The sequence below is a fragment of the Oreochromis aureus genome, linkage group 20 (genome assembly GCF_013358895.1).
Source record: "Oreochromis aureus strain Israel breed Guangdong linkage group 20, ZZ_aureus, whole genome shotgun sequence".
Lineage (NCBI taxonomy): Eukaryota > Metazoa > Chordata > Actinopteri > Cichliformes > Cichlidae > Oreochromis > Oreochromis aureus.
In genome coordinates, this window is record NC_052961.1 from 21,051,148 (window position 1) to 21,181,175 (window position 130,028).

Here is a 130,028-nt window from a genome sequence, read left to right on the forward strand (position 1 = left end):
ATTTTGATGAATTATAATAAAAGGGGGAAGAGAAGCAGCTTGGTTGGGTTATGGCTTTCGATTGTTGCTGAGGATGTTGAGAGTTCAGCTGCAGTAAAGTCAGAGTCAGAGAAGACACAGATGTGGAAACACAAGCGGATGGGCTTCAAATTTCATAGCCCACTCATTTTTGCAAAAAAAACGGCTTCTCTGTGAGGCTCGATGCCAAAGCGGAGATCTAATTAACGCTGATGAGTCCAGCTTTTTCTGGATAATGGTCTCTGTCACTTGGTACTGTTCCTTTTTAAAAGAAATGTCCCCTCTGTGGGCTGAAAACCCAGCTGCAGAAATATAGCATACAAGTGAAACTCATTTGCAGGCTCCCTCGCTCTCTCTTAAAAAAAAATCTATCACTTCAAACTAGTGGCCACATTCAGTGTGAGATAACAACTACGGCTCCAGGCTGACAGGAGCAGCCGGACAGAGCGTGCCACCATCTGTGCTCTTCACCCACTAGTCAGTGTCGGTAACAAGGTGCTTGAGGGCCTCCTCCGTGACACTGTGCCATGTGTAGTGAAACAGCATTCAGGGATGAGTGGTTGTCCTGCTTCCCTGGGGGATCCCTGATGGCTCCCTGCAGCTCGGGAGGGACACTCGGTTGGTTGAGGGTAGCGGAGAGGAAAACACCAGCTCTGCCTGAGAGACAGTCACAAAGATGGATGATATGGAGAGTAGACATCACAGTTTAGATAAAAAAGACCAATCAAAACCAGTCTCAGGAATAGAACTGTGGGGGATCTGTATCTGAGCGCTGCTCTAATGAGGTGTAATCTCTTGATATATGTGACAGCCCGTGAAGGCCTTCCTGTCAAGATTTCAGGAAGCTGTCTGTATTTTCAGTGACTCATTGAAGAAGATATGTGCACAGAAGACGAAAAAAATAAAAGATAGACTGCATTCAAACATGTTGGACACACATTTATCTCTCACTTAAATTTTATTTGTCCATCAAGGGCCAAGGCAAGGCAGCTGGTCACGAAATGAAGCAAGTACACACATAAAAAAAGCAATCCAAAAATAAAACTTTGACCATATATTTTACAGCTCTAATAAAACCAAACTTTCCTCTGACAACATGTCAAAATGTCTGAAAAAAAAGCTCATTCAGCACTTTGCATTCACTTCTTTATTTATAAAACATCAAATAATGAAAACTGTTAGGGATATGAGGTGGATAACAAATACTTTCTGAAGCCCTATAACCACAAGACAAGTTCAGACATTAGCAGTAGGAAGACTGTGTTCGACTGTCTCACCATTTCCTCACCTCACTACAAAGTCAGGAATACCCATCTGCACTTTTAGAGCTGTCACCTGCTCCTGACCATGAATTAAAGCAACACTTCACTGCCTGTTGACTGAGGAGAATGAAGCATTGTTTGCCCAGGCTTTTCAGTCCTCTAAGTGTCTGTCACCCTTAAAGTTTTGAGCTCTTTTCATGCTCGGGGGCATGAAAAGACAAAGCAGAAGATCTTTGTCTTGGTTAAAGAATTTATCTTTGTGACTCAAAGTGTCTGAAGATGATGACACAAGATGTAAAAAAAAAGAAAAGAAATAAAAAAAAGACCCAAAATAAACTAATCAGAAGACACCATGGAAAGAAATTAGGATTTGAATCTTATCTGCAGCTGCACTTCTGATTGTGAAATTAAATGCCAGTGAATTATAGCACTGAAATACACTGCTCAAATAAAATGAAGGGAAACACTTGATCATCACGGTGTAAAACAAAATCAGTTAATCTTCAGCGATATCGATCTGTCCGGTTGGGATGCATGACTGGACAGAGTGTGAATGCTTGTTTAACTGCAAATGAAAGTGACAACAGGTGCACCGGAGAGGCAACAACAAGACAACCCCTGAAAAGGTATTGCAGGTTGCAGCCACAGACCGTTGTTCTCTCCTTATCCCTCCTGACTGACTTGTCTCTAGTTTGGCTGCTTATTAGTCTCCTTGTCACCACTGGTAGTATGAGATAGTACCTGCAGCCCATTCAGGTTTCACAGGCCGTCACAACAAGGTTTGTTATGTCTCCCAGAACAGTCTCGAGAATGTGGAGGAGATACTGGGAGTCAGGCTGTTACATGAGTGAGACCTGGGCCACAAAACCTGGGCAACAGAAGGGCATCAACCCAGCAGCAGGACTGGTATCTGCTCCTTTCTGAGTGGAACAGGAGGAAGAGGAGGACTGCCAGAGCCCTACAAAATGACCTCGAGCAGGCCACTCATGTGCATGTTTCTGCCAAAGCTGTCAGAATCATACTCCATGAGTGTGGCATTAGGTCCTGATGTCCTAGGACCTGTGCTCACAGCTCAGTGCCGTGCAGCTTTATTGGTATTCACAAGGGAATACCTAAACTGGCAGGTCCGTTACTAGCACCCAGTCTCTCCACAGATGAGAACAAGTTCATAATGAGCACATGTGCGAGATATGTAAGAGTCTGGAGATGCCATTGTGAATGTTATGCTGCCTGCAACATCATCCAGCGTGATGAGTTTGACAGTGGGTCAGTGATGGTCTGGGGAGGCATATTCCTGGAGGGTCTCAGAGCCAGTGTCCTTATGCTGCTGCAGTGTGTGATGGGTTCCTCCTGCTGCAAGGTAATGCCTGGCCTCATGTGGCAAGAGTATGTCATCAGTTCCTGGATGATGAAGACACTGATGCCACTAACGCAGCCTTACGTTTCCCACCTCTGAATCCAAGTGAGATCCTCTTGAATGTTCTGCATTGGTGGATTTAAGGCTGCCAAATAATGTTATAGACAGCCCAGCTCAATAATCCATCCAGGTATGGAAGGAGTTGTGTTGAAAACTGCGGAGAAAAATGTTGAGTCAAAATGGAGTTAACAACTTTGTTTTGTAATTAAAATAATAAAGTCGTTCCGTTTTATTTTTTTAAATTTTTGCTTGGCACACATACATATATGTTATAGTCTGACATTAATTTATTATGTTAAGAGATTTTTCTCCTCAGATCAAAGCAGAAGCCTTTTATATTTGTGCATTTGATAAAGATATTTGTTTTCTAATCTATGTAGAAATGTATAAGCTGAAAAAAACATAATAAATTCTTCTAGTGTGGGTGCAATTGATTTTTTGTTACTCTTACAACACATCACAATCATGTTTTAATGAGCAAAACAACAATTTGTGTTACAATAATAGGTGCTAGCGCTGTAATATATTGTGTTAAGTTGGTGATGAAATGTGAAAAAAATAAATAAAAATGCTCATTTATTCCTATGCCGATCCACACACTCTTAGAGTTCATTTAAATAGAGTTTCTGTGTACCTCATACAACAGATTATGCTGCAAATCATCACTTGCAAAGACATTTTGATATACTGCATTATGTAAATTTAAAAACGGAAACATTTCATTTCCAAAACCCAGGCCAGTTCGTTCAAGGATCTCTCAAAACAAAACTGTGGCGTGACTTTAGATTAGGGAAAAACAATAAAACCTTTTCCAAAGCTCCTGGAAGCTCATTATTATAAAGAGGAAATATTTTTCAATCTCCATGACTCTTCCTGAAGCCGTCTGTCAGGTTAAAGTGAGTAACTGACTCAATCCTTGATAGTGAAGTGATAAGGAGGAGACCCTGGTGGAGAGAACTAGGATTTTTATTATTGAATTACTTATTACCAGCACTTATGACACTAACATTTGAAAAAGTAATATAATCAAACTTTTTTTCACTCATCTACACTAAATAAACAATTACACAAAATAAGCAATTTCAAGTCTGATTGTCTAGTGTTGATTATTTTGTTATTGGAAAGCATTATTGTTTTTCTGTTATGTTCTGTTACCCTCATGACACCGTTTTTAGATGCAGGCAGCCGCATTTGGCACAAATGTTCTAAAAAAATAACCTTTCAGCACCAAACAGCAGACACAAACAGCTAGCAGACAGCTAGACACTTTGAAAATATTGGTGTGTGCCTCCAGGAAACAACAGCTGTTTGAACAAGTTTGTCCTCTACTTAAGAAGATAAGTGGATCATACAACAATACAGTTTACTAGGCTACATAAAACCCAGATATATAGTGTGGTAATTAAAAAAAGGACAATGATGGGAAATCATTTCATAAATCATTAGTGTTAGGAGTTTTGTTTTTTTTAATTTGGTTGCCTCTCCAACAGCTTATAAATGCAGGGACTCCAAACACAGGGGTATCAAACATAAGGCCCGGGGACCAGAATCCACCCGAAACAGACTCCAACTAGATGGTTTTGGTAAATGTGAAGGAATGCATAGATTTTCAACTTTAAACTGTATTAAAATTAGTTTTACAGCTTTTCCTGTTGAAGAAAAAGACCACCCGCCTCCCCCAACCATTCCTACTACACCAAAGTAACTAAGTAATAGATAAACGAATAAATGACAGAAAAGGTCCTGTTTTCCACTATTTACAGAGAGACCACAATAAAGCAGTGAAACAAGTAAAGCTTCATAACTACAGGAAAGTTTGGTCAATGTAGAACTTTGTCTGTAATTTTTCATATTTATGCTATTTATGTTTCACTGGTCCCGCCCACGTGAGATCAAAGAGAGCTGAATGTCTCCCATGGTGTAAAATGAGTTTGACGTCCTTGCTCTAAACATATGTGCAACCCACAAACTAAATACTTACTTGCAGATTTTTTTTAAACAGTTCTGTATATTTGACATATTGTGTATACAGTCAGCATCTGGCTCATTTTTGCAGACAACTGAGTTGCTGCCATCGTTAAAGGATGCCAGAGATTTTCCAGAGAGCTCAGAAAAACGCTGCAGGTTGTCATTGCTGTAGGAATTAATGTGTATGAATGGCTTCAGTCACAAGCCATTAAACCTCCTCCGGTCCTTTGTAAATGGGCAAGTTCTACTATCTTGGTTCATCATATTTCTCCCCATAATCCAATATAAGGTGTGTGAGCTGTTGTAAAATGGCCTGTGGCACTTCTAATAACCTCGGCAGCTTTATTACGTTTATGGCCAACTTTCATCAAATGAGCGACATGCTTATTCCTTGATGTGATTAAAGTCTGCTGGTGTGACATGGAGAAGAGTGCGTCATAATGTTTTCTGGAAAACCTGCCAGATATTCTGTCATCATCACACTCTTTCCTTTTTTTCACTATAACACTGTCTAATGTTGTATGTGTCATCTTCCGGTTTCTGACTGTAAGAAAAAAGAGACTTTTTCTTCCTGGACTTTGGATTCGTGACAAACAACCAGTTTTCACTACACTCCACTAGCTTTCTATGCCAGTGCCAATTAAATATGAAGATGATTTCATCTGAATATTAAACTCGGGCCCTGTTTTTTTTTTATGACTAGCCCAGAGGAAAGTGCAGCCCATTGATGCTGGTTGGGGGAGAATAATAAGACAGTCTTCTACTTAGTATTCAGTTTAATAAACCTCTTCAATCAGTATGCTGCAGGGTTGTTACAGAAGACTAGCCAGTCTCTGAGTGCATTTCTAGTTTCCCCTTACTTTTCTCATTTTAATCTCTCTGAGGTTGTGAGTACAGTAATATCCTTCTAAACACCTCCTTCTGTTGCATCAGTCGCCCTGACCCTGCTCCAGCATGCCTTTGTTTCTTTTTAGGCACACTGTTTAAAATAATGAGCCATGTGAGTTCAGTGCAGGTGCTGTAATGGTTGCAGCTCTGCCCACAACAAGAGATGGAACAGTCGCATTTTTTTGTGTTTCGCTCACAGCAACAGCTTGTGTTCAGGAAACAACCCAAATGTTATCCTCTCCTCCCTGACGCCGGACCCCTCCGTTAATGTTTTCTTTCCTTCATTACGCCACGGCCGCTCCATGGATGCTTGTCCAGCCGGCTCTGAGGCCAATCTTCTTTTATCCCTTCTCTGTAGAGTCGGCATGACTTGGCAGCAGAAAGCAGGAGCTGATCCAGACCTCAGTTAGACACATCTTGTTATTTCAAAGAGAGAAAAGAGCAAATTTTTTTCTCCACACTGCCCAAACGACCCCGCATCACTACCTTTGGGATAACTGAGGCATCGGCTATGGTTACAGCTCTTGGAATGTGTGTCTGGCGTCACAGTAATGAGATTTTTTTCTATACCCAAACACTACAAACAGACTGCCATTGTGCACAAAGAGAATAAATAAAAGCACAGAAAATGACTCAAAGTGATTATTCTGTGATGAAAAAAACCAAAAACCTTTATTATCAGTGTCCAAGAGGGGGCAGTATGCCATTAAGTGTATTGACTGAAGTGAGTCAGCTTACTTATTACAGTCTATGCACAGAGGATTGATTAAGAGTGCAACCCCCCCCCCCCCCATACGTCCACTCGAACAAACAGCCAGACAAGGAACAGACTGTCCTCACTGTTCACACATTTGCATTTACATACAGTGCTTTTACACAAAAGAGAACAGCTCGATATAGATCATACCTTCCTCCCAGAGGAGGGTATTCCTGTGCTATCTTTTGATCTTGAACCCAAGAGTATTTTAAACAAATCCTTTGTGGCGTGTTGTTTTTTGAAGGGAACTGGCTTCTGAAAACTTCTAAGTTGATGTATTAATTTACAAAATCTTCAGTCACACTGGTTTTCATTTGACATGAAAACAAAAACGTCACCAGTAAATCCACAGCTGCATTTTTCACAATTCGACTTGTCAGTGTGTTTATTCCATAAACCTCATGCAGATGCCCTTCTTTGTTTCCAAGCCCAGTGAGTGTGTATGTGTACATGGTATCAAGTCTGTGATGGGGTTATCATTCAGTCCTCCTGACAGGCTAAATCCCCGTGAAAACACTGTTATTGGTGCCACGACACCGGCTTCTCCTGCGAGCACACACACACTCTGCATGAGATATCAGGTAGGGGTGCAGTTATGCAAGGACATGCGTGACAAGAAGGCACATTTATCTCAGGGGGCGAATCTCATTGATATTCTTTCTTTTCGAATCTCCTCTGCTTGACTCGGCGGTGTGCAAAGAACCAAACCTCTGAACTTTGATTGTGTATGTGTGTGTATAATATCAGAGGCCCTCAAAAGATTAAAGAAAACACACCTATATTTCAGTCATGATGTGGAGTGCCCTTTTTGAAATGTCACCATCAATATGTCTGTCAAGTGGCCCAAACAGAGGAGAGGGGATGTATGTTGTCCGTGTTTTGCTGCAGGTGCTTTTCTGTGTGTGTCTTTTATAGATGTGTTCCCTTTTAGACACAAGTGCCTGTTTCAGTCAGTGTGTGTGTGACTGACGCTTCAGTCGTTATGCAACCTTGTAGAAGAAGTAATAAGAAGCAGAACCCCGCCCGCCCCCCGCCCCGAATTAAAATTTTGGCGAGGCGGTGCTGCAAAAGCTGTGGGGAAATTCTTGCTGTTAATTGGACTGTGAAGGATTTTACTGCAGATTCAGCCCACTCTCCGTGTCACTCTTCTTCTCTGCAAGTTCACCCCATGGCTTGTAAAAAAAAAAAAAAAAAAAAAGCATGCTCGCTTACAGGATGTTTACTGTTTCTATTTCTCTCTCTGCCTGTGTTCTCTCTACATTGAAATATTCACAGAATACAGTTTTTGCTGTCACAGTGCTGTTGTAAGGAGAAAGCAGTAAGCAGCTCCAGATATGTTGCTGTGATTTATGGGAATAATTTGACTTTCTTTTTCCTGCTCTGTAGCCTGTGATAAATGTAACACGCAGGGGATTAGTTTATCTAAACACAGAGATTAGAACAGCTACACCGGCTCCGTCCAACAATTGCAAAATCTTCCTTCCAAGCTCACTAATTACTGAATTTAATCTTATTTGTTTCATCATCTACTCGTTATTGATTTGTGTGGGTGAGAATGGTTTTGGGCCACTTTGTCATTTCTCCTGTGTGTATGTGCATGCATGTGCTAAACTTGACTTTTTTGTAATAGACAGACATGAAAGTTAAGAATAATCTTCTCATCCAATTCTTGTCTACCAGTGTATTTTCAACAGCTCTAATTAAAAAAAAAGTGGTATACAATGTAAACAAAAACACAGGATAAATGTTCTGCAAATCACTCAAACTCTATATTTAATTGAAAACAGTATAAAGACAGCATTACCATGTTTACATGGAAGCATTTTTCTTTAGAAGTCCTTTAGACTCGTCGGCGACATCTTTAATAAGGCTGTTTGATGCTTGAAATAAGAAAAGAAAGAAAAAACACCTGGTGGAACATCTCAGAGCTAATTAAGTGAGATGGCAAACGGGTCAGTAGGCCTAACATGATTGGGTGATTATACCAGATTATAGTCTTTTAGAAGTAATGACGAGGAAGGCTCTGATTTGCTGAAAGACTGTTTCAGCAAATAGTTCTGCTATTTAAAGGTTACATTTTGCAACGCAAAATTGCAAAGCAAATAAGGACTTTTATCACCCAGAGTAGATAATAACAAGAAAAGATTCAGAGAACCTGGATAAATCTCTGCACACAACGAACAAGACTGAAAACCAATAATCCACCGCCAATACAGCACTGCATTAATAAAAAACACTAATGTGCAGTTCAAATAGCTACATAGCATCACGAAGGTTTTTCTTATTGATTTTGCCTTGCAAAGAAAACAACCCCTCGCTGTGCAAAACTCTTAAGTCCCCCCCCCATATCTTTATTTTTATTTTTTGCCAGGAAAATGGGAAATATGTACAGCGATTAATTGAAATGTCCAAACATACATGGAAACACAGTATATAAGACAAAAACAAAGGTTTGCACAATTCTAGCAATTCTAAGGAGGTCGAGCAGGTCACCAACTAATTGGAAGGTTGGTGGTTCGATCCCCATTTGCTCCTGTCTGTATGCCAAATATCCTTGGGCGAGATACTACCCTGGAGTATGAATGTGTGTGAATATTAGATAGAAGCACTTACATAGAAAAAAGTGCTTGTGTGAATGGGTGAATGAGGCAAGTTGTGTAAAGCGCTTCGAGTGCTCAGATAGAGTAGAAAAGTGCTATATAAGAACCAGTCCGTTTTACAGGGTCAGGCAACTCCAGGCTTCGAGTGCCGGTGTCCTGCAGGTTTTAGATATCACCCTGGGTCAACACATCTGAATCAAATGATTAGTTCATTACCAGGCCTCTGGAGAGCTTCAAGACATGTTGAGGAGGTAATTTAGCCATTTAAATCAGCTGTGTTGGATCAAGGACAGAGCCAAAACCTGCAGGACACCGGCCTGGAGTTGCCTACCCCTGGTTTACCATATAGCGTTTAACAAGCTTGAAAGTTAATATTTGGTATGACCACCTTTATTCTTCAGCACAGCCTGAGCTCTCTCAGGTAAGCGTTCTCATAATTTCTTTAAGTAGTCTTCAGGCTAACTGAAGGACATTTAAAGCACTTCTTCAGACGCGTTTTGTTCTGTTCTCTGTTAAGATGATGTCACACTGCTTAAGTACTGTTGAGGTCCTGTGTCAGGTCTTTGTTGGATCTTAAGGACATGACTGTCAGACACTGTTCACCTGCTGTAGATGTACATATTTTTTAGGACACTTAATTTTTTGTCGTCCACTTGTCTTTCTTCCTCAATTACTGCACACCATGCTGATATATGCCACATTTGCAGTAAAGAGCTCTTTAAGAATCCCCTTGTTGGTGCAACGACACAGTTTCATGCCTGCCAAACAGTGCTATCATCGACAGGTTTCATTACAAAGTTCATAAAGATGCAATTTAAAATTGGTTCTTTGCTAAGTTGTGTGTTATGTGTAAACAAAACACTAGTTTTGTCTCTAGAACGCCTGGAGAACTATTGCTCAGGACCAAAAGTTACAAGAAATTCTGGCTCCTAGGGAAGTATAAAGAAATGAGGGGTGAATCGAGACTTTTGCACAGCACTGTACAGAAACAAAAACCCAGCAGTCCATTTGAAGCAAACGAGACAAAACCAAACCACCTTCTCTGTGTAGTACAACACTGCTCCACAGTGGGTTCAGAATCGGCTGAAACAAAATACAAACAAAGGAGGCTCTGAACTGCTTATCTGAAGAAAAAGCTTCACTTTCAAAAACACAGCTGGTCTCAATTTCCACCAGTTTACAGAGCATTGTTAAAAGAAGCGTTGATGCTGCACAGGGATAAACAGCCCTTTCCTAACCTTGTTGGAACTTGTTGCTGGCATCAGATTCAAAGTGACCCCTTCTGAAGTGGTTTTACTTTTTTTTTTAACTAACACCACCAACAACAAGATTTCCTTTTTTATTATAGTATTTATATGAGATGTATTGTCATTGTATTCTATTTTGGATAAGTTATTGTATAACTTATACTATCATGCTACTACAACATTAGATTTTACTGAAGCTGCACCATACAGCTGCTTTGATACGGTGCAACACTTTATGTTCTGCACCTTTTTTGCCCATTAGCAGCATGCTTCAATATGAAGTGACTATAGAAAGCATACTGATAGACTTGAGTTCCACTGTGAACGCACACATACCAAAACCCTGCTGGCATTAACGTTCAGTGTGAGATGAGTGTATAGCATCTGTGCCTTGCTCTCTCATCTTCACACATTTGCAATACGGTTCCTCAGACGGATGTTATCCAAACAAACATTATTTGCATCAAATGCTGATGAAACAGTGACTGATGATGATGCCAGCTCATGTAAACGGCGATGACAAGATGTTGCTTCAAAAGGAAGTTTCTGCATATGCAAAGACATTTCTCATTCTCGCAACGTGTTCGCTTCACACACAGTATATTTGTGCATCTGCTAGACGTCTCCAGTGTAGCAATCAGAATTGTTGTCTGAAGGCAGAAAAAACGACAGAGTTACTTTCACAAGTAGAGCATTACGGCATTCGCTATAATGGTCCACTTGATTGTCATATTGGATTAAAACTTTATTAGGATTTTTTTATTTTGGATTATTACAACCATAATGGACAAGACTTGGGGTGGAAAAGAAGAAGTTGGAGAAAAAGATAACAGAAGGAGAGGAGAGGGAGAGAAAAATATAGGAGAAAAAGAACGATAGAGAAAGAAAAGGAGAGATGAAAAAACCCCACTCAGAATCTACAACAGGGAGGGGGAGTCTAAGACCTGAGCTGACACATAGACATAGACAAACACGCACACACAGACACAAACATGCATTCCCACCCTCCGGCACACAAACACTCAACTGAGAGACACAGGAATGGATGCCTTTCACACACTCACACTCCTCATACACACTCTATACTCCCAGGTCCAGGCACCGATACCCCCAGAGGGGCAATCAGCCACCACACCCAGTAGATGGTCCCATTCACTCTGGGGTGGAGACAAGCAGAAAGTCCCGGTGCCTGCAGCAACAGAGCAGCCACCAGCCCAGACAGCCAGCTTCTCCATCCGCCCTCCAGCCACGGATGGCAAACAGAGATCGGGGGTGTGAAAAGACCCCAGGCCTCACTCTGCCTGCTCATATGCTATGATGAGTGGTGTTTAAAAGCACATTTCAAAGGGGGCAGATGGCGCAGATGACCCTCTGCCAGACAGCAACTGGCATCAGCATGGACCCTCCTGAGAACCCTCAATGGGAGCACTGGCACCACATTGTTGGCTGAAAGAACAAACCACCCTCTGAACATTGTTTAGTGTGTCCATTCCCAGTGCCCTATATGTACGTGTCATGAGACTGTAAGTAAAGAGAATAAGTCTAAGTTGTGGAGTAAAATTAAGACACAGACTGCCATGAGGGCACAGAGGAGGCCCTCCCCTGCATCTCAGTGATGCATCTGCACCTGCACACAAGGTCCTGCATGTGTGGTAGTATCATGGAAAAATACACCCACCTAACATTCTGTCAACTCCTGGACTAAATAAGACAATAGACTCCCAGGTTGTGTCCATCGATCCCCCGCCTGCAGAGTGGTCTCCTCAAGGGTAGAGAGCACCTGCAAAAGATGGTAAAAACCTCCCTGGCAGCTAAAGGGCCCTCCCTGTTCAACCAATGCACTGAAGGCTCCTGGGCCTGGCACCAGTGCATGCACCAACCTGCAACACTGGCAACACACCAGCCAGATCCCCAGCCCACAGACAGAGTGCCCTCCAGAACCCCAACTTGACTTGAAGTTTGCCTTGTGAGCTGATTTATTGCAGTAATGTGGCAGTGGCTGAAGATGTGCAGAAACGCTGCTTTACCATACTGGCTATCAGCTTCATCTTCTTTTTATTCACAAAGGAGGTGCTCCATCACATACATCCACTTCTTTGGCTACATACAGGATGGCATTAATGGAGCCCAAAGAACTTGTTGAAACAGAAAAATATTTTCAGTTTTTTAACTCACAGGCAGTTACAGTGTACACACACATGTGACACTGAACTCTATATGTGTGTGACATCTCGGAATTTACAATGGCAATGTAAATGTGTTGAGTCTGTGATCCCAGCCTAAGGGGGCAACAATCAAATTTTGGAAAGTGTGAAGGACAAACTGTAAACATTGTGCGAATGAAGAAAAGCATTTGCTGTAAGTTAGCAATGAGTCCCTTTCACTTCATCGCCTCTTCACTCATTTGATTGTGGAATACGACAGCGAGCTGTCATTTCAGTGGAAATTGTCAAGTGGCAGCTGCTGGTAGTAAGGAATAGCTCAAGGGACTGTAGACGTTAACGAGTCCACAGCAAGCCTGTACTGCTACCAGCACTCGCCACTGATGAGTGCTTTACTTTTTTTGGCCTGCCAGCAATGACTTCCTTGGGCCCCTGTGTGCACACATATGCCCATCAGCTCTTAAAAATCACGCTGCTCCTGTAATGAGGAAAACCATAATGGCAGATCCTGCTTGGAGCATCCTCTGGCTGTGATGGTTGCACCAGAGGGTCTGTGCATGGAGAGCAGGGGAGGAGGTTGCTTCAGCCAGCAAGGCAGGCTTTCCTCATTATCTAGATGTGAGAGCCACGAGGGTCGAATAACGCCGAGGGTGGGGAGTCACATTAATCATGCTGTCACACACATAGGTTCCACTCCAAAAACAGTTCACACCACTGCACGCTGCTGCAGTGCAAAAGACAACAACCAGCCACAGTGGTGTTTAGGCTTGTATCACAGGACTCTTCATATTTTTTTCTACTTAGCAAGCAGATCACTCTTGATAATGTTCAGGGATGTGTGCAGTACTGCTAGTCCTCCTCTGGCTCAGCAGTGCTCCATTGCACCTGCGTCTGATCTCTGTGTGGGAGGAATCCAGCTATTTCCCCTCAGTGAGCCATTGGTGGTTACCTGTTGCAAAGCAAATGTTCACATATAACTCTTTCTGTGTAGTCATCCCCGGCCGTTCTGCACACAGTGCACAGGGAATAAGTGCAATAATTTGCATGAATATAGCTGTAAGAAAACACTGTGATAAAAGTCCCTCCCACCCACAGTGGAAAGCAAACTTTGATCAGGGTGCTAAAGAAAAGTATCCCTGACTCTTGGCACTACAGGGGCACGAGGCTACATGGGTGCAGCATTTGAGATTAGACTCAGTGCTTACTGAACAAATAGATGAGGTCAAAATGCTTTTGGAAAGTGCTCTGGATGGGAGGCCCCTCGTTTCTCTCACTTTAAGTTGTAGCCCAGTCTCTGATGGTGCCACTGAAGGCAATTTTATTTTTATCAAACATCTAAATTATTCAGATTTTGTTAAAGATGAGCAGCCGCGCTTCCTTCACTTTGCATCCTGAAGCAGGCTGATAACAAGTGTGTTGCTGTGGCATGACGACGCTGCAATGGAAAATGTAGATGATGCTGTGGACTATAATTCAGCAGATGAGCAGATGATACATTTCTCCCAGGCTCCCAGCCTCCAAAGTAATTCAATTCATTTTATTTCATTGATTTGCACTGGACACAGTAACGTCTGGCGTGGATGCGAGCAGGCAGGAATTTCTAACAATTCAGCCCCTGACAAGAAAAAGCAGCTTTGTGGACGATGACAAATAGTGACAAGTGTGTATGCGCATGTTTTATTGCACTTCTGTTTTTGTAAGATTCATTCTGAGATAGAGACCGTCTCTGCTCAATATTTCTTTGGGGCAGGTTTAGTTGTGTTTTGTATCGTAAGTAGCCTATTTGAGGTTTGAGGGTTGCAGTAAAAAAACACAACTTTTTATTTTAAGACAACGACAGACAGTCCACCGGAGAGCCTTTAAAAAAAACCCCAAAACCCGTTCATGGGTAAAATGATCATTTGTGGTTGAATTTTCGCCCACATGAGAGTTAATGTTTAAAGTACAATATTAACTCTCTTTTTAGCAACGTTTTAGGGTTTCACCAATTCCTGGAAGAAAGATCTTCCTCTCCAGTGGCCAAAACATCCACCGTGTTCACCAGCTAATTGGCTAATGTTTCTGCAATCTGGAAGTAGGAAGGTGTTGTACGGGATCGCAAATGGGAAAAACGATGCAAAGAAGAGTGAACCGAAATGATAAAAATTGGGAAAGAGATTAAAGATGCTAAAAAACTCTTTGGAGAAGAACGGAACTGAAGAGTGGATTCATTTCTGTCAGGGATTGATGTCCTCACATATATAAGAAGCACACAAACTTGTGTGTTTAGTTTTTTCTTTTTGAATTCTTTCATCAGAAAATAACAAGAAGCCGTCAGCTTTGTTTGTCTTTCTGGCATTTTAACTTTTGCAGCCTTTGAAGATATTAGGATTTTTTTTTTCATTAAGCCCTCTAACACGTCTGTTTCTGTCAAACTTTAGGCTGATAGGAGAACTGCTCTCTTTTTTTTTTTCACCTCATTTCAGTGTAGTTCTTTCTGAGTGTTTTGACTTTTGTTGAGAATTATATTCGTCTCCAGCCTCTTCGTCTGTGTCTTATCTTTTGCACACCTGAGCTTCCTGGCAGGTGTTTTGTCCTCCATGATATGCAACTGAAAGATGCACTCAAGCAGTTTTACATGTCAAATTCATTTTCTTAACCAGAGAAGTGCTACACATCAAATTAAAAACAGTCTGGTATGATTTGTAATAATCTGTGGCTGAAAAATGTCACACAGATATAGCTTGACGGACAACAACACTTAAAATGTGGTAACTAAACACAGAGGATGTTACAAAGAATGCCATGAAGATGCTTCGAGTACATTTTCAGCTTGCCCTCTGCTGTTTCTATTGTTGCTTCTTTTGTAAGTTCCACAACTTTAGGGAAGAAGGATGTTAACATCTCCCTCAGTTTGTTCTATTAATTAGGTTTTCTTAATTGCAAATTTTATTTGTTTCAGAGTCACATTTATTCCAATATTGTGCCATGTTAACAAGCTTTACAGACCCAGAAACACACTGTGGTTTGAATTTTTCACAGAACTTAACAGTGTGATGCAATCCACTGGATGTAGCACTGATATGACTGGTTAAAGTTCAGCTCTAAGACCCTGCCTACATTTGATTTTAAAATGTGTCTTGGGTGATTGTATACGTAGATTTCTTTACTTTCAGTATCACTTCCACCAGAAAGTCGAGGTCTAGTATTTGAGTTTGGGCTCCTGTTTTTAATTTAATGAACATTGTGTGTTGCTTTCTGAGGGTTTCCTTGTCCTTTTCTATTTAGCCAGTGTGTTAGTTTTCTTGTCTTTCCTCACTGTGACTTCCTATTTTATTGTGGTAATGACTGTCTGACTTGCCTCTCTTAATAGTGTCACCTGAGTCTGTGGGGCTTTCAGAGTCTTGTCTCTCCCCCTGTTAGATGTCAGTTTGCCTGTTTTCTGTCTGGTTTGTTCTCCCCTTACATTTTGTGCTCCTTTAGAATCCTGGATCAGTGTTTGGACTTAGTTTGTTTCTGGATTTTGTTGTATTGGTCCTTAAAAGCTCATTTTTTGTTTATTAATCCTATCTCACTGTCCCTGTATTTCAGTCTTCTCCTGTGGAATCACAACACATAGACTGTCACAAAAGTACTGTTTCGACTGTCCCTTGTGAACCAAGCATGTAGTTTGTTTAGTAAGACCCGTTCCAGCTACTGCTCACTGGACAAAGTCATTTGCAACTTGCTAGAGGGCACAAGACAAGACGGACATAGTCTTCCTTTTACAGTATCATTGTTAGGGTGGGGTCAGGACACGGAGGATTACTGAAGTGGCTTATGTAACTGATTCACAAGGCAGCTTGATGGTCATTAACGCTTGCATATAATGTGTCCACTCATGATCTGAGGGCCCAAGATGCATATTAAAACCAATTAAGCTAAATTAAATCGAGGGTCTTATTTACACAGAAAACTCTGGAGGTTTCTGGACAAGGAGAGAAGACTAACACACTCTGAAGAAGCTGAGCATCCTTCATGGATTTCTCTGAGAGTAGGCAGCTACAAACCCCAGCCTTTCCATTATGACAGTCACGTGGTGGAGTCTCTGAAGCACTACTACTACTACTACTACTACTACTGAAGAGACAGTATCAAGCCAGCCTCAACATACTTGTAATGGGATTTCAGTTGCATCATAACCCTTATTTTGCAAGTGACCGCAGTTATGGCAGATGACAACCGGCCTCGAAACAACCGCACTGGCACACAGTGACAAAAACATGTGACAGGCAAGACAAACGGAGCCCAATGAGCTGCCATCGGATGATAGCAACTAATTAGAGAGTTTTCTCTTCCGCTCAAGGGGCTGTCTTATGATTAAGAGAGCCCAATGAATATGTATACGAACTGAGCACAGGGATGGCAGGATCTAGGTCAGGCTGCTGGTGGATGATGAGTTGCCTGTGAAGTGAAGCAAGGAGGCATGCGGCAACACCGCGCTATTCAGAGAAACCCTCAAGAGGCGCTCAGATGCGAGGAACCCTAACTTTTCCAGATTATGTCTCCAACAAGTTTATGCATTCTTGGCATTCAGAGGGAGGCGGCTCATCAAGCCGACGAGCCCTAAATGACTTCTCTAGGGATCGTTTCTGTCTCTTACAGCTTGGCATTTAAATACAGCAACTGGATTCATTGATTGGACAATTTGACCGCTCTGCAAACAGAATGTGAAACATATTTTCACAAAAATGGTGGAGCGATGTCGTACGCTGCCAGAGAGATCGCCGGCAGAGTCGTTCTATTGTTGTTGGGGGGGAAAAAAAGCACACCTGCAAACCACGCAGAGTCCCTGGAGACAAATAAGCGAGAAATAGAAATAAAAAGGCAAAGATTAGACCGTGGACCGTTGTGGTTCACGTATCCCAGTGACCCTTCAGTGGTCTCTGAGGTAAGGTGGGTGTGCAGTGCAGAGCTGCTGCTGATGTTTTCTGCTCTTGTTCTCCTCTCTCTCCAGGATCATTACAAAAGAAATTACAACAGCTGACAAATTTCATAGCCTGTGCTACAAACTGCCGTGGCTGTGTACATGAGCTGCATTAATAATACAATCCACAAGCTGAGTTCAAAGTTAAAATTTCCTTTGGGTATGAAGTGAAAGAGAGAAGAAATGTCTGCCACACATCCGAGTCCTCCCAGCTGTCTCAGCTGCCTAAGGAACAGATCTGTCAGAGGATATGAGAAATGACCCCAGTATTATTTTCTTTTATTAAAATGTGCAAGCATTTTTTTTTTTTTACCACTTGCAATCACACTTGGGAATTATGAAAGGTTATATGATCCCTGTATGCATGACAGCTCTCAATAAATCCAGTTATTTCTTTCTGTTCATTTTTCTTTTGGACAGAAAATGATTCGAATAAATTACCCCGTGTTACTGTACGTGCGCAACATTTCAAAGCAGAAACCACAGAGATACAACCTGCGAACCCTGAGCCTTTCAAAACACCCTTACGTAACTACAAAGGTATCCGTGACTGTAATTCTCAACCTGTTATCACTGGAGACTGGCCTGACATTATCTGTGAGTTCTGCAGCTGGTTCCAGCCTGAACTTACAAGACTCTGAAACATCCTGACTGTGCTCTATAATAAGGAATGCCTTTACTTTATAGGACCTTGCATCTCTGTCTCAGTATAATGAACCGCCTGACAGGGGAGTGGCAGGGCTTCACTACAGTAAAACAAGTCTGTTTTCCGTCCCCTGATTTTCAGCGATGGTGGAAGAGCGGCTGGAGACCTTGGCTCAAACAGTGTAACGGATGAATCCCTGCTACAATGATGGTGGCACACATACACACACATACACATCCATGTCATGCATATATACGCACAGAGCGCACCAGTCCTGTGATGCCCTCTGCGGTTTTCTTCGACACACAGAAGATGAATGAGCCAAAATGCCTCACTGTTCCCATGGGCATGCTAAGTGAAACCACCTCACATCAGTGCAGCTCAATTGGACGGAGCAGCAGAGTAGAAATGGACTAAACACAATTTTTCAGTTGGCTTCAATTGTTCATTTGTACTGTTATGTATGAGTTGATATCCACACACACACACACACACACACACACCTCCTCTAAGTGTAACCTGAACATCATCGCACCAGAGGGATCTAATACCCCCCCCCGTTTCCTTCTCTTTAGAGGAAGGAAACAGCACTGACAAAGTGATCGGATGGTCTGAAACGGAGAATGACAAATGTGTTTGCAGCTCAGCACAGAGGCGATGATTTATGTGATGAAAGGGAGAAGTTTTCCTTTTAGTCTTTTAGGAGATTCAGGGTTCACGTTAAAAGATGCTACACAAATAGGAGATGCTTCCTGTGCTTTTCTAGAGCTGCCAACACAAATTGTTAATTCAGGTTTTCCCCGTGAATTCTAAATGAAGTGACAGGCATGTTGTAGCTGCAGGGACATAGTTTGACCAATCAGTAGTTGTCAGTTCCTAGATTACTCAGACTACTAATTGAGCATGGATGTTTTATTTTAGCTAAAAGACACATAATTAGCCAAAAAGAATACAAAGCAACATCCCTGTGTACAAAGCACTAAAAGCCACGTCTAACACTTGTCATCAGACGAGGTTAAAAAAAAAACCAGGCGCTCTAGTCAAAGGGAAGGCACTGTGCAAAGCAATTGAGGCGATTGTGTAAACATAGTTAGAAAACAACAGCACTAAGCAAGGTAAAAATACAAAAAGAGATGCATCAACACATTTTTTTAGCGCAAACAGCCTCACACAAACAGATTTTGGTGATTGCAAGAAGCTCTGCTGTCAGTATTTCTTCTTCATCTCGCGCTGCTCTCGTCTGATGCCAGAAGGCTGCAAATTTGTGCCTCAGTCTCGGCATTAGACGTTTATTTTCCACAGGACAGTAAGATGAACTGAAATTAAGTTAATTCATTCGGTGTTTCTTTTTTTCTTTCTAAAACGCGACAAACGTTTTGCACAGATGGCACGGGTGTCCTTGAAAAGTGTTTGCTAATCGACAGAGAGGCAAAAAAATGGAATCAAGACGTAACTCTGCTGTAAATTTACAGTAGGTTGCTTCAGAGATGTTCATTTCAAAGCAAATGCATGGAATGTTTTCAGACTGCACAATAAAAGTTGGTATTACAGACTCTCGAGAGTGCTCTGTCTTTATTGTAAGTCATTTCACAAAAACAGGAAATGCCAGCAGCACAGATGCACTGATGTCATAACATTCAGTGGTATAACAAATATACAAATTCTTCCTTTAGGAAATGCAGCGCTATCACAGTAGAAAAATTAATACCAAGCAGAAGATCCACACTGAAAATTGTGCTCAGAGCTCTGTTTAATATCAATTTAATTAATCAAACAAGCCTGTGTTTTGTGAAATGGGTGCCTTTATGATAAATCCATAGCTGTAGCTGTATGGAGCTTTTTAATTTCTCATTGTTTTGGTTTATTCTTCAGGTGTTTGTGTGTCAGTGATTTGTTTTGTACTGTTTAGCAGATACTCTATGTACAATCACCTGTTTCTGAAGGTATTTGAGACCAGAGGGGTAAAAAGCAGGATGAATAGTGGAATTTTACAACAGCACGGATTACTTGCTTTTGTCATTTAAAGAATAAAAATCTATTTTTTTTCACTGTTATCATAAAAACACACAAAGAAAAGTAAAATTTTAAGTCAATAAACATAGTTAAATACATGCAATCTTTGGCGGTCCCCAGTCGTCATGAAGCATGCGGCTTTGCTGGGGATTTGCTAATTTAAAATATACTTCATGGAGCAGAAACTACTAGCTTTAACTTTCTGTTTTTTCCCCCCAGTCTTAAGTATCCTGCATCCTGCTGGAGCAGCTGATAACAGAATAGAAGAGCCAGTTTTACTCCTTTAAAAACACAAAATGAAATGTCTATGTCTCTTAGATATTTATTTGAATGCTAAATGGTGACTACAGATTTTTCAAACACAGGAGAGGGCTGTATCTCTGTAGACACACTCATGCAGGATAACAGGTTTGAAAAATGGGGTTTGACTTTCTGTCCATTTGACTGTCTCTTTCACTGTATGTATAGATTACACTGCAATGATCAATAAGAGTTGTCATCATGGATAAATGTTTTCCTTCCTTCTTTCTTTCCATAACTGGAAATTGGAGCTAATGAAGTGCGCTGGATTCAGTGAGTTGTTGGCCTCATTTTGGGGCCCATTATATTTAATCCTTGTTTTGAGAATTAAGTATGCTGAATTCATCATACCTAATTTGTTCCTGCTATGTGCCATTGCATGGAATAACAACTATTTATGAGTTAGTTTGACACTGAAGAAGACTTAAAACATGGTGACTCAGCTAAGTGCTGTGAGTGGGGTTTAAGGGGGTTTCTAGACATTTATTTAGCACTGATAATTATATACTTGGAAAGTGTCAGTCAGGCTGTATCTAAAATTATCCGTATCATGTCCGCATTCAGATTTAACTAAGTAATGATCATGAAAACATAAAAACAAAACATTCGTCCAGGTATGTAATGGTGAAGGTTTCGCCTTCGTCTGTGTCTCCATGAACACAGAGGAACTCCAAACAAACACACTTTCTTTTTCAGGTGTTCATGTTCATCATATTTTTAACTGTGTATTAAAGTTGGCCGCAGTCACTGTGAGATCATTGATGTGCTTACAGCGTTTTGAAAGCTCATTGTTCATCTTTTTTTGAGTCAGATGTCACCATATTTAGACAAGAATGAACCAATATGGACGCCCTCTTTCAAACACGGTTAGCAAACTGCATTCAAATACTATAATGGTGCAATGTAGCTGACTAATAAGATCCCAGACTTTCACTTGACAAACTAAAGCACAAACTTTTTGGGCGGACTTTACCACACAGCAAGCCATTATTTATGGTTATACTGTCCCATTAAAAATGCTCCAAAAGACACCAACTTGATCAGGAGGTCCAGTTCAGTGACTGCTGTCCCCTATACTTACTTCCACTATGTAAGTAAGCGTAGACAGCAGTCACATGGGACAGCAGCTACAGTGTCATATGACCACTGCATAAACTGTGGTTTTTGGCCACTTGATTGAAAAAGAGGAGCAGAGAAGGACATTTGTAAGAATAGTGGATTTAAATGCTGATTTTTATCTCCATTACAGGCAAACACTATTATTAAACCGAATAGTGGAACAATAACTCAATAACAATAAGGATGCACAAACAATTCAAATGCTGGAAAGCTTTCTAACCAACACTAGATGGCATAGATTCAAAAAGGTGTTGGAAACATTCCTGAGAGATTTCGGTAAAATATTTATATGATAGTGTCACAGTGTTGGTGCATATTTATTGAGTGCACATCCATGACGTGAATCTCTGGTTCCAACACATCCCCAAAGATGCTCTATTGGATTGAGATCTGGTGACTGTAATGGCTATCTGAATAGAGTGAACTCACTGTTGTGTTCAAGAAACAAGTTTGAAATGATTTGAACTTCATGACATGCTGCTTCCTGTTTGAAGCAGCCATCAGAAGATGTGTACACTGTGGCCATAAAGGGATGGACATGGTCAGCAACAATACTCAGGTATGACATTTAAGTTATGCTTAGTTAATTAAGCGTCCCAGAGTGTGGCAAAAAATGTCCCCCACACTATTACATCACCACTGCCAGCCTGAACCTCTGGACAGGCAGGATGAATACTTTAATGGCAGTTTCTGACACTATCATTGGAATGTTGTAGCACAATGAAGACTTATCAGACCAGTCAACATTTCTCCAGTATTCTTTCATTTTGGTGAGCCTCAGTTTCCTGTTCTTAGCTGACAGGAGCAGCAAAGTAGATAACCATGCCAAGCTGATGTGGTACGGCTTCTTCACCATGTCTAGACACTTAATTGCACGGAGTTGCTGCCATGTGATTGGCTGTTCAGGTATCTGTATTGATTAGCACATGTCAGGCAAAACCAATGACTATACAGTTACTATGACTAAACCAAAACTATTGTGCAGTACAGTAGACGGTAGAATCAGCAGTTAACATTAAAACTGTTGTTTAATGTTACACTTAGTCACAATAGATCTACATAGATGTGCATGTTGACCAGTATGCCTATATTATATTTGAGTAAATGTTTGAAATACTGTTAGTGTCTGAAAAGTAGCGATGTCAGAGAAATGATGTGGAGCAAAATGATTGCTGTACTGGCTCCATTATCTCGAGTTATTTTATGCTGCACAAAATAAAAATGCAAAAATGAAAAACATAGTTAGAGTAACTTGTAGCCTTTTGTTCTTGTTGGTGTTGGTTTCACCAGTGCTGCTGGAGCTGGCCTGCTGATGCTCAGATGCAAAGCAGGTGTGGGTGGTGCCACTGCTGTCTCTAACACACACACACACACACACACACACACACACACACACACACACACACACACACACACACACACACACACACACACACACACACACACACTCCCCACTCCCCGCTGAGAGGGTTCACACAGCTGTAATTGCACTCCTGCCAGAGCTATAGGAAATGGGGTGGCTGCGAGCAGAATCAGAGGAGAGCCTCGCAGCAGGCAGCAGGGAGCTGAGCTCAGAAGGGAGCTTGAAATCAGCCAACCAAAGGCCACTGTGGAGCCTAATTACACAGTGAACATGAATAATGATAAATCTGTGCTCTGGTGGTGCTCTGTCCGAAATATGCAGCACTCATTGCCCAATCAGCTCAAGTCTGTAGCAATAGTGGTGCCTTACTACTGTTTGTAGATCTCTCACAATGACGGATGGCCTATAGCATGGACCACATACAGACTCTATGGCTGAAATAGCTATAGTTTGTACACGTGTGGGCATTTCATTGTGTAGCAAATGTGCAGTATAATTTCCAGTTTCTGTATGAGAGCAGGGAGTCTTTTTATCACTGATTACTGTGACATAACTCCCCCATACATCTGCACAACCATGCACACATTCACAGAAGTCTACCTTTGAACTGAGCTTTTGACAGGTTGAATTCCTCCTGGTTTCCTCTTGTTGTTCAATCAGGAAAAATGATGAAATGCAAATGGAGCTCCCGTGAGAGCACAGCCTCCCATGCAGACTCCAGAAGAAGAACATTCTGTAGGTGTGGAGGAAAAAAAGAAACTGTAATTCATTTTGTAAAGATAAATGAGGAAAGAGGCTGTGATTGAAGCCGCAGGAGTTTGAGGAGCTGTCCAGATGCTGAAAGAGCATCAAACAGCTTTCCAGTGAGAAATAAAAGCTGGTATCTCTGAAGGAACCCGTGTCATTTTAACACTTGTCTTTGAACAATTTATGTTGGGGTTAATTTTCAAGCAGGGTTTTTATTTTTAGAACAGCCAAACAACCAAACACCCGAAAGAAAAGGGAAATTTCCCTCAATATAAATATAGACTATAGAATTCGAGGCTATTTGCGCCCTCCGGTTTATTTTACGTTAGACAATCTGGACCAGAATAAAAAGTGTCCGCCACATATCTACAGCTCGAATCTGCAACGAGTGAGAGTGTAGTCGCAGCCCCGCGTGTAGGAGAATGCAGACGGGAGGGGAGGAGTTCACGTCTTTTACTTTTCAAAGCTCCTCTGGCAGAAGAGCTCAGTCTTTGCCTGGAAAACCGCGGAGTTTGGCGCTGAGGCGTCCCGGGCATGTGACCCCCCTCCTTCAGCCAGATTAATCGCTTCACCGCTGCAGCCTCCGATTAAACTTTCCATGCTGTTGCCCGTCCGACGGACAGCACTTTGGAGGTTTGTGTGGACCGTGTTCGCTCCCGCTCGCTCGCCCGTCCGCCGCGCTCCGGCTCTCCACCCTCGGCTCTCCAGGTTCAAAGGAGCTCACGCGGCCAGTGGAGCTGGCCCGGGTCTCCCGCACGCATGGAGGGAGACGTTATGGACAAAGTGGAGGCCACGGCAACGGTCCGCGACTTCGACCCCATCAGCGGAAGCATCCCGGCCACCAAAGTGGAGATAACCGTGTCCTGCAGGTGAGTCCATCGGGATGCTGATGCTGCCCCGTCTGCGTCAGGCTTTGGGAAGCTCAGCGCGTCTTTTGGCTACATTTTGTTGTGAGAAGCACTGAAATTGGACATTTTTTCATTTTCTTTTCATTTTTAAGGCGTCATTTACCTTTTTGTTGTCTTTACTTTGTTATTTATTAATTGTTTTTTTTTATTTGATTTTTAATAACCCTGCTTAATATTTCCCCATTAAAAAGAAGTATAAACATGCTAAACAACAAAAAACTTTCCAGCCAACCAATAAACCCACAAGCAAAAATTAATTTTAAGCAGTTAAAAAAAATATCATTAGAAATTCACTCAGCGACTAATTAGAACTGCAGTGATGTCCTCCCCCGTTTACAGTGAGCGGGAGATGCTGTGATAGAAACCAGAGCGATGTAAACTTTTACGCATATTCCGCCCTAAGATTTGCACTTTGGTATCTTATTTCCATAAATCAGACGCTATGTGCTGTGCACGCGCCCAGTCGCGTGCCTCGGGAGACGCCGAGCGTCGTGGAGTTATTATTGGCGTGCCCGAGAGGTTTCCCCCGAGGCAGCGTGTCATGTGTCAGCCTCTGCAGCTTCTTGTCAGGCTCCCCCGAAACGACTGTAGTTTGTCACCGAGACGTAAAGATGAACACTAAACAGTTTTTTCCTCCCAGCAGCCTTCAGCTGAATCCCAAAGTAGATGCAGCGGGAAAAATACCACGGCTGTGACAGGAGCCTGCTCGGCTGGGTAGGGTGGGGCAGCGCTGGTTGCAGGTATACGCACAGTATGTACAGTATGGTGCTGAGACATATGAGAGCCTAAGAGTGCAGGAGGTGCAATTTGAATGAGAGCTGCTCATGAAATGTGATGTGAATCTGTGTTTCCATGGCCTCCCTCCAGCTCTCATTTTGCCCTGTTTCACAGTATTTAGCTCTTTTCACCTCCCGGCTACATACATCGTTATGTGCATGTAAATGAAGTAAATAAAACCACAAGGGAGAGATTTATCAGCCAAACACCCCGCTGTCATTGTTTTCTTCCCTCGTCTGCAATATTTACTCAGTGAGTTGCCCGAAAGGGGAATTGACTGTCGATCTCGTTTAAAACTGTGATTTTTAATTTTAAACAAGCTTTGTAATTTTACCTTTGCGAGTTCAACAAACAGCTTAACAAAACCAACAAAACCGTTAGCATGGTGCTGACCTTTTGTGACATTCTGGATATTAATTAGCCAGATTTCAAAAACGTGTCAGCTGACCTTTATTGGGCGGACAGGTGACGAGATGATGATTGATTTTTGTTTGAGGATGATGAGCCGCATGAAGCCCCGTGGGAGCATTCTGCTGTAGCCCGTGTTTATGCAACAAAAATAGTCAACTGTGTAAAATTGTGGTAAATTCGAGCGTGTGGGAAGATTGCGTTTGAGGCAGACATGGAGCTTAGGGTGGGTTTTATCCAGTGTGGGGCAAGTAGCAGCTGGACTTGTGTTGCTTCCCTCTTGAAGCACGCTGTTGTTTTTTTCCCTGCAGACATCCGAGCTTTAAGCCGGGGCTCTGTTGATGCCCCCAGGCTCTGTTGATCTGCAGCGCCCTTGTCATTAATTTCTCTCCAAACACTAGCTCTTGGACTCAGTTTGATGGAGAAGGAAAATTTATTCTTGCTTTCACTGGGGCCTTGAAGCATCGTCTGCTTTAGATGCAAAGGCTTCAGTTGCTGTCTGTTCTTCTTTGTGACTTGCGGGGATTGCTGCAGTCTGACCTCTGACAGCTGCTTCAGTGGACATCTCAAAAGTTGAACTCATGCAGAATACACACCAATGCACGCAGCTATTCTATCCACTTATCAGGAAGTGTGTATTTTATCTATCCAGTGCAAGCAAACAGAAACAATTGGTGTTATATGAGGGGAGAAGCCCGGGCTCCACAACTCTGTGTAATTGATTTAGCAAGCCTGAGAGCTCTGAGATTGCAGCGCACATGGAATTGAACTGTGCCGTGCAGCCCTACAGGCATTCTCATAACCCTCTGCCAATATTGCAGCAAGCCCGTCTGACAAACTAGAGGGACTCAGGCAGACAGCCGCTTATCAAAACAAGTGCATATCACCGTGATAGCACATTGTTCCCTCTCTATGGCTCTGATTGGCTTTGCTCACAGGTCAACCAGTGAGCCATACCCCGAGCATCTGCTTCTTAGCTGCGAGGGCTGCACTCTAACTCAGCGATAAGATGGCTCTTCAAACTCAAGTAGCCTCTTTTCCTACATCTGCCTTTTGCCAAACACAGTCAAGTGAATACATTTCACTGGATTAGGACCAGTTGTCCCCTGGTGTTTTTACAAGATTGACCCCCCCAAGTCTTATGTGGCAGTAATGAATGTGTTGATTAGCTAATATTAAAGCAGCTCTGGTGAATGTTTTGTAAGTTGTTCGTGTGGTTTGCTTTAATTATGAGCAAAGGAGTAAATGTGAATCCTCGTGGACTGCAGAATGTGCCCTCTCTATATCTCAGCTTAGCAGACTGTCTCAGAGTTTCCATGTACAATGACTTTAGGGAAACTGGGGCTTTAGCTCTGTGGTTCCACTTTTAGGAATGAATGCTGGAAGAAATTTGCACACAGACAAAAAAAGCAAATCAAATACCCCCACACCCCCTCCGAAAACCTCCCCAATAGCCCCTAAAGGCTTGACACGCTGAACTTCATTTAAGGAAGATATTTTCCTCCGAGTTTCTGCTCATCAGAATGTGCATATAAATCCAGTAATGATTTGTAAATGTTGTGTTTACCCTTTACGCTTATGTGACCGTAACAAGGGAGGGGAATCATTCTGATAAGCTCGACAAGCCTGACAAAGGTTTACAACCCTTATCAGAACAGCGCGACGGAGGGGTGGTGGGGATCCTGCTTCTGAATGATTACTTTTTTGGCATCACATTTTTTTATATAGTTAGAAATGACTGAATAATAAAACTATTTCATTAAAACAAAAAAAAGGGGAAAAATACGCACTTGTGAGTAGACGATTTTAGTGCGCACTGTTATGGAAACAGCAAGGATGCTAGAGTGGTATCAAGGTCATTTTTTTCAAATACTTAATCAAAAGTTTCTTGCTATAAACCGAACATTTGGCTTCGTCTGTTATGCTTATATGAAAGCAAGGTGTGTAACAAAGTTGCACGAATGAGGGCTTTCATGTGGCTGTTTCAGAGGTGTAAACTCCTTTTTCTGATTGTTTTAGCACAATAGACCAATGACACCAGCAAGCAGAAGGGCAAATGTTTATTATTTATTTCCTTGCCATTTGCCAACAGAGGCCAATTCTAGAAATTTACTGGTCCTCTTCGGCTCGTCAAAGCACACCCAGGTAGGTGATTACAAGTAAAACTGGCTGACAGAGCCGCCCTCCCTTTCCACTGTGCTCCACCTCCCACCTGACAGCTTGAACACAAACTTTATCAGCCCCCTTCACCTATTTCACAAAGACAAAGACACTGCAAGCTCGTCCATCCCCCTCTGTTCCCTGCTGTTGCTTTACTGCCTCCCTGTAACCATTCATTTGCTGTCATAGATTCGTTAGAGTAGCAATGCCTTCAATCGATGGATTCCATAGCTGGAGGGAGGGGGGGTAACTCATCCGTGCCACTCATCACCCGAGGGATTCATTACCTGTTGAAACACACAGGAGCCACATGACTTCCAGCAGTCCTGCGACAAATCTGTGCAGGAGGGGTTCCCCTGGCGCGCAGGGCCACTGATCGCTGTCCCCGCGAGGTCAGTCTGAAGACTTGAGGCATGTCTGGATCTGGTCTCTTCCCGAGACAATCATTGCGACAGAGGGGAAGGCCTAATGAAATCATCAGGACGATTAGGATGTTTGGTGTCGCTGCTCGATGCAGCAAGAGCTACTGCTCGAGCAGAGCAATTTGGACTCGAGCTGTGTAACCAACCGTTTGTTTATTTGAATGTGTTGGCATGGTGTGTAACTTCGCTGCTGTTGTTATGTTAATAGCTCTTATAGCTGCTACTCTCACTCAGTCTTGGATACCCATTTAGTAAAAGCTGTGACCTGGTTTTTCTGGTTGAAACATGCTTTTGTTTCGCCCTGGCAGGCAGCAAGTTTGAACTGAACCAGTTTGCATTGTGTAAGAACATAAAATATTAATAAAAGATCTCTCTGAGTAAGAGAGAAATTTCAATTTGCAGCGTTTTCCTTGTGCTTTTCATATTGTGATCTGGGTTAAGACTGACCTGAGGCGAGCGTGCAGCTTTTATCTTACTGGATGGCTTGTGTTTGTGGATGATGTGTCGCATCTGTTTTGGTGATCAAGGCTAAAAGACACCAGGGTGCCAAGAGGAGGCAGAGTTTTAGTTTTTTTTCCTCCCCATTTTTGGGGATGTTAGATTGCAGCAGACGAGTCTCACAGGCCGATGAAGCGGATAATTATGCATGAACCCCTGACATAGTGAAAATGAGTTTGGATCCCAGACACTTGGCTTGTGGTGGTGTCGGTGTTATTAATATATTCTCATTTGGGATGTATGACAGCAGAGGGGGATCCCATGGAAGCACAACTGCGGTGCCATGCCAGAGGTTTATAACACTCTGCATGTTGCCTGCCTCATGTGAAAGTGTTGATTGGAATGACAGGGGAAGTCAAGAGTGTGTTGTAGCAATAAGAGATCAAAGCAGTCCCTAGTGGCTCAGAATATCAAGCTGCTTTTGTCACTATTTTCAGAAAAACTTAAGGGTCAGCAGAGTATGTTGGAGGATTTGTCGTGAGGGCGTATTTGACCTAACATCACAGCGTGTCTGGAAAATGAGAGCTGTGACAGGTTACTTGGTGAAGATTTCTCCACACTGCGTTGCATATGTTGAAGGTCTTTCACTCGTTGGCAGTCTTAGCTGAAGGGCTAAACGAGCTACTCAGTGTCAGGTTATTGTCGTCTCTGAGGATTTTTTCTGTTTCTGCATTAGAGTGGACATGTTATTCAGTAGCCATAAGGGACATTTCAGCCCACATGTGTGAGAATGTGTGCTTTTGGTACAAAGCTATGCATGAGTTTGTGCGTGTTTCTTCTTTTTAATTACAAATATATTTAGTATTCTCTATTGGGAAATGGATTATCAGTCAAATTTTTACAAGCTACCAAGCAAATGATTATAAGCTTGTGGAGGAATTCAGTCAAATTTTCACTGAAATGGGTTTTTCTATGTTAGAAGCTTTCAAATGGAACATGTAAGGTTGTAGTTTTTAAGCAGATTGAGTAGGCTGAACCCAGGTTCAAAGCCATAGGAAGTAAAAAGTTCTACAACAAAGTAACAAAAAAATCAATTGTTAAAAGATGTTTAAAATTTCAATTAAAAAAGTCTTGAATACCTTGAAACCTTGGATATGGGCCAGTGCACACATCTCTGATTTGTTTAAATAGATCTGGCGCTGTGCCTATTGACTGCTTTTCTTCCCCAGGTGGAGAGGCAACTAATGAATCAGAGTTTAGGTATTAAGAAAGATTTAGTTGGGAACAAGAATGAGGATCCTGGCTTCCTTCAGTCCAACTGGCCACATTTATGAACAGTGATGTCATAAAAACAGTAATAAGTGTGGATTGGATTGATGCAGATGAAAAAGTTGACTTACAGAGATGAGACTGTTTAAATAACGGAAGGTTTGCTTATACAGGGTCGAGCCCATCGGGGCTTTTCTTCTATTTCTTTGTCTTCTTCGTTGCTCTTTTTAGCAGTCAACACAGCGGATCATCTCCCTCCAACTCACCAATTTCACTAGTATCCTCTTGTCACACCAACCCTCTGTGTCCTCCTTCACTACACACATGAATCTCTTCAGAGGTTTTTCTCTTTTCCTCCTGCCCAGCAGCTTCATATTCAACACCCTTTGCTCAGTATATCCGCTATCCCTCTTGTGCCGATGTCCAAAGTAACCATCTCAACTTCACCTCTTCAGCTTTGTCTTCAAGCTGCTCAACCTGAGCTGTCCCTCTGATGTACTCACTTCTATTTCTGTCCATTCTGGATCCAATCTTGAAGTCTGTAGCGCAACCTTTTGTCTTTTTGTTAGGGCCATATACAATATTAGCAGTTTTCTGAACTATCGGCATAAACATTTATAACAGCCAATAAATGAAAAATAAAAGTAAGGAACAGTTGAGAGAAACACCCTTCAACTATGTTCCGACTGTTGTCATCGCATAGTTTGTCCACCAGAGGGCAGTCGGCAGCTTAACCATCAGCTGATCCGAGCACAGTTAGGCAGAGCATAAATAGGCAAATAACTACTCATAATAAATGTTTTTTTGTGTCTGAAAGTAAAAATATATTGTGTGATATATCGATGGGTACTGGTCTTTAAACCCTACACTGTTCTGGCTCTAATATTGACATGCTTATTACAGCGTTTATCTCATAAAATTAAATAGAGGAAGATATTTGTTGAGAAACATGGAACACTTATTTCCAACCCAGTCAATTAGTGTGTGTGTGTGTGTGTGTTTGAGTGCATAGGCGTGTGTCACAAGTTGGTCTTTTTCCTCCCGGCGTTAGTTAGTGTTTCTCATTTCATGCTCATTACGGTTTACCACCACCCACCTGCTGTGTGTTGCTTTCACCTATTGATGCTCAACATGTGTCCACCACCAATTACGCAGCCACAGTTCTCTATTTCCACACTATAAGGTGCGCTCGCAGCTCTCTAATGCTTCGCTAACCTCAATTAGTGATATCATTTCTTTGTAAATGATTATCATCACTTTTCTTTTCACTCCACACTTGGCAGAATGCACGCAGAGTGTCTTCTCTCTGTTTAAATGATCAGTTGCCAAAATATGCATGAGCTGATTCTTTACTGTGCCCAGTGTGGTGCCTAGAGTACAATTCAGAGTGCTTTATATTGCCATTTTGTGAAGTAGCTGATTTGGATAGTGCAAGCCTGCAGCTTGGTGCTTTTTTCGGATTGCCGCAAGTTCACACTAGACTCAGTGCAAAGTGCTCTGCCAAGAGTTATAAGCCCTATAATATCAGTCTGTATTTCCCCTCACCTTCTTGTAAAAGGAATCTTTCTCTGCACAAACCCTGGGCTGTCACAGTATGCAATTAGCAACGTTATTATTCCCAGATCGGACATTAGCAACATGCCAAAAGCCAGCCCGATACAGGGGTTTGCAGCGTATGTGCTTTCTCATTTATTACACGAGCAGAAGAGCAGGTTTATGACTGAGATCCTGTCACTGCCCGTGAGATGGCTGCCCAGGGAGTGCTCTGCTGCAGGTACTGTCGACCTGGAGAGATTCGAGGCAGAAACTGAATAATTAAACAGATGGAGGAGAAGAAGACACCTGGTGCCATCACAGTGAAAGACAGCAGATGTGTGTTTCACTAATAAGGAGACCAGATTGTGTGTCTAATGTAACAGAGGGGAGGTTTTTGAGCTCTTGACAAAAGCAACATTACCCTGTATTGCTGATCGTGACTCCAAATACAGACAAAATGCAGCAAAACAAAGCCACACATACATTTTCATCTGCTGTGTTTTCATTTTTGTTTCTGCTTAAATCTCAGAGAAGGATTTCCTTTGTATGCGTGCTATCTGATGAGCTTTGCTACATGGTATGCTATACATAATTTTTGCGCTAGAAAAATTAATTACCCTTAAGGAAAAGATGAATATTTCACTGTACATAATGGGATTCCTCTTCTTTGTAGCACTATATACGTTCCCCTTTTTGTTCTCTGACCTTTTGACCCTTTACATCTGCTCAAGGGCGTGTTAGACAGGAAATAGTCCCACGGACCCCATGATCCGTAATGGAAAAGCCGAGGTCTGTCGTCTGTCAAAAGAGAGAGAGCCATGAGGCAGAAGAGAAAGTGAAGTGACAGAGAAGACTTGAAATGCAAACCATCCTTCTGTTTGACCTCCCGGCTTTCTCCATCATCTCTAATGTATTATGGAGATTTTTTTTTCCTGTAAATCAGTCTTACTTGACTTTCAGGCTCTCATTTGTCATGTCCTCTTAAAAACCAATGAGGCAGCAGCTCATTGGCCAGTCAGATTCAGGACAATTTTAAACCACTTTCCACTGAATTAGATACCATTTCTCCAACTTGCCAATTAGGACTTTGACAACTTTAAGGAAGTAGAGGAGACTTCAGGGACTGGTGACAATAAGGCACTGTGGGCACGGGAATTAAATTCTACATTTCTTAGTTTAATAATCAGCCCCATGGACCATGGAGCTGCTAAAATATCTCCAGGGATCTGACCGAGAGGGAGAGTTTTCCTAATATATTCTTTTTTAATTAGAGTTCAGCAGCCAGCCATGCTTTAGAGGTCAAATCTCCTTCACACTGGGCATTCAGTGAAACCATTTATCAACTACAGCGCCTTTTGACACATTTATACCAGCAGAGAGAGTTTGCAGATTTGATTTAAGAGCTCGTGCATTTCTGGGCCGGTGCTAATTCAGCATTTACAGAAATTCCTGGTTGTGGCTTATTGTATTTATCAACTGAAGTGTGCATAACCAATAACTATGAGCTTAATTCACTGCCGAATAAACAAACATCACTTTGTGAGGGATGATTAGGCAGAGAAAAGAAAGCTATTAAGATTATATTCTGTTTTTTTCTCCAGCGAAATTGAATTTATTCTTGTTAAACATCTAATAATGCACTGCTGACTCTTGCTTCAAGCGCACTAAAATATGAAAAGCTTAAGCAAGAAAGAGGAGATTATTGCAATCAAAGTTTTAATGAAGGTGACGGGATCAAGAGCAATAGAGAAAAAAGGAGAGTTTGCTGTTTTCATTACATGTTTTTTAAATGAGATGGCCATAGTGATCACGAAAGCGCTGGGATCTGAAAGCAGGCGGATACATGAAATGGTGTGAATGAAAAGTAGCTGTATCTAATTACTTTTGTCCTACTTTCAATGAACTTCATCTTCATCAACAAACTTTTCCTACATCGGCTTTCGGGATAATGATCTTCTCTTATCCCACTGAGATTTGCAAAGAGAAGGAGTTAACTTTTGAAATAGGCAGCGTTACTTCAGCGAAAGCAGACGGATTATCTGAGATGTTAATACCCATCCTACGGCACTGATGTGCATACTCTGGCCATGTGCACATTAAGCTGCTGGATTAATTTGTACAGGCGTATAAATCTGTATACTAATCGTTTCTTTCTGGAATAAAAATGTTCAGCAAAAACAAATTAAGGTTTAGCAATGTAAACGAAGGCTTGTGCTCTACAGGAACATGGAGCAAAACTAAAAGAGGATGTCATGTTTTCCACTCTTGTCTGCTCTGAGAGCAGGGATAAGCTGATGGACAAGCTAATTGTTTGAGGGTAATGGATGCCAGACAGTAACAGGTGGATACAAAGAGGCGGTTAGTCATGGATGGCTTTGTTACTTCCAATGATAATTGCACTGACAATCGTCCAACTGTAGTCAGGTCAGCCCAAGGCTAATACCCAATAACACCGCATCTGTCATTTCCCCACGTTTCCCTGTCACAGAAGATTTTGTGTCCAGGAATGGGGAATTACATGTACACGAACGATGCCCTGCTGCTTGGATTCAGTCCTGAACTCTCATCTATATTCATTGAAATTTTGCTGTCCCCTGAAGGGAAGAGGACTTTTCTGAATTGCGATCAAGTTATTTAGCAGCACAAGCTTTTGCACTTTACAGATATGGAAATGAGATCCCTGAAAACATTGGGAACATGTCTTCCATCTAAAATGGTAAATGATGATAGCATTGCTTTATGTTCTAAAGGTGATGCCTACCTTATTAGAATTTGCACAGAGGGAACATATTAAGGGAAAATGTGCAGGGTTTTGGCTTAAAATAAGGATGACATGAATAATATTATTGCTGATTGCGCCTCTTATCTGGAATGAGTCAATAAGCCAATCAGAGTGCGTGGCTGCTTGAAAAGGTGCTGAATGATGATGATCGTTGTTAGCAAACTGGATAGACCTTTCTAGTGAGAAAGCATGAATGCTTCATTTAGAGAGTTTAGCATGTGCAAAATGCTACAGGCCCACAATAGTGATGGACTCATTCAGCCTAATGATATTGGTTTGAATGGTTAAATAAATTCTCATATGTAGTGTGTTTTGTAGCTTGTTGGTTCCTGGCCCGAGTCACTTGGACACCTTACATTCACTCTGTTGCTGCGACAGAGCTGCTAACTTGCTAATTGCCACACTCTCTCCTCTGCGTTGTCATGTACATATGAGGAAAGCTGGGTGCTGTGCTCAGTATCAATAAAGGCTGCTCACTGGTTTGTCCATGGGTGCTAAAGAGAAGCTGTGATCATGATTATTTTGGTCAGTGCTGAGATCTGGATTATTTAACACGATTATCTATTAACTTTTAAAATGTCGGGCATTATTTGAACTTTGATCACAAATTGTATCATGTTTTGTGTCAGCATCTACTTTTCAGATTACTTGGAGCCAAAATGTTTCCGAGCAGCTGTTTTAGCTTCTCCCATTGCTCAAAGACTGTCTTTTTGTCCTTCGGGTTTGAGCTGAGCTAAAAATGCCTGCTCTCTAGGGCTTTTTTTTTTAGGAATAGGTGCAGACACAGTTGTGAAGGGGAAGATGCACAGGATTTCTAAAACAAGACAAAAAGAAGCAAATTATTGTGAAACTTGATTATCTTATTTTAATAGTCTTTGAAAGTCTTATCTGTGATTGAGTGTACAATTAAATATATCACCCAGCCATAGATATGCCTAGTTTGAACTGTTTATGTTTTCATGGTACTTGGTTTTTTTTGAGTGCTTCATTTTCAGATTTACATTTACTTACTAAACTTACACGAATAAAAGAAATCTGACATTTAATGTATAGTATTCTTTTAGGTGTTTTTTAAAAATTGATTTTGTTTAATACTCATATTTCTGTGTTTTTTATTTAAGGATTACACATTCTTAAAAGGATTTGCAGTTTCTGAGTGCACTGTAGAGGCAGGCTGCTTTTATAAGTAGTGTCCATACTTTGAAAGGCACCTCTCTGCCTGTTACCTCTGTCTCTTTTCACTGCACTTTATTGTGCTCACTGTACTCCTCACTTAAAAATGATATCCCGAGGGGCGGTGTGGTTTGTGTGAAGTTAAGTATGGTTGTTGAATTACCGTGCAATTATGTTGTAGCTCTTTGCATATGGTATTCTGTGATTTCACAGCATGAAAGAAGAAGCATTTGTGTATTGTGTACAACTGTTGCCCTGCAGTCTTAAACAGAAATTGCATATACACACACACATGCAGGACTCTGTTTTCACATTTTGATGTGCAACTTCTTTCTTCTCTTACAGGAATCTGTTGGACCGAGACACTTTCTCCAAATCTGACCCATGTAAGTTCTCAGCTTTTACGATGATAATTGCAGCTTAGATTTTCCTGCGGGAGATTTTGCTCGGAATATGGTTCGCTGACACCTCGTCTCCATTTACAAAGCTTCACTTTTTATTTTTGCTGAGCTTAACTTTGACTCAGTTTACTGTGCTGTTTCAAAGTGTTCCTTCAATAACTGCATATCATTTGCACAATAATGTGACAACCTTTCCTTGCTGAGAGCTAAAGTACCTTAATGCATGCAGGGTGTAAACGCCAGCCTTTGAATACAAATGGCTATCTTTTGGTGAGACACATGGGGAAACGCCATAAAGGCATTTTCTTTGATACTCCCTGCAGGATAGAGAATGGAGGGGGAGACATTTAACATAATAGGGAGGAGGTACAAGCCCTTTGTGTAAATAAGCTACTGGGAAAATAGCGCTGACACCCTGTTTTGTATTCGCCTGAAGCTGAACCTCGGTATATATGACAGGTCATGTGGTATTCACCCGCCTCAGCTTCATTTAAAGTCGCCAGATCTAATGGGAATCAGGAGAATCCCACAATTAAGAAATTGTGTTTTGATTGCGTGGGTGTCGCTGTTTTCAGGGGCTCTCAATCTTGATTTTCTTCTTTGATTGTGGACAGCATACCTAGAACCATCAAGCTTGGCAGTTCATTATGTTGTCAGGGCGTGGCAGGATAATTAATCATGAATGTCAGCAAAGAAGGAACAAAACAAACACAATCAGAAGAGGCAGGATTCTTGATTGAGACTGTTTGGTGACGTATTCTTCTGTTTTGCATTTTTCCTCTCTCTTTGCTGCTATCTCGTCCTTCTTCATCACTTCTCAGTGGTTGTGTTGTACACCCAGGGCGTGGAGTCCAAACAGTGGAGAGAGGTAAGCGATCACACCGTTTCTCTGTCAACACAACTCAATCAGTCCGTCTCTTTTCCGTGACATCTCACTCTGTTTATCCCGCTTACCCCCTCCCCACTCTCCTCTCTCTCAAGGTAAATGCTGTGAGTGCCAATCACTTGCAATTGACTGACCTTGTAAATGCTGGTGCTCTGGTCAGCACTGTGTTAGCTGTGACTGATTAAGGTGGCAGCTACATGTATCATTAAAGATTTTCCTCGGCGTTGCTGTCCCCTCTGGCTTCCCCTCTGATCAAAGCAGACAGAGGTTTGCAGTAAGACATTAGGCCCGTCTGGAATTGTTATGTGACACTGTAATCACAAATTAAAGGCATACACTGAAACTGCAACTTAAATTAAATCAATTCTTGTTATTTTGGTCTAAGGCAGTCAAACTGGTCTCTTTGCTTACACATTCAAATCGATTGGGATTGAGCGGTGAGTGGTGTGACTTCAGATTTAAAATGGGAAAGATCTGATACCCCAATAAAAACAAAGTGTATAGTTTTGTTGGGTTTATGCTTCTAAAATGGCAAAAATGTGGCAGTTGTACTGCACAGATTGGTAACTTGGATTTCAGGATTCACTGGACAAATTAGTAGCTAAACAGTTAAGGTATCACCAAATTTTACTCTTTATTTCATAAAATATAACAGTATAAGCAGCAATCATCTCAGTTTGACTGTCAAACCTAAAGAATAATCTATACCTGTAGCCACTCTGCTTAGTTGCTGTGTGAACCTCAGTATAAAGAGCTTTAAACTCCACTATTTGTACCTTGCTATTTTTTAGCCCAGAGAAACTACAAAAAAGAGATGTGAAACGAGTTCAGAGAAAAGGTCAAAAATTGTTTATTTGAATCACAAATTACATCTTTTCACAAGTAGATCGGGAAAAGCTCCATCAGCTCTCCATAGTTTGATTATATTGTCTAAAAGTAAAAACAAAACAAAAACTGAACCGGTCACTGAGAACAGAGGTAACACAAGCAGACCCAGAAAGATTACCAGCAGATTGGATAATATGAGTAAAATATGAGTACCACAAAGAACAGGTGAGAAATAACACGAGAAACCACCTCAGGGATCAACAAGAATTACCAGAAACAGTGTGGCAAACAGGCCATTTGAAAAAGCACTGTGGGCAAGGAGACAGGGTGATAAACCACCAAAAGCTCTTCGAGTGCTCCAAAGCATACCATCTGCCTTTTTTTAATAATATTTTTCACTGTATGAATGGCCCGTCCAGGATCATAACCATAAAACACCCCCACAGGTGCCACGGACAAAATAAATTCAGCATTAGTAGGAATTAGCCATTTGCAGGGTGAAAGATGTAGGAAATTTTCACTACATTCGTAACAGAAAATTGTCGATTCTATGCCCAAGTAGTCCTGTTCATTCGTTTTTTTTACATTCAGGACATGAACTTAAAGAATTCTAAGAAACTACTGGTGGACCGCTAGAAAAATGGTGATGAGATGATGAGATGGTGCATTGCTCCAGACATTTCCTCCACAGAGACATTGATGTTGCATTTTGAAAAAGGGGAAGTCGATATACAAGGTTGTAAAAGAAGTACAAACCTGGGCTCTACGCAGTGGCCGATCACAGTTTGAAGTGGATGTGAATGTCAGATTGTTGATCGCCAAAAGTGACAGATAATGCGTGACACAGACACCCCTTATCTGACTTCAGAGAGGTGCTGGCTTAGGGGGCTTCTGATGGTAGCAGACCATCTGACATGCAGTTTGGACAGACCATAAATCCTGCAGTGGCCCCCGTAGATGAAAGAAAATAAATCTTACCTTTGCATGACAACGCACACACATTTGGTTTATATGTCTGAATACCAGACCTACCATGTTTTAAAGAAACACATTGACATTTCAGCTTTCTTAAAGAAGAGCATTAGAAGGTCAATACTGCTCTTAATTGCCCGTCATCTTCAGCTCTCTCCCTTCTCCCTTCATTTTTTTGGTACTTCTATGCCGGAGTCTTAATGTTTCTTAGGGTTGTGATCGATTGCCGGCCAACCTTTTGACTCTGGAAAAAAGGTTGACTTTCATTCAAAGCCAGCAATGTTGGAAGAATCAGGTCAGGACACAGTCCAAAGTTGCCTTTATAACACCTAAGCGATTTCTCGCTACTTGAAATACTCTTGATTTAGGCGATGGTGCTGCCTGCACCGTGCATACACTTGTTTGCTGTGAATTCACTGCACAGCTACCTGCTCACGTTGATGCTGTTGAACATCACACAGTTTTCATATTATGCTACAGGCACAGAACTTGCAATCTTATTGCCTTTGATACGGTTGCTCCGAATATGGAGACCTGGTCTGCGACTACTGCTGTCTTTAAGGTAACTTTGGTGCTTCAAGACAGCGATAAATACGGAGTTAGTCTGCTATCAGTTTGTGATCAAGTTGGCAATCGCATGCAATCTTTTTGTGATAATACCATGATTACTCTGGTAAATCAGAAAAAAGCTGCTTATTGCTGTCTGTTTAAAATATTTTGCCCTTTATATACAAAGAAATTGACATTAAATAGAACCGCACAGATTTGAAACAGAAGTTTAGAAATTCCTCTACTAATAGTGACACAGGCACTCAGCAGCCTTGCTTTTATATACAAATATAACCAGAATACAGTTGAATTGAGTCTCTTATTGTAACAAAACCTTAAAGGTAGCCCTCATTGGCATGGACTGACTCAGACTGATTGCAATGTGTTGGCAGTGTGTTTCCTAATGGCAAGAAGATCGACTTCCTGTTTTTACTCTACTGAGACTGAGCAGTTTGGGAGGAGAAGCAGACTGGAGACTATTTACTGTCAACAGACATGCATTGCAGATTTGCGTTGCCAAGTGCATTTCAAACAGAAGACGAAGAAGTCTAAGAAATTTTTCTGGAGCCTTAACAACACTTGAGGTTGATGCTTGACAGTTTTTCCTCTTATGTCTCTGAACGAATGTCTGCCGGCCTTGACTCACAGAAAAGCAAGTCTTGGTACTGGTAGCAACGCAGTAATATTCTGTTCCTGAGCCAGAAAGTACTTTTAACATTTTATCATGCAAATATGGACGAGCATCAAGTGCGGAGCTCATTCGTGACAAGTCTCCTACAGTTGTCACCTTGGGTTACAGTGCCCCACCTCGAGCGTACAAACTGCGGGTGCAGGCTGAATGCCTCTCCCTGAAGGAGACACGGCCTGTGTTTTCAGCTGCAGATGACAGCTGGCTTTGCGAGCAGCCGAGTCAAGCTGTGCAGAATTGATAAAGCGGAGTGCCTCTTTTGCCTCTCTGTCAGGTAATGTGTTTTTGTTCTCCTGGGAGTAAGTGTGGTTGGTAGCCAGTGTGCCACCAGCCATCTGTAATCCAATTACCCTTCTACGGGACAAGCTTCCCCATCAGCTGCTGGTCATTCACACACCTCATCAACAGAAGAACATGAAAGCAGATGTTACGCATGCATTGTGTTTTGTTTCTAAGAAACCAGTGAGCTCTTAACTCACTTTTGGTCACAACATGAATCTGACAATCCATCATTTTCCTGCAGCATGACTTAAAGTCTTAATATCCAACTCCCTCATCAGTTATTACTCCAGGTGCATGACAGATTTTCCCCTGTCTCGCACTTTCACTTACCTGAGCAGCTGACATAGTACAACCTGTATAAATTCCTTTCAAACTCCTTGACGTTAATCTTTTTACCAAGATAAATCTTCTAACGTTAGGGCTCACAATTTATTTCAGTAAAGGGTTATTTAAGGGAAAGAAGTCACACTGCCAGCACCCAGATATCCCTGCAGGAAGGGTCTTTTTTTTTCTCTTGACAGTTAATTGTAGAGCTTTGCAACGTTGGCTTTACATGTTGGCCGTGTACTTGCCAAGGTGGAGATAATGTGTGGAGTGGGAGATCTGTTATTTCCACGGGTGGCTTTTTTAGCTGCTCTGGTGCTGATTCTTCTTCCTTTGTTATGTTTGGCGTGGCACCAAAGTGAATATGCTATAGCCCTCCCGCTGCCACATACACCTCCTGTCATTAAAAATAGGCTGCTGTTCGCTCGGGACAGGTTTCACCTTCTTTGCGTTTGCTGGAGCAGAGCTCTCACATTTTTTGACAGGAAAAGCAGGAGAGGAGGTAGTGACACACACACACACACACACACACACACACACACACACACACACACACACACACACACACACACACACACACACACACACACACACACACACACACACACACACACACACACACACTAAGTAGTTAAACTTTTATAGACCTAGACACACTTTTATACCTGATGGCAGGCTACACTTGAACAAACCCACACTCTTAGGCTGTCATAAGTTGCACACAATCCACCCTGACTGTCTTTGCATTAGCATCGGCGTCCATCCGTTCATGTATTCTGCTCCCGTAGCGTGGCTTGTCTGCTTTCATGTTAGGACTCACTTTGAGTCTTACCCCCATTGGATGTAATCACAAAAGTGCGAGTCTGTAATCCCGCTGTTTCATCTCCTTATTAAGCCCTAACACTGCTATTATTAATTCACTGTGTCAGTTTATGGTTACTCTTTTTTACCGGCGATGTTTTATTTATGCAGCTCGACATCACTTCTCTGACTTTGAATTATTCATGTCGGATAACAATTAATGCGTGTGTGCTCATGAGGAAGAGGGTGCAACTCTTTCCATTTTTGCTGATTTGTTTGTCAGCACATCACCTCATCACAAAGTCTTGCTGTGTAACACTGATGTAATGGTTTTTGGTGTCTGCGCCGGCAGCTTTACTTTCTCTTCCTTTTGCAGGAGTGTTGTTAATTCCCCTTTATAAAAGCAAATGTAAAAACGCCACTTGCCCTAGAAGTGGCTAAGAGAATGGTGGAGGCGTGAATGTGGTATTAAAGAAAATTAGTGTAATTAAAATGCCTTCTGCAAGCTCATGCATGCCCAGCAAAATGTGAAAAGGTAAAGAAGAAGAAGAAGAACCTTCTGATTTTTGATTCCTCTTCTGATCTCAATGAAAGCTACTAATTCAGATGGCTGTTTGGTAGCATGATAGATGGGATGGTGTGAGGTAATAGAGCAGTAAATGCAGATTCTCAAAGCTTCTTGTTCACATCTACCTTGTCTTGTCTCTAGTTTGGGAGAACAGAGGTGATAGACAACACGCTAAACCCAGACTTTGTCAGGAAGTACATCCTGGACTACTTCTTCGAGGAGAAGCAGAATCTGCGCTTTGACGTGTGAGTTATTCTATTTGATCCATTTCTCTGAGGACACACACTGAGGTTTTTTTTTTAGTCATGCCGCCCTCTTCTCCAGTTCTTCACTTATTTCCAACACAACAGCTTCTTAACATCCTCTCCCTTATCATGCTTCCTTGTCCCCCATCTATCTCATCACCCCCTCTCCCCTTTTTCCTGCCTGTCATTTTCTCTCAAAGTCACTCTTTTTCTCTCTTCTCTTGCTCGTCATCAGCTTGAGTCTCTCCCAAGGAATTATTCATTGGTGCAGTGTCTCAGTAGTCATTCGTTGAGTGGAGATTGGTATAAGGTGATAAATATTTCATATAAAGTTTTATCCTTAATCTCCCTGCTGCTAAGCAAAGCAAATGTCTGAAAGCAAGTCCCATAAAACTCACAAAGACCGCTGTCCTGGCGTTCCTCTGTTGAAAAGGCCTGACTAGTGAAAGGATCAGGAAGGTGCAGCTTCATTTTGAGGTCTCCCAGAACAGAGTCAGGATCATTTCTCCACCCCCCCTTCTTCCTGCAGGACTGGAGATGTGCTTACAAAAATCCATATCCGGCAAAGCATGAATTCCCTGGTGGACTTCTAGGATGTTTCCAGGACTGCGCCGAAGGTCTCTGAGGAGTTTTAGACACTTAATGAATTCATTTGGTGCAAGACTGGGACTGGAAAGGAGGGAGTGCACTCCCTCACAATTTGCGTTACTCATTTACATCTCTCTTTTATCACAGAGGTGGGAGTCAGGGCGTGCTCAGATTTAATTACTTTTACATTAAGTTTGACTGGCAGATGCTCCAAACCTACTCTCCTTTGGTGGATTGTTTCAGTATGTTCCCCCTGGCAGAGAGTGGAAATTACATTCATAAACTATAGAATGACTTCCTTAATTAACTGTCACATTACTGCTTACGTGTTTCTTCCCCCCTCCCCATTTTTTCTTTTTTTTTGGCCTAGGCGGCTCTCCCCCGGTGTGTGATTGACAGACAAAAAGTGTCCACACCGTAGTCAGTTTCCTTTAATTAGCACCAGCACAAAAAACTCTTCTGTTGTCGTGCCCACGCGCTAACCTCTGCCATTTGTGGTCTCTTTGTGATTTCAGGTATGATATTGATTCTAAAAGTCCAGATCTGGCAAAGCATGTAAGTGAAAAACATTTTTATTTCTGAGAGTCGGGTGCTCAGCTTCATACTTCATATACTACCCTTCAGTCGTCAGTGCATGTGATATTTAGGTTCTATGCAAACCAAAGTTAGTAGCATCTAAATGCTCAAATATATTCAGAAATAATGAGTGAATTATGCTTCATCTGCCAAAATGTTGTTTGTTATTATTATGACTTTTTTTAGTCTTTCATCAGCTAAAATGAGCTATATTATTCCTCTGGAGCGATAATAATCAAACTTTCATTTGCATCTGGCATAGACTCATTACTTTTTTTTCTTTTAAATGAGAAATGAAGCATTGCACATCATTATCAAAGCTATTCAACACATTTCCCCGTGTGCGCCGTGGTGCTCTTTGCAGCTGCGAATTTTGATTTCCAAGACAGCCGGCAATTTTTCTAAACAGTATCTATTTATTTTAAAATGGCAGGACTGTCTGAAAGGCGAGGTCCTTTGTTGTGCGGCATACATTCAAGAGAACAGCTCATTAAGGTGAATGTATGTTAGTGTCGTCTTTTATGCTGAAAGCTTTGATAGATAAACTCATACAATGCAGACACAAAACAATATATTTGCAGCACTTGGTTTGCATACTGCCAAAATGCTCATCATCAAATATGTCACGTGACGCTTTGTTGTTGCGCTTTTGCATTGTGCTCCATACTCTGGAAACAACCTGTATGATGTGTGTCTCCGTCGCCTTCCTTCTTTTGCGCTCTTTCGCTCCCCTGTTCGCTTCCTCTGAGGCTCTGTGACTCTTTACCCTCAGCTGTTCTCATTCTGCCTCTCTGCTCTCTCACATGTTCACTTTTGCTCTTCTTTCTCGCACTTGGTTGATGACAGTCTGGTATTTGAGTCGTGTGTCTTCTGTTCCATGATATGCTCTGTTGTGTCACTGCTGCTGCCTGGTCTCTCTCTCTTCTTCCTCCTCCTCCTTCTTCACCCCGGAAGCCAACCGAATTTAACGTACGTGTCTGCCTCAGACGTCCTAATTAATAACTGTACAATGCTTACAATTATGCTTAACTCCTCACGGCCTCTCCTTGTTACCCCCCGTGATCCATTTGAATGTTCCCATCCTACCTCTCTCTCTCGATCCCACTTTATGCCCTCCTCCCCATGGCAGGACTTCCTGGGACAGGTCTTCTGTACGCTGGGAGAGATCGTGGGCTCACCTGCCAGTCGCTTGGAGAAACCGCTCGGGTGAGTGGAGATTTCACAGTGTTCAATTTGCAGAGTTGTGTGACAAGAATGGGAGGCTCTCAGTGGTTTTTTTTAATGGAAGTAGACAAAGAGCAGTTTTAATTTGGAAGCACAAGTTTTCAGATATGAGATAATGAAAACTCAGTGCCACCTCTCAGCCTATTCAATCACAGCATGGCTCTTCTGCTGGATTTCATCCATACCAGTGAAGCTGACATCTCCCTTCTAGAGCCATCTTTATTGTACATTACAGTGCGAGATTAGACCAATGTGCTTGGATAGGAATGGGTAATTGAACATGACCAGGGGCTTCCACAATACAATTACTGTCATTAGGGAGGTGATCTAGCTCCAAGAGTGGATTGAAGTCAGCAGGAGACACATGACACTATCAGCTCCTTAGTGTAAATTGGGAAATAAGAAAGCCTGAAGCACTTGGCACCCACAGACCTGTGTGCGGCTCTTTGAGTTATGTGTCTTTTTGAGAGTGCGAAGGAGGGTTTGACACACTGTGAAGCCTGTGTTGGTGTGTGAGACCATGAGTGCAAAATATATGCCTCTATGTGAAGTATGAGGCGGTGCTGGCCCCGGCAGCGGGGGGGTTTGTGAGAACAGCAGGGCTTTGGTGTCGACCATGAACTCAGCCAGGGACCGGGGGTTGTGGATTACAGAGCTCAGTGCCCTTCAGTGTTGAATAAGAGGATGAGCAGGATCAAGAGACAGTGTTACAGTGTTCACCAGTGTGCTGTAAACTAGGCTTCACATAAACTAGGCTTCACACCTCACATCAGAGACAGGGAGGAGGATCAGGAGCTCCAGGCACACATGATGGAGAAAAGTATTGATTCCACGACCTCAGCAGGGTACCTTGATCATCGCTGAGAGGGTGATGATGATCATAAGTTTGATGTTACAGTCCACAATTTATAAAGTCAAGAAATGAGCTCCTGTGAAAACTTTCACTTGGGTTGCTATTAGCTGTTCCTTTCAAGTTTGGAAGTAGCAATTCAGGAAGCGCAAGAAAACTGAAGGTTTCTTTTGATTCTTTTCAACTCCATGACACTCAGTTAAGGGTGCGGTTTTCATCTGCCCTCTTTTTATTTGAATAGTTAAATAACGTGCATGAGAAACGTAGTTTTTCTCCCCTCCTGTGATAGACGACATCCCAGAAGTTGTTTAATGGCTTTGTGCTCCATTTCCTTGTCATGCATCCTAAAGTGACACTGTCTCTCTGCGCCGTAGCTTTGAGGAACGGCTCCTGCAGGGACTGAGGAAATCTGTTAGTCATGCTTAAACGAGCCCTCCCAAGGCACGCTGCATCCAATGACCTGCTTAAGAAGCACATCAGCACCCCTTTCCCTATTTTCCAGACTTCGTCTTTCATTTATTCGTCTTCCTTCCATCTACCAGATTCTTTTCTTCTGGCTTGACCCCTTTTTTCTTCATCGTGTTCTTTATTCCTTTTGTTCTTCCAGACCTCTCCCTCTTTTTCTTTCTGCTCCAACCAGCACGCAAGCACATATCAAAGCCTAAAACTTACCCAAAGCTTAATCCAGTCATAATTTTGATTTTAAATCTAAAGCCAATTCTAACTCCTCCAACTCCCTTTTTTTAAACTTTTTTAGGACCTAACTGCGTGTTTACAGATTCATATGCAATCAGCTTGGAAGATATGTGGCTTCAACTCTTTCCTCTACAGCTATACAATATACCAGTAGTATTTTACTGGCTGGCAAGAGGATAGAGGCAAGCTATTTTGGCATTTTCACCCATACTGACAGATAGTAGAGACAGATGGAAAATATGGAGATAGAGAGAGAACATTGACACTGGAGATGAGGAGCAAAGCTGGTTTGCCAGCCGTTGACATTTAGCCTCGCTTTCCCAGTGTTTACATAGCTGAAAAACTATAGTCAGTCAGTTAGTATTCTGACAAAGATAGCAGGCTAATATACAGAGTGACCTCCTTAAAATGAGAAATAAAGACAATGAGGTTTTATCTATAACTGAAAAAAACCCCTGCATATAGGTGCTTCACAGTTAAGTTAAATAAAATACAACATCCCATCACATCCTTCGCTCCACTTGCCGAGGGTGCAAAACTCCCGTGAACACTTAAACATTTGGTTCCTTTCTCAGGGAGCGCTGCTAGCTTGAGTGACACACGTGTCTGAGCTAAGATTAGCACATGGATGCATGCTGCTTAAGTATAGAAAGAGAGTTTACAGACATCTCAAAATGCAAGCACAGTATTATACCTTATGTGTCGTGTCCGTCATTCATGCTACTGCGCATAGAGCTCCAACTACTCCTGTAACAGCAATTTTATGGAACAGACCAGTGGTTCATTACAGACACAGTGGTACAAATACTTCCGTTTATAATCTGTTTTTAATGAGAGGCATGCATCAAAATTATTGGTGCAGGAAGAAATGTCAAGCTGAGTGACTGATGGGGTGAATGGCTTCTTTGAAAAAACCCCCACATGGGTGCTGTGATACAGCTTTCTTAGCTTTGATTGTTTGTGTGTTGTTGTTTTTTTTGCCTGCAGGAACAAATCACAATATAGTTGTATAGGTAACATAATAATAGTGTTCATTTAAAAAAATAGCTGTAACCTTTCCTGTCAGTATGGTGAAATATACCACACACATGTTTGTACAGCATATAAATGCAGCACAAGATTAGCATGCTAAACTCATTAGCCTACCCTTACTGTGCCCTTCTGCTGCATGCTTAAAGCTGGAAATGAACCATAAGGAAGACTACGACTGCCGCGGGTGTGCCGGATCAACCCACACAGGGAGGGAGGAAAGCTGGAAATATACAAAAATAACATATCAAAGGCATGCATGTGGAACTGAATAAATTGAGAGCTCACATAAAAGCTCACCTGACCTGTTTTCCTGTGGGAAAACTAACGCCTTCAAAGGAATAATGATGTTTTTCCAGCACTGAATACAGAAGGATAACTGACAAAGAAAAAAAATCTTTACACCTTCTGATAGGTACAGTATGTTGCACTTCTCATGCATTTCACACATGAATCTGTTCTGTGTTAGCTCCTCTTTCTAGCTGCAGTTATAAGGAAATGAATAAGCTCTCTACTCATGATAACTATTTCAGTAAAGACAGAGGCACTAAGTTCATCAATTCAATACTGTAACTCACTGTTTACATGTACTTACAATTAAAAGTTTAGCTTGAACTTGGCTCAATTATGACTGTCGAACTCTGACGATGTTCTTGATTTACCATAAATATATTTATAGCCATGCTGTATACCTTTTAATGACTTTTTTTGACTAAACAGAGCGTGCATAAAAACATCAAAGTCAAAGGACAGGCAGAAATTGCATTAAGTAATCCCATGAGAAGGGCTAAAAATATATAATTAAAAGAGAAAAGATAAAAGTGTAGTTAAACTGATAAATGTTCTCTTGAATTTTTACTTGTTTTGATGAAGATATCATTTGTTTTGAGCATCCTAATGCTTTAATGATAAAAAAGCGTAATACTTGATCAAAATCTCAAGAAGTTTGATCTCAGAATTACTGATAATTAATTTGTTTTTTCTGGTGTGAGAATATGTGGCTTAATTAGTGCGGTGGCTAATGTGCAACACAACACATTAATGTCTAACCTGATTTGTGATGATAATAATTACAATTATTTTAAATAATCACCAATCATTCTCTTATGGGAGGTGCAATGTCAAAGCTGTTATTGTTTTCCCCTCGTGAGTCAGAGTGTGTGCGTCATTGTGACGGTGTGGTGACTGGAGATACCTAGTTTGTTAGAAAACACCACAATGACAGTTTTACATACTTTGGCAGGAGTTTGATTTTGATTTTGGAAACAGGAAAGCATCTCAACCAGGACAGCTCAGTGTTTCTGCCCCCAGAGTTTTAATAAATTATGTTAAAGCAAATGCAAATGCATCTCCTGTTCAGCAGCCTTGAGGACAAGTTCAGGGTTGGTTGTATTTGAGAGGCTCTGCTGTATCTGGACTCCAAAGATTCCTGTGTGGTATCAGCAGGCATCATGGTACAGACAGGCAGGAAATGGAGAGCCCAGGAATGCCTGGAGGTATGGGAGTCCCAGCTGAAACATAAGCTTTTTGTGTTCACGGTAACATCTGGTCAGGCAAAGGACAAGTGCCATCAAAGAAGAGAGGAACAGCGTGATGGTGGACATGCAGCACCAGGTTATGTGGATATGGTGGGAGCATGCAGTGCAGAAGAAGAGCTTGTTGACCGACAAAAACCCAAAAAGATCGACTCACCTGCGTATCCTCTTTGCTATGAAAGCAGGACCACATGCTAAAGACCATCACTGTTACAATCTCCAAAACCAAGAGCAAACATGTCTGCCAGCAGAGACTGGGGAACTGCTACAATCTCAGCCCAAACCTGCAATGTGGCTGCTCACCTCAGCGTCAGACTTGGAACTGGATCTGGAGAGATATAGAAACTTCAAAGAGGCCAGACACGGCACCTCTATCAGTCTCCTCCATGCAGGTGCTCCTATTAGAGCTCACAGTTCCCTGGGAGGAGCACATGGAGGAGGCAAATGAAAAAAGCAATCCACATATCATGAGCTGGTGGGGCTCTGCAGGAGGGGAGACTGGAAGGCATGCCGCAAGCTTATTGAAGTGGGGGGCAGAGGATTCACAGGTTGGTCACTGTGCAAGATTTACATGCTACTCAACATCACAGGGGCTGAGAAAAAGTGAAAGAAAGAGCCTCCTGTTGGCTTTGGATTAGGAGGAATGTTCCATGCAGTAGTGCTACTGGGACACAAGCCAGGGCCTCATCAACCCAGACTGGTTTGAGTGTATATGATGTTGAATCACATCACCCAGATATTCTAGGTCATGTTATTGCAAATGCAAAAAAACTTCACCACAAATGTTAATCTGTTAATCAGTACCGACTTATCAAATTGCATTTGTCACATGTTAAGTGATATCTGATCACAACAGTGCAATGCAGATGTTGAAAGATAAGCAGTGAACGGCGAATATGTTTTTTTTTTAAATAAAGCTTAGTTCTGCTTTCATCAAATCAGCAATCCTTTAATTTACCAAGTTATCTCTCTGTCAAAACAAGTCAAAATTCAACATATCAAAAAACATGGTGTCAGTTCTCTAATTGAGTTTAGGACTGAACAGATATTCAATACAGCAACAGCAATACACTGATGCAATCTAGCACAACAGCAATAGGATAAAAATCTCTGAAACTTCAAACTTTTCATATCTGTTGACATCCGGTTTATGTTGTCTCATCTAATATTTTTTGTTTATTTTCAAAAGGCTAATTTTCATCCGTAATCTCTGGTCAGATCTTAAAATCCAAGGTTTTTATCAGACTTACATTCGATCCTTAAGGTCACAGGACATCAGTGCACGTTAGGGTGAAAAAACACTGCACAGTGTTAAACTGTAACTGCAGTCCAACTAATTTCAGTGTACTAAAAATCTCAGCTTTGAGCAGAACTGTGTCATCTTGAAGTTTGAGGACGTTGTACCTGATTATTATTTCACTGAAACAAATATGTTTGTAAGCAGTAGTTGCCGAGCCCCTTCTCTTAAATGCTTTGCAGTCTTATATGCACACAGGCTGTTTGCAATTATAAAAAAGGCAGATCAAGTGTTGAAATTGATAGTAATTTACTAAACAATGGGTCCTTGATTCACACAGAGATAGCCTCAAGCTGCATCACTCTCTCTGTGAGCTGCTCTCGTCAGCAGCAATGCTGAAAAGAGGACCAAACACTGAGGCAGACAACGTGAAAAATAAGACTGATAAAAGAACATACATTAAAATAAAATAACAAAAATAACCAGAGATATACAAACTCTAAAAATATCTAAAAACTGGTATCTAAAACAGTAAGTATTGGGCTCACCTCTTAATCTTTGAATTCACATGTTTTCTGTCCCATTGCCCAAGGACTATAAAATCACTGCCCATTCAGTCTTCCTTTATAAACATTTATAAAGTGGAAGCGTTGGAACCTGCCATGAAGTGTCAGACCACGTCAAGTTACGGAGAGGGTCTGTAACTTAACTCCAAATCTCCTCTCACATTAACATCAGCGCAATGACTGTGTGCCAGGAGCTTCATAGTACAGGTATATGGCGTTATTTTACGCCATAAGTATCAGGTGACTTTCATGGGAGAACTTGAAATGGCTCCAATCCTGCAATAGCCAGCAGATATGTCTGTGAACCTCTGCTTGGCTCATCTGGTTTAGTACACATGATTGTCTCTTTGTTGGAGGAGCCAATAAATAGCTTCCTATTCAGGTTGTCTCTGCATTCTAATGTCATTATGACAATACGATCTCTGCTCGAGGGATGGATTGGGTGACGGGTTAGTTAGAGCCACAGATGAAATGGTTTCTAAGAGGGATCTTTTTACATAAGCTAATTATGAAATGCAGCATTATATTGTATTCAAAGTTAACAGTTGAAATGTATACTAAAAGATCAAATGCGTAATGTCATGCCCGCAATATTATTTCAAACTGCTGTGTAAACTCGCAGAGTGCTATAACTTACCATAAATTTACTCAAGGAACACTGAAGCAAAGGGCATCGCTTGTCTCATCTTGACTTCAGAGACTCACAGTTCTTTCAAAGTTGTTGGTTAATGTAGATGGCTGACGGCGGCGCTTCCTCTGAGATGAAATAAAACCACAGATTTAAATAACGAGTGGGAGTGAGAGAAGTTTATTTGTTAGTGAAACTGAAAATCCCTAATCCAATTATTCCTGATACTGTAGATGGGTACATGCAACCAGGTACAGTGTTTCTTTAACTTTTAGCCCCCCGTGTTTGTCTGTTTTACTTAATTGGGAGGTGAACTGTTCTAGACGGCTTATACTAATCAGCATTCTCTGCCTCGGGGCATCACACACAATTAGACCATTCTGCTGCCTTGCTAAATGCCAATTTGGGCTCTAAGGCTGAGCACTAACAAGAGTCCCTCTCTAATAATGTGTATTCCTGCTTAGATGTATAAAAACCCCAACTGTGCTGAGTGTACAAGAACCCTTTTTGTCCGATGAAACAGGGATTTATTAGGTACCATTTTTGCTTCCATAAGAAGCAAAAAGCTTCCCCTCCCTGCAGCGCAGCTCTCACAACAAACTGTTTGTTTGCCTTGCCTTCCCACTCATTCAGATAAATTGTCAGCTACATTGCTCTGTTTATGACTCTTCAAGGACTTTGGAAAATTTCTGCTTTGTGCCTCCGATGAAAGGAAACGGTTCATTTATATATATACTGTGCTTGTTATAAGTATTGTCTCTTAAAGCTCTGCAGATAATAAGGCAATAGATTTTTGTCTTAACGCTACTAATAGAGGCCTCAAGTGCAAGAGCAGGCAAGGGCAGTGGAGGTTTTTACTCTTCCGATAAGCTTAGCTGATTTCTTTTGCAGTCAGAGCAGACAGTGTTAATTTCTGTTATGACCACAAGCTGTGTCTGCTGCAAAGGTGAGAGACCAAACCGAAAGGCACACTGTGTTGCTGATCTATCTATTCAGAGGCTGAAAACAATCTGTCGGTGCGCAGATTGCAATCAGAGGAGGTCAGGGCAACCCACTGCAACATCATATGAATTTCATTACATGTGCCCAGCGCTAGGTGAGGGGGCGAAAGGTGGCTCAACAGTAACACTGCAGGGAAAACAGAGGGCAGAATGAGCTGTGAGTTGATATTACCTACAGTCATGGTAAATAGAAAATACACCCGTAATGGTATGGTTTTAGGTATTGTGGGATAATAAGGGTAATTTACATATTTATTGTATCATTATTTATGTAACGAAACTAAGTCAGAAGCAGGTGCTGCTTGTTTAATTGAATAATTTGATGGTCTGAAGCATTCAGGTGTGTGTTAACATGATTCCAACAGGAAAAGACATCAGTAAAGATCTTAAAGAAGTAATTGTTGCAGCCCATCAGCCTTGGAATGTTTATAAGGCCATTTACAAAGAGATAAAGATCACAAGTGGAAACATTCAAGTCAATTATTAGTCCTTCCATGAGTGGACATCCCAGCAAATTTACCTCATGCAGTGCTCAGAGAAATTGCATCGAATTCAGTAGCTACATCAGGCCCTACAGGCCTCAGTTAGCATGTTCTCTAATTGAGTTTAAGTATAAGTTAATGACTTTACAATTAGAAAAAGACAGAACAAGTCTGGTTTGGGAGGGTTGCAGGAGAAAACCTCTTCTCTATAAAAAGAACATGGCAGCGGAGCTTAGGTTTGCAAAATATCATCTGAACAAACCACAAGGCTTCTGGTACGAAGTCCTTTAGACAGATGAGACTGAAGTGGAGATGTCTGGCCACAATACACGGTGACATGTATGGAGAAAACCAACCACAGCATTAACACCTCATACCGACTGTAAGCGTGTTGGTGGAGTGGTGATGATTTGAGCTTGTTTAAATATTCTACAGTCAGATGAGAGGCAGTCTGACAGCTGGAGCTTGCCATAAATTGGGTCATACAACATGGCAATGATCCCAAACATAGCAGCAAATCTATAACAGAAAAGGCGAAAAAGAAAAGAATCAAGGTGGTGCAATGATCCATGCAAAGTCCAGACCGTAACCTGACCTCAACCTGTGGCAGGACCTTAAGAGAGCTGTGCATACTCTAATGCCCACACAGTGGGCCAGAACTTTTGCACAGCAATGTGAAAGACTGATAAAGTCATACATAAAGTGATTACTTCAAGTTACTTAAAATTATCCCTGAAAAAATGATTCAATACACTATTTAACCATGAGGTTTGCTTAGTTTTTTATTTGCGGCGTCTGCATCTTGGCTTAATTTTTGTTAAAAAATAAATGACATGGTGGAAACTGTCGTGTTTTGTTGTTCATCTGAAGTTGCATTTATCAAATTTTCAGACCTGGTTAGGATCAAATAAATTTTCATTATATCCTGATATGTAAAACCTTGAACTGACAGAGGGTGTACTTTCTTTTTTTTCTGCCACGACAGTAGTTTAAAAGTACAATAAAATGCATTCCAAGTATAAAAGCAATGGAAATTGGGCATCTTTCTTAGCGTTTCATATAGAGATGTTCTTTGCTTGCTAGGGGGAAATTGAAACTGACTCGTTATGCTCTCTTGAAGAGTTTCTGTTACTGGCAGAACACGGGGATTAGAGTGAGCTCGCTGTCATGAACAGGTTTTGCCTTTGGACTGAGAGAGAAAGTTTCCTTCTGACTGACAGCTTCTTCTTCTCTTTTGCTGTCAAAACAAGCGACTTTTAGCTTGCAGGTGGTTGATGACAGCCTCATTTATTCAGAATCTCAATAAAGCAAAGATTGTTATAGTAATTAAAGTCTGCGCTGTTATTTATGCAATCAAAACGTCAACACCAATCTCATTACATCACTACACTCATAAAATGGAATACAGTCTTAATTTAATCAAATTTCTTGTTTAATTAGTCACTATATAAATAACACGATTAGCTCCATTGAGGGAGATTGTGGTGATGGTCTTTACCCGTCACTGGTACCTGGTGAATAACACGTGCCTGCAGTAGTAATGGAACGAAGGATGGCAGGTTCGTGATAATGTTGTCTCGCACCATGCGTCTCGTTTCCATCGGTAAAAATGTAAGCACATTCTTTCCTTGTGATGGTTTAATAATATCTATTAGACATTTTTCTGTGCCACAGTTTTTGCCCTGTTTACCGGCTTTGTGCTCATTCTGACAGAGCCTCAAAGAGCTTAGCACAGGTAGCCTGTGGCTACCTGCCTTGAACACAAACAGCATCTCCTCCTGCAATACCTGTAGGAAGGAGCTCCTGTCTGAGAAATACAGCGGGTGTTCTGGTGCCCTTTTGAATAAGTCGTTGCACTTTTCATCCTCTTAAAAAATCTTGGGAAGGTGAAGGATTATGGATTCTTATCGGTATATGAAGATCAGAGGGATTAGTGGTATAATCCCATTTAAACCCACAAAGAGTTTTGGCAACCTTGGCTAATTCTGTTCAGCTATGATATGCCCACTGCCCCATATGGTTACAGTGGCACAGAGCCCGATTATCTGCCTTCCACCCATCCCTGCTAGCCTTTGACTCGACTGGAACTCGTTAGATTTGTTAATTTATATCAATCCCCTTGTCATCCAGGCAGATTTACTAAATTCACTGACCTGGACAGTCGCAGTGAAATGCAGTTAAACCGATCCTTTTTTTCTTGCTGTGCTCGCACCTAACCTTACTGAATAATTTTTTTAAGTGATTAATTGCCGTTAAGGTGTGAAATTGCAAAATAACACTTCTTTGCACGATAGCGGTGCAGCCATTATGCGTCATAGGAAAAAAAAAAAGCAGACCCACCCTGCAGAAACTGCAGTGTGAAAAAAAATCGCTTTCTTCTTCTAGGACTCTCACTCATGTTGTTGAGCAGATAACCCTCTCTCACTCTCTTATGCGTGACACGTTGCACTGTCGTTAAATATCAAGACCATCCCTCATCCTAATGACCTAATGTGAACGGCATCAACAATTGCTTCCTTCTCCCTCTTCGGACTTTAATCTCACCATCCTCCATCCACCCGACCTCCGCACAGATAGGCAATGGAGAATACAGGGATTGTGAATCACTATTTCATGACAGCAACTGCCTCTAGATGGGAAATTATAGAGGCCATACATTGAGCCTGAATATCCATATTATAATATGTCATGCCTAATAATCTCTGATGCTTGCGTTTCGGAGGAATAAATGGTTCGCATACATGGTTCCCTGGCAAATAGAGACACCCAGTACTCACATTGGTATTCTGCAGAACAGCAGTATCAAAAACTTTGGCCAAGTAATTGTAGTAATGTTGAAATATGCTGCTTGATCTCTCTCCATTCAGTTGATCAAACAGGGGTTCTGTCAAGGCAGCTGTAACTAACCCTCTGTTTCAGAGCTAAGAGCATGACAGCACTTCTTGCCTCTGTTTCTTTCTGGGTAAAGGAAGCTGCTGTGCTACAAGGCGCTATTTCATTTCTGTCTCTATTTGTTTCTCTTCTTCATGAAGTTTTGTTTGATCCTGGGGGATTCTGCTGAAAAGGAGAAACAGCAGACATGATGCTAATCTGACTTTAAAAATTAGTCCTGCTGAGGTTTCCAGGCAACATCAGTGCACACCCTGAACTAGAATTTAGTTGGTCAGGCCCTTATGGTACTGTGTCTGCTGAGTGCCAAGGGAAGCCTGTAAGTGACTGGATGAATTATGGAGGACTACGAATGGTGGAAAGGATCATCATACATACTTAGCATGCGGTTAGCGCAGTCACTACTCACCTGTATTGCTATGATGCAGGAGTATTACCATATTGCATTAATCAGCCTTTTATATTAACAGGCTGCCAGCCTTCTCTGAACAAGTTGTCCACATTAAGACTTTATTTAACTCTAAATTTAAATGCTATTATTCCTTCTGTAAAAGAGTTCTCTCTCTGCGTCATTCCCCATTGTTAGAAGTATGAAAACAGTTTTGGTTACTAAGCCAACTATTTGACTTTTGCCATGTATCTAGAACAACCTCACCTCCAGGAATTACTGTAAAACAGAGCCATCTGTGTGCTAGAAAACATATTAAGGGTAATACTGTGTATTGATATGCATATTCATGATGATGTAACTTGAAACAGTGAAGGTCTCAACTCAAATTGTTGCTGGGGATTGCCAGGCTGTGAAACATCACAAAATAGCTTCATCTTGTTGTACTGGACTCGTTTAAAAATTCAGATGTTACAAATGTGTTTTGCACTTACACGACCACCTTGATTAAATCCTTTTGGTTCCCCACAGCTGACAGACTGTAGACTGTGTTCATTGCAGATTTACAGGAAAGAAGGACCACAGCCAAACATTTCACATAATTTCATCATCAAAGTGTTTTCCCCACTGAAAAACCATCAGTATATGAGTGCTGAGAGAATGAAGCCTCCTGATGCAGGACACTTTGTGTCACCTGCAGTCACGTCGCAGCACGGAGCAGAAAAAGTTAGAGAAAAAAAAAACAAAGTCACGTTCGACCGATAATTGGTAGGAACTGTATTTATCCATTCAGTGCTTGCTTGCTTGCTCTTCACGTTAACTAGTCATTGTCAGGAGAAATTGCACACTCAATAATGCATACCTGATTTAAAAGACCATTGCCCTTTTGGTACCTGCTCTCTTCTCTGCAGCAGAGATTAGAGCAGGGTGGTGCATTTTAACGTGCCTGGAGCTGATATTTTACCAATTGCTGGATCTCATTTCCTGGTTTAATAGGAGTATCTAACATTATTGTGACCTCAGGGAGATAATATGACCTGTGGAGCGTGCAGGGTTTACTGGCATCATTGGTTAGAGCTTTACTCGCTTTTCAAGGCGCCATCAAACTGCACGGTGGTGACTTGGAGTAAAGCATCAATAATTCAAGGACAGTTAATTCACCCTGAGACTGGTCTCTGTGGACCTCCAAGATAAAGCCCGAAAACTAAGCAGACCTGCTCCTCGAGAGTTCAGTTTTTCCTTTTGCCTCATTAAAGCAGATGCAGCAGCCACAGTTCAGTGCTAAGTGGATTTGTGTTGAGGTACAGTACTATGCAAAAGTCTCTCAGACCCTCATTTCTTTATATTTTAGTACCCAGGAGCTGGACTTTTTTAAATGTAAAGATGTCACGAGCAATAGTTGTCTAGGCTTGCTGAAGGTCTTTCAAAGTTGTTTTTGAGCATTGGCTAATTTTTCACTCATTTTAAGTCTATTGCTTGCATCTGAGCACTTTTTTTTTCACTTGACGCTGACCTATGGATATTCTAACTCAAGGGATGAACCAGTGTTGTCTTTAAATCTCAGACAAACTGGCAAACAGACAAAATCTAATCTTTAGACACTTTGTTACTAACAGGCTTTTGCAACAACACAGACGTTGTTCCTTTCTTTAGCTGAAAGGTGATTCCCGAAGAACCATTAGCTGAAAACTCTGCAAATCTCTGGTTTGCAGAGTGTCCTTAAGAAATTTGGAGAAACTGAAAAAGTGGAGGGCAAAAGTAGTGACAGGCCCCCCCAAAAAACTATCTACCTCAGATAAACAACAAATCATATTCTTAGGAAATAAGAAAAATCTGGCAAAGACCTGAGAGGAGCATTTGGCTCTTCAGTTGATCTAGCTACTGTTTACTGAAGTCTAGTCTGAAATGGTCTTAGTGGAAGAAGCCTGAGAAGACAAGAGAAGCCTGGAGAACTATTCCTCCACAGCATGACAACTGGTTTTATAGAGTTTTACTTCTTGTGATGCAGTCCTGGCAAACCTGATTGAGATTAATGGAAAACACCTCGTACCATATGTCCTAAAAACATTACAGAAATCTCCTATGCAGGCAGGCTCGGGTTCTCTGATATAATCGAGTTGTGAAAGTTCTCTCAGGTTTGTGCTTGAGATTGATGTTATGAATAAAGGAACTTTTGCTGTTATAGTCAAAGGCTGCCTCTCGCTTAGCAGTATGTATCTATTAGTACTGATATTCAGATCAACTATCACAGCTTGATGAACAAGTCTGTCACAGGAAGTCTGACCTTCTAATGACTGGTCTCCAGCTAAGGCCACAGCAGGACACTCGTGTAATTTCCTTTTTTATCCAGAAGGATGATGGGAGCTGTAACAGCTGGAATGCTATTGTATGATTGGAAAACAGATATGGTGTATTGCTCTGTGTTGGGTCGAATGGATTCTGCCTTCTTCTCACAGCTTCAGTGGATGCTGAGAGTTGGTTAGATTGGATATCAGAAAAAAAAAAAAGTCATTTTGTTCCGCTTCAAAAAATACAGCCAAATAACATTTAGGACAAACTGTGGCGCAGCGCTGTCTCTATTTTTGTTAGAATCAGCCACTGGATTGGCAGCTTAGTGAAGAGGTGATGTATGGAAACACAGACATGCAGAGAGCGCCTCTTGTGCTGCGATATGTCTTGATCATCTGCCGGAGCGTGAATCAGTGGTAAACAACTGCAGCTTTAAAGTCTCAATATGGTGCTGGCAATCGGGAATCAGAAGAGCTCGGCTTCTCAGCAGTCTGATATCACACTGTTCTGAAAACTTGGGAGCCTATATTTATAACTTGTTTTTGATTCACTTAAGGTGGAGAAAAAGGAATAATGTGCTCATTAGAGCTGTCAAACTGTCATACTAAATTAACATTGCAATTCTATATGGCCTTACTGAATTTAAAATACAATTGGATGTGAAAATAAGCCAGAAATGAAGCCTGATTGTACAATTCAAACAACAAGGAATCTTAGAAACATAAATATTTCTAATTATCGACACTTCTGTCTCCCAAAAAGGTATATCTATTCTTCTTTATATGGCTGGTTGCTTAGGGGTTGCCACAGGAAATCATCTGCCTCTATCTCACCCTATCCCTAGTGTCCTGTTCTGCCACTCCAACCTTGTGCGTGTCCTCCTTCACTACATCCATGAATCTTATCTGTGGTCTTCCTCTTCTATCGCTCAGAAGGTGTGAAATCAAACTTGTAGAATAGAAAGGCACATAAAAGCGTTTCAGCTCCACTTAGATACTTCAACCTCTTTTCCAAAGATAACCGAACTCAGTGGACTTTACAAAAGAGGATGCTAGAACTACTGACAATGTTGCTGTTTACTGACATCATGGATTAGTATAGCAAAATGCAACACAATGCCTCTAAGTGTTAACCTACTAACATCTAAAAAATGGTCAAAATGGATCGCTGTGAAAGTTTTACTTGGATGAGTGAAGGATATGTGTTTGTTTTCACAGTGGTATACCCGGGAAGAAATGTGGAACTATTATCTTGTCTGCGGAGGAGCTTGGAAACTGCCGAGTAAGTCCAAAAAGTTTTAACCATCATAGTACTTTTTTTGTTTTTGGAACTGTTTACACTTTAAGTGTCAGAGTAAATGTTTTGCAGTGTTCACTTGTCTCATGTGAACTCGACCCTTAAGCATCATTACATCTGACTTTAAATGAGCGAATTGTTAAATTGTGACATGTCACTGTGAGATCGCCTGCGTTGTATGGAATTGCTCCATTATCTATGTTTAGCAATGTTCACGAGTCCGCTGAAGTGAAGTGGGATATTTAATATCCTTTACTCCAGCGAGATATATTGTGCCATAACTGTCCCCATTAAACGAGCAGGATATGCCGTGTTACTTTGCAATTGCGTTTGCCATTTGGAAGTTGTGTACATAGTGGATATGCTATGAGTTTGAATAGCTATTTAATGAGACCGCCTTCATTTCAATCACTAAAACAGGCACTTGCTCCTATGTAGTGTGCGTTAATCCATGAGTCTGCGTTAATAACCTGTGTCCACTAATGCCCATTGACTTTCTCTCCACACTGCTAAATGAAGATAGTAAATAATCACATTATACTGCTGCCAGTGGAGCAGGACTTATTGACCGGAACAACCGGCCTCCCTCAGAGGCTGAACAAAAAGCCCTTGAGCTTCTCTGTAAATGTTTTATGATTCCCTAATACATGTAAGCAGTGATTCAGTGGTTTCTAACTTCCTGACATACTTGTTTAGCTTAAAAAAGCACCTTGTTTAACAATCATTGTACCTGACTAGGTGTTTTTTTTTCTTATTGTTTATTCCCTGACAAATAAAGAGTCTCCTGTTAGAGTGAGACTGATAAGACATGCTGATAATGAAACCGCCACGATAACCATTACTGATTCTGCGCTGCTGGATTGAAGTGTCAGTGCTCACAGTCATTGGAGGGCTGCTGTGAGTCATCAGGTGCATTGGATCTGCGAACGATAGGAGTTAGCATCATCGCTGCAAAGCACCTCTTCAAGAGGCGATTCAGTAATATAAATGCAAATGATCGTTACTGGTACAAATGATGATTTCCCTTCTCCCAGACTCCATTAGAGAGACGCCGACTAGACATGTCACCGCAGACCTGCCCTGTTTACACAGAATTTAACCCTGAACTGAAACGTGTCAGGTCTGAGAAAAGAACAGGCAAATGAAAGCAACGACGTACTAAAAGCATAACTCCGAAGACAGCGCTGTCAGCACAACACCACACCTGTGAATTCTAACAGTTTGGATTGCCACCATCCATCTGGTTGTTGTTTATTCTATAATCCACCTGTGACCAATAAATGGAGGCAGCTGAGTTGCTGCATCGCCTGAGGTAAACACTGCAACTCTTGTTTGGGGAAAGTGAGACGAGCAGAGGGAGAATCGACTGGGGAAGTTCTGCAGGGACTGTGAATCGAGAACTGGGTTGGCTCTCACCTTCGTGGTGGATTTGCCAGGTATCATTAGACAGAGCAACAGCCTCTGCATGGATCAAAGGCTTCCTCTTGGCTGTCGTTGCCTCTGGCACATAGGAGTGCAGAGCAGTGGCTGGCTCGCTTCACATCTTCCACACGGTCCAGCTCCAGCTCTGTCTGATTTAAATAAAAGTAAACCACACAACATTTAACATATGGAAGCTGTAAACCTCAGTCCTGGTTATCAGTACGACTATCACAATTGTTCACAATGTGTCGATTTTATTTATAAAACTTGAGTTTTCTACAAAGAGGCTTTTTAGTCTGTACAGAACAGCCTCATGTCCTATGAGTATGGAAAAAGTAATCAAGTAAATTAAATGAAATAAAATAACACAAAACCTCTTGAATGAATTTAAAATAGCTCTGGTAACATTAAACCCTGATTACACTAACATTTTTCATTTATCAAGCAAACGTTCTTCACTTTATCACTGTAGTCCGAAGATTTCATGTTCTTTTTTGTGCTTACATAATGCTCATCCTTACATTGACAAAAATCCTTCACCTGAGGCTTACAGTCATAATAGACGAATGCTCGGATGAATGGAGTGATGTGCGAAGCATACAAAGCAGTTGTGTTAATTTCTGGTTCATATAATCCACTGGCTTATGATTCATTTTGTGATTCACTACAGTCTGCAATCCCAAGGATGTCATAAGCTTATGTAACATGAATTCAAGCACTGTCTGCATTGCTTTGTATCTCTTTGAAAAGACCAGCCCCACTCTCTGTAAGTGGCAGTGTGCATTGCTCTGCCACTTACCCCATGCGGTGATATCTTGGTAGAGCAGAGAAACGGGTAGGAGGATGTAGACTGAACTCACTATTCCCCTGCTGCTCCTAAACCTCAGTGGCTGAAATGAATGTTCTGCCTTTTCCTCGCTTAATGAGAGAACACTGCTAGGCTCCGATGTGGGTATGTGTTATCTATGCCTAATGAAGGCTTAGGGCACTGTGCTGCCATGATAGTGTAATTGTAGAAGCTGTGTCAGGGTTAAGCAGGACAGTTATACTACGGATCTATTTTTTTAAGGGCTTTCATATCTGACCTAAGCAAACTCTCCCAACATGAAGTGTTAGTTTTAATGCACCAAACAGCACCTTGGAAAATTAAATGTTCTTGTGAAAAAACCACAGAGGGAGAGCTTGACGCACTGCAGGTAGAAAATGCAAAGATATTGCAGGCTGGATAGAAAGGTAGATAATAACTGAAAATGACAGTAGGAAATGAAAATGGATATATAGCAACCCATTTAGCTGCCAGCGCTGACTGTTTTAATCATAGCTTTACTCTTCACCTGCTTCAACATTTCCACCACAGTGGAAGGATTCAAACTGTGGTGTAATCAGATTAGCTCATTCTTTAAATTGTTCCAGCACAACAATTTAATTTTTTTGGACTCTAAAGGAGTAACTCTATTATTTCAAATAGTTCAAAATAAGTGTTGTTTATTTAACATTGGACCTTGTTGAATACTCTTATTTAACTGTATATGCAGGACTCCAACCTGCCTATTGTTCAAGGGGCTGGCTAAAAAGAAGAGTGGACTAAATAAAAGTACATAGCTTCCAGTGTGGAAATATGACGCCGGTGAAATGTCATTCTATCTGAAGGTTACTAAACAGCAATAGCTGTGGCTGCAAAGAGTCTTCTGCTCCTATAGAAGTCTATGGACATACAGCTCTCTGATGTAGCCTCTGTAAATACTTTCTTGCTAAGTTTATGGACTCACTCAATCATTTTAGATCATACTGAATAGAAAATTAAGTCTATTATGAAAATCTTGGTCATACCATGTTTTAAAATGGAAGATTATCTGCCGCATGAAACCCGTGCGCTCAAAGTAGCTACGCCCACCTTTCATCCTCTTCTTTTATGCCATCTTTTGTACTGGCAGAAAATGAGGACGAGCATAATATCCCCCTCTTAAGGAGAAAACTCGAGGAGTTATTGTACTTTGAATTATGTAGTAGCTCCGTGGTAGTGCTGTGTCCAAGGCAAAAAGTGATGTTGTTGGGGGTTAGCGAGAGGCAGGTCAGTGGCAGACCGTGTCCGACTGATGTGGGTCAAAGCAATCAATAGAGGCCCTGCCCTGCACCATGCTGGTTTAGATCTAATAGCGGCACTTCAAACCCTAAAAGCCCAGCTGGGTAAAGACAGCTCTTCTTTTTGCTCCTTGAAAGCTTCAATGTCTTCTGGCATAAAACTTTAACAGACTCTAAGATGTGATAATAAGACCCCCGATTTACATATGATGTACATTTGGGGGGGTACAAAGCTGTTAAGAAGGTCTGAATATCATTGAGGTGAAGATGATGATTGAGATGCTGATGGAGAACACTTTGCAGAGCTTTTCTTCTGATGTGGACATTTACCTGTCCAGTGTGCCCATTATGCAGCTTCATTATTGTACTATATAGTGACCACAGGGAGCCAAACTGGAATCAAGAACATTATGGAGCATGCTCTTTGTCTTTGATGTGGCAGTACACATTGAAATGCTGCCTTTATGAGTATAATTATGATAATACCAGCCTTTCTAATGTATCATTAGCTGCACTCACACCCTCCACATGCTTTTGTACACAGGCCCCTCCCTCTCCGTGTGCAGGGTGTTAAGATCCATTTATGTGCCTCTGTATGGTTACTCTTATTGTTTCTGTTATTTTATACAGCATAAGGTATTTTGAATTTCATTTCCCATGTTCCATCTACATTGTTATGCAGGTGTTGCATAATAAAGAAATGGTAATGAATGCATTTGCAGGTTTTTGAAACTAGAGCCCACTGTTTGGATTTGCTCTCCTCTTATTAAGATTCAGTCAGCACTTTGCTTTTAGTTGGTGCTTCAGTGCTTTTATATCTTGGCACACAGCATGTGTACACAAACATCGGGAGGCAAACACAGCCAGTAGCATGGATTTAAAATGTCCTGTACTTTTCCGTCATTCCATTTCTCTGACTGCCTTCCTCCTTTGTCTGTAGGATTACGCCACCATGCAATTTTGTGCCAACAAACTGGATAAAAAGGACTTCTTTGGAAAGTCGGACCCCTTCATGGTCTTCTACAGAAGTAATGAGGATGGCACGTGAGTTTGTCTTTCGCATTTGCGTCTCAGTAGGTCTTCTGTTTTGGCGTTTCAAAGCCGGGCTGGAGGGCACGAAGCTCCAAGAGGAAGGGAAGCAAGGTTGAGAAAATTAGAAATAAGATCGAGACCCCTTGAACTCAGTTGCATACCGATGAATTCATGCAGAGATGGTTTCAAGGCAAAGCAGTTTTCTGCTTTAGATGTGAGAAGATTTTTCTCACTGATTTCTTTTTAAAGTGTTTTAAGGTGTTTGTTTTAACTGCATCTCCAGGTTCACTATCTGCCACAAGACCGAGGTGGTGAAGAACACACTGAACCCCGTGTGGGAGCCCTTCTCCATCCCTGTCAGAGCGCTCTGCAATGGAGACTATGACAGGTAGGTTGACTGATGATGTACAGGTGAGTCTCATGAAGACAAACAAATATTCCCACACACTCAGAGTTTGTTTTTCAAGGAGAAATTAAAGCGGTGCAGAGTTTTAATATGTGGTGTAGCTCTTACAAAGTGGATCAGGGCTATCAGATTTAGAGCAAATTGATTTTCTAATGTTATTCTATCCGCTGCTGAAATAGACAATTATTACAGGCTGACTAGCACTACATGCCACCTTGCCTGGCTCTTTATTGATTTCTCCACAATCACCGAGAGCCTTTCAGAGCATTGCAGGGTTTCTGATTGGTTTCTCTGGTGGCAACTTCTAGCTTATCTGAATCTTTTCAGAGTGAAGGGCATTGCAGAATACCCGAGGAGCAGGAAGAGTTTTGGCAGGAAGATAAAATAACGCGAGCGAAAAACGAGAGCGAGAGGAGAGGGAGAGTCGGTCTAAAGATGTTGACAGGTGGCTGGAACAACACAGGAGCCCTTCTATGTGCGTGTTTGTGTGCAGAAGCAGGAAAATGTTTAGACCCAGACAGCCGTGTGAGTGTGTAGAAGTCATCAAAGAACATGTCAAACCATGGCCTCCGCTACACTGGGTGTCAGTGAAGGTTCGCTGCTTTCAATCCTGTCTCTGTTCACCTGCCCGGAGAAGCTAATTGGGTCAGACAGATGGAGCAGAAGCATGAAAGTATCCTGATTCCCTTTGAGGATTTTGATGACAAGAGAAATCTGCAGCCATTTAGGGTCTCTCGGCTTTTCTTTTAAAATATCTACAGTTTCCGAGATCTATACTGGAGACCTCCTGTTGCAATTTATCAGTCTTTTCATCCAATACTTTTCAAATCATGACATTTTTATTTCTCTTTAAATTGTATAAGTAGAAATGGCCTGGTTTCTCCCCCACAGGCTTTTCTTTTGGACTCCTGTAAAATGCACAGACAGGGTGGTCTGTGCTGTATTTTCTGTACTACCGTCTTTCATTCTTGTTCCCTTTTCTCCTGCAAATATACAGCAAAATTTACAATATATTAATAATGATGTATTGACTGTCTCTCTGCAATCACATTTTTCACCCTCATGAGAATCTGATAAATCTCTTGCAATCATTTGTCTTCGACAGCGATCAGAAAGTGAATTCTCTCCCATTTCCACTCCAACACAACGCTGGTTTCAGAAACTAAAATGAAATTGATTCGAGGATCAAGCTGCCCCCAACTCTGCTGATTGTAATGATGCTGACTCATCACAGGCAAATCATCTGTCACAAGTGGCCCTGAGTGTCAAGAATCATTTGTTTTTTTCATACTAGTCAAGATTGCAAAGTTTTCTAACTCTGACTTTGAAAATCTGGTTGGTTTACAGGGAGACAAGTGATGAGTTCATCACAGACCATTAGAGGAAGTCTCCTTTCTGTGTGCGTTACACGATTTGGACATTTGTTAGCTGGGAAAAATAGTGCAGACACAATTAGTTCAGGTCAGGATAACAGAGTAACCCTCAGATACTTATCTGCCTCTTGGATCCTCTGACAAGTGACTGACAGCAGCAGCTGATGGGAAGATGGGGGTGGCAAGCCGCTAGTCTAGTTTCCATCAGTCTGAGAAGAAAAGAGGAGGCATCTTCCTCATTCTGCCTATATTCTCTCAGGCTTGCTCATTTGTTTTTTTCTCCTACCGACTTATTTTGGGAACTTGCAAAATATGCTATTTCCCAAGAGGTTACTTTTCTGTCTTAGGCATGTGGGGAGAAAATGCTTTACCTAAACTGTTGGTGTTGTCGCCCAGCTCTTTACTCTGTGAGATACACAAAAACAATTCATTTAAATATTTAATGCTAGTTATTAATCCGCACCATATTTTTTTATACACAAATTAAGCAGACAGAAACCCAATAAGCTCTGTGAATTTGTATTATTGTCAGTCTTGCTTAAATGTTGGCAATTACTGAGACTGGTGCTTAATTATCAGCTAATATATTTTGAAAACCTAACATGACTCAGGCTGCCACGCAGTATAGCTTCAAAGAGAAAACAAATGTTGTCACCATTAGATCTCCAGAAAGATGTTTGTGTCTTTTGCATGCAAAACACAGAGCATGCTCTCTTTGATGGCTTTAATTCAGCCTTCAGTAACTATTAATGAGCTTAAGTAACTTGGTTCGTCACTTCCAAAATGCTCTTTGTAACATTTCTCCTCAAGAATATTAAGTTTGTAGCTCACGCAAGGCATAAATATGTTCACACAAGGAAACAAACACATTTTCTGCTCTTTGATGTGCTTCCTAGGACAATCAAGGTGGAGGTGTATGACTGGGACAGAGATGGGAGGTAATTGATACACACAGAGGCGTGTGCACACACATGCGCAAGAGAAAATTTATCAAATTTTTGTCACCCTCTTTTTTTTCATCCCTAATAGACTACACTATTTTACTGTCTTTACTCAATTATAGTTACTTTTTTTTTCAGTACACATCGATGGTTATGTGTTTGTGGTGCAAGTCATGTTTTTACATCCTTTTATCTTCCACCAGTCAAGGCTGTGATGACGTTTTTGTCTCCTTTCCACCAGCCATGATTTCATCGGTGAATTCACCACAAGTTTCAAAGAGCTGTGTCGGGGTCAGAACCAGCTGAATGTGTATGAGGTGAGCGGAGATAAAATCGACCAATACCATCATCACCTTCAGAGCAGCGGACCTTTATGTAAAAACTCAAATGTTGACTGCTGTATGGGAGCTCGTTTGCTTTAAGCTGCTTTGAAGTAGAATGCAGATCACTTTCTGAAGCAGCCATTTAGTTGTGCTGGCCCACTATGACAAACGCACGAGTTTCACATGAAATTCAGCACATCGTGCAGAATGTGACCGGCCAAAGCTATGTGCGAATTATTAATGAATGAACCTTGGAAGCACCTGTGCCACAAAATGATTCTGATGGCACAAAAATAAACCTCAGCTTCGTTTGTGCATGCTAGTGTGAGAAACCTGCCTCAGTCTGAGAACAAATCAGCGTGCCCTTTATAGTCGGCAAGGTCTTGTTTCATGACAGGAAGTTCTACAGGTCTCACTTGTTTGAGCAAAGTTGTGGCTGTTCAAGATTAACAACTAGCCTCCCCTGTTTGTCCTCACCCTACCCGCTATTAAGCCTCTCAAAGGTTAAGTGGTGGCATAGATCGACTGGGGAAGAGTGCTTCTGCGGTGGGAATACAAATGGAAATGCGACAGAACTATGTTACTAATTCCTTTCTTTGGATAGCACTCAGAAAGTCTGAATAGGTCCCTGCTCATTAAAACACTTGCCATATTACATTAGCCTCTGAATCAGTCATAGAAGCACTCAAAGAAAAGAATAAGGCCAGTAAAGGTAGAGAGTAAGGGAAAAGCTGATGAGTTAGGTTAGGAAAGACGGTGCCCTTTTACACTGCTGACACAGCATAAGAATGCGCATCCATTACCCTTCACCAAACCTTTCTATATATAAAACACAGGTAAGGTCAGAGACCTCAAAAAACTTTTATGATGTGGACAAAAATGACATAACACCACCTGCTCATTATGGAGAAATAAAGAAATTCAGTATGTCACATGCCACATTTTTTGCATATTTCTGTATATTCAACGTGACATGCAGAAAGCTTGTAAACATTAGACGACAGCAGGCTAATGCCAGTACAGGACGCTGTAACTGAATGTGATTCCTTTGTGACGTAACGTGAACATTGCAGCGGCTGAGTGATGGTCACAACGCTGTGAGGCATCATTTTTGTAAGACGAGTTCAGGGGGCGCTTTCAGAAAGTACAGAACCAGAAAGGAAGAGTAGAGAAGAGAGACGACAGGAGGGTAGAATGGGATGCCTTTTACTTTATTATCCTGCACAGCTTCCTCCAGGCTCACGCTTTGTGTTTGTGTGCAGACCTTTAGAATGAGCAGTGCAGATATTTGACCTTGCTCACTGTTGCATACAGGTTTTTGGCTGCAAGCTTAAATGTAACTTTAATTTAATGCACTGAAGGCTGTAATCACTCTGCTCGCCTTGGATATCACTCGAGTATTTCCCAATTTTTTGTTTTTAGTGAAGTCTATAGGTTTTTGCACAGTGTTGCACTCATGCCCTTGTAAAACACCACATAGGATTTGAAATGAAGCAGCCAATATCTAATTGAAGTGCAGCGTATAACCTCTAACCATACACCAGGTCACCAGAAAAGCAAGCCAACTGTTTAGGAATTACAGACTTTTTTATTAGTCCCTCTATTTTCACAGCATATGTAGCTGGACAAAGTAATTTAATACAAAATGTCAGCTATATAAACATACCGAAGGCTACAGCCTATGCATATCTCAAAGTGCTAGGTTTTCTTGCTTGAAATGCTCTGTCAGCCTCGCTCAGTCGCTGCTTATTCAGGGAGCTCTGTCTTTTTTCTTTTTGGCTAGTTTTGTGTTCAGTAAGTGAAAAACATGCTCACTTGGGATGAAATCGGGGGAAAGACTAGGCCATCTAAAAATATTTAATGTCTTTGCCAAAAAGCTCTTAAGCTGTTTTCACTGCATGTTTCGGGTCATTGTCCATGTGCACCGTGAAGCGCTGCCTTGTCAGTTTTTCTGCATTTGGTTGAAACTGAGCAGAAAGTGCAGCTCTGTCGCCTCTGCTGCTTTTATCAGCAGTCACATCATCAATAAACACTAGTGACCCACTTCCACTGGCAGCCATGCATCCCCGTGCTGAAACACAGCCTCCACCATGATTGACAGATGATGTGTTTTCCTTTAGATCACAAGCTGCTTCTTTCCTTTTCGGCGCTCTTAGTTAATTTTGGTTTCATCTGTCTCCAGAGCCTTCTTGTTCCAGAGCTGGGCAAGATTTTCTAAGGCATTTCCTGGCAAAGTGTAATCTGATCTTTCTGTTCTTGAGTGCTACCTGTGGTTTGCAGCTTGAGCTAAACCCTTTGTTGTTACATGAATGAAGACTTGTCGTGATTGCAGGCTCTGACACGCCTACCCCAGTTGAGAGTGCTCTTGATTTGGCTAGAGGTTGTGAAAGGACTTCTGAGATCATTCAGTTTAAGTTATTTTTCATGGTTGTCCAGGCTTGAACTCACCAGCGCTTTCCTTCCTTTTAAGAATTAGCCAGATTGTTGTCTTGGCCACTCCTATATTTTCTGCTCTCTCTGATCGCTTGCCTTTGTTTTCTCAGGCTAATTACCAAATGCAAATTTTGGAATCATCTGCATACCTTTTATCAGTTTAATTTACCAGTTAATTGTACAATTACTTTTGATGCCATGGGAATGGAGGGACTATGCAGAAAATTTGAAGCAATTTTTTTGTCAATCTTGAGCTTCATTTCCTTTCTTCCACTGTGGTGGTGCATACAGGCAAAAGCACAAAAATGGTGTCACTATCCAAAAGCTTGGACCTGGCTGTATGCATCTGCCCCCACTGCACATAACTGTGCACTTGCACTCATTCTGTATGTGGTTATAAGCACCACAGCTGGCAGCATGCATGTACAATTTACAGTAGACTGCTTATGCTTATAAAAATCCCTCTGAATTATCTGCATTGTGCTCGAAGGCATGATCAATGGTATCTCATTCTCACCTGCTACAGTTATTGGATTCACTCCCTATGCTCCATTACCCTTACAGACATAGAGTAGGAGGACAAAGATGTTTTTATTACTTGCCCAAGGGTGGATAAAAAGAATTGTGCTGCAAGTTTACATTATCATTATCCTTCGTTCCCATTCTGCCTTCATACCAGGTGGTGAATGCCAAGAAGAAAATAAAGAAGAAGAGATACATCAACTCTGGGACGGTGAGTCTGAGATACAGTAAGAGCAAATCTCCTTGTGCACTCACACCCCTGCCTGCCTTCTCTTTTGTATTCAGCAGGAAGTTTCCACTAAGTGGATTGCATGAACTCTGTTAAATGTTTTTGTTCTATTCCCAGTCTCTGAGCTTATGATCCAGACAGTGAATTTAAGTAGACGGGAAAACATTCCCATGACCTCAAACGGGATGATTATTCAAGTCTGTGAAGATGAATAAAAGGGACTTGTGTCTGTGTCCTTTCACTGAAGAATAGTGACAGAAGTTCATAAATGAGCCGCGGCTTTGCTACAGCTCTTAGCATATACTGTGACTCTGTAATTAAAATTTGTGACTAGCTATCCATCACGCTGATCATCCATCCGTCCACGGGCACACTGACGCTCAGTGATTGTAATTCGAAGGCGCTGCTTCGGCAACGCAATCATTTTGCATGGATAGGTCATTTTGAGAGGTCAGTGTTAATGTGTAGATTGGTAAATTTTGTTTAATTAAAAAGGACGAGTTAATCTTTTGGGGCCTTTTTTTCTCTCTCAGGTATCCTTGTTGTCATTCAGTGTAGAGTCAGAGCACACCTTCCTGGATTACATCAGAGGAGGGTGAGTCATGCATTTGTGTGCAAGTTACATTACTTTGTTTATGTACTCACGCTGTTTGGGTTTCACCTTTACGAGTGGCTCACAGAAACTTTGACCACGTAGTTATATTTACTTCTAAAGCACATCTGCACTCAAAAATGAGATTTGCATATTGGAAGTTCACTGTTTGAATTTAATTGTGCACAATGATGGTTGTGCAGACTCCCTATTAGTATGAGTTTAACACATGTACAAGAAACATATTGTTTCCAGTAGTTCGTCTGTCGAATGGACCTTTTAGTTCTCGAACACAGGTGTGACTAATCACATTGATTACGGCTTGCATGCAGATAGAACAAAACCCTCATTAACATCATTAGAGACACCTGTGCTGTCCCACTTTGTCATGTCAAAATGACTGCTGTGAAGAGGGGCTTTGGAAAATGTATTCATATTCATCATTTGGATTATTTTTTTTATGAATTCCTAGACAGGCAATTGAACTTTTAGCACATAAGACACTAATGATTATTGTCAGAATATTTTATGTGTCCAAAATTTAATTTGATGGAGATTTCAAGTTTAAAAACAAATCTTGTTTTGCAGTTTATTATACATTTAAGTGTTAAGCACACTTATAGCATTAAATGATCATAATTAAATGCTAGCCAGCCCTCAACATATAGCTGATAAAATAATATTAGATAAGATATAAAGCAGTTAATATAATAATTAGCGCTGTCAACATTAATCTCGTTAAAATGACGTTAAAGCCATAACTGCATTAACGCGACAGATCTCCGTTAGCGAGTTACCATGGGGCTGCATGGCATCAACACATTAGCCCGGTTAGCTCTTTAACGGGCGGAGATTTGCCGCGTTAATGCAGTTATGGCGTTAACGTCATTTTAACGAGATTAAGGCTGACAGCACTAATAATAACCATAATCATAATATCATATCACTGTGACATCCATGCACAGCTGTTCATGCATAGTTAAAGCAAAGCTGGGGTGGTGAAATCTGCAGTGTTTAAAGATCATTCAGGTAACCACTGAACTAGAAAGCCATGGAAATAATGGAGTTAACTTTTGCTTGTTTGATCCAACGATAGCTTTACTTCAACTATACTGTTTACTGTTAATATTTGGTAAACTTCCATATTAAATTACCAAGTACTGGATACCATTTTTCTATTTTCAGAGGTTGATCAGCACACTGGTCATTGCTGGATAATAAATCAATCAAATAAATAATCATAAATAAAAGTAAACCCTATTATTTTCATGCCTTTCCAGCGAGTGGTTACCTGAATGACCTATAATCATTACAGATTTCACCACACTAGCACGCTTTAACTATGCATTAATGGTTGTGGATGGGTGTGTTTTCATGGGAATGATACAGATGTTTGTATTGACATTTGTAGGCTCAGTTTCAGGATTTTTATGCTAGCGCTGATGCTATATCGTCAGTATAACACAGTACTTAATCATTATTATCATATGATCATTTACCACTCAATCCAGTATGTGAACACTTAACATCCATCCCAGTCTTTCCCATCCATCCATCACATTTCTCACTGTTAGCATACCAATGTCCTCCAGCCTGCCAAACACAACACCAACGCTTCATGCTACCCTTTAGCATCTGTGCGATAACTATAGGAGCCCCAGCACTCTGGCTGTTTGAGTGAGTCATCTGCTCAAGAAAAACAGCTGTTCTGTGTTCATGGTCATAGATAGTGGTGCTGCTGACTGCAAATAGTGATATGCTGAGCCTCAGCCTCTGTTTGCTTGTATTGTGTAACCACTGAATCAGGGGTATGACAGTGGGATAGTGGTCTAGAGTGATGTAGTGTGTGCAGAGCACCTGGGTTTGCTAGGACTTTTCTGATGTTTTCACCGTGTCTTGCTCTCAGGTATTTGCTGTCAAATGGAGGAAAAATAAAAGGAAAGAGGTCATAAAATAATTTAAATTCAAATTTATTTTCACCGTGCATAAATCTGGTAGAACAACAGTCAATAGTGAGTGTTAAAACTTTATACAGTGACAGCCATCGCTGTGACTAATACACGGAAATGAGTCAGGGCTGTGAGATTTAACACAGTAGTTTTAAAATGCATTACACTGGCTCCCCTTTTTTACTTTGTTTCCTGTTGTTGCTGCCTATGGCATAACAAGCACTCATCCATGTTTTCCTCAGTGTTATTGAGTGTGGTTACTGAGGTGCTTCTGATTTTTCACATAACAGCTAAAAGTGTGGCCCCGAAGGAAACGATTGTGTCCACAGCCACAACTGTGAATGAATATGAATGATTATGATAAAATATGGAGAAGATCTGAGGGCTTAATTAAGGGCGAACATCCTGTCACATATGGAAATGTTTCTCAGTGGATCAGTGGCTGCCCTGGTTTTAGTTTTCTGCTGCTTTGCTGCTGATGGCTGAGTGTCCCAGATCTGTCCCGTTGGTCTCTCTCCAGCTCCCACAAACGGACACACATACTGTACCCTCACCCACAGCGCACATTCACTCACTGTCAAAATAGCAGTGTTTTCACCTTTTTCTACTTGTTCGACTCTGATCTAATTTGTCCTTGAGAAACTGAAGAAAAATGGAGGAAGAGGGGAAATGGGAAGACAATGAGGTTAGAAGTACTGATACAATAGATCAAACTATGTTGTGCTGTATTTACTTTCAGATTTTAGTTCTTCTGGGGTTTTTTTCTCTCATTTTTATGATGGGGCAACCTATCATCATTTTGGATTCACCAAACCAGATAAGCAATTATCCAAGTTCACAGCAACCTAGATATGAGAGCTGATACTTGGGGAACATGCACTGTCCTACTGCCTTTTTTCTAAACTGACATTTAGAAAAAAGGGGCCTCAAACCAAGCTGTGAGAGAGACTGCACTGACCTGTTTAAAATTGTGTGTATTTATTTATAAGTGTGAGTTGAATAATTAGTATGTAAACATGTTTATGTCTTGAAGTAAGATTAAAAAATGGTCTGCAAAGAATTTAGTGTACCATTTTTCTTGGATTTTGTCTTCATATACAGGAACTTGTGAATATGGACAGCAGTTTGATCCTCAGTGTCTCTGGTCTGCATGTGGAAATGCCCTTGAGCAAGAAGCCGAATCTTAATTGCTCTGATGCATCTATCAGTGTTTGTGTGTGTGTGCTAGATAAAGTGCTTAACTTGAATACAGTAGAATAAAAGTGCTTTAAGAGTGTGTGTGTGTAAATGGGAGAACGTGGCTTGTGTAAAAAGCACTTTGAGTATTTAGGAATACTAGAAACTGCTTTATAAACCCCAAGCCATTTTCAAACTAAAGAGACGCTTTCTGTCAGACTGCTACGGTTCCTAAATATAGAGAAAAAGACACCACTCCAAAGACGTTCCATATAAGAATAACAGGTTTTAAAATGTCTATTTTTAGCAAGCTCCTTGTGATTTCCCTGTTTGTGCTTCCACGTTACATTTTATTAGGACAAACTGCTACTGAAGCTGTTGAAAAAAGGTGTGTGCTCTTCAATAGTAAGCTTAATTTATTCACCAGAGAAAGACTCTTGAGGACCAGATTTACTAATGGTCTGTGCCAAGCAAAGACTTTGTTTGGCATTAAAAAGCTTATGTTCCCTATTTAATAAAGAGGTTCAGTATCCATTTTTGCAACTGGAAGTGATGGACGGATATTTTTGGCTGCCAGGTAACTTTTATTCATTTAGCATTAGATTTAAAGTGTTTTAGGCTTTCAGTCACTTTTCTACACATAAATCAATCCACAGTGGGTAATCTGGTATGCCCCAGCAGCATCTTCAGTACATGGGTCACCATCTCATCCAATGAGTTACAGCACCTCAGTATATAATGACTGATGTTTTTCTTCCAATCATTGAGGTAAAAACATAGAATTGAGGTTTATACATTGGAATAGAGGCAGCCCTCCTTTGGATGAATGTTGCACTCAGAATTATCCAGACACCACACACATTTATCCACACTCTACAGCAATTTCGTACAGAAGTTGCCCATATATCAAAACTCAGCATTTCCCAGCTGCAGGTAATTGATCTGAACTGCCACAATGTTTCCAGAGAGAAACACGTGCACAACACTTGTGCGTACACTGACTTATTTAACTTGGCGCATTGCTTGCTCTGTCATCAGGTCTGATGGTTTGTGACCTGCTAATTTGTGCTGCTCTTGGCAGAATGCCTGTCATTAGCAAGAACTGGCTAGATCTTTGTTTCTAAATTAGCACAATGCTAGTAGATGACCCACAGACCTTTTGAATCCCATTGGTGCATTTTTTCAGTTGCAAGCTTACTCTGATTTGCTCTGTGTAAGAAATCTGGTGTTCGGACCCAAGAACATGAACATGTTTGTTTCTGTTACAGAGGATTTATTGAATGATTTGAAATCTGTGCAAATCTTACTGGTACTACTATGCATTGGATCCACCTAAATCTCTTTTTACGGGAGCTGCTTTCATTATGTTTTTAAAAAATTGAGTTTTATTTTGAAGCTTGAAACAGCTTTTGATTCATCCTGTGGTAATTTTCACATAAAACTCTTTCAGACAGAAGTTAAAGAGATGATCCAATTAATTAATGTGACCCAGCGAGTGGCACATGGCAGTATGTGGAGTGGTACTTCATCTTTTCGTTACAACCCATTTAGAGACGTTAGAAGCCCATCGTGCCTGTGAGAAAGGCTGATGACAAAGGCTTCTGCTTTAAAAAGATGTGGCAGCTTTGAAAAAAATATGGGATCTCTGCAGGAAAATCTCTGCAGCATCTGTGTACTTATTTTTTCTCTTGAGGTCTTTTACATCATCATGAAAGACTTGCCTCTGTCCCTTCTGTTGTCTCCCTAATGATTTCTTTGAGAAATACTGTTAACAATGGCGGTCCTTGCGTATTTAAATTCTCCTGGAAGATTCGTCTAGAAGAAACTACTTAAAATACGACACTTAAATACAAGCTGCAGAAAGTTTCAGTATTTTGTTTTCATAAGTCAGAGCTAATGTTAAGTCAAGGCTTTTGTCCCCTTTTTGGTTCTCTTCGGAATAAAGCTCTATCTTTTGTCTGCAAGTTGTTTATGTGCCAAATCATCTGAGAGGCAGCGAGCAGATGTAAAGTATGTAGATGTATTCTGGATGCCATTAAACTCAGCTGTCAAAAATAATTTGAGAATGATAAATTGAAGTCAATATCCCACATGTAACACAACATTAATTCTTAGTTAGCATGTTAATGAATAATGTTGTACCCAAACCACCACTACTTTTTAATGCGTAGGATGGCATGGATCCAGAAATGAACTCGTGTATTCCTAAACAGTTTCCATCACTAAACATTTATGGTATTACAAATTTTTGTTTTTTAGTTTATTAACTATTTCACTTATTTGATTTATCATCAGCAAAAAAAAAAGAGTTGATAAACAACAAACTATAAAGCACTTTGTTTTAGTATTATATTTGAATTGTGTAGATTTTAAGACTTATTGAAAAGTACATACAGTTGGTGGTTAGAGACTGTTGCACAACTAAAATTGTTGCAACTGTGCGCAGTGAACTTGCAATCTTGTTGCTTTTGAAATGTTTACAAGTCTGCAACCACTTGCCTGTAGTTGCTATCTTTCAACTGATTCTGGTGCTTCTCTCAAGACAGTGAAAAAATGGCAATAAAAGTTGTTAATTACATGAAATCAGGTTGTGGTAACACAAGCAAAATCACGTTAGTGCCTGGGAATCTTACTATACAACCTATACAACCCTAAACCTATAATACAACAAGTTGCATAACCAGCTGAGTGCACTGCTTGTGTCAGTTTCCACTCACTGCTGCAGACTGACACAGATTGATTGACACCATGGCAATTATTTGCAAACCTTTGTCAAAATTTCTGAGAGTGATTGCAGTCGGTCCGAGTTAGAGCGCGATTGGAAATAGGTTGCCTCCCACCAGGTGACCTGTGCACTCACCTTGAAGTTGAAAGTTGTTGCTCGGAGCATGATGGCATTGGACGTTCAACCTCTGGGCAACTGGTTGGTTGCTGCAGCTACATGCAATCAGTCACCAAATGCAAAATAAGTCATTGCAATCCCTGGTTAACCATCATTTTTTTCCTAGTTGCAAGGAGGCTGCTATTCTTTTTTTAAGGCCCTTTCACATAGGAAGCAGCAAATTCTGCGCCAACCACTAGTTTGATCCAATAACTCAAAATTTGTGTTGAGTTGGTAGTATGTCACTTTTTGCTGCTGCCCTTGGCCTTCACACCTACTACAATATATATGCCAGCTTCTTGTCTGCATTTCTATAGCTTGCACAGATGTACGTCATTGTGGTGCATGTGAATGCTCAAAGCAGCGGGAAACCATTATTGCTCTGTGCAAGCCACAGAGAAACAATGAGTTTCAGTGCACAGCGCAGTGCATGTCACTTCCTATGTGACTGGGCCATAAAACAGCCTTAGAGCAGATTGATATAACATTAGTTTCCAAGAACTGGTAGTTTTTAGACTACTACTATAATCAGAGATATTTTGATACGTATGGGAAAAGTGTGAGGAACAAGCCTTTGCTGTTCAAAAAGAAAACTGGCGACACATAAGGAAAGCCCAAGCTTGCTTTGAATAATTTGTTTTGGACAGGCAAATCAAAGATTGAGCTTTTCGGTCACAGTGACAGTAAACATGTTTGGCACAGACCAAGTAGCAGAATCTCATAACCAGTGTGGAGCATGGTGATGAAAATGTTAAGAGTTGGGATTGCTGCTTAGGGACTGGGCAGCTTGCAGCTTGATTAAACTATGTGCTTGGAGAAAGCTCCAAGTTACTGTGAAGGCATGTGTTTGAAAGGTGAAAAGTGTTCTGAATCCTAAAGACATTCTAAGTAAAAACAGAGGGTCACTGAAGGACCTGGTTAAGATGTAGAAAGGATATATTTGAAACCCACTGAAATAAGTGATTAAAACTGGGAGTTTTTGCACGAAATCCCATAAACATCTTGCTGTGGAAACATTTTTGCATGGTTCCTACTGAAGATCCATTGAAATCTCCTACAAGAAGTTACTTCTGTTAAAGGATGAAGTTGTAGCTTTTGAGGGCAGAGACTAGTATTACAATAAATCTATTAATGTTATTGTTGAATGAATGATTGAGAAGCTATTTTTCTTTGCTGTGCTGTGTTCAATCCAAGACGCAATGAAAAACTGCACCCGATCTAAATTTGGCTTGTTCTGCCCTTTAAAACTGTCTCCTCGTGCAGTGATACACTGTTCCTGTTGCCATATTTGGAACACTCATTGGAAGTCCTGTCAGTGCATCAGGCAGCATCTCTGATGGATACTGGATCACCTCCAGTGTGTTAAAATCCTAACCCTTCCACTTTAGTTACATTTTGGGGAAGAGGAAGAATATCTGGTGAGAAGTTGTGAGCACTGAAGTAAAACATGGTGTTGACAGTCTGACCCTGGGGACAGATTTTCTGTGCACAACACCCCTGAGTGACAGAGAAAATGATGAGCATGCTCTAGGTCATGCTTCTGACAGAAGGCTGCTGTTTGTTCTCTGGGCAGTGGCAGTGCATCCTATTCTTATCACACTGATAATCATGAATGTTGGGTAATTCCTTGCCTGCTGATGGAGATCCTTCCACACTTTAATACTGTGCTGCTTCTTCTCAGAAGTCAAGCGCCTTGCATGCTATGGTTGGGAGTGAAGTTTGTCTGAAATGTGACAAATAAGAATTTAAAGATGCCAGCGATGTTGCTGACAACTAACCATTCATCTTCATATACAATTGGTTTAATTTTTTTGCACGTCTTCAAGGAAAGTGCCCGTGGAGGTTCTCCAGTAGCATTCTTTCTGTAAAATCATCTTCCCTGGCTAATTTCTTTTCTGCTCTCCCATATATTTAAAGTTTCCCATTGCAGATTTCCCAATGTTGACACAGACTTTGATGTCTGCTCTTTGGGGTTTCTGCAAAACGCTCTGGTCCTGTTGTCAGTCATGCGACACACAAAATCTTGGCTCATGACAGTTGTTGCCGGCACCAGTTGTAAGCAGACGCCCATGCTGTGCTGCTTTCAGACACAACAGTAACAGTCCTGGATATCTTTTATCTATAGACACAGTATAAGGGAGGTTTGCATGTCAAAATATTCCATCATAAAACAAATCTCCATAGGATCTATTTACTTTTCCACACAACTGTCAAATCACCACAATCGTAAAAAACCCCAATTTATCAAATAAGAAAAGGTGCATAAAAACTGGTGCTTTGAACAGACTGTCGACTTGAAGCAGATTGCATAGCAGACTGATGAAGAAAATAAATCAGAATAGGCTTACTAGTGCTGCTTATCCATGATGGGAAAGATTAACTGTATCCTTGAAAAATGATACATCATGATACACATGAAGAGAGTGCCAATTTGGAGGACTGGAAACAACTTAAGACAACTGCAAATACTTGTCATCACTAAGTTAGATGATATTTAGTTATATAATTTTGTCAGATGTGTCTCAAAATGTTTTGCATTCGCCATATTATGAAAATAAACTTCACCTATTTAGCCTCAACCTTTAAATGGGTGTTGAGAAACACTGGCAAACTGCTAATGGGGGTTTGGGAGCATTTGAAATGAGAAGTACACAATTTGAATGTTTAACTGCTACATTATGTGCACTTTTATGCTGTCTTATTTAATTACATAGCATGTGAAAAATAAAGATGCTTAGAGAAACAAGAGGTTAGCTGTGTGAGAACTAAGTCAGAAACAAGGTATATTTCCTACATACATTTAGTACAAAAACATTTTTACTGTGAACAAATGCCACTGTTTTATGATATTATGCAAAAATACAAATATGTAAAAGTTGAATAAGATTACATTGGAAAGTTACTGTGCATTATGCAAGTTTCTTCTAATCACTAGAAGAAACTTGCAAGATTTAGTTTTGGCTTTATTTTTGTTTTGATGTATTCTCGTTCGCAAGAACAAAAAAAATGCATTTCGTGGACTCAGGCACAGAACACTCTGTGTTTGTCCCGTGGATCGCTTAGTTTTGATTTGGCATCTGTACTTGCCTAGTGAAAGAGATTAGTTTTCTTCAACTGATGCAAAAGATTCTACTTGAATGCGTGCCAACGCCGTCATTCAGACAGATGATGAGAAATGTGAGTAGGAGCCTGAGCAGCAGGCTGTATAGAACAGATCTGATATCAAATTTGATATTTTAGATCGCTGCTATTGATTTCTCTCCTTTCATGTGTGTTTGCTTTGCTGTTCCATTTCTAACAGGTGATAACTAGCACGGTGCATTTTGGATGATATGTGAAGCAGAGGGGGGAAAAAAGCAATTTCTTTTCAAGACCCACCATTGCACCCTGACTGGTTTCACAGTGAATTGGTTTTTCATTAATTTTCATTAACCTCCAGTTGTGGCAGAGATATAGTCAAATAGAGGTAATTAAAGTCCAAAAGCCACATGCTGCTTTGAGAGGCTAATGAAAGATTTATATTCTTTTCATCACATATTGAAATGTTTCTTTTTAAATTAAATCTCTAGTGAGATTGGTCATATAAAGGCTGGTGGGGAGCTTCTATTGTGTTGAGATCTTATTAAGGTTTAATAGTTTCATCCCAAAATATCCTGAGAAATTGATACTGCTTTTTTTTTATTGGATTTAGGTTAGCTTTGTGGTCAGACTGCAAAATTGCACTGCACAGAAACATACAATTTCTTTTCATCTGCTTCTTTTACTGCCCTTTGCTATTTGCTGACTTTTGAAAGAGAGGTGTTTCTCAGCTGTGACACTCAGTCTTCTGCAAAGGTTATTTTTGTGATGCAGTGTTGTTTGTTATCTGTCAGCAGTTGCAACAGCATAGCTGGCATTGTGTTCTCTTTATGTGTCTGTGTGTGCGCATGTGTGTTTGTCTATCATGGCAAAATGTGGTCATAGAGTATAAAGTTCATCAAAGCACTTTAACATGATAACTAAACAAGATTGTACTGATGCTAAACCCTTACAGATATTGTGTGCTGGTCTGCTAGGCTGTGCAGTCTGGTGATTTGTTGTGATCATACAGAAGTTTGAGTTTACAGTCACCAGAGGCAGAACAGTTCACTTTGACTTCTTTAAATTTATGTATGACAAAGATATACACTTTGTCCAGGGAATCGGCACAGCTAGAAACAGTAATGACAGTTTCCAGCAGTGTTAGTGCAGCTACTCTTTTTGATAGCTTCTTCTACTGCCACATGCTGTATATTCATGGATATTCATGGGGCCTATGTCCCCTTTGCTATTTTCCAGTTTTGCATTCACCCACTTAGCTTTTCAATTTTTTTTTTAGCTTGTTGCTCTTTTGAAAGTCTGGCTTCATAATATACACCATATAGAGAAGTAGTGGATTAACTGCCTAACATTACACCTACAGGAGCTGTTCGGCTATGGAAACCCATACCACAAAGCTCCCAGCACAGTTTTTCTGCTGATGTTACTGCCACAGGAGGTTTGGAACTCTGCAGCTATTGAGTCAGCAAAGTGTTGGCAGCTTTTACACACTATGCAACTTGGCAGTGGCAATCATGCTCTGTAACTTCGTAGCTACAGTGGCTTGCAAAAGTATTCGGCCCCCTTGAACTTTCCCACATTTTGTCACATTACAACCACAAACATGAATCAATTTTATTGGAATTCCACGTGAAAGACCAATACAAAGTGGTGTACACGTGAGAAGTGGAATGAAAATCATACATGATTCCAAATATTTTTTACAAATAAATAACTGCAAAGTGGGGTGTGCGTAATTATTCAGCCCCCTTTGGTCTGAGTGCAGTCAGTTGGCCATAGACATTGCCTGATGAGTGCTAATGACTAAATAGAGTGCACCTGTGTGTAATCTAATGTCAGTACAAATACAGCTGGTCTGTGACAGCCTCAGAGGTTGTCTAAGAGAATATTGGGAGCAGCAACACCATGAAGTCCAAAGAACACACCAGACAGGTCAGGGATGAAGTTATTGAGAAATTTAAAGCAGGCTTAGGCTACAAAAAGATTTCCCAAGCCTTGAACATCCCACGGAGCACTGTTCAAGCGATCATTCAGAAATGGAAGGAGTATGGCACAACTGTAAACCTACCAAGACAAGGCTGTCCACCTAAACTCACAGGCCGAACAAGGAGAGCGCTGATCAGAAATGCAGCCAAGAGGCCCATGGTGACTCTGGACGAGCTGCAGAGATCTACAGCTCAGGTGGGGGAATCTGTCCACAGGACAACTATTAGTCGTGCACTGCACAAAGTTGGCCTTTATGGAAGAGTGGCAAGAAGAAAGCCATTGTTAACAGAAAACCATAAGAAGTCCCGTTTGCAGTTTGCCACAAGCCATGTGGGGGACACAGCAAACATGTGGAAGAAGGTGCTCTGGTCAGATGAGACCAAAATGGAACTTTTTGGCCAAAATGCAAAATGCCATGTGTGGCGGGAAACTAACACTGCACATCACTCTGAACACACCATCCCCACTGTCAAATATGGTGGTGGCAGCATCATGCTCTGGGGGTGCTTCTCTTCAGCAGGGACAGGGAAGCTGGTCAGAGTTGATGGGAAGATGGATGGAGCCAAATACAGGGCAATCTTGGAAGAAAACCTCTTGGAGTCTGCAAAAGACTTGAGACTGGGACGGAGGTTCACCTTCCAGCAGGACAACGACCCTAAACATAAAGCCAGGGCAACAATGGAATGGTTTAAAACAAAACATATCCATGTGTTAGAATGGCCCAGTCAAAGTCCAGATCTAAATCCAATCGAGAATCTGTGGCAAGATCTGAAAACTGCTGTTCACAAACACTGTCCATCTAATCTGACTGAGCTGGAGCTGTTTTGCAAAGAAGAATGGGCAAGGATTTCAGTCTCTAGATGTGCAAAGCTGGTAGAGACATACCCTAAAAGACTGGAAGCTGTAATTGCAGCAAAAGGTGGTTCTACAAAGTATTGACTCAGGGGGCTGAATAATTACGCACACCCCACTTTGCAGTTATTTATTTGTGAAAAATGTTTGGAATCATGTGTGATTTTCGTTCCACTTCTCACGTGTACACCACTTTGTATTGGTCTTTCACGTGGAATTCCAATAAAATTGATTCATGTTTGTGGCTGTAATGTGACAAAATGTGGAAAAGTTCAAGGGGGCCGAATACTTTTGCAAGCCACTGTAGGTTGCTGTGGTTCCTAAATGCTTCCACTTTGCATTGATGCCACTTTCAGTTAAAGATCTAGGAGGAAGAAATTTTATAAGAGAAACCCCTGTCAGTATAACAGACTGCATTATGTATTTATACTTTGCTAGTAAAACTGGAAAAAAGGGCAGCGATTTATTGAAACATATGCAATAGAATGGAAATGCAGCATATAAGGCAAAAAACAGTAATTCTAAGAGCTTGAAAGTAAATATTTGGTATGACGTCCGCATATTCAAAGCTCTTATTTGGATGTTGGCTGTCGCTTGTCCCATTCTCTGTGAAGATGAACATACATTCCTTCAATATTGATGAGGTCCAGGCTCTGGGGAGGCCAATCCATGACTTAGTGTTCCACTGTGTGTATGCTGTTACTGGGATGGTGTTTGGGATCATTGTGATGCCGAAAAATTAATCTCTTGCCAGTCAGATGCTTTCCAGATGGTGTTGGATTAATACCATGGCGGGTGAAGCAAAACATAGTGGTGCTGATGGTGCTTTTTTACCTTCAACATTGCATCAGTTTTGACATTTTCCTCAACACCATTGGCTTAAATGTTGCCCAAAAGTTCTACCACTCTCCTGACCCCCTTGGGAAAGACTTAGAACAGTTTGAGCCAAATATTTAAAATTTGGATTCATTGATTTCCAGTTCTTGTGTAATTTGGCATACCGCAGTTGTTTCCTCCCCATTTCCTTCCTTAATAATGGCTTCTTGATATCCAGTGAACTAATTTCTGGATTCAGTGAACAGTACATGGATTAACTGAAAGGTCAGTTAATCCATGACAGGTCTTTGCTGGGTTTTTAAAAAGTTGTTAAGGACATGACTTTCAGATACTGTTCATCTGCAGTTGATAGGCTTTATTTGACGTGAACTTTTTCTTTTGCCCTCCACTCTTCCAGTTTCCTCATATTTGTTAAGGAAGCATTGCGCACAACGCTGAGATCTATGAGTTCTTTGGTACAAAAATACAATGTTATGAATGTCTAACTGTGTTAGTATATTCTACAGAGTAAATTCATAAAATGGGAACAAATTTTGTGTTTTTGCGCATAACAAACCTGAGATAGGTGCCGTTTAATGCTCGAAATATTCACAGGTCAGTGTCAAGAGGCTTAAAAGACAAAAAATCGTTCCTCTGAAAATGGTCAGGTACAAGAACTGGATTGAAAATGGGTAAAAAAGTAGCCAATATCCTGTCAAAAAACCTTCGAGAATTATTGCTCACGACCATTTAAAAACATTACGAGAGCGTCTGGCTCATTGGAAACAAAATATTTAAAAAATGAGAGGTAGTGTAGGTGTGCTAATGAGGTGGCGGTGGATTGTTAATTATCTTTACTGTTGTGCAGTCTGTTCACTGGTGTAGTTTATGTTTCCAGAGCATACTGATGAGACTGTAAATTAACTGTAGGTACATTGTTTGTTCCCCGTTTTGCATTACATACGATAACCCACCCTGCTCAGATTGCTTAGTCTGGAGGCATTTCACATTACAGGCCCTTGCCATATGGTGTTTGTCTGACTGGAAGGGTAAAGTCAATATGACACTGATACATTTCTGCCTGTTTTATACTGTTGCAGTAATTCAAGGTGATCCACAAACTGTTTGGGGAACCGTCATTTTAGCTTGGAACAAAATTGAAAGGAGAGGAGACACTGAGTGGCAGAGTGAAAGGACAAACCGGTGCCAAGAGGGAATTGTCGGACTACCTGTGCTGAAAGATTTGTGTTGAATTAGATTGTATGAGGCCATTTAAAGGCTGATGTCAGATTTAAAAACGCCTGGTGAAATATAGGAAATGGTGATGGTACATTAATTTGTCCACTGAGTGATACATTGCTCGAAGAGGAGCATAAAAGTGAAAAAAAAAATGACTGAAAAATTACCAGCTGTCAAGGACAAGGATAAAAATAACATCTCCAGATCAGCCATTGGTTGTTTGCCAAAACTGGCAATATTACAGCATCAGTCAACATGAATACATATTGATTTTTTTGTCCCAAGAACATAGGCATGCAGTGCTGTCCAGAGATTTTAGGTACTTTAAGGTGTTTGCTTCCTCCCCATACACAGTATCAAGTTGGAGACATTTAGAAAGCACAAAACTGAACTATTTATTTACAAATATGATGCAAGGTAATGCTATGTAATGCAAAAAATCACTTCAAAATTTGAACCATGTTGTGGGTTAAATTTAGGTCAGAGTTCAGCAATTAGTGTTTAAGTATGAAACTGTTCATAATGATCCAACAGGCAATTTGAATAACATGTCCAGTGTCTGCTGTCCTGTAGTATTAATGCTAACCCACCATCTAGCTTTTCTAGCCAAACATTCAAACTAACCACAGAAATCAGACTTTCAAATCGAGGCAACATGCCACCGCAACAATTCCCCTTTGTCAGCTGAATGCTCGGCTCAATGCTGATTAATGAGCTGAGGTCAGAGCCTCCCCAGGAGGAAGGTGCCATTATCTACAATACTGTGCTTGTGGGAATTTCTGAATGGAGGTGAAGCCAGGAAAAGGCAATCAGTGTTAATCACAATGAAAGAGCACGCACTTTGATCTAAGCCCTCCTTCCTTTCGCTCCCTTCGTCTCTCTCTCTCGGGAAATAAACAGATCCAGCAGAGACTAGTTAGGCCATGTTTAGTTTCTTTTCAAGGTTTTGGCTATCATTATGGGCTCATGAATAAAAAATATCCAGTAGTTTTTGACTTCTTTTTTTTTGGCTGTAGGTTGCTTTTTCAGCCTGGGTGCAGTGAATGAAACTGAGTTACTTTATTCAGATGCTTTGTTCATCCCCGTATCTTTCCTGATGTTTCATTAAGCCAGCTGCAGCGACTCATTATGTGTTTGTACAAATCACTGGGGAAATGGCTGTGCTCTTATCAGGTTTTCTACTTTATGGTCTTGTAGTTGTGCTGTTAAATCTTTAAGTAATGTAATCATTAAAAGGCCAGAACAGTCCTCTGGATGTAGTATAGCAATAAATAATTTATGTATGTATCTCATTCACTGTTTTAAAAATTAAACTATTAAAGCCTGACTCCAGAAGATATATTGTCAACACTGTTTGTGGTTCAGTTTTGTCGCACCTCTTCTCAAATAAGACCACAGAGCATGCTGAAACCTGGGAGAGCTTCATTAAACTGCAGCACCGAGTTTTCCTGCCTCTCTTTTGTTAATAGCATCCTTTCCCCTATTCATCTGTTTCAGGACTCAGATTCACTTCACAGTGGCCATTGATTTCACAGCATCAAATGGTGAGTGTTTCAACAACCATCGCCCTGCTCTGCCTCCATTTGTCATCTCATGTATAACTACAGGATTTTCTATTATTCAAAGAGGGGCTGGAGGTTTCTCTCTGCCTGTGATCTCCCTTTTTTTTTTTTATCAAGGTGTTCACATGGCAGACACTATTAAGTGCTCCTTCCATCCTGCAATATATAAAAAAAACTTTAAATCATATTAGTGATAATTAAAAAAGTATATATACAGAAACATGTACAAATGTAGAAATGCACAAAATCAAAAATCTACAGTGGCCGGAGACTTTGGTTTGAATAAAAGTTGTGCGCTTGTGTACAATGCACTTGTGATCTTGTTGCCTGTGTGACGATTACTTCAAATGCAGTGACTGGGTTTGCAGCTGCTTGCAGTCAGTTGCCCTTTTCAAAGTGACCGGTGCATCAAGACAGCGATAAAGTGGCAATAAGCTGGAGTCAGTCGCTATCAGTATGAAACTGAATGGGTTCAAGTTAGTAATTACATGCAGTGTTTGTGATATTAAGGTGATTAACTGTGATAAATGCATAAAAGCTGCAAATGTGTCACCATCTGTTGCCGTTTACATACCCAGAAATTCACATTTACTGCTAACATTCAGTCAGAACCTCAGAACACCATAGATTTGACACAGAAATTCAGAAATTCCACCGCAAATAGTGACATAATTACTTCAGGATGTTGATTTAACTGCAAAATGACATAGGTGCTCTGCAATTTGCTCTTATTTAGGAATACAAGCAGAATACAACCAGCTCAGTTGAGTTCCTGATGTGTAGGAGACGTCTTGTGGTGCAGACTGACTGCATTTTGAGAGCAATCTGTCTGTGTTATAAATGAGTTCAACTCAATTCAATTGAATGTTATTTATATACAGCCAATTCACATCAACAATTGCGTCGAAGTCCTTTATATTCTAGACCCTGCATTAATGGAGAGAAAATCCCAGCAATAAGTTGTACCATGTTCAGAAGTGATTAAACTTATGTGAAAAACGCCACTAGGTTTGCAAGAAACCTTAGATCAGTCACAATCCTCAAAGCATTATTGCCACAGGCTAAGGGGACAATTGCCAACATCACTAAGAGGGTAAATTTCACTGGCTGACTGGCTGGGTTGCACTCCCAGGTGTGTGGCTGTGCTGAGTCAGGGTTTTCCCCTCACAAGCAAGAGGTTTCCAGGATGTGGATTTGAGGCAAGACAGCGTGTTGGTTAAATAGCAGTTCATGCGAAAGTAACTGCTCATTTAACGACATTTTCCACAAATAGTTTAGAGATATTTGCAGAGAGTGAAGTTGAAATAACAAACAGTTGAAATTTTGGAAAGTCTGTCTGTTCCTGATTGCGTCATTGCTTGGCCGCTTGCGTGCACAGCCGGGATTCTTAGTTTCTTGGGCTGGCTTTTCCCATAGTGCCTTACACATCTTATGGCCTTCACAGTCACCAGATGTCAGCATAACTAAATACCTAGGGTAGATTTTAAACCAACGTGCTTCACAGCACCATCTGCTCCACCATCACTAACAAAATACCAAGGGAATATCTTTTGGAAGAACAATTTTTCATCCCTCCAGTAGAACTAACACCACGGCACACAGAAGACACTTTGTGCCAGTGTTTATTTTAATTAGTTATCTGTCTCTGCATAATGTTTAATTGCATTTAAGATTTAAAATATAAAAGTAGATGGCCAGTCAAGCACAGATGCCAAATCCTCTCAGCTAAAGTGTCTTTTTTAGTGTAATCAAACACAAGTATTTATAGTATTTCTAATGAACACTCGTTAGATCCATCCGGGATAAGTTGTAAGAGAAAAATATATTCAGTGGTATCATTGATCTGTTTAATAATATTATCCAACTACTCAATCAGCAAACATATTAATTCTGTGAGATCATTTTGAAGGGCTCTTATTATCTGAAGGGAAGCCTCATAGTGCAAAATAAACAGATACCAAATTTTACTGTTATTATTTTCAATAAGGCAGTCATCTCCTCAAACCCAAATCTTCAGTTTAGCTTTAGTTTGCTCTTGTTTCCCTGCCTCGGCTGTCAGTTTCCTCTCAGTCTGATGGTCTGCATCAATGACTCTGACTTCTCTCTTCTTAAAAGGAAATCCATCACAGTCCACTTCACTACACTACATGAACCCATACCAGATGAATGCCTATGCCATGGCCCTGAAGGCAGTTGGAGAGATCATCCAGGACTATGACAGTGATAAGATGTTCCCTGCCCTAGGATTCGGTGCTAAGCTGCCCCCTGATTGGAGGGTTTCCCACGAGTTTCCACTGGTGAGTAAACTACGGGATTATTTTAGACACCGACTTTGTATTTCGGCATCTGGTTCATTGACTTAATCTGAATCAGTGGGAAGATGATTTTGGCCCTCCCACTGGAGGTGATCCCAGGGAGTGCTCATTTGTGTGTTTATTTTCTACGTGTGGGTAAGCATGTTGAATGTGCAGTGTAGATGTGTGCATTTTGAGATAAAAGCAGCTACATCTCTGACATGCGGAGTTCAGGCTGAATTCCATTTACCTTTTATAGTGCAAATTAGGTTCTGTAAGGCTGACGGCTTCTTAAATCAATTTAGCTTCACTCAGTAATGTGCTCTGGCTGCTGCATAGTACAGCCTAATGAGGACTGTGTCTACAGGGTAATGTCTGCATCACTCCATGTTTCCATTAAAACTTGTGAATTAAGATTCATCTCAGCATATAATTGAAGTCTTTTTTTTTCTTGCCGTACTCATGTAAGTGGGTTTAAAAGTAAAGTTAAGTCTTGAGTGAAATTTTTCTTATACTGTGTATGTTTGCTTTGGACTGTGCCTTAATGGGCAAGGATGCTAACCTTTGAAGCAAAGTTTGACAAGAACATCTCTGGCGGCTAAAACAGTGTTTTCAAAATGCCATTCAGCCCTCAACTCCACACCAGTATTTTAGAAGTACCCGTGGTACTTGAGAGCACATACAGTTACTGCATCACTATTGTTATAATATTATTTACAGTATTGATTAGCTTTGACCAAATTGCAGCCTGGAGTTCCTCTGCTCTGCTTGCACAGTTATGAGGCAAGTGAGTCTTTTGAACCTGTTGTTATTTCTAACTCCAGAACATGCAAATCTAAATAGCTGTTGGCTTTAATCATTTTTCACTTGATATGTATTTCTGTGTAATAAGTAAGGGTGTAGTCTAAAGTGAGTAACAAAGACCAAACACTCCTCAAAAATCTAAGATGAAGTGACTCAATGAAACATTTAGTTACAAACAGTAGAGGGTTGCAAGATTGATCGTAAAAGACATGAAACTAGCAGAAACCTGTGATGCTTCAGTGTCAACATGTTGTCCTGAGGTACAAACTACCAAGTGCTCAGACAGAAAACATGACCACCACTAAATAACATTCACAAATTTAATCTTTGAGATTAGGCCAGGAAATGTATGAAGATAGAGATTTTTAAAGGTTTTAGAACTGTTGAAATGAGAGTGCCTCTTGATGGAGCAGATGGATGGGTGCGTGGCTGGATCACTTATAGACATCAGACACCACTTCACCACTGGCGCCAGCACAGTGGTGAAGGTTCTGGTATGGACTGTGCTCATTAAGGATGAGCAAGTTGGAGCTTTTATACAACTCCCAGACCTTCTGCCAGCTACTGGAAGATACCACACAACGCTACAGCATTCAAGAGGGCGATGAATTTTATGTAGGACAATGCTCAAGGCATCAGAGCCACTTAAGAGAGCTCAAGAATGACTGAATAATAACCTAACCTTTTCTTCCTCTCATGGCTTAAATCCCACTGATAATTTGTGAGCCTGTCTCAGTGCTGAGCTTTACTGACAGTGCAGGGGAGTCTGTGTTTTCTTCTTCATTAAAAATTGATTGCAAAAAGTTGAATAGCTGTTAAACCGCTGGTTATATTGGACGCTGAATATTTTTAAAAGGCCAAAATGTTGTTTAATTAAATTTTCTGTTGCATTTGTTACATTTGTAACAAACAAACTTCCTTAAGCTTTTTCTTTGCTAAATATTTTGATTTGCAGTTGAGTAAAACTGATTGAGAGCACTGCTTTTAGAAAATTAAATAAATGTAGTCCTAAATAAATAATTTTGTCTCTTAGCTGTGTACGCAGTGGATATGGTTCAGTTTGTGGCTATGATTAGGACAAAACACTACTTTAAATCAAGCTCTGTATGAATATTTAATTCTTTAATGTGTTAAGTAATTTTTAACTACTTTTGTGGAGGAGCTTTGCAAAAGATGATTGAGGAAATCTGGCCATCCTGCCCATACAGAAAAAGAAATTTCAACCACTACCATTCACAATTTAAGTTATGTTGTATTGTTTTAGTCATGAATGGGTTTCATACATGCAAAGCTCACCGATGGGACCTGAAATGATCCTTAACCTGCTAGTCCCCTTCACATGAACTTTACTGTACAGCATAAAGATTGCATGATGTTTGATTTCACCGATTTGCAGGTAATGGTCTAGTGAATTGTTCTACTCGAGTAACCCTGGTGTCTAAATCAAAGTAATTTCAGTAGCATCACTGGTGATTTGTGGCTTAAGCCCTCTTCTTCAGTTTCACCATCATCACACGCTTCACATGGTTGCTGCTAAACTTCATACAAATACAGAGCTTTAAAACAGGTTATCACTAAGCTTTCCAGTCTGGTTTGGTCCAACATGCTGCTGATTATAAGTAGAGTGACCTTCTTGCTAGCAAACATACTGGAGTATTTAGCACATCCACTTGTATTCATCTGATTGAAAAAAAAAATCTAATGAATCACAGTTAGACTCCAGCACCCCCGTAACCATAAAGTGACTAAGTGGAAGAGGATGGATGATAGTGTTGTTCTTACTGCTGGATCCGTAAATGAGCAGCATTTTGAATGGACCCCCCCATGTAGACTTACATTTATGATAATTATGGGGTTCGTGACTCGTCTATGCTGCCCCTGGGTGACCCAAATATTAATTTTAACAGGTTAAATACATTTTTTATTGATTGTTCCACTCTGCCATTGTTGTAGTTTTTGTACCATTTATGTCTTGTTGTTTTCCCTCAGAATGGCAACGTTGACAACCCATACTGTAACGGTATGGAGGGGATTCTTGAAGCGTACCATCAAAGCCTTAAGACAGTTCAGCTCTATGGACCCACCAACTTCGCTCCTGTTGTTAATCATGTGGCAAGGTACCAACGCAAACATCTGTCCCAGTGGATATATGACAGAGCGCAGTCGGCCTTTCTTTGAAAGTCAGTCTGTAAATAATCTTCAGCAGGCAGCCATGCCATCAGAGGCATTAGGACACTGAGTGATGGTTTCTCTGTGAATTGAGTAGAAATAATGAAGGGAAAATAAACAATCAGCTGCCAGGCTAAGACAAATAGAAATGGTAATCAGGGATTTGTGGTGCCAGACATTTATTTTGCAGACATATAATGTGATGAACGTGGGGAGGTAAGGCGGCGTCTCTGGGAAGGAACTTGTAAATGGTCATGCAGCCTTTCGTGACATGTATCGATGAGCCACGCTAGTCACTTAATGAGTTTTACTGTAAATGGGGCATGGCATTAATTCACCATTACAAACTTCTTGTCACTGCAAATAGAGTAAGTCCACAAAGTGAATTAAAAAGCTGTGTCTACAAACCGGCAGCAGTACATTAAACACACAGAAGACATAATGTGCTGTTAAAAACAGTCGTGATATTACTATATTAAGGCCCACGTTTAAAACGTGTCCCTGTGATCTGTGTTTCAATACTCCACCCCCCCTCTGTCCCTAAAATAAGTGTATATTTGTTAATATTTTCACCATAAGGATTAGTCTTGTAGTGGATTAATAGAGCTTATGCAAAAAGATTTATTTAATAAAACGACGTGCAAAATTTAAACTAACAAAATCAATCAATCTATCGATCTATCGATCGATCGATCGGACTTCATATCCATCCTTATGTAATTACAAATTATTATAGTGCTATAACAGAGCTTTTTCCTATCTGTTAGTAAGTAGATCATCTTTATTGTTAATCAAAAAGTTAAATCAAAATACAAATCTGATCAATATGTTAACAGAGAAATGTAGTCTGACTAGTGAAAATGTTTTCATCTGAAGGGCTTTTATGTCACTTTTTGTTTCAGTATTAGTTTTGCGGGTTTCATGTAGATAATATTTGCTTTCCTCTCTTTTTTTACTGATTTGTATAATAACAGTTATAAACTGTGAAGAATCCTTTCCCCAGTAGTGTTGTAGAGTGGGAGGAGCTATTTCAAGCCTGGAATCATCCAGTCTTAGAGCTTAAAATCCTGTTATATGCCTCGCTAACAACTGGCAGAAGCTAAAGATTAGGGTGTTGAGATAACTGAAAGCACAAACTGCAGCTTAAATTAATTTAATTTAAAACCCACCAAAGCAAACATTCCCCTACAGACCTTTATACATCATGTCAAGGAATAAAAAAAACAGAATAAGTAAAAGTCTCAGAAGGATGCCCAATGTAAAACTGATGTAAAGATAACTATTTGCATAACCAGGAAATGATCTTAACAATGCAGTTCATTTGAGTAGTTGTGTTTAATGTGCGTGTTCAACTTTTCCATCCACCACAAGCAGAAAGCTGATAAATTATTGAAGTCAGGAAATGTTGGTAAAAGGGGGAAAGATGTTCATGCATGATGCATAATGTATAGTAAATGTAGGATGCTGAGTTGTTAATGTTTTAGCTAGTTTAAGGATCTCATCTGTGTAGGAATCTATAAATTGAGTTTGACTCTACTGTTAGTACTCTGGTAATACGCTCAACAGTCTCCAGTGAGTGTGGCCTACATTGTTGTAAGTCAGCTAAGGAAGACAAATGTCCCTTTAATCCCCTAAACAGCAGCCATCGCTTTTGCTGTTGTCACAGACAGGGCACGCTCTTTGATTAAACTGTCGGTGCCTCACAGTCAATTTGACCAAGCGGGATGCAAAGAGTGAAGCTTCACCTCTGACCTGTCCTTGGCTCTCGCAATGATCTGCCACATTTCTCCCTCTTTTTTTGCTCATCAAGTCTAGTCAGATGAATGCAAGGCAATCAATAATGTTCCAGAAGAATAAGACTGCTGCACTTGCATAAACAGTTTAATAAATTATTCATAGAGCAGCCAGCGATGGGCGATTGAATCTAGGCCACACTCACTGTGGTGTCTCTGATGGGTTTCGTAATAGTGTCTGGATAGACCTCTGAGACGTGAAGAGCTATACAACATATTTTACTTCTTTACGTGTCTATATTAAGCTCTTGTGTCACACACTGTGCGGAGAGGGAGTTTGTTTCTGACGAATATATTTTTTAATGTATTTTTTATCTCTCACACAGTAGTTTTCTGCTCCTCTAAGAGTTTCTCTCTGGTTGCTCCTGCATGCGCGCTTTTCATAACTTTTTTTTTTTTCTTCTAACATGAGCTGTTGTGCTTAAATCATTCTGTGCTGGTGATTTCTTGCACCCAGGTATGCAGCAGCAGTGCAGGACGGATCTCAGTACTTTGTCCTGCTCATCATCACTGATGGAGTGATTTCGGACATGGCTCAGACCAAGGAGGCCATAGTGAATGTAAGTGCTGATTTAACACTAGCCTGAGGATATTAACCTCTCTCTCTCCATTCTCCTCCACTCTGTGGGACATTGGCTTTGCAGGTGCTTTAAGCTTACTGTGGCACTGTTCTCAGGCTTTCTGTTACTTTGAGGGTTTATAAGCCAGTAGCACTGGATTTGAGGATTTATGGGATGTTTTCTACCCCACTTCTTAGAGGCTCAGTTTGTCCAATATTTTTCTTTCTTTCTGAGACCCTCAGGAAGCTTAGAGGCTCAGCTGAGAGTCAGCCTCTGTGCTATAGATGCGTTGTCTGATCTGAGATCTGAGGCAACAGTTTTGTCAATTTTTTTAAAGTTTAATTGTGTTTGTTTTGTCCTGTACTGCCTGCTGCATATTTCATGTGTCTTGACAACACTGCAGCTCACCTTTGGCTGGAATCTGCCCACAGCGGTAAGGCTGACAATCAGTCATCGTCGAGCAGGTAGAGCCTCACAGGAACACAGTGTTCAGACCCCCAGCAGACTGGGTTTAAAGGGAATTTGCGACTGTTAATCAAACCATTCGAACAGCCACACCTTCCTTTTAAGATCTTGTCTGCTGCTCTGCGCTCTGCTCAGCCTAAACCTGCCACCTCCTGCAGCCACTGGACCTGACTTCACTCTCCTTGGATGGAAGAGCTTCATTAGGTATTCAGCCTTTGCCCTGGAACGATGAATCATAAACAAGTAGCTGTGTCCAACACTCATCTCTGCATTTTTTTTCTTTCTTCCAGGCTCTGCTGTGTCATGAGAGCTAATTTAAAATACTGTACAGAGCAAATATTGACTGGTAATTTTCCTGCTAATGGCCACACTGTATGGTACTGTATTTTACACAGCTTAGCCTTCAGGGATTGATATATCCACTTATCTGACAGAACAGCCTCGGAGGTAAATACACTCTGCAACTCTTTTCCCTTGATGTTTTTCCTTGAAACTGAAAATTTCATTTTAATAAAATTGTAAAGCAGAGCCTGTTTTTAGCCCGAGAGGCACAGCCATAAATTAATTTGTATGTGAAATTTAGATTATATCTGCAGTTGTCACTTTGCTGTTTGGGTAAGACTGACTCAGGAACCTCATATAACCGTGGATATTTTCCTGTTAGGGAGCTTAATTTGGGTCTTCATCTTCGAGCTTCGGTGAGATGGAGCAACCTGATACAGAATACGTAACAGTGTTGGACAGAATCAAATGAAAGCTACTGCAGAGGCAATGTACCAATTTAGATTTTGTGGTAAAAGTTTGTTTAAACAAGAACTGAAGAATTAAATTCATTGAGTTGACTGAAACATGGTGGTGCCATTCTTCCTGTCCCAAAATATTTCTGTAGTCCTTTAATATTAAATGAAACTGCTGATATCAGAGCGGATATCTGCTGAGTCCCTTTATATTTATTGTGGTTCTCTGCAGTGAAAGTGAAGCATCAGAAAAACTGGGGGAGTGACACTTTACAGTACATGCAAAGTAACAAATGGTGTAAACTGAATAATTCAGCTCAACCAACAATATCAGCTCTGGCAAGTATATACCTGAGGGTTTTGGTCTGCTGGAAACTAGGAAAATAGAATATATAGGCTATTTTGTACGAGAGCAAGAGGTCATGAGGAATAACACTAGTGGAGAAAAGAAATAAATCAGGAATAGAGGCTGAGGGAGAAAAACGATAGAGACCATGAAAGGGGAGGTCCTCCTCAGTCTATTTACTCCTATCTGTGACAGGCCTCTCCCCTTGAGAGGTTTTTCCAGGAAAGCTGACCTACTTTTGCCCCCGTGAATGCATTTCTACCACAAGCATATATCATTCATTCATTCGTGCCAGGGCTTTCACGTTCTGCACACCAGTGCCATGGTCTGAATTTATGCAGTGCAGTAACCTCTACACCACAAACCGTTGAGAAGATGCCCCGTTTCATCTTCTAGATTTATGATTTGTTTTGACTGTTAAATAGACACAACATGGGGCCCTTCTCTGTTCTGATGTTAAAGGCATTTGAATCATTTCTATAAGCAAACTTGAATAAATAGTTTTATACTGAGTGGTATTTGCAGGATTTCTGCAAACTGCAAGAGCATTGTATAACCTTATGTTCTTTAACTACGATGAGATTGTGAATGTGTGTATATTGGTTAGCTAACACATGCGTGCTGACAGTTGTTCCACCTTGAAGGCCCTGATTTGAATAATGCATTTTGTGTTTTCCCTTGGCTCCTTTTGGAACAAAACTATACAACACAATGTGATATGTAACATAGTCAAGACAACGTTATTATGCTATTTCTAATTTATATTTGTCTTATTTTATCTTGCCCATTATCATTTATGTCTTCTCTGGGGAATTGTGCATGTCGGTTCATACTGACTGTTTTAATGAGATGTGTGTTGGTGGATAAATAAACGTAATTGGAAATGTAACCCTTTCATGCTCTGTGAAAAACTTTGATGGCTTTGGTTCTCTTATGTTTTTTTGAAAGAAAATATTGTATTCCTGGCGTGTGACTGACAACTAACTGTTTCTTCTTCTTGTTTATGACAGGCAGCCAAACTCCCCATGTCTATCATCATTGTTGGAGTTGGCCAGGCTGAGTTTGATGGTGAGAATACTAACTAAACACAAAATATGTGGAAAGCACTTTGTTGCCTCTTCGGATTAGGGATGGCTTGTTTTATTAAACCAGCTCAGACTTTCTGCAAAGAATAATAAATATTGTAAATCTCAGGCATCTCATGACTTCACAGTATGAAGACATATTTGCTCTGGAAAGTTTCCTGATGAACTAAAAAAGAGTGTATATATAATTTTGATGCTGAGGTATACTAGAGATTTTTGTTTAAAAATCCATTTTTGTTCTCTGTAGCAATGGTTGAGCTGGATGGTGATGATGTCAGAATCTCCTCACGGGGGAAGGTGGCAGAGAGAGACATCGTACAGGTGAGACGTCTCGGCTTGTCACGGGAAGGAACAGCTCATTTTCTATAAGCATAAAAACATTAGGAGACAGCAACCTTATTTTTTGTTTTTTTTATTCCAGTGCAAAATATTTCTTAAAGTATGGCATCAGTTTTTCAAGACAAAATAATTTTCAGTCATATTGGTGATCTCTTTATCTTCCAGCTACTTTATTCATACATACAGTCAGCATTAGTTTATGCACAGCTGTGGGTACCGCTGCAGCATTTCAGTCAGGCTGAGTTCTGGACTTTGACTGGGTCATTGCTGCATCTGGATTCTTTTCTTTTTCAGCTATTCTGCTTATATTTGCTACTGTGATTGGGATCGTTGTCCTGTTGCATCACCTAGTTTTAGCCAGGTTTCATACTTTGGACAGACACCCTACATTTGAATATTTTGGTAGGAGTTCACGGTTCACTCTATGACCAAAAGGTGCCCAGGTCCTGTGGCTGCAAAACAGGCCTAAATTACCACCGTGCTCGACAGCTGGTATGAGGTGTTTGTGCTGGAATGCTGTGATTGATTTTCTCCAGATGTGGTGCTGTGCATTATGGTCTCATCTGTCATTGTTACAGCACTTTTGTGATTTGTTCAGATGCCACACATTCTCCTGGCAACCCTTCCAAACAAGCCATACTTATTCAGTCTTTTCATATTGTACTGTCATGAACATTAATGTTTAATATGCTAACTGAAGTCTGTAGAGTCTGAATCATAGTTCTTGGGGTTTTTTGCAATTTGTCTCAGTATTGCACAGTCTGAGCTTGAGGTGAATTTGCTGGAAATGTGTTAAAACACATGTGAATGCTTGAGACCAGCAACCTGCCAAAACCTCTTCTTTAATAGAGGTGCTCACACTGGCTGAGGATCGTTTTAAGTGCATTTGATTAGCAGCACCTCGGTGCTACTTAAGCTTAGTCTTAACTCCCATGGAAGCAGTAAGAGTGTTTTTCACAGCACTTCTTATAGTTGTGAGAAAACTTTATTTTTTTCCACATGACTGTATGCACATAAATCTACCATGGACTGCTGTGGAGTCTTGCAATAACAGGACCATAAACCTAGCAGAAAATCGTTTGCAGAATTTATAAATTAACTGAAAAGTAAATTTATTTTCTTATAGACTACACGGCTTATAAAATTCTCTCTGTAATCAGAGGAGTCGCCCCCTTCTGGACATTACAAAGAATTTTCAAACCTTGGTGCTCCTTCGATTCATCATTTCAGTGTACCAGCCAGGAAACCAGAAAACATTGCCGGTTTGTTTTTTTTAGTTTTTTTTAAGTAATGTGTTTCTTTCCTATGTCACAACAGTTTGTACCATTCAGAGACTACATGGACCGCACAGGTAACCATGTGCTGAGCATGGCCCGACTGGCTAAAGACGTACTGGCTGAGATCCCTGACCAGCTGATCTCCTACATGAAGAGCAGAGCCATTAAACCCAACCCTGTGCCAGTGTATTCGCCCAGTGATGAGCCGCCGACCAACCCCGTGTGAGCCCCTCCCCACCCACGCACACAAAGCTCTGCGTCGGGCAGAGCAAGGTTGAGATCGATGGGAACCACCAACACTTCTTTGAAGCAAAAATGCTTTCGAGGCCCTTCCGTAAATATTAATCCAGCGTAACACAAAGATGATGAGACTCCATTGTGGTTTGGAGCAGTGAGACTGCAGAGAGGAACCTGCTATGATGAGGGAGCTTACTCTCTCTGAGTGCTTGAGGACCGGAGCGCTGAGAGACCGGTGTGAAAGGAGCTTTCAGTTGTTCACTGTCAAACCTGGCAAAATGGTGATGTAATGGATAGCAAGTGAGCCCATAAAGAGGGCCTGTTTGAAGGCATAAATATATTAGGATGTGCCAGTGTGTATCATGTTTGTGATACCTTTTGGAATCAATGTGTGTAAACTAGGAAATCGTGTGTATACTAATTTATTTATTTATTGCAGAAATGATCTATTCCTTTTAGGGGGTTTTAAAGGGCGGGGTGTTAAAGTCATATTTCCCCAGAAGTTTTCCACCTTATATTTTGTGACCGGTATAATAAAAACGACCCCCATTTCTACTTTGATAAGGACTGTAATATAAGAGCATGTGACAAAACCCATTCAGCAGTTTATTAATCATGTTCACCTATGAATAATCTTTGATTGCAAGCTATAAAGTAGAGCACCTCCTGTGAGCTGTTGCCATATAGACATTTTAGCACCATGTGTTATACATCTTTCTTATATTTATATTTACAGAATGCACTAAATATTGTCCAAATAAAAAGCACAAAGGCAATAGTGGTGATAAGCTGAAAAACTCTTATTTTGAAAGGACTAGCCACAATGACAATAATGGAAAGGACCCCGGATTATGTTTTTGACATTGTCTGTTTTTATTTTAAATAGGATTATCACTACTATTATACTCATATTTAAATTAACTTGTATCTATCATAAAAACAAGCACATACTCACTTTTCCATGTAGTAAGTAAGGAAATGTAGATAAAACTATTCTCATGCTGCCATCATTTTCCATCTTGCTGCTTCTTTCCATTATGTTTGTTGTGGTGACAGTTTAATATCTGAGATTTGGTTCAGTATTTTTAAAGGAGCCTTCAAATACGGTATACTTTTGAAAGACTGATGTCAACTAACAGCCATTTTTCTCCTCATTAAATTTGATTTGTTTGTTTTTCCCCAGAATGAAGATTGAACAATCATAAATCTTGCAACAGAGTAAAAAATATATTTAGGCACTGAGTGTTTTTTTAAGTGACTGCACAAAACAAAAACAGACCATTTTATTTTATTCCATCCTGTCTGCTGTGTCCTCTGTGTCTCGACTGTTCTCTGATCATTTTGTTTTATACTAATACACAACGGCCCATTTTATAACTCATCGGGATGCTATTTAAATGCTTAAAACCACAATTACACAATTCTGTTTTAAGATTTAGTTTAAGCTTGTTGAGATATATATATATATATATCGTTTTGGCGACTGTGTATAAATTGTGTAAAAAAAAAAAAAAAAAAAGACAGTTGTGGCCCAGTTGTGTACATCAAGTTATCCATATATAATGGCCATTTTCACATAGTCACTCAATATCTTGATCCAGATGTGCCTATTTATATGGAAACATATCCAAATTTAGTTACCCAGGTGTGATTCTGCCAGCATGTTTTAAGATGTACACACAGAAAATGTTGGAGATGATAAAACACTTGTGAGATTAGGACTATTTCAGCCAAAGGAGCTGGTACACACTGTCTCCGCCACTGCTCTGCACTTTTTTATACTTACAGCTCTTCACTAAGAATCTTTGAAGTAATAAATGCTACCAGTGTCATCGAGCCTTGTTGTACAATATTCAAAGTCAAGACTTGTTTACAATTCAGCTGTGGCATTTACATAGCCTCAAGGAAAAAGTAAACATTCATGGGTTTTATTAAGAAATTCCTTTCTGTTTTGTTAGCACATTATTCAGTGTTTCAAAATGATTTCACTCAATGAAACTGGAGAACTAATGTTTACAAAGATTTTTTTGTGTTGTTCTCTGTGAATGTGAAGCTCGGTTGTGTTTTCTTTTGTGTTCGGAGTTAAATGTGTTTGCATAATTCATGTTGCTTTAGAGTTTTTGTTTGTTGTTCTTTGACTCCCATGGCTGTGTTGCTCTCAGAGAGCAGAAAGAGTCTGATGATACTGCAGAAAGTCAGTCCTGAGGTGCTGAACTCGTTCTGTCATGAGTCCAGCTCCATATTTGTTTTTTTTTTCCTTTAATTTTTTTTATTAGTGATGACATTTCCCTCTCAGAAGACAAAGCAGGGTTTAATCTGCCGACCGAGTTCTTGGTTCATCACATTTCAAATTAGGCTGAGTTACATAATGGTCAAAAATACCAGTATGCCTCTACAGAAAGCCATTCAACACGATGATAAAAAATCCATAAAAACAGAAAATGTCCTGATAAGTCTTTTTTTTTCTTTTACAGAAGTTTATGGGCATTTCTATAAATGTCAAATGGTAAAATTCAGTGTATGGTTGAAAATACGGGAAAACACCCCCCAAAAATGAATACGGATATTCTTTATTTTAAGATGCTACATGCTGTACTGTATTTTTACCATTTCAGTGAATCTAAAGGAAATAATTTGTACTAAACACATTTATCATAAGATGACGTATGAACTCAATAACTTATAAATATAATTAATATAAATATATACAGGCCTGCACTGCTTTTTGAAATGCTTCATTCAGTATTTAATGATGACTCAAAAATATTTCTGTTGTGGATACAAATTTTGGTGACTGTTAAGTTACGTGACGTACATTGCACGTGACACACAAAACAAACGCTAAGCGAGAACAGCCATCGCATTTGCAGGGGGACAATGAAAAAAGCATAATGTGAAAATCCAAAGTGGGATTTGTAATAAATCTTTTTTTAAAAACTTTTAGATGTTAGAATTACTTTATGTATGACGATGTTCATGCAAAGTTTCATTCAGATTGGCCCACCCGTTAAGGAGGACATAGGATACATGCAAACATAATATATACATATACTGTGCTCGTTAAACCTAAAACGCATGCAAATTTCCAAACTTTGTCTGTGGAGTTTTAAATAATAGTTAATTAAAAAAGTAGCACTGAAGGGTTTTATGCTGTTTTTCTGAGATAATAATAACAATTTCGCCAGTGAAATCAGGAAACTTCAATCCTTAGTAATTTAGGAAAAAAAGCTAAATAAATAATCAATAACACCTCTGACACTTCAAATTATTTGTGAATTTTATTACTCAGTATAAATGATGTCTTTTGCAGCGACAGAGTCATTCCGTTTCTCTCGGTGGGAATGGCTTTGTTTCTTTTTTCCACTTCCTTTCAAATTCTGTTTGAGGCTGAACTCTAATTATGTACATAGGCCCCGCATAAAGAACATTCAGTGCCAACGTGTGTTCAGTAGTTGAACTTGGCCTCTTTAGAAAATGTGCATGTTTGTGCCAAAGTGGCAGGAAGTTTGGTAGTTTGCCATCATTTCACCTGATTAGTGCATCTGCCAGTGCGTCATTATCGTTACTTAGGATGTATTTGGAGATAAACAGCCACATCCAGCATGTTGCATCTATTGTTTCTTTTATTCTGTTCCTATGAGACACATACTGTATGAGTTCTTCTTGCCACTATTCCTGTTTTATCCCAGGTTGTTTACATACCTCTCTTGGTCTTTGACTTGCATGCTGAATATTTCCAAACCAGGTGTTGGACATGATATTGTCGTCATACTGTGGTTTGTGAAATGCTTTGTAATGGATTGCCTTAAGATTAATAAAATATTGACAACTTTGGCAGAATACCAGTTGGATTTTTAATGAATGAATGAGAAATTCTTTATTATTTATTTTATATTTGTGATTTTTTTCTAGATGAAATAATAACAATAACATCTGGCAGATGACTCTCTCCCAGACAGATTAAAGACGGTGATGAGCATGCGGTGTGAAAGATGTCTTGTATCTCTCTTTGTGGCAGTGGATCCAAATAAGAGATTTCAAATGAGAGATTATTTGAGTAACTGCTCTGCTGCCTGTCTAGTAAGCGGTGCAGACAGGTGGTCAGGATTATACATGATTGATAACAGTTTGTTCAGTGACTGCTGCCTCTCTACCACAACTTCAAAAATGTCCAGTTTGCAGCCAATCACAGACCCAGCCTTCCTGATCAGTTTATTCATTCTGTTGGTGTCACCAGCTCCGATGCTGCTCCCCCATCAATGTTCACTGTGCTTGCCGCAAATGAGCGATAGAAAATCTCCTTAATTTTGCTGCACACAGAAAAAGTAGCGCCTGCTCATCTCCTTTTTCTCTACAGCCTCTGTGTTAGTCTTCTGGTTCAGCCTGTTGTCAGTGTTGACGCCCAGATCAACATCCCATTTTAAGGACAGACACAAGTCACACAGCCGTCTTCTTTCTTCTGAGGTCAATTAAAATCCCTCCGGTCTTATTTACATTCAGAAGCAGATGATTTCTCCAAACCACCCCACAAAATCATCCACTAGTGTTTTATACTTCTGACCCTGCTCATCACTAATACAGCTACAGAGATGTCAGAGTATTTCTGTAGGTATCGTAACAGTGATTTGGAAGGAAGACAGCACACTTCTCATGCATCACTCTGAGATTTAAAAACGTAAGAATAATGTGCACAGTGCAATAACTATTTCTAGTAAGTTGTGAACATAAATTGATATGCAGTCTAATGTTTTGAGTGAGGACTTTATAAACAGTTTGTTCATGACAGCTAAGTCCAGTATTCAATCTTTCGAAGTTATGTTTTCATATACCTCAAAACCACTGACAGGCATGCCTGGAGGCCTAATGTTTTCCTGGATGTCAGCATGTAACTGTGACAAAAGTTCTTCAAATTTGATACAAACATTCACTTGGCCTCGAGGATGAACTGATTAGATTTTGGCTGTGAAAATAACATTTTTGTGAAGACAGTGTATGGAGAGAATTTGATCCCATCTGGTGCACACGCTTATTTGGACTCAAGGATGAACTGATTAGAATTTGATAAGGAAAGCAGCTGAAGGTCACTGTGATCTCACAAATATGCTTTTGGTAGCAACTCTTAAATAAATGTTATATATACTAATATTTTAACACATATGTCTAATGCAGGGATTATTTAAGCTATTTGTGAAATGTTTGTTTTGTTAAACAAATGTAAAACTGCTCTAACAAAATAATTTACCAACTTTAAGAGAATGTATATTTTATCCTCTTTCATCTTAATTACAGTTACAAGGTATACTAAGTATAACCGAGCCTATGAACATTACTAATAGGTGTAACATTACTCTACAGTGGAGTATTAATGATTATTTAGTACTTCAGCTTTGCATTTTTATTACAATGCCATTAACACCATGCTGTTGCTAAATATATAGAATCAGAGTGTCGATAGCTAAAACTGTTTTCTTATTATTATTATTACTAAACAATATTGAGCAACTGTGAAGTGGAAAGAAAGTGGCCTGCAGCTTTATTGCTACTTTGAGTCCTATATGCATTTGTGCAAATCAAACAAATAAAAACCTTCAAATATAATAAAGGTAAACAAAAAAATAAAAGGTTTTATTTTGGCTAATGTGCAGAAAACACATCTGTCTATGCACAGTTAAATTCTCCAATTTTCTCCATGACTTATTTTTTGGGGATTTTGAATCCATAGCTAAGGGGACTCATGACTAACCATTTATGTGTATAGATTTAACAGTTAAGGTTAAGTTTCTATTATTAATTCTTTTATAATAATGTTGCTTTTTGCAAAGGGGAGCCGCTGCAGATGAGCTAAAGAGATGCAAGTAGCTCTGGAGTTGTGGGTTTGAGGGACTACTATGTAGATGTTATGACATTTCATATCCAAAGTTCAAGTTTGGACAGACGTGGATGTCACCTTGAACTTGGCTGGCAGACAGATGTGATGCATGCACCTGCTAAGAAAGAAAAAGTTCTTGTTGGCACCGTCTGTAATGGGGGAATATCTGCTCTTTCTGCTGAGCGGGTAGGTACTGTAACTAGCTAGTCACCGAGGTTTAATGAAAATGGATCACTAGTGATTTTAGCATTTTCACTGACTTGTTTTGAAGTTAAAAGTGCTATAATCCCAAATACCATCAGCAAAATATGGCAGTCTCTCAGGACTTGTCTATTCCAAGAATACTGCTCAGTTCACAGCAGAGAAAAGTTGGTTTCAGGCCTAAAAATGGGCAAAACAGCGCATGTTGCCTCATGTTCTCTCACATTAATGATGTGAGAAACAGGAAGGTGAAGTTTAGACTCACTTATCATTCAAAATTGTGCTGTGTTCCCATGAGCATTTTGTCTTTATAGGAAATTATGAACAGACATAAATACAGACACTGATTTGGAGGACATTAGTTTAGGTAGGTTAAGCATAGATTACTAATAGTAGCTGCAGCTTTAGTGAAAAAAAATATTCATAATAGATAATGAATATATTTCAATTAAATCTGCTATAAAAACAAATGATAAGTATTATTTTCACATTTGGTTGTGGCAACTTTATTAAATAACATCATGTAAAAATAATGAGTAGATGATGTTAGTAAATTTCAGTATGACTTTATACTAATATATAATAGGAAGGGGTGAATTGACAAGGCTAAGAGATCTATGCAAAAACTAAAACCAAGTGTGTATTTGTCATGCAGCCCAGAGTTTATTATACTGAATTTCATAATAATAAACATCAAACTAATAAGTTATTATTATCTCTCAGTGTGTGCCTGTCTCAGGGTTCTTTGCTTTTCTAAGCAATCGTTTATCTGTGCTGCTTCACACTTGGCAGGTGTGTTCCTGCGAATACACAACAAAGTGTTTGGAAGAGGAGTTCTCATATTTCAGCTAAAAGATTGCCCTAGGCTCCACCCTGAGTGTGAGGAGATGGGTTTACACACACATACACGGAGGAGAAGAGAAACTGCTGTGACATGGACATGACAGGAAAAGAGTTGCACTGATACATGCGGGCACCCTGCCGGGAGCGCTGGGACATTTCCTGGTGGTCTGAGGGTGACAGTGGCCTGCCATGAACAGTTAACCACTGTAAACTGTATATGTATTCACTTAAAATACATGTTCTTATGTTTGGTCCTGACTTGCTGCATTTTTACAATGCATTGCATTACAGATTAGAAATGCAATTAGTTTATTGGTATTTATTAGAGAATATTTAGGCAATAATGTAAATTTCACTTTGATTGGCCCACAAACTGAAATGTCTTAATATTTTCTGCTGCTCAAACTGGCCTGAAACAGTTTCACTTTAGTCATTCCAGGTAAGCTATTTTCATGTTTGCATATGAACCCTGGAAGTGCAGTGCCTCTGCAGGTGTGTGGCTATCTGGCCAGGTGAATATCTCCATCAGGAATTATTTTATTTTCTGTTTGTTCACTTGGGTGCCTAGTGATTGAACAAGTTACTTTACATGCCAAGAGTACTGTGCCTTAGGGCGTTGCAGACAGGCCCATCTGATGTTGTTATATCCACTCTTAATGTGATATCTGGCTATGCTTCTGGATTATAGTGGCTTTTTAGAGCTCTGCTGAAAACAGCTGCCTGCTGTGGGAGAAAACAAAGCAATGAGAGCAGGGACAGCCAACCAAAATATTGTGGCCTTGGCTACTGAAAATGAGATGAAACTCACAATAAAGCTGCAAAAAGGCAATAGGAGCTGCAGATTCTGGCTATAATTCTCTGTTGGTTCACATTAGGCCCTTTTTTAAATATATATTATGCAATTATACCTGTTTTAACTTATAGTTCTTACATCAGAAACAACTTAGCAGATTACATGTGAACTCCATCCACAACGATAAAAGACTCAGTCTCACTACTACTACGCTCTACTGATCATGAAAAGAGGGACTTGGTCAGCAACAATACTCATCCCCCACACCGTTACACCACCAGCAGCCTGAATCATTGATAGCAGGCAGGATGGATCCATGCTTTCATGTTAATAAAGCCAAATTCTGACCCTGCCATCCAAATGTTATAAGAGAAATCAATCCTCATCAGGCCAGGTGATGTTTTTCCAATCTTCTGTTGGGTAATTTGATCTCAGGCGAATTGTAGCTGCAGTTTCCTGTTCTTAGTTCACAGGAGCGACATCTGGTGTGGTCTTCTGCTGCTGTAGCCTTTTCATCCACAGAGCTGCTGCTCACTGGATATTTTTTGTTTTCAGACCGTTCTCTGTAGACCCTAGAGATGTTTATGTCAGAAAACCTCAGAAGGTTTTTAAACACTCAGACTACTCCATCAGGCATCAACAATCATGTCACATTCAAAGTCACTTAAATCACCTTTCTTACTCATTCTGATGCTTGGTTTCAATTTCACAAGGCTGTCTTGACCATACCTAAATGCACTGACTTGCTGCTATTTTAAGACAAATATAAATTTCAGTGTATATCATGGATTATAAAAAACACTTTCCTCACATTTATATTTTTGTTTTTCATTTTATTTATTTTTATCAGGCTGCCTAATTTGTATCTACACATCTATTCCTCCGAGAAACTGTTGTCCAATCAGGGATGAGTGCCATCCTCTCACAGAATGTGCCTCCCTCAGAAATGTGTTTTTCTCTTCCTAATTAGATGCACTGCTGAGGAATCAAGCTGTCCACCTGGGGAGAGGGAGACAGCAGCTGGAGTCATAAATTACCAGCCTAAGATAGAGGCAACACCTCCCTTGCCCACCCACTTACTGCTTGAACAATAACCACCAAGCAGCAGCAGCAAAGAGGGAAATCAACAGCTAATGACATAGAATTACACCGTACTTACAGTGCATGTAACGTTTTACATGTATAATATGAAAAAAGCACTCATATGAGAACTCTGCTCAGAAGATTTTACAGCAATTAGCTATTCTGGAGTTCTGGCAGATAACATGAGCCCCCCCCCCCCACAAAAAAAAGATATTTAAACATCGTCTAAATACACTTAGAGGAACAGTTCACTTCTTTACTTTTGTGATTACTGGTTTTCTTTTAGTGCCACTGAAAACCAATGCTTAGGTTTAGAAATAGATGGTTTGGCTTAGATGCCTCTGGAAAATATGCTGATCCACTGTGTTGACATGTAAGGTCAAGGGGTCATTGACAAGGATCCATATATTATGAACTGGGAATGAGAGACCCTTCCTACTGTTACTGCCAGCTGTATTTGATATGGAGTGGAACTATTCCTTTAACACAGCTAAATTTAAAATTGGTAACATCTATTTAGTTTGTTGGCTCTTTAGTTTGTTAATATGTGTTCATCAGTCTTGGACAGATCTGTAGTACACTGTCAAATGATGACGTTAGTACAGTAAAAAAAAAAGTCAACATATTCACTGCTGAAAATATAAAACTGAGCCAAAATACATACTAAAAGTTTCATCTTTTATATTAAGAAATGACAGCGTTTCATTTCTGACATAAACAAATTAACTCTGGGTGCATAATGAGGTCAGAGCTCAGTGTGGTCAAGAGGTAATACTGCTCAGCCTGTTTTTAATCTGCTCATCAGGGTGAGGAGAGAGGTGTGCAGATGCTTTACCCACTCTAATAAGAGATCAGGGTGGACTGTAGCTTCAGCATTGACCTGGAAACCAACCAGAACCAGATGTCTTCATACTATGTCATCACAGAACTGCCAGCTTTTCCCAATTAAAACAGCCTCTCTCTGGTAGCAAGGTGAGCTGCCTTCATGTCTGGCAGTGGTGGGTGGAACGACATCCATCAATGCGTAGAGCTCAGGTCAGCTGAAAACACATTTCTTTTCAGATTCGGACTCAGAATCATTTCTCCCACTAACTGCACGTACACCTCTTTGTAAGCTTTCTGCTCTGCTATTCAAAACGAACTCCTCTCACCTCGGGGCGACAACTCAGGTCTCGCTCAACAGCACAAACCCACTCACCGCCACAATTCTCTAGACGTTCTCCTATCGGCTATAAATCATCATTAGGCTTCCGATAAGGAATGATATTATAAGAGAAAGTGCTTTTTCAGTGCACTGTAATGGAGCGAGAGTGGAGCAGTGGGTGGTTTCCCATTACCACCTATATGAGATAATGTGTTGGAGACTTGTCAGCTGGGATAGCCGTCCACTCACAAAATAAATGTGATTGATAATCTTAATTATTGCATCAAATTTACTGTAAAGAAAGACAACAATTTCATATTTGCTTTACCTGTTCGTTTTAAAGTTAAACTAACGAACGTAGTGGCGATTTGACGTAACCTTGAGGCATTGTGAAAATGTAAAAAAACACCATGCGCATTAAAAACATCAACAAATACAAAATGGAGACGAGCTGAGTGCCCACAGAATGATAGTACTGCCTTCTCAGGGGGGAGTCCGGTGTACTGAATATCATTATATCCTTGCAGAGGGAGCCTTATTTACTGTTTGCTTCATGCTGGAACAGCCTGTTCCTCATAAAAATGCATTTCCATTACAGACAAAAACAACTCGAAATTGAAACTGTCAGGGGTATTTTGCTGATTTTATTTGATTCTATATGGCAGCACAAAATAGAAAGACTGAGAAGATAAATAACCCGGTCTACAACTAATAAAACTAGCGCCTGTGCAGTTTAACTGCCTGTACACTAAAGCGACAACTGTCTACCCTAGAGTAAAAGTCTCGAGCCACCCGACATTCCTTTATATTGTATCTTCAAGGAGTTTGACATAATAATGTCATTTTGTCGTACGACTGCTTTGTCACTCATTTTACTCATTTTCAATGCATTTCTTGAACCTGATCATTTTCATATGAATGTTTAATAATCCACTTAACATTGACCTACTATTCATCAAAAAAAGCACACATACACATAACAGACCACACCATAAAATCAGATTTAAATTGTATCTTCAGGCACTTTGGTACTAGCAGCCTTATCCCGTTCCTTAATTGATGTATTTACTGTTCACTTATGTCCTGTTCACAAAAACCATTTTAAAATAAGAAGCCTTAAAAGGGTTCAAGCAGACCTTTTTAAGGAAGGGAGAAAAGCCTGGTGTGTGCCAAATTACACAAGAACTAGAGTGAGAAGTGAGAAGAATCCAAAATGTAAATTTTTAAAATTTAAATCATCATATATGTATGGATATTTGGGTATGTTTGAGGCTGCATTTTACCCAGTGACGTTGGGGATGTTGTCAGAATTGATGGAACTGGGGGAATTAGGAACGCAGAAACCATCTGGAAAGCATCTGATTGGCAATGGCTGTATTTTTCAGCATGACAAAGATCCAAAATGCACTGTCAATGTCATACAAGCATAGAAAAACATCATCTTGATGGATCAAAAGGCAGCCAAAATCCAAAGAAGAGCCCTGATTGTCCTTAAAGAAGCCTGGAGAACTTGAAGACTGCTTAAAGAAATTAAAAGAAAACTTTGGACTTTCAAGCTCATTATAATACTTTTATAATGTATTTCCATCCATATATGTGCATGTTTTCCGGCAAAATATAAAGAAATGAGGAGTGACTCAAGACTTTTGCACACTACTGCATTTCACACCATAATTAGAGGCTAAACTAGCTCATTAATTGACTGAATATAAATCAGCCAGCAGCAAATGTGATGAGCCATTAATAACTAAACCTGTAGCACAATAATAACAATAAACCTTAACAGTCTTATGAATAATATATAAATAAATCAGATTCATTTTTCAGCCCTGATAACAGTCCTGCGAGGCTCAGACAAATGAATTTCCAGCCACAGTTTTATATGTTGTTCTCGAGGACGCGGACAAACAACATTATATTTATGACCCCATGGGCAAATTGCCCAGGGTTGAAAAATGCATCTCTAAAACTGCTCAAATTTATAACTCTCTCTTTCACCCATATCATGGCACATGTGACACCCATTTTGGTGTAACTATTCTGATCCCTTGATGTATACAATAAATCTCACAAGAGAAGGCTGATTTAAAGACACTCTAATCCAAATAAAAAGGCTGCTGCATTTCTGAGCGCTGTCAGCAGCCATAAACTATTTCAGTAGTGAGAATCAGTTTTTGGTTTGCGTGTGCCATTTAGCATCGAACTGAAAAGTCCACACAGTTGTGGACTTGACCAGCCTGTCATGCAGTAAAAGGCTTTGGAGATTTCAAATAAACCAAAGTAGGTGGTAGTTTTCACGTAGTGCTTGGATAATCATTCCCAAACTGACAGCTGCTTTGTCTGCTGCTTTCTCTGCAGTGCACTCTAAATGTATTTACTATACACCTTAGATTACCTCTACAGTGATCTGGGGCCGGTCTAATCTCTGCGACTGAGAAGAGAGAAAATATAGAGGGGAGGAGATGATCAAGGGGAGGAAGGTGAGCGGTGAGTTTAAAGAGGAGCACTGGAAGGATAGGAAAGCTGTCAGGTGAAGAAAGGACAGAGGGAGGGTGGGGGGGCTGCAATATTGAGCAAAGGAGATTAGAGACAGCACAGGGGAGGGAGAACAGAACAGCAGGAGAGAGCATGGGAGTACAGTAGGAGTGAGGAGAGGAAGACAGAGCCCGCCACAGGGAAGCACTATCCTATGAGTCATTCACAAATAGCTGGATCAGAGCCTGTGCAAGCTTGAGACTCCCTACTATGGTCTGGGGGATTTTAACAAAGAGAGATTGATCACGGACTTCTCTCTGGAAGAAAAAAAAAGAAATAAAGAGAATAAAGTCTCTCTTAGTAAAGCCAAGGCTGTCTCATTGAGGCTCTTTTAAAGTGAAATATTGCAATGAGCGAATCAGTCCATGCACTGCAGTGCAGTGGTTTTTGATGACGCTCAGAAGCTCGCACGCCGATAACCCTGAACAATATTTAAAGATTTTGTTTTGCACAAGTGACACAGCATGGCGTCTTTTTAAAATGTTGAAAAACTCATAATTTTAATGAACATTTGACTGGAAAAGAGAATCGTAAAACTACAGTTCTCCAAATAATTGCCTTTATTTCTGTTTGAGTTTGGAAGCTTTTTACCTCTCCTCCCCAAATCCTTCTTTTCTGCCATTCTCTCCAGTCAACAAAGATGTTTTGCAACCACAGGGCTCAGTCTCATCCCTCTTACTCCCGCTCATCCTTGTGTGTTTACCCCCTCCGAACACGCTCAGACACATGCACTGCCATACCACCACACGCAGAAACACTGGCACAGGGAACAGAAATAGCAGTAGACTGTGAGCAAAAAGATAACAGCCTCTGCTGCTGTGTGGGTGTGACACAGCTCTGCTTCATCATTCCAACTCTCTGCGACAGTCAGGGAAAAAGGGACTGAGAGAAATCACTATAAAGTGCAGAAACCAGTGACTTTCTTATTTACTGTCTTGCTCTGCTGAAAGACTTGCGGTACTCTTCTGATGTCACCTATGCTGAGCTCCGAGTCTTTGAAGAGCTCCGGAAAACTGACAGATTCAGCATTTGAGACATTAAAGTGGAAATGAAATAAGGGCTAAAAATGTTTCCCTGAGGAGTCAGTTAAAAGGCCGTCCTGTTGCTCACTGGTTTTGCCTGGAGGAAAGTCCTGTGTCAAGTCAAGCGGTCTGTCAAGCTGATAGGTTTGGTTTTACTTTTCTCTCCTCTGCTTCAGACATGAGCAGTCAAGTTGTAATGCTTGAGTGGGGAAGAGGGCTCCCTCTGCATCATGGATGAATGCTTCTTTAAACCCACCAAAACCCAGTTTTGTGGAAAATGCATTCATTTTCATGTTAGCAATATTTTCTACTTCCATAAAAACAAGATAAGGAAAAAAAAACTGCCTCCGATTATAAAAATTTAAGGTTCATTTTCTATTCGGGGAAGATTGAGAGGGCTGGAGTCCACTGGGTGCTGTCCGTGGTGCTGAAAAGCAGCCACATACATAATGAGGTTGTCTAAGACTGTGATTTGCAACCAGTTGTAGCACCAACTCAGGGTTATTTTTGCAGATGCCAAAAATATATCCACAGTGTGTGAGTACTATTTAATGAGCAGACATAAAAAACGAAACAACAACAAAAATCAACTGAAAGTAATGAATAACCTGCCTAAAATTTAGAAATGATTGAATATGCAGTTCAGCTAGTTAGGCTAAATGGAAAATTTCACAAGATCCACTTGTATTTAATAACAAGCAATAAATAAGATCCACAACAGGTGGAAGAAGAGGTGTTATATGTCAACTGAGAGATCTGAAGGAGAATATTAGGCAAATCTTTGAAATGACAGCTGCAATCTAGGGCTGGCGGTCAAAACTGGAGCTCTTATGCACCATTTCAGAAGCATTAAAACAGCTGTATTACCTGTTGGCAAGGATCCCAGTAAAGGTCAGAAACTTTGGTGAACCTGGAAGCCCACTGTGAGTGATACTTACAGAAGTAGCAACATGACTATGTGATGAGAAAACACACACACACACACACACACACACACACACACACACACACACACACACACACACACACACACACACACACACACACACACACACACACACACACACACACACACACACAGACACAACAAAACAATGTTAACACTGAAATATCCACACAAAGACTTTCTGAACAGCTTACGCTGCTCTCCTGTTCAAAGATTTCCCTCTACAACTGCAGCAGAGAGTCTGCAGGCAACAGTCTGTGATTCCTGTGATTTAGTGCTTTGATACTTAAAAACCAAAGTTGGGTGTACTAGCCGTCATGTACATTAACTTTTTTTCATTTGTGGGTCCTGAGGGGAAGTGGATTTTAGTGCCTAGTAAGAGTTGAAGAATGCACAAAGAGCGCTTGCTTGAGCTGAGCTATAAATTACACAGCTGGATCATTCTTCTTTTCAGCACACGAAGAAATGTTAAATACTCAAAGCCACATTGTGATTCTGGGTGAATGACCAGGATCATCAATTATTTCTGTATGTAAAAGAGACTATAGAGACTATGAACTAACCAGAGACGGTGCTAATCAGATCATTGCTCTTAATAGAATCATTGATTTGAAGGTGGGGCTGAGTGAATTGCAGAGGCCCTGTCATTCTATAGGCAGTTTTACTTGTGGTAAGAGAGCTTGGCCTTGCAGGTGGCAGTGTCTTCATGCTTTCCACTTTGAAGTAATGGTGTGTGTGAGGAATCCATTACTTTAGCTCTAATGCCCTGCTGCGATGTTTGTGGGGGTACGTGACACTCCATTTCCTTTCATTTCCTGGCCTCACTGCCAGAGGTTCAGATTCACAGTGTAAAAAAAAGTTAAAAATAAAGACAAAAACCCTGCTCCCTTCTCCTCCCTGGCCCAAATTATTGTTAGGATTTTAGTCACAAACGTGTTTTTTTTCTGTTTTTATAATACTAGCGCACAGTCTTAAAATAGCATTTGTGCTGCAAGTGAGGGAAAAACAGGTTCACGTTAAATATGCAGAAATCTTAATCCAAATTCAGCATCTTGTGTTGTCTTGTCCTGATTGCATTTCAACCAATCTTAGGAGGACACAACTCTGCCCCCCTTACTGCCATGAAAGACTGCAAATGGCTACAAGCCAAGGCACTATAAGAGCTTGACAAAACAATGTGTTTCCCTCTGAATTTCTAGGAGTCCCCATGGGGCAGGTTGCATCCTGGTTATCCACAGAAAATGGTGCAACTCATTCACTGGCGCTGTGTTCCTTCTCTGTCAGTGGTGTAGCCAGCACTGATGGTGGGCTGTAACCTCTGTGTACATTTACTCAACTACTGTGCCACACTATGAATTTAAGGTTGATCATATACCTCGACAGAAAAGAATTATTACACCTCTTTATTAAATTAAACTGATGTGAGTATTTTGACATGAAGACATTAAAAATTTAAATGATTATTTTGATTTTGACATTATATTTCTGATTTTTTAAACTAACAAATCAGTTTATTTTGAAATGAACCAGGAGATTATTGTATGTAAAAAAATAACCAGATTAGTTGCCGTGTTGAAAACAATTATGATAACCTAATGGTGCAGAACAGCCCAGAGTGATAGCATTTGAATAGCTGCAATCTTTGTTCTTCTTTCTTAACACGTTGCCCCACTGAATTTGAAACCAAACAAAAGATACTACACTAAAGTGAAAAATGTCAGGTTTTACATAAATAGATTTTACACCAGTATAGGAGGAACACACGGTGCCTTTTAACACAGCAAGCCACTGGTTAGAGGTGCAGTAGTAACTGGAGAAATATTTTTGTCAAAGAAAATGATTAAATGCAAAATTCTGTGGGAAATATGTAGAGTCTGGGCTTTAAAAAATAGTATTAAATTGGCAGCTCTTCCCCAAATTAAATTGATATGTTTTCCTCTGCCCTGCAGTGCTGTTTTTCCATCCTAGATTATTTTGATGTGAGTTTCCAAAAATCCATCTAGTTATGTAAGAAAAATACATCCACCAACATGGTTGTGAGCAGCTTCATGCAGGAATTGTTTTCTGTTTTAACAAAGTGCGCTGTCCACCCTTATCACTTTAGAAGGAAACGGAACTCGTGCTTTTGACAGAGTGACAGGAGGCAAACGTCAATGGGATCCCACTTGGCTGAGCTGTAATGTTAGTTAACTGCGTGTGATGCATTTTCATATGTGAAAATATTCACAAGATGACTTTTTTCCCCTTTTAAATTATGATTAAAAATGGTAACTTTTTGGTTCTTTGAGCAAATGGCATCTAGTTCATTGCATTGAAGAGAGGGCACCCATTCTGCTTTTGGCTCCTCCTTTTAAGGGTAGGGTATCACAGTAGATCATCAGTTTTTATGCCAGATGCCCCTCCTGAAATAGCCTTCCTCATTTATCTTGAATAAGAAAGGGCACTGGGAGTGCACCGTTTTGTGACCCCTTGTGGTTAGGTTACAAACATTTCTGCAGCTGATATCGCCAAAACAGGGAAACTTACTGCAAAACAACGTAAACATTTACAGGAAAGACATGCAAATTTAGCTTTTTGGGGTGAACTATCCCTTAAAGTCACAGAGTGCAGGACCATTAAATATGATTGTAATCCAAGTGGAGAGAATTTTTATACTGCTGTATTAATACTTTTACTTAAATAAAGGATGTGCACAAATAATAAACATCTATCTGCACACAGTAAGGCCCGAGCGGCCCTCCCTCCTCCACACATGCTGCTAAACACCATGCAGGAGCTGGTCATTCATCCTTTTTGAGCACATGAGGAGACTCCTGTTGGCTTCTCATGTCAGCCTGACAACCTGCTGATGGTGACTTTACGATGTCGCAGTGTGACATCTCAGAGATTTCTGAACTTCACACAGAGACGACTTTTCATAAGGCACTTTTTTTTTTCAAAGTGCAGCCTAATGGGACGTGTTAGTGTCACAGCCAACAACAACAAGAAAAAAGAAATGTTGATATAGCTGCATAGGATGCACCTTTTTTTTTTTAGAGCTATTGCACTGCTCATTGTGCGATGCTCAAGAGTTTCAAGAACTGTATCCCACTTTTTATTTTGAGTTTTCGCTCCTTTTCTGTGTTCTTTGGCAGTTTTATATGCGGTCATGCAAATATTACTGTGGTTTCTGTTCAACACAAACCAGCCTGTTGGAGAGTGGATTTTGGTTCAGCTGAAGTTTCTTTAGTCGATGCCCTCCCTGTGTTATAGAGAAAAAAAACAAAAAACAGATAGCACTCCAAGACACCTTTGTGTTTGGTACTTAAAAGGAAGGACATCTACTCCTTCTCTGCAGTCAGTGCAGTGTGCAAGCTTCTCTGTATGAACATGGAAAGGACTGAAACTAGCCAAGATTTGGCTTTCACAATAAGAGCGCTGCAGGAATCTGGTATTTTTTAGAGAAATGGTCTGAATGCCAGCTGCTGTGAAATATTTGTTATGACTATCAAACTTAATGATCATTAATATAATATAAAACGGAGAAGTGAAAATTGGGATTTTGTTCAAAAACACAATTCTATTCATTTTAATATATAAATTAATAAAAACCTCAAACCACATTTAAATGACAGGCAAGACATAAAGTAAAAACAGCTGATTTTTCTAACAAACTACTGCCATCTTAGGGAAGAATAAGAGCACTGCAGCAAGAAACAGCTGGGGAATATTTAGCCTACATTTACATGTGACGCTGATAATCTTTGTGCTACAGTTTGTGTAGTAAGTTATCTTAAAAAGTGTAAATTAATGTGTGCTCAGTGAATAACAACTTTAAATAATTTTGATATTAACTAATAGATTTATGTTAGACAACAGATCTGTATCACAACAGATGACAAAAATTATGTTGAATCAACAAAAATCGAATCTTAAGGGTGCCTCCTTGACTTCCCGCTTAAATCAGCATTCCTCACTGTCCAGGATGTGTACATCCTCATCATTGAACGAGTGGCCACTGTAGGTGTAAATAAACTGTGGAGTCCTGGCCTGACAAGTTAGCTCTTCTGTGTTGTGCCATCCGCTTCGCCAGAGGTTGTTTGGTTTCCCCTTTGTATAAATCATGGAAATCCTCCTGGCACTTAACAGCGTACACTACATTACTCCTTGGGGTGGACCAGTTTTTGGCGCAGAGGGTTTTAGGATTTAAAAACTATGGAGACGCTGTGTTTAGAAAAAAGGCGCCTCAACTGTTCCGTTACTCCTGTCACATGAGGGATCACTAAGGCTTTTTGCTTAGGCAGCAGTTGTCCTTCTCTCCTGGATCAGCTGGAGAGATCCTGGGATTTGGAATTTATTTACCTGGACGACTGACCATGCATCAAGACATTGTGCAGCCAAAATTAATTTCATCTTAAAATAAAACGGCAATGAGCCTACGCTTTAAGTACACTTAAGTACAGGGTGAGTATTGTTTTGCTGGTAATCAAATCCATTCAAGCTTGAACAGGGCAGATTATGTAATCTTACAGCTTTCAATATTTTACAGCAAAAAACAAAGAGGAAGTCAGAGCAGGCAACTGTGAAACAGGTAACAGACCAAAGGTTTGGAGTGAGAACTGATTATTCCCATATGACAGGAAATTTTGGTCCACAAAGATGACCTTTTAATGAACCTTGTGCTGCTTTTTCACAGCTTTTGTATTGTTAAAATGTCACTGTTCGTTTATCAATCAGGCAGGCTGACAAAACAAAAATAAAACAGTAACTAACACGTCTCCACATTTTGAGAAAATGTTTATTCACATGGATGTTGAGTTGCATCACGCAGCATCAGTGGTATCCACGAGCAAAAATTAAACTAAATTGTGATACATACAAAAAAAAAAAAAAAAAAAAAAAAAAGGAAAAAAGCACCCAGTAAACAATAACATGAGGCTGATCTCTTAATATACAAAGAAGGACACAGGAGTGAAACTAAACTATAAACAGTGGTGTTTACAGAGAAACTGAGAATTATCACTATTCTCAAAAGTGGCCCATGGTGCAGTGCGGGTTCTTAACACGTATTCCCATAGTTCGGTATAGCTGAAGCATGTACACCCAGACAAAGTGTGAAAATGGCCAACACATAATACTGAAAAATGTGCCTCAGCTTAGTCCATACAAAAAGTCACTGATTAGTTTTTCCCGACCAAAACACGGATAAAATGTCTTCCAAATGAGAAATAATTATTTTCTGTCGATCTTACACAGAAACAAGCAACTTGAGGGCAAAGCTTAAAGAAACAAAAACAAAACCATCATGTAACTGTTCCTGCTCAATAACCTTTTTCAGTAAAGTCCAGGCCACAACAACAACAACAACAACAACAACAACAACAAAAGAAAAAAATAGAAATAGCACAAGGAATTAAAGCGCAGGTGTGAGTAGGATAAGTGCTTTAAAGTGCTTATGATGACACAAAACTACAAAAAGGCCTCTAAAAGAAGGCAAAAACTTCAACCTCAAAATCACCACAAACAAAAATCAGTCTGACAGGTCATTGTCTTTTGAACACTGTAAAGGTGAAGGGGTAAACTGCTGCACAAAACCTTTCTGCAGGAGGCCGCAGCTCTTAAAGTCCTCCTCTGAGAAGGGGAGGTTCTTTAAAAGTCTGTTTTCAAGCTCCTCTATATACGCAGAGTTCAGCAAAGCCAGTGGGCTGGATGAAGCACAGGAATCATTATCAGGGCTGTTCTGAAATGATGTCACGCTGTCGTTCTGATCAATCCCGCAGTGCTGACTCATGGTATTCTTAATTGGTAATGTGTGGTTGTTCTCACACTCACTGTGCTGGTTATTGATTATTTTGGCACTTGTTTCTAAAGACAACGTTGTGGTCACGCTGGGCTTCAAGCAGGCATTGGGGTTTGCCAGAATCTCCACTGGAGAGAAGCGGCTCGATGCGATTTCGCTCAGTGGCGTCGACCCTTCCCTCACTCTTTCTTCTGTGACTGTCTGGACGATGTTGAGGTTCCACACATCTCCAGCCCCTCTTCCATTTCTGCTGGGGGTGAGCTCTTTGCTCAGGTCCAGGAGGATACAGTCAGAGTCCTTTTCACTACTTTCTGTTTCTGTCTCTTCCCCAGATCCATCCTGCTCCACACACTCTGCCTCCCAGGGTTCTTCACATGACTTCCCAGATCCCCTTACAGGAGACTCAAATACCACTCCTTTAGGAACAAGAGGATGGAAGTGTTTGCGGCGAAGGCTAGTGTATGCTGATGAGCCGAGTTGCCTCTCAGGCTCTCTCGACATGTAGTGTCGGACTGACTCTGGTACCAGGATTTCATGGCGTTTTTTGTGAGGGAGTAAGGCAGAAAGACTTCCAGGCACACATTTTCCTACAATGGGTATAAGGCAGGTAGGTTTAAGTGCTGAGACAAAATCCTCCAGCTCTTGGTAGGAGGAGTGATCTGAATAGGGTACTACATGGACATCAGGGTGGAAAGAGATCAGGGGCCTGCTGGTGGGCAAGATGGCCAAAGTTGGTTGTTCTTTGTTCCACTGGTGCAAAGCAGAGGCACAAATCTCTGACTGGTCCACAGCTCTGATACGGCCGGCCCCTGGCTCAGTAGTGAAGACATCAGGCAGCTCCAGAGTTTTAAGTGTCTCCATTCTCTCAAAGCTCACCTCAACCCAGGATTTAAATTCCATCGCCAGCTCCAATAGCAGGGACTCTTTACCTAAGGAATAAAGGCCTGCAAGATGGAATAAAGCAACAAGAAAACTTTAGACTGCAATAACTGACCTTTTTTTAGCTACTGAGAATCAGCAGGAACAAGCTGTGAACACAGGACTGACAAATCATCACCTTCTAAGCTGAGGGTGTGAATTAATAGCTTTGAAAGTGAGACAATGTGTTTATCAGAAATCTGAGGAAGAGTTTTGTGTTCAAAATATCGCACAGCTGAAAAAAAAAATAAAAATGTGTTGACATGTACTGTTGTCAGACACACCCTTTGGCAAAGAGTGCAATGCGACTCCTGTGTATGTAACATCAGCTTTTGTCCCCTAATGATGATGGTGAGATTCCTATTAGTGCTGTCAGCGTTAATCCCGTTAATAAGACGTTAACGCGGCAAATCCCCATTAGAGAGTTAACACTGATCGGCCCGGGCGAGGGCTGCACAGCTCTAATGCGTTAACGAGCAAACTGCAGTAATGCGTTGACGCCGTGCAGCTCTCGCCAGGGCCTATCAGTGTTAACTCTCTAATGGGGATTTGCCACTCTAATGCGGTTATGGTGTTAACGTCGTATTAACAAGATTAACGCTGACAGCACTAGTTCCTATTAATCTTTCTCAGCACATACACCCAATAAAAATACATACAAAAAAAGCCATTTATGCACTGTCACAATACAGTAACTGACAGGGCTGCAGAAAGCTGTTTAAACTCACCTATGATAACATTGTGGCTGGGGTGGCTGCGAATAATCTCCTTAATCTGTTGAGTGGCTCGCTGTCTTGATGGCAGGGTACGGTTGGGGTCACAGTTAGTGTTGTCCAGGTACAGCACATCTATAGTGGCGTAGGTCCTTAAGCATGGCTCACGCAGCATTGAAGGAGTGTATCTAAAGTCGCCTGAAATAAATCAGCGCTGAATGTTAATTTTCGTGATACCAAAAACTTGAGAAATTAAATCCAACAGGACACAACTTGAGAAAATGCATTTTTCTATGTCTGAGAAGCTTCAGAGAAACCGACCAGTGTATAGAATGGAGCCAAAGTAGCCTTCGAATAGAAACATGACAGCCCCTGGACAGTGGTTGGCATCTATCAGTGTGACTGTGAGCCTCTCCTTGCCAATATCATCCAGTGGGAGTAGGTATGGCTCACCCACTTCTAAAGGATGGATCCACTGTTCTTTCACCTGAGCAGAAAAGGAAAGAGTCAGAGGAAAACCAAAAAACATCAAAACCTTATGAAAGACTTTAGTGCAACAGAACATCTACTACTCCAGATCACGGTCAGATTTATTCTGAAACACGCTTAAGGTTGATAAAATATCAAAGTTTGATAAAATATAGAAATAACACACCACTGTTTTTGTATAGTTTGTATAGGGTTGACATGTTGTGCACTCAGATCAGAGATGCTTGTGTTTATAACCTGGCAGTACTGAATGTTTATGTGAGTTACTGCTGCCTCCTATGTGTGAGAAACAGTCTGGCCAGTCTCCTCTGACATCAGCAAGGCATTTTTGCCCAGAGAACTGCCGCTCACTTAATGTTTTCTCTAAGTGTGCATACTATAGCTGTCCACTGCAGGGTTGAGGGTTTGACACTTCATCTGTCAAAGTGTTCTTGGTACAGAACATCTGCTATTTTACCTGCCGCTTCTGTTTCTGTGCCGCACTCGACAGTAGCCAAACACATTTGTCACCTTTCTTTATCTTCCACATGTTTCATGACCAAAAGTGCAACTCCAAGGCTATAGAAAATCATGAAGCTGGATAAACATTAATTATACCTGTGCTGTACCTCCGGTGAGTCCGGCCGAGCCCAGGTGTAGCCAATAGCTCTGAGCTCCAATTCAATAATTAAACGTTTTAAATCCCGTGCAGCACTGCTTCTACACTCAAACATGCATTTGTTTCTTTATTTTTAATGACTACACCTTCCCTTACCTGCAGCTTGAGTTTCAACAGAGTGGCGGTGATAGGTGAGCAGTAGATGGGGCGATTGCTCCACGTGGACGTCAGACCTGCCGTGTGGTCGCTGTGCATGTGGGACAGAAAAAACAGCCGGGTACCCGGACACTTCCGCACATGCCAGAAGTCCACGGCCAGCGGGGTGTGGGGAATGACTTTCCCGTTTGCGGGCATTATTGCCACCGCTTGAGGTCATCCAGCTGTGTGGTCAGTCGATAGATGTCACGAGTTTCTTGGCTGTGGCCAGCTGTTAGAGACTAATTAAAGTAATAGTTGGGAGTTTGACGGACAGTTAAGGTTGTCACAGAGCAAACTGCGTATTAAAATCTCAGCTGAAACACAACAGCGTGTTGACATAAACAAAAAACAAAATCCTTCACTGGCTTCTGGCTAACGGAATCGCTAAATACAAATTTAACACTCGTTACTAAAGGCTACATACTTTTCTTATTGACCTCTGATTTTAGGTTCAGAAAATCTTCTGCCCAACTTTGAGCACCTTAAACAGCTGGCCGGTCGTTACATTTTCACAGTTGTGGCGCTAACAGCAGCTGATAAGCCCCGCCATTTCTGTTTTCAATTTAACGCTCAACGCCTCCTTTTCCTTCTTCTTCTTTGTTTTTTATTTTATTGTAGCGGTCATGCTGCTTATGTACAATACTGCCACCAAACGGCGGCACTCGGCTGAATCCATATAAAAAAACGAGAACCCCCCCCCCAGCAATAGCAGTCACCTCAATATGCTTATGATGTAAGGTAAACACTAAAAACTTACAATGTTAAAGAGAAAACCACATCGAATGGTCCCCTCAGAGCAGCACTTGGCGACAGTGGAAAGGAAAAATAATGAAATTCCTTTTTATAGGAAGAAACCAAGGATGTAGCAAATCAATGATGCGCAATCACAACAATATTCATTTTTAAAACTGTATTTGTAAATCCATAACAAATATATATTCAATACAGGAGGCTACCAGAAATACACAAAGTAAGTAAACTGTTGTAGTATCCACAAGATGGCGCCAATAGAGCGGAAACAGTCGCTTTATGGCAACTTTGCAGGGCATTTATTGTGTTTCTCATGTTTTACGAGATTATAACTTGATAGAGAAGAGCGCTTGAAGAAAAAATAACAATATATTTCCTAAAATATATTTAAGCTTTAAACAATTCTAGCAAAAAAAAAAAAAAAAAAAAAAAAAAAAAAAAAAAAAGAGAGAGAGAGATACAGAAGACTTTGCTGTTTGGATGATGGATTGATTCCCCTCTGAAACCCTTGAGACTTACTTACTTACTGTATCTAATATATGACTATATATATGTAACACTCCTAAACATCACCTCGCCCAATATGCATTATTTGTTATATGCATTGAGAAGGGGGTACTACTAAATGGGGTCATTGCTATGGTGATGATAGGAATCCACTGTAGCGCCCCACCCCCCGAACCTCTCCACCCTTTCCTTTGCACGCTGTTCACTTTTCAGGATAATACCTGGGACTGCAGCGCATTCCTCTCTTATCACGCCGCATGAGTTCTCTTCCCATACAGGAGCGCATTAATCACATGCTGCTTTACAGTTAATTATATCTCCCCCAAATGCATACCGGATGCGCCCACTCTGCAAGGATTCAGTGGAACCCCTGTTACTATTCACTTCACATCTTTGTGATGAGCTCCACAGCGGGAAGACTGTAACTAATAAAGATTTTGTCCCTGATGTGCAATAGATGTGTTTATTTTGGGGGTAATGCTGCTCTACGTTCACACCTCCAGCTGCAGTGTTAAAACAGTGTCTTGACTTGAGTAAAATATTGACCGCAGGACAAATATTTCTCACGGATATTCTAAGTATAATTATGCAACTGTGCATAAATAAATAGTAACGCACTTAATTATTATTTGGTATATTCTTATTCAATCAGGAACGCACATATTTAAATTCCTTAAATAACGCTAGAACTGTGCATGCACAAAACCACTTAGCCTTGTTGTGATTCTTCAAATATTATAAGAATGTCAGTGCAGGGAGAAGATTAAAATCAGCAGCTGTTTACATGTATCAAGTCAAAGGTTGCTGAGTTCAGGAGCAGGAGCTGTCTTTTCTGTCATGGTGTTCTGCAAGAAGAAAAAAAAGAAACAAACACAGACAAAAAACAAAAGTGCTGTCAGACAGTACCAGTGATGCTTCAAAAGCAGATGGCTGCACAGTCTGCGATCTGCCACTGCTGTTTTTAAAAGGAATGCTTTATATCTAACACATTCTCTTGCGCTAATTTCAGTGTGCAAATGTCCCCATATCCTTTATTCCTCTCTATCAAATGCTACTTAGGAAAATGTTACTTAAATTAATACAGGTAAAAAGATGTAAACCAACGTGATGTATTTTGGCAATGACAGCTATGATTAAATAAGATTTGGTGGTCCCATAAAAGTCTTTCTCTTAATTCTCTAATTTTTTCCCAAATATATAACCACCCCCATGGGAATAAAGACCAGTGCGATCTATTTTTATTACCCCCATTCATCTGAGTCAACAAATTTGTACAGTCAGACTCAGAGGCGATGGCGGCTTATGTCTCTTTCCCTTCTGGGATGATGCAGTGGTGCTACACACACACTCTCCCTGCTGCAGAGATATTTACAGATGTGTGATGAGCTAAAAATGTCCCTCGGGGGCTAAGAACAAGTTGCAGGCTAGAAGAAGCTGGTGAGGACACATATCCTAATTTTGGCAGCCTCTCTCACTTATTCCATCTGTCTTTCTTTGTTTATCTCTCACCTTCTCCCTCCTCCAGTCTCTGCGCTCTTTGTTTCATTTTCTCTGCTTCAGCCTCTCCCATTCCATCATCCTCAATGGGGTTTCAAGGGTCACACCTTTTATGCTCTCATCGTGTGACATAAAAACAGTGTCATGATACCACAGTACAGTAGCACGATTGCTGTCTAGCCCTCTTTACCCTGTGTGTTGAGCACCACCTTCTTATCCACACTGCTGTATAACACCTATAGAGGTGGAAAAGCTGCACCACAAAAGCACTATTGTTTCTCCCCTCATGTGAATTGATAAGTTCAGTTTATTGGACTTTCAGGAGTGAGCTGGGAGGTGCGGCATGTAGTCAGCGTGGTAGAAATCACCCACGGACCAGCTAAGGGTGCAGTTTTAGGGCCGCATAATGCACAGCCATGATTCGTAGCTTACTGTCATTGCGATGCTGCATATGGAGAGAAAAATGACTCTAATTTTCATCCCAGAGAGCTCCAAGTGTTTTAAAATTTCTTTTTATATGATGCAGGGATATGAAAAATCTTCAGCAGTGAGGATTAATATAGCTAACATGCAGGCTGCAGGGCTGAAAACCCTCATTAATTGTCTATCAGGAGAAGCTGGGACATGGTCAATATGTCAGCCATACTAGTATTTAATCAAAACAGCATTTTTTTCCCCCTGAAAAGGGAACAAACAGATACGGGGGCTAAAGAAAGAATAAAAATACGAGATGTTTGAAAAATGCACAAACATGCTGTAATGCCAACGTGCTTTTACACAGATTTTATTGTGCACAGCCCCCACATGCACCCGACTAAATACTTGAGAGCGGTTTAAGATGGTGGTGAGATGAGTCAAGCATTGTTTACTACACTGACGCTGCAGTTCCTTCTTTGTGCTGTACTGAATTTGTGTAATGTTGCGTGTAATAGGCTATTTCGCCTTACCAGCACATCAAGTGTTCACAAACTGAGCAATAAGCAAAAGATTTAATGTTAAAATGAGAGTTTAAAGATTTGGCTCAATTTCTGCTGAAGCAGACAGGTTTGTTTGATAGAGAGATCCTCTTGTTGTCCCACAGGAAGACTAACACTGACAACTGGCTGTCAACCCCTCAAAAACACACTGTCAACAAACACATCATTTTTTTTTCTCCACAGGATGAAGACGAATGTGATCATTCAGGAATCTGATTTATATACATAGCATGTAGCATGTTCCGCATGACTGGCTTGCTGCTGAGATGACAGATTTTCAATTGCTTCCAAGTCAGCGCTGTTGACTCTCTACTATTATGCTTCTCATGTAGATTGGGACAAGATTTCATTGATATTTGCTGTTTAGGTTAAATTGTCCTGTGGATATAAAGAAAAAAGGGATTTTCTTTTTGGAAGCTCTTTTCCTTCCTGCGTTGGAGAACTATTATTGCAGGTAATTTACTGAAATGGCTTATGCATCAAATGATGGGTGTGAAGCAAATTTGCAGTAAAAGCATCATTTACTTGAAAGGAAAAAAAACAATCCTACATGAGCACAAGAAACCGGATTTTAAGTGAGCAGGTTCAGAGAAAGGTGAGTTCAGAGACCATCATTCTGAATTAGTTTAATGGACATGAATGTAACTTTACTGTTACTCTTCACAGATGTCTCAGCTCTAAAGATGGGCTTTTTCTTTTGCCAGTGGTGCCCTGCACACCAAACCATAATAAAAGACATGATAAATAATTGATCAAAAAGGCCCCAAAGAAACTTCAATCACAGGGCTGCCATATACTTTAGTGAATCAATGTGCAAGACAAATGGTGCGTTTGCTCGTGATTTCGCAAAGTGCTTCCCATGTGCATAATGCATGTATGGCACAGTATAGCGAAAGGGTTGAATTTACTGCAGAAGAGCTGCTCCACCATCCAGCACTGAGCAATGTTTGCAGTAATTCTGTCCAGTGGGAAAAGACAGAAGAACTACTCTGTTGTGATTGTTGTGTTTGTGCCTGCAGAACTGGGGTGTTTTGTTGGTTATTTGCTTAGAGAAACTTCAGAGGAACTGGCACTGAGCAGCTGCAGAAAAATGGGGTTAACCTTGTTTATACCTATTACAGTCAGGCTGGTAGAGCATGCAAACGTCAGAACAATACTTTACCCTGGTGGTAATGAGGCACCACAGCGTGCGCGCGCATACACACACACACACACACACATAAAATTGCAGTGGGCCTGAAGCTCAGTCAAGTGTGTTAAGTTGATGTGAGTATCCCTGTGACAGGAGCTTAGTATACAGTTTACCGAGAGACGAAAAACACCAGGTTGGTAAAATTCCAGGAGCCAGTGTTTCAGTCTATAAGGCTGTGAGTAACTACTCCTCATTACCTGTCACATTATATCCACTAATTGACGAAACAACCAGTCTAGTAGATAGCCCCATGCACTTTGCAACTACAGATTGATTTGTAGTAAATTAAATAGTTGCAGTACTCTCATGGGACAATCAGAAGACAATCAATACACTGAGTCTGCAATATCAATTTGCTGTATAAAAGCAGGGACACCATAATTTCCATTGCTTATAAAATCCATAAAAATGCATTTTACGGAAACAATCAACTGCAAAGTCACGTGAATCTTCATTTTTCACAAGGCCTATCAGGCTCTAGAGATTCATAGCCCCGTATCCATCCTGCCACAAAAACGATGAGCTTGACCTTTGTCTGCAATCGCTTAAATGCAGAGTCAGTAAATTTCAAATATGAGATCAGAACCACTTATTTTGATAGCAGTTTAAGTCTTTTGTCCCCCAGTGGATTAGACTGCTGAGGGAGTTTGCACAGAAAGACAGAAAGAGAACAAGCAAGCAAGGCAGTTATGGATTACATGGGCTTGGTGTGCTGTGTCTCAGCGGGGTGTTAGATTTGAAAATCGAAATTAAATTGCAACCTCAAGCTATAAATGTTTTATCAGCTGTCACCACATTAATGCCACAGTTTATTTTGGCTTAGTGGATAAATGGATGTTTGTCATATGAAATGAATGAGGAAAAACTAAAACGATGGCAGATTTTTCAGCACAAAAAGAAAAACAAAGACAGGATCATTCCTTTAGTTTACCTTAGCTGGCTCTCTGGCTAACCCACTTCTGTTATGCTCTTGTTATCATTTAGAAAATTGTGGATTTGCACAGAGCAACAGAAAATGGTCGATATTACTTATGCGGCTCCAGTTGAGCTGACATAAAAGAAACTTTTGTGGCATATCTCCCGGTCGTTTTTTCCCAGGATGCTTCTGTTCGTGCCTTTTTTTTCTCTCCCAGATGCCTTTGTTGTGTTTTCAACAGCAACCTTTTGTTTCTGTTATCAGGCTTCAATTTTCTTCTCAGTGTTTTTAGATGGCAGTTCACTTGATATTCTGACATCCCAATATGTAGCACAGTATACTTCATCATGATGGTGGTAACTTTACTTGATATGATGAAAGCTGTGCATTTTGTGCTTCAAATATATACAAAAACAGATTGACACAGTTTTATGATGCACAATAACTCGACACACACCTGTTTTTGTGTGCAAGACATTGGATTATATTCAAATCTTGCTTGTGGATAAAATCAATCAGTCAATCACTTTGATTGCTTGATCATGCACAGCTTTATAAATGCAATGAAAAAAATACTAATCTATGTGTGCTTCCCGTGCGGTTTTAGTTTTGAATGTGTGCAGTTCTTTCTAAGGTTAGCAATGCAGCCAAACTGAAAAGCCGACTGATTATGACTCTGGGTGGTGACCGAGTCCAGAAGATTCCCTGAGAGACGGGGACCCTGCCAGAAGGATGACCATCAATCAGTCCTTTGATAGACCAGCAACATGTAAGCTATTTTGGGCAATGCTCCAACCATGATGTCTGGCAAAAAACGGGCAACCCTTCTGATAATAATAGCAGCATGAGGTTATCAAAGTTCTTTTCACTGCCAGAGACGGAAACACAGATCAAAACTGAGAGATGGGTAAATATAGATGATTATTCAAGAAAAACTGCTCACATTTCTTGTGATATGAGACTACAGCCCAACAGTGAACCAGGTGTCAAAAACAGGACGGGCTACAGGACACGTTCTTGAGTAAACCAGGCAGTGCCCATATTTAAATGCCAAAGAACATCTGAGAAACCTAAAGTAGGACGTTAACTGCCCCTTTGCATTCACTTTTCAAAGTCATAGCATGATCTCTTTGACAATCCCGCTGTGGACTCCTATGAAGTGTTTTAAGGGTCAGAAAACGTTTGTATTTTTTTTTCGAGCACTTAATAATGAATTTTTATCATAAAATCCTTAGTATGGATTTTCAGGATAAAAAAAAGTCAAGCCAAATATATAATAATCCAAAGTCTACAAAAACTGAAGGGGACTGAGATCATGTTTTAACATCGAATTTATTTGCCGGCGATTTTAAAACAGCCAGATGTGAGCACATGGGGAGAAAAAGCCCAGGTAAACATCCTAGAGTGCTTCCACCTTAGAGAGGCGACCAAATTACAAATGCTCTCTTATCTTCTGCCCATGAACCAACCAGATGCTAATATGTAATTCTTAAGGATGGCCTACTCAGCATCAATTATAGTCACTGCAAAGTAAGGTGAATCACTCTAAGTGCTACGGCGGTGGAGCACTGAGAGAGCTGATACAACAGTTTCAAAGGTCATACAAGGAAGTCTTCGTGTGACCTCGGCATGGTCAGGGCAGGGAAAATAAATTAGAGTAGACTGCAGAGTCCCACGTACCCACTTAATCGTAACAGAATTCATCCTGTTAACCTCAACCTACAGAATTACATAATTTATTTTGTATACTGGTAAAACACATGTTTTACCAGTATACAAACACAATGTTCAGTCTCTTATGACTCTGGAGAGATGTGGTAATTCAACTCTATGGGCATTTTAAAGCTCTTCTTAGTGGTGCTGTCTCTTGGACCGCACAGCATTGAAAAGTGTTTCCAATTTTAATAAACGTTTACTGGCACTGACCAATGCCACATACCACAGCATTTAATCCTCAGCTGGTCTGCAACGCCCGTCTACTGTTCTGCCCTCCTCATCCATCCATATATAAACAGGGCTGGACGAAACAATAAAAATGTCTTTAAATGTAATGCAGTTCAACGCGACACCACAGAGCCAAATAACTGTGGAGCTGTATTTACTACTTTCAGACAGCAAAACTTGATTATGAGCCGTAAAAGTATTACAGGTCTGTTGCATTGGATTGCAGTAGGCTGTGAATCAAATGAGCTGGTGAGACGGCGTGCCATTCACATGAACTAAAACTACCAATATGAGTCAAACATGAGATAAATTGCTGTTCCCAACGTGATTAAGACAACTGCAGACATTCCCTCTGAAGTCTGAATGCCCACGGCTGCAAATCTATGCAGCAGAGTGGTTCACAATAATGAGGCTTAACAGCAAGTCTTCATTTGTCTTCATTGTCTTCAACACTTGTCTGCTTTAACAGACTTCAAAGGTTGAAAGTAATGTTAAAAAATCCACAGAGGCATTGCAACAATGAGTGCTTTGATAGCATGACAGCAGACCGCATGGGTTAAAAAGAAGCTGAAATCACACACACTCACATTGCATCTTCAGAGCATTTAATCATCAAGATAAGAAACCGGTGTTTTGCAAGACTACGTCAGAGTTTAGAACTGACAAAAGGCATATATGTGAGGGTTACAACCCTATTCAATCTAGAGTTACATAAAAAACACAAACTGTAAGAATGGGATGATTATAAAGATGAAAGAAACATAGAGATAACATCACAAAAGCAGAAAATTTAAAATGTAGAAAAGAAGGAGGAACTGGAAAACAGAAAGCTGTAAGTTATCATAAGCACAAATAAGCAGTTAAAAGACGATATACTTTTCAACATATTTTTAAACATTCATTAAATTGTCAAATTAATTAATAAATAGCTTTTAAATGTCTTTTTCATAAACACATCACATGCAGATTTT

At 40.5% G+C, this 130,028-nt stretch overlaps 2 protein-coding genes across 2 annotated transcripts; one reads left to right on the top strand and one right to left on the bottom strand.

The window, feature by feature from the left end:
- Positions 1-23,958: 23,958 nt before the first annotated feature.
- Positions 23,959-101,976, top strand: cpne5a (copine Va). Its single transcript, XM_031726355.2, has 20 exons — positions 23,959-24,321; positions 35,671-35,711; positions 36,548-36,594; positions 41,766-41,869; positions 42,973-43,012; positions 44,163-44,239; positions 59,065-59,128; positions 63,588-63,691; positions 63,963-64,067; positions 66,355-66,396; positions 66,641-66,716; positions 69,835-69,888; positions 70,440-70,501; positions 85,973-86,019; positions 88,153-88,334; positions 91,125-91,252; positions 93,555-93,657; positions 96,216-96,273; positions 96,538-96,611; positions 97,947-101,976. The coding sequence occupies exons 1-20, from the start codon at positions 24,212-24,214 to the stop codon at positions 98,130-98,132; spliced, it is 1,704 nt and encodes a 567-aa protein (XP_031582215.2). The 5' UTR covers positions 23,959-24,211; the 3' UTR covers positions 98,133-101,976.
- Positions 101,977-117,347: 15,371 nt separating this feature from the next.
- On the bottom strand, positions 117,348-121,878 carry dclre1b (DNA cross-link repair 1B). The gene is made up of 5 exons (XM_039603918.1): positions 121,699-121,878; positions 121,233-121,513; positions 120,311-120,476; positions 120,005-120,187; positions 117,348-119,302 (listed from the first exon to the last, which is right to left on the bottom strand). The coding sequence occupies exons 2-5, from the start codon at positions 121,428-121,430 to the stop codon at positions 118,089-118,091; spliced, it is 1,761 nt and encodes a 586-aa protein (XP_039459852.1). The 5' UTR covers positions 121,431-121,513; positions 121,699-121,878; the 3' UTR covers positions 117,348-118,088.
- Between the last annotated feature and the right edge of the window lie 8,150 nt (positions 121,879-130,028).

Coding starts and splice junctions, on each gene's coding strand:
- cpne5a (XM_031726355.2), top strand. CDS start 24,212: ATGGAGGGAGACGTTATGGACAAAGTGGAGGCCACGGCAACGGTCCGC. Junction 24,322..35,670: donor GAGATAACCGTGTCCTGCAG/GTGAGTCCATCG, acceptor CTTCTCTTACAG/GAATCTGTTGGACCGAGACA. Junction 63,692..63,962: donor AGAAGTAATGAGGATGGCAC/GTGAGTTTGTCT, acceptor CTGCATCTCCAG/GTTCACTATCTGCCACAAGA.
- dclre1b (XM_039603918.1), bottom strand. CDS start 121,430: ATGCCCGCAAACGGGAAAGTCATTCCCCACACCCCGCTGGCCGTGGAC. Junction 120,477..121,232: donor TGTTGAAACTCAAGCTGCAG/GTAAGGGAAGGT, acceptor TTTTCTGCTCAG/GTGAAAGAACAGTGGATCCA. Junction 119,303..120,004: donor CAGCCACAATGTTATCATAG/GTGAGTTTAAAC, acceptor TCCATCTTGCAG/GCCTTTATTCCTTAGGTAAA.